The sequence below is a fragment of the Rosa chinensis genome, chromosome 2, assembly GCF_002994745.2.
Source record: "Rosa chinensis cultivar Old Blush chromosome 2, RchiOBHm-V2, whole genome shotgun sequence".
NCBI classification, from domain to species: Eukaryota; Viridiplantae; Streptophyta; class Magnoliopsida; order Rosales; family Rosaceae; genus Rosa; species Rosa chinensis.
Window position 1 is genome coordinate 65,652,745 of NC_037089.1, and position 122,503 is coordinate 65,775,247.

Genomic DNA, 122,503 nt, shown 5'->3' on the forward strand with positions numbered 1-122,503 from the left:
AAACACTTCTCGTATCCAGACCAATCCTAGACATCGTGTTGTAATAAGATGCGCCTAGAGGACGTAGAGATAGAGTCAACGTTAAAAACAAGAATTCCAAAACTATTCAAGTATGATTTGCAACTTCTAACCAAAACTTGAATTAAACTAAAAATTAAAATTGTGAGAAATAGGTATTTTTCAATCCCCGGCGACGCGGCGCCAAAAATTGATAAGCTAAAAACAAGCGCTTAACTTAACCCTGCAAGATGTAGTCGTTAGCAATATAGAATAAGCAAGGATCGTTCGATGCCAGAGATTGAGGGTAACCAATTAATCACAAAGAAAAATAAACTAAGCTAAACTAACAAAGAACACAAATCAAACAAACAAAGAAACTTAACTAAAAGAGGAACAAAACGCAGAATAAGGAAAATGAGAGAGGAAGCAACGAAATAAAAGAAGAAAAGAATAATAAATGATTTGGGGGTTTTTAGGTTTTACGAAAATTAAAGGCAAACAAAGAAAGCAATTTCGATTTTAAGTTGAAAAACAATATGGAGAAGACGTTAGAGACTCGGAAATCCACCACCAATTACTTTCGAACAATGTTAAGTTAACCTAGTTTCAATTAATAAGGTGTGAACAGAAATCAACCAAGAAACAAGTCGGAGCAGATCATGTCCCTTATTAATGTTTCCCTAATTACTTAGTCTATGTGAACGCACAATAGCTAAGCCTATCAAACATGCAATTAAGGTATAGAACACTATCCTATAAACAACACATATAGTGTCAACATATTTGAAGCATTAAGATCTCATGGAAACGATTGATTATAGAGTTGCAGTCTAGTGTGGAACGCCTACCTAGCATGCTCTTCTAGTTGTTTAAAACATCAACTTTTGTTCAAAGCCTTGCATACTTGTGGATTAGAAAATAAGACGATTAGGTGAATTATTTTCTAAACCTAGCTCCAATTACATGCATAAATCCTATGTTGGCCACCATAAAACAAACACATGTTCAATCAATCAGAGATAAACAACCAATCCACAGCACAGATCAAGGAACTAAGTTTAAACAAACATATGTTTTACATAATTGGGGCTTCAAACCTCGCCCCTAACAAGAAGTGACTAGCCATACATCATCTTAAATTCAACAATTAAAAACATGAGTATTAGATTACAAGATAATAAAAACCGTAAAGAGGAGAGTATGAGAGCCACGAATTCACTTTTAGGCAGCCTTAGATGCAGGCACTCCTTCAAGATAGGTCACGGCAGAAGCTTGATGGAGATGGATGGTGATGTGCATGGTTTTCCTTTTTGAAGACTTGGGAATTTTTGAGACTTTGTGTGCTAGGGTTTGGGAGCAGAAGATGGTGCTGTAGGATGGTGCCTTTCAACGTGTTCAGAGCCTCTGTATATATAGAATACACAGCCCAAGTTTCCTTTCCCAATTCTGCTGTGAAAGCCTCCCCTAGTTGCTTGAGGATTACTCTACTTGGTGCATAATTAAATGATTTTCAAGCCTTAATAATCTTCCCAAAATCTTGAGGAATCATTCTAGGACTCTCCTTCATATTTTCAGCAGCAATAACCTTCCAAAAATGCCCTGGAAATCCGTCCAAAGAAGAATCTCGGCCAAAATGCCCTGTTTTGACTAGGATTCGATTTCTGACTCTGAAGCTTCCTTCTTGGACAAGGAACGACTTCGTCTTGACAAGTTTCTGGATGGTTCTTGATTCCCACGTGTTATATTACATCATATAATCTATAATGATCGATAACCTTCTGGAAAAACTCCAAGAAAATCGCCGGAAAAGATCTCCCAAAAAGCTTCGTGAAAAGCTGACAGTTTCTGCCTTATCGGGAAGCCTACTTCGACTTTTATTTCCTACTGCCTCGTTGATGCATCTGACCTTTTATTTAGCTGTAGTTGAATTATAACATCATGTATTCAAGGATCTCTGGCCCTTTCTGAAAATGTGCATCTGGAAGGGTGCAAGAATTGCTCCTCAATACCGTTCCCAGAAAGCTGATTCTGAAACTGCAGTTTTCTGCTTTGCAGCAACTGTTTTGCACAATGAATTCCGTGGACTTCCCTTGTAATTTCTGGACAAATGGTTGATCAAACTTGGTCCTCTGCATCATTACTTCATGTTATATGGCTTAGTTTCTCCCTTTAAGCTCCTATTTCTCTTGAATCACTTCACGAACTACCCAATAAGAAAACAAAGTTAAAACTGACTTTTTAAAGGAATTAACTAAGAAAAGTGTAAGGATTTCACACTATATTCATCGCATTTATGCTCCTATCAATGGCCCAAGCCAATTTGTGGCCATACTCGATACCCAAGCTAGTCGTTTATCCGGGCATGTTTAATTAAGTCGTAAGTGTCGCAAACTTCTAGATGCATGTCACATGAAAGTGAATTTAAGCATGTATGTTTGTAGCATGTACTTGTAGTAAAGTTGCTAAGAACATGTTGTAGGCATGCTTAAGGGTCATGGAGACATGTATAGTCATGGCAAAGGCTCTAATTGCAAGAGTGTAAGAGATAAGATATAGTGGCTTATCTTATGCCGATTTAGAGGCTAGCGGAGTTGGCCGAGCATGACGGTCCATTGCTTGTGGAGGATAAAGTATTCCAATAATGTCCGTCAACTCATAGTTGAGGTTGAATGCTCGATAGAAATAGTTGAATTTCCTTGAAACAAAATAGATGATTAATATGTATATTTGGAAAATCAACATCAATAATTTGCATATGTACTTTGATAAAATTATAAGCAAAGTGTATAAGCAATGTTGTGGTTGGTGAAAAATAACATGTATATATGTCTATTTTGAATGTCCAATTTGCGGGGAACATACGAGCTCTCATTAATTCTATATAACACATCGTTTATATGCAAAAGAAATAACCATATAGCATAAGTGTGATGATTGCATACTTAGCGGCAATGTGTATGCTCATAAAATAATGTAAAGATGGAGCATGCAAACTCAAATCTTGCCTCACAGTCTATGATCAAGTAAAGGTGGAGCATGTAAACTCAATATAATTGTCAACCGGACATATAGGCAAACCAATGTTTTCTATCGATGATGCCATTGCCATGTGCAAAGATGTATAGCTGGAAGCATGTGGTTGAAGTCAACTGACGTAAATAACCTTTGAGACAAGGACTTGAATTAAGCACCAGCATGTTTTCATATTATATGGATGAGCATGCATGGTGTGGACATTTGGTTTCAGCGACACATGCGGCATAACTATTAATATACAATTAACAAAGCATGAAAAGCATGTGGCCGAAACAGGCATGTGTGCTGCAGGTGTGCTAGACAAACTATTCAAGCATAGGACCTAATTTTGGACTTATTCTTACTGGAAGAATAGGAGGCATGCTTGGATTTCACTATACTTTGCATACATGAGAGACATGTGTATAAAGCATGGCACGTGCACCCTTTACTAATTGTCAGAGGGTATGTGGCTTGAGTCTAAGCTGTTCACAAATAATAATTTAATTGTGTGATGTTGACAATCTCATATATCTTGGTAGCAGAGGCAAATTGAGAGGAGAGAGGCTTAGCTTATTTTGCAGATTTTGACAATCACAGAAGCTCGGTGCCTGCTGGAGGTACTAGCAGAGCTGGTTACCGCTGATGGAGCTAGCGGAGCAGGTGACTTCTGGTGGTGGTCATCGCTGTTTGTTGCTGGAGCTGCTAAGATGGCGCTAGCGGAGCTGCTGACCGCTGGTGGTGCCTAGCGGAGGCCGCCCAGCGGAGTGTTGTGGCTGTTGCTGGTCGGCAGTGGTGGAGCGCTGCCTGGCGGTTGGCGCTAATGGTGTTTAGCGGAAGTGCCAGGTTTGTCGAGTATGGACAGCAAAGGTTTAGCCGCTGGTTGTGGTCGGCGGTGAGAATTGCTCTGGTGCAAAGAGAAGAAAAGATGAGTTGCGCTGACTGGAGTTGGCTTTGTCGCTAAACGGAGTTTTACGCTGCCGCTGGGTGTTACCCCTGACCTAGATCGGCGGTGCCGTTGAAGAAGTTTGGCATTGACGTTGTAGCTTGCTCGACCGAGGTTGGTTTACCTTGCTCTGGTGGAAGAATTTTGACGATGCCGCTAATGGAGCTAGCCTTGCGGCAAAAGCTTGCGCGGGCGTCATCAAGGCTTGAAGGAGGCTCCTGGCGGTGTTTCTTCAGCGGAAGCATGGCTTTGCCTAGCGGTTGATTGCTTGGATGTTGGGTGCAATCGAAGAAGAAGGCTGGGTACCAAGAGCAAATGCTTGGGTGTCCAGAGTAAAATAGGCAGTTAAAAAAAAAAATATGTGTGGTGCAGCGTTGACCATTTGAGATGGCGTTGACTTCATTTTGACTTGAAACCTTGCAACTTTGCAAGCACTAGGAACAAATTTATGTTTGAATTTTTTTTGTTACCTCCAAGGATGGATAGCGGCGGATGTAAGGCTTGATTGAGAATACAAGGCAAGGAAGGCCGAGTGCTTCTAGCGCCAATGTTAACGTTAAAGATCCGAGGGGTCTCTAGTTAGCTTTATAGAGAGAGAGAGAGAGAGAGAGAGAGAGAGAGAGAGAGAGAGAGAGAGAGAGAAGCAAATATAGTGGTTCGTCTCCGCCGTAGAGGGAGACTACGTTCACTTGAATATTGTACTATGTGTGTTTGGGATTACAAAGTGTGTAATGGAGTGTCTTCTAAGTGGGAGGAGAGTTCCTTTTATAGGTGAAGGAATGCTTCTCCATTACATGGTTTCTGATGTGGGACTCAAATATCACTATTCTAGTATAGAAAAGCTATGTTGTGAGGGCAACTTGGCAAGGCTGGAAATGTGGCTTCCCGGCGACGTATTTGCCATTTCCAGATACCGTAGCATAGCTTGAACATATGGCTACGGGATGCATGTCTCAGTTGGGCCTCCCTATGGCTTGTGGGTGTCCCAAAGAGGGTGTTACTTATGGCTTGTGCGCACAAATCGTAGTTAGTATAGTGTGCAAGTACGAGTTCGTTCCAACTGAGGATTGATAATCAATTTAAATCCTAACCTAATTAATCCAAACACGAAATCACATAAACAATCAAGCAAAGGAAGATATTGATTTTTAGGTTTTCCAATAAACAAATAATTTGAGAATTAAAGAAACAAACAAATAATGATAAAACGTAGGGTTTTAAAATCAACCACTAACAATCCTATTTATGTTTCAATGCAATTAACAAATTCTTTTATTTCTTTTGATGACAATTCCTGTATCTAAGTCCAGGTAGGACACTTAGACCATAGTTTTCCTTAAGTGTATGATTCTCTCTAGGTACAGCAGAGGTCGTATATCCTAACATGCGCAGTTTATCCTTCTCAGGTATAAATTTAACATGCAAGACTTCATTACACTTTAGAAAATAAGGGAATCATGCAAACCATTACTTCAGGTACGACAATAATGTAATTCACAACTCTTAATCACAAGAAGCTAATTTGAATTATTTTGCAGGTACGCCTCAAATTCATCATCTAATTACTAGATGCAAAGCCCTAAGGTGATTAATCAAAGAACTTAAACATAAAGCATCAATTCAACTAGTGACTAAGAATTCATCATAATGAAACTATAAATCCATCAATATAACATCAAAGTACATAAACAATCATGATATGGCATCATCCTAACCCTAGAAAAAGGTTTAGCAAAATATAACTAAATAAAACATAGAAAGAACATAAAAAGAATGGAATGGAAAAGATGGGGAAGATGGATGAGTCGTCTCCGCTCCTTAGGCATCTACATTGTGCTCCCGAGACTCCTTCTCTCATGTAAATTCGTGCTCCCTTATATAGGGAAGATTTTTGCTCATCTTTGGCTTCAAGTTTCCTTGTAAGACTTGAGATTAGATTCCTTTCTTCATTTGGAATGGGAAAACCTTGAAATATCTCTTGTAGAAGTAGGAATACATGCACTCTTTGAATCCTCATCTGAATTAACTTCCTTGAAATATTAGGATTGACGATCTTGTGCCACGGAACTTGAGTTCTCCACGAATGGTTGTAAAATCCCAAGCAGATTTCCTGTCCGACCTATATTCACTCAAATAATCATAACTTTCTCTAGAAGTATCAAAATCGAGATCCGAAAAATTTTACAGAAAGTAGACATCCGTAGCTTTCCAATGATATAAAGTTTATTGTCTGATTAGATCTGAGTAACTCCCAGTAATTCGACGAAGTTGGGTATTCTGCACAGACAGATTCTGGGACCTGGGTGTCTTTCAATCCTAGTTAGCTCATTTTGGCTTCTTTTCTTCTCTCTATGAAACAAACCTACAACAACACTAAAACATGGAAATGAATCATAAATAAGGAGAAATAAATAAAAATATCAACATTAAGAGGCATAGAAATATAGGAAAATATGAGCACATCAATGTAGCAAAGTAGCTTGCTAGTAGAGGTATCTACAAGACGCTACTTCTATAAAAATTGGGTAGCAATTGGAAGTCTGGAAGGTGGTGAACCGGTGAGATATTTGCTGAGGGTGGTTTGGAGATTCCAGTGGCCGGTTCAGTAGGTTTCCAGCCGGTTCTTGAGGTGGTGCCGTCGGTTCTGGATTCCTGGGAATGAGGGCTTCAAGATGTGTGGCGGGAGTCGAAAGGGTTTCAAGGTTTTGTATTCAGATTCAAGGTTTTTAGCTTCTTGAATCAGGGTATGGCAATTTGTTTCAGGATTAGGGCTACGTGCTGATAACTTGTTTTAGGGAAACGATATTTGAGAGAGAATTGTTGTGTGTTCTCATTGATAATAGGGGTCTCTTTATATAGAGGATTACAATACATAGAATCTGAATTGTACAAGGAAAGGTAATCATACAATGAATGGATATCTCTAAGATATTCTCCGAGATTCTCTCTAATTAAAACTCTATTACCACTAGGTCAAGTAACTTAGAGATTGAGCTAGACACACAAATAGAGATTTACTTGAACACTTGTTTTATTTTTATTTTTTAAATTTTTTTAAGGTGAAATAACTATTAGAAAAATAATAATAATGTTCAAGTAAATCTCTATTTTGTGTTTAGCCCAAACTCTAGGTTACTTAACCTAGTGGTAATATGGTTTATATGGATCTAGATATTCCTATTCAATGTATGATTACATTTCCTTGTATGATTCAGGTTCTATGCATTATAATCCTCTATATAAAGAGACCCCTATTATCAACGAGAATACACAGCAATTTTCTCTCAATTTCTGATTCCATAAAACACGTTTTCAGCACGAGCCCTAACCCTAGCCCTAAAAACCAAATCCCCCGCAGCTCCTATGTGCCCCTGCGCTCGCTGCATCTGCTGCCCCAGCAGCCCTACGCTCGCTCGCTGCCTCCGCAGCCCTATACTCGCTCGCTGCCCCCACAACCCTACCCTCGCTCGATGCCTCAGCAGCTCCTACGCGCCCTGCATCTGCTGCCCCAGTAGTCCTGCAGCACCCGCAGCCTACCCCCGCATTTCCCACGTTCAGCTAGTCTGGCTCAAAGCTCGCCTGCCTTGCACATCCCCACAGCCTATTTTCCAACATGCTTGCATCAACACATGCGTGTTCTCAAGCCTCGAATCAACAAGTAAGTTTTTAAGATTAAAGTTCCCGTTTTTGAAGTTTTTCATTCTTTTCTTCTTTTTCTCGGGGACTTGCAAGCTCCCTTCTTCTACCCCCCATTTCTTTTTCATAAGGGGGACCAAAAAGACGAACTGTGGGGTTTGTGCTCACTCCAAGCTTGGAGCTTGTAGAGTCCTCCAAAGTTAGAGTTTGTTGAGATAAAAACAATCGACCACAAACATCATTGTTTCAATCTAATCAAACCCCTCTTGGAATAGAATTTCTTGGAAGCGACTACGCTCAGAAATTTTTACTGTTTTCATGATAACCTATTTCGCTCCGAAACTAACTCTATTTTCTTGTTGTTTTTCAGGATGAGTAACTTGAACAAGTTGAGCTTTGCGCCACTAGAGACAACTGGCGCAGGATACCATAAGTGGGTCTGTGATGTGCGCTAGCATCTTAAGACTGATGGGATCCTAAGTACGATCCAAGTGCCAAGTCAGGAAGTGCTTACTCCTCAACAAGCTGCTGCTTTTAAAGCAAATAGAGCTACGAGAGAGGCGAATGAAGCTAAAGCCATCATTCTCATGACAAGACACATGAATGACGCGCTCCAGAATGAGTATCTCAATGAGGAAGACCAAAGAAACCTATGGGTAGAACTCGAGCAGCGTTTTGACAACGTTCGTGATTCTCTGCTTCCAGACTTAGAAGTGAGATGGAATAGCCTCCGCTTCTGTGATTTTAAGTCTGTACTTGACTACAATTCGGAAGCACTTCGTATCAAGTCTTTGATGGAATTATGTGGGCTGAAAATCATTGATACGATGTTGATCGAGAAGACTCTCTCTACCTTCCCCGTCTCTACATTGATGGTAGCCAAGAACTATCGGATTGATGTCAATGCTAGACGCATCACAAGATTTCATGAGCTTATTGGTGCTGTGAATGTGGCTAAAAAGCACGATAACATACTTGTGAAGAACTATAGCTCTAGACCCGTGGGAGCCAAGTCAGTTCCGGAGTCTAATTATAGTCGCGCTCCTAAGAGAGGTGGCAAGGAGCAAAACCCTAAGGATAGGGATAATTCTCGCCCTAAAGAGGAAGGAAACCACCAAGATAGGCATGCACAGAACCGTGGTAGTAAACGTGTGAAGAGAGAGAGAGAGGCCAAGCCTCCGGTTATGGTGGTGACGCTACCAAGGAAAGAAACCGTCCCCAAAACGCTTCTAAAGCGCCTCGATCAAGGGAACCTAACCATAAAGATACTTGTCTTAGATGTGGACTACCTGGACATTGGGCAAGGGCGTGTAAAGCATCCCAGAATGTTACAAACACATACAAGATGTATGGTGAAGTAAGGGAGACAAATTACAAGGAACAAGAAGATCAAGATGGCGATCTCGATCTAAGAGTGGAAGACTTCAACGATCAAGACCCAGAAACTGGCGATTTTTATTAAGTCTTTTTATTTACCAAGAGATTGTAGGAAATTGCCATATTATTTTTGTAGTAGATGTCAATGGTTTGATCTTTCTTCAAAGTAGGCGTACTAAATACAAATGTGATGTCTAAGAAGGTTTTGAGATTAGTGGTACTTAAGAGAGCCTTGCTCCATCGACATCTCTCTACTCACCCGGTCATATTTGCGTTGAAATTACCGAAAGAAGTTAGACGACTACCATTGTTTTGCATTAGCTAGTTTTTAGATTAGATTCTCTCTAGTGAAAGAGACAATGATATAATCCCGTTGGCTTATTAATAAAAGTTGAGTTCTTTTCTTCACGACTCTTTTTTAATTATGAGCTTTTCTTTTAGGAATGGATTCTGGATAACTACAATGTCTTGCGGATAGTGCGACTACGCACACCATTCTATGCCACAGGCAATCATTCTTAGAGATCTTGCCTACACATTCCTCTGTGACTACGATGGCTGGGCCATCAGGTTTAGTTCAAAGACATGGAATGACCCAATTCCAATTACCAAATGGCACCTTGATTAAAGTCGCAGAAGCTCTCTACGCTCCTAAAGCAAATCGAACCTTATTGAGCTTTAAAGATATAAGAGCCAACAGAATCCATACGGAAACGCATACTGAGAACGGAAAGAGTTCCTTTGCATTACCTCTAATGATTGCGGACATAAGCGCATCTTAGAGAAGCTTATGTTTCAGTCTAGTGGACTTTATGTCACTACAATTCGACCAATTGAATCCAATAATGTCATAAGAGAAGATCTCTTGGATTCAGACACATATTGGCTTTGGCATGGCTGATTAGGACATCCTGGTCGTGATATGATGATCCGTATACTAAAGACTTCACATGGACATCCATTCTTCAGAGTGAGAAGAAGCAAGAATCGAAAATTGATTATAGGACTTAGTAAGATAGCAGCCACCGCAGGATCTGGCGCTGCAGTTGTCTTAGGACGCCATAGGGCTGCCCAAGTCCCTGGTGACAACGCCATAGATGGCGCTACCCATGGCCACGACGCCATGGATGTCCCTCCCTATGGTCAAGACGCCATGGATGCCACTTTCCATGGTTCCAACACCATGATAGGTGATGTAGTCACACCTACGAAGTTGTCTTCCTCCATGGACGAGTACTTGGAATGCGCCGCAGCGATTCTCTCGTCCTCCTCCGCCGTGAACACCCAGTGCTTCACCTCCGGGTTGAACCAGTACCACCCGAACCAGAGAAGAAAAGTGTCCGAAACGACGATTCTTGGACCTTCGATATAAGCTTCTGAGAGGTCGACGATGACTCCGACCATGTGGATGATGCCGAAGTCGATGACTCCAGAAAATTGTATAAAAAAATAAATAAATAAATAAAACAAATTTTTTTTTTGTAGGAAGTTTGGATATAAAAAGAAAAAAGTTTAATAAGTTACATGGGTATGGGTACCCGCGGATATACCCATACCCGAGTGGGTATCTAATACCCATCACCTATTTACCCATGGGTAATTTATTGCTACCCATACCCGTGGAATTTAATGCCATCCCTAAAGAGAGAATATAACCTCTGGGGCAAATGCAGCGATGTGATGTGATCCTCGTTGGCGGGTAGAAACTGCAGTTATTATTATATGATGATATGAATTACAGAGAGGGTTGAGTCATTTGATTGCTTTTTAAGGTGACAATTTGAGATTTGACTACACTGAAATGTTTTCTTCAACTAGGGATTACGCTGAAATGTTTACAGAGATAATCATGGGAGTCATTTGAGTCATTATATAATGTGGGCCATTTCAAAAAAATAACATTATACAGAGAGGTATGAATAATCTATTCCATTAAATAGTAACTGTTTTTCAAACCCACATGTCAAATTTGTTTAATTTTCTTTCTGTCGGGTTCAAACTAGGGCTGGGCTTGGGCCGGGTCCAACTATAATTTCATTGGGCCTAGAACCGGCCCGTTTAACTTCAGGCCGGGTTTGCGGGCTAAACCTGTATTTTACCTTCGCTTAGTAGGACATATAGCTACTTTGCTATGTACCAGATTTCATTCATTTCATTTCAACCTGTTCAGATTTGAATCAAAACACAATATCAAGATCCAAAGTTGAAGCTGCAAATTGAAATATCCAAAATACATAAAATCCAAATTCAAATACAAGTCAATCACAATACCTGCAATTGAAAGTTTGAAATACAATGACCCAATTTAAATATAAAGTCCAAGTTTGAAATACAAATATGCAATTGAAATAGAAAGTCCTAATTCAAATACAACAATTTAGCAGCCCTTTTTCCAGTTCTCTATATAGCAATTCAACAGCTACCATCCATCAATAGGATTCCAGAGTTTTGCTTTTGCCTACAACAACTGAAAAAGTGTTGCAAAAACCCAGAGAAAGAAACTCTCAGATCATTGTGTTTAGCAGTGGTACAAGCCTGCAATCACATAGTACAAGCTACATTAAAATCCATTTCTAGGAACCACAACTCACAAGCATATTTGCAGTCACTAAAAATCAAAACTCAGAGAGTATATGACTAGATTAACATGTAGTATTCGAGCAAAGCAGAGAGTGCTGCCCAGAGATGGAACAAAAGCGAAAGAATCAACAATCACATAATAAGGAAAAACTGAGAAAGAAACTCACAGCTCTGGATTTCGAACCTCTCCGCATCCTCTTAGCCTCCCCACTTCTTCGAGTAACCGCGTTGGCAGAGGAGAAGAGATGGATGTGGCTGAAAGAGTGAAAGCGGCAGATCAGGTTAGAAACGAAGGCTGAAGTGAGTGAACCCTTCGTTTCTCAGCAGCTGAGCTTCGGATCGACCAACAAACACATTTTTCTTCTACTATGCAAATTCCAGAACAAAATCCTTTCAAATCGGAGCACACAAACAGAGAGCAACTAAAGAAGAGAGTCAAGAGACTACGTGAGTACCTGCTGGATTCTCGGAGAGGTATGGTCGTCTGGTGGTTTAAATCGGATTAGGTCGGAGGGAGGAGGACTATCGAAGAGGAATAAGAAGGAGGCGGGTGCTCGAGTGAATGAGTGAAGGAGATTAGGTTTGGGTCGTAGGGCTGAAGATGCTAATTTAGTGTGTCCGGTCCTAGGATAAGAATTTTGAGCCTTGCTTGTAACCACTCATATATAGACACCTGTATATTTTTTATATAATACGGGCCTTCCGGGCTTTTGCATTTCTAATATTCAAGGCCCGGGCCCCGACTGTTCTTTGAATTCCAAGGATTGGCCCGGACCGTTTTGAGGCAAAAAAAAAATATAGAGCCAGGGCCTTTTGGATCGGGTTTTGATGGGCCTATCTGGGTTTGCGGGTTTTTGGGCTTCAATGCCCAGCCCTAGTCCAAACATCCGACCCACAATTAACCCAATTAATAATTTCTATTCGATGATCGATCTCCCCTGAAAACACTAATTTCTCTTTTGTCTAGTATTATATAATGTGGACATGCTATTTCGAAACATATGATAATATGTTTGAAACATTAGAATAATATCCTCATCGATTGCTTGCTAATGGGTCAACACATCGTTAGTCTGTGCACCTGTTCGGCTGCATCTAGGAGCTGGCATGGGCAGCTGGCCTTGCCGGTGCGCGGTACATGCTGCCTGACGAGTTGTGATGTTGGTGGGCGTATCTGGTGTCCAGAGATCAGGTTGGGGAGGCTTTGCCTCTTGTCAAGCTTTGGGGAAGGTTGTGGCTTCATCTGTCTCAGGTTTGTGGTTGCTGGGAGGGATCAAGCTTGCAAGGTTCCATGGAATCGTAGTGGGACAAGGGGCGACGTCACCGCGGGTGAGGGGAAGGGTGGAGATGGGCGACTTTCTTCCTGGATTGCAGCTGCGATCTGGACGAAGGCAGTTTTAGGTTCGATGACTGCAGGTTGGGCTGGATCGATGGTTTGTGGGTTGGCCGACGTTGGTGCTTGGGGGACGCAGGTGGTGGAGCGAAGATCCTTGCTTCTTCAAATGGTTACTACGTACCTTCTAATGGCAGGGTGAAGCTAAGTGTCGTCGGATTTATTCTCTGGCAGCAACATAGTAGGAAACATGTGCTTTTGGTAATTATGCTTCGTCTATATCGAGTTATCTTTCTGTTATGTCAAAGCAAATAGAGTCGCCAGTAGAGCGCTTTTTGCTAGTTAGTACCTATTTAAATACAATTATTTGGTAGAGACTCATGATAGTATTTCAGAATGTTCTCTAGATACTTATTGTAATCAGGGATTTAGGCTCAATGTCCCTCCTTTATTCAACAGTTTCATTAATCAAGGCTTGAGCGTAGCTGTATCAGCCCTTTATTAAAAAAAAAAAAGGGTCAACACTTAGTTCTAGAATCTTAGCGACGTGCCAGTTGCCTATAAAGTTAGAGTCCACAAGTTCTGTGTTTCATATATTTGATCGATCACCTCAAATAAGGGTCAAACATCGTGGCTTCCTCCTGCTCATCTACTAGCATTCTCTTATCGTCCTCACTCATCTTCCTCCTATTCCCGATGATTATCTCTCCCAGCTTTGCCCAACAACTTCACGGCCGCCTACTCCTGAATAATACTCCAGTTCCACAAGCTTCTACGTACTACGGCGGCTCAGGCTCACCAGACTAGTTTCTATGATATTCTATCAACTGTGTTAGTCCTCGTTCTCATTCTCTCAGCTTTGCTCAAGAGACAAGAGGCCGTCACGTACTACCGCTCCACCGCTACAAATCTACCATGCCGACTTTCTTCTCCAGCAACCTGCCGCTGCCAATCTTTTGTCGACGTCACAGTCATGCAGCAGGCTCCTTTGGCTGCTCCCCATCCTCGATCATAATGTCCTACTCAGCCTCAGTTTCAGAGAACACATCTCCATGGATGCTCATGATGATGTTGGTATATAACTATATATTGATCTCCCCTGTCCGTACATACTTGCATGCTTGCATGTATCGCATGAAAATATAAGCTAGCATTCTTACTTTTCTCTCTTTTTTGATTGTTTCAAAATCTGTTTCTTGTTCCTAGCTAGCTTTCTGTATGCAGTAACATATGTACGTAGCATTATGTATATATGGATGGATCATAAATTGGACTTAGATGCTTCTTTCCTGAACTAAACTTGATATGTTTTATTCCATGCCAGTGTAATTAATAGTGGTTCTACTCTATGTGTCGAATTCAGTTCTAATGTGTTATCCTTGGCTATGTTGATCAGAGAACTGGTAATAACATTTGGGACCAAAGAAGGTAAGCACTGAATAGGGGCTTTATTTGCTACCTTTTTAAGATATTGGGAGATGGCAGAGAAATCATGCATCAAGCGCCTACAGAAGGAATATAGAGCATTGTGTAAGGTGTGGCTTCTTTTGTTACTGAACGTGTTGTCCATGATCTGGTATATAGATCGACTAATAGTTGTACATATCATTTACATCCTTAGAGTACTTCTTTAGCCACTGTATGTATGTCATGTTTCACTCAAATATCAGTAAGTGTTTCTGTTATCTCTTGGTCCTGTTAACGATCAACTGTAGTTACAATAACTTATTGGATAATAAATCTTCTCTTCTTTTCTTTTAGCTTGTTTCTGGATCGTACTGTCTTATGGACTTTTGCTATACTCTAATTCTTGAATTGTTGAAAGAACTGTTTTGTATTGATTTTCTTATTGGATTTGATAGCTATGGAAATTATATGTGCATTAATTTAATAATGATGCCTCCTGGTAGCCGAGAACTTTCTTACATTTACGTTGTCTGGATGGTGCTAATTGTGTTTTTTGCGGATGTGTAGGAACCAGTTTCTCATGTCGTGGCCCGTCCTTTCTCAAATGACATTCTTGAGTGGCGTAAGTTAACTGACAACCGGCTTCCTTTAAAGTCTAATAGATTTCTTCGAGATGTTAAATTATCAGTTACGACTACATTTCTCTGAAAGAAGAGGGCTTCCAGTACTATCTTGGTTGTATAAGCAAGAGTTTCGGTCTCTGACTATTCTTACCTTTGATGAGGAGTAAAGAATGTGGAACTTACACTGAACAGGATTTGTTAAAGCACTGAACAAGATTTTGTCAGTTTCGGTTTTTGCTCAGTGGAAAACGGGATTTTGGGTAGCCAAGTTTTCTTTTTTTTAATGTGGATGGGTACCATTTTATACATATGGTATGTACCTGCTAATGATAGTTGATAATAAATCAATAATAGAGTGAATAATTTCAATGTACCAGCAAATATACAACAAAGGAGGAAGAAATTTTGGGTTTCTTAGTCTTGATCCTCTTGGTTGTATACCATCTCAAGAGCACTGAAGAAGGGACAAAAAGATGGTTGCTTTGAAGAGATTACACTGTAAAACTCCACAATGAAGAACTTCCGAGACTTCTTCAGAAGCTGGAAACTGAACTCAAGGGATTCAGATACTCGCTTTCCAACTATAATGAGTTTCTGAGTGATGGGATAAATAACCCTTCAAAATATGGTAAATTTTCATTTTCTTGGTTTTGTATGTGTATTTCAATTTTTTTTATAGGCATATTATTTACCGGACAGTTATTGGGGTCTAATGCTAAGACAGCTATCTAATTGCCATCATATTATAGCTCTTGTTTGAGGACGTTAACTCATGGCTCTTTTTTTTTTTTTTTTTTTTTTTGAAGGTGGCATGTTGTGGAAGTGGTCCGTATAGAGGAACTTTCAGCTGCGGAGGCCAGAGAGGTACTAAAAAGTATGATTTATGCCCGAATGCAAGTGAATATGTCTTCTTTGACTCTGTTCATCCAACAGAAAGGGTCAGTTGCAATTTGCTACGCTACTCTGGAGTGGAACTGCCAATTTCATTGCTCCTTACGGTCTCAAAGCACTATACGAATGAAATTAATCAAGTGTGTGTGTGTGTGTTCTAATATGTAGTTACTAGATAGAGATTACCGATATAGTAGTTGTATTGGCTACGTAAACTCTTTGTTACGATCTAGTGTTGTATCACTAGGCCTTTCCATCTTCACCTCATTGGCAATTTTGGAATGAATATTGGGAACGATCATTTACGAAGTGTATATGCTCCGCGCACACGTTATAAGGATATTGAGAAATTTTAATCAAAGCCCACGCCATTTTCATTTATCAATGGTGGATGCCCAAACAATTGAATAACATTAATATAGCAAAACTAGTTATAATCGATCGATCATCACACTTACGATGTTAAATTGCTTCACATGCAAACTCGACGGCAAATCCTCTATTACACTTCACATATTTTAGAATAATCATGGTAAAAAATTTCAAAGAACTTTGAGGTCAGGTTAAATCTCCTTCAGAACTCACGGCGCGCTTGATTAACTATCAATAGTTGAAATTTAATTCGCGCTTGATTAATTGTCAATAGTTGAAATTTAATTAAGTATTAAGGACAAAAAAAAAAGTAAGAATAACATTTTTGGATGAACATACTGCGAAGGTCGTATTGGATGAATTTAGCACGAGTAGATTACTATTTTCTGCAACTCAACCACTAACCACTGGTTTTCTCCTCATCGAACTGATAGTATTCAGTGTGTTAGATACCACCAGAAAATTAAGTCGATTATAACTGATTTCTACTCAAGGTTCTATCTAAAGTTCTAAACACCACGAGATCGAGGAAAGTTGCGATCTATAGTAAATTACGTACTGGCCAAAATGTAGACTTTATTGATATCACGCATTGACATCAAAGCAGAAAGTTCAAACTAATCCAGACCAAAAGAAAAATGAACTTCAAAATAATGGACAAAATATGAAGATATATGGGTAGCTCAAGCAAGTGATGGTAACATGTTTGAACTATACGGACTTATTTGAACATATGAAGAGACTTCAAGTGACAGTAATCCTATATGTAATTATCTTAAGACAGTGAATTAAACTTGTTGAAACTGACTAACGGACTAGATATCATGAAGGTGAAGATCTTGAGGGTAGCTCCAGCAAATGATAGTAACATGCATCTCTTTATATATAATGTTTGATTAAAAGGCTTAATTGTAACTTGTTCATTGTTTCACGTGCTTGTGCTGTTTTGATAGCCAGGCAGCAAAGTTACAAATATACTGTTGAGCGCCCAAGATTTGGTAATGACACATGCATGAAGTTGGACTAATTGTTAAAAATTTGACGTTAATGGTTCAATGTAATTATCGGCAAGGTAATTAGCAGACTATATATGCTCACCTCTCCTGTCGATATATTCCGTAGAGTTCCATTTAATAATTTAACGTCCATTTACTACGCCAAAACGCGAAGTACAAAATGTCGAAATGCAAAGCCCCTGTGAAAGCACCAAACTGGGTTAACTTTTTCTTGTAAATTACACTCAAAGCCACAGCTAGAAAGCAAACAGTACAGACATGATCTTCGCCGCATGACCAAAAATTCTAATATGGACCAAGGTGTAGGTGGACTATAGGCAAAATGGGACATTTGAGTGGTAAAATAACTGATTTTTTGCCTTGGTATAGGTGGACCTTGGTCCCTCTTTGCCGCATGACCTGTCCTCCATTTATTTTTCTCCAGAAAATCCAAGCGCTAAAAGAGGTCACTGGGAAACTAAAAAAAAAAAATACCAGACACTAGGAGCAGACTAGAGATCCGAACAATCCAACTAATGCAGCCAAGAATCAAGGAAAGTGTGGAACAGGAACTTACAAGGAGTAAATGCGGCGGCGGAGGCAGCGGTCGTCGAAATTCGCAGGTGACGTGAATGACTTGGCGGCACGATCCCGTAATGCAGAAGAAGACTGTGTGGTGGACTCCTCTTTAAAGAAAGGGGTCTGTGCGGGAGTTTCAAAAACAATGAAGTTGGGGGAAACATGCATCCTCAGGTAGTCAGGTGCAGACAATCGTCCTTAGACTTAGCTAGCTTACTTTGGATTATGTATGAATACACGTGTTGGATTGTCTGTCATCATCGGTTTTTTTTTTTTGGAATTTTACTTTTTCATCTTCAGACCGAGGGTTGATGGAATGACTCTTCAATTCCAATATTTAAAAATAAAGATAGAATTAAAAGTAAGTATTTTACAAAATTACCTCAGAAAGAAACTCGCATTGTCAGAAGGTGAAATTGGGGGAGGCTGGGCATAATAGTTAGTTACTTTGGACCCTCTGAGTATGTGGTCCTTTGGAAGGACAACCGACAACCGACAACCGACAACCTATAAGTCCGCCACACCCATGTCCCCTTCGTAGACACGGGTTGGTTGGCCATTGGACACTAGGTCATACGGCGTCGTCCTCTCGATTCAGTTGGGAATTTGGGTCAATTTGTAAAAACAAAGGGGAATTGTCCTCAATTCTCGCTTATCCCGAATTCTCCTCAGGTTCTCCTCCGATTTCTAGACTTGTTGTCCAGACTCTAGACTTGTTGCAGTAGACGAATGAATGTATTTTGGGTGAAAAAGCAGAGACTAGCAATGCATTGTGGACATACCGATGCATGAAAAACACATATTTACAGTAAAACGATACCTGCAGTACAATACTGAAGGTTCCACACATGGATAGGAGATAACTAGTGCAAAACGTACGTGGCATAATTGTAGATTACCATGAATCTTCAACTCCACCATTAACCATCTCTTCATCTGTCTCTAACCTAAACTTTCCCTTAAAAATTATGGAAAAGTTAGAAATTCATTATACATGAAGACTTGCAGGGCATTGTCTGGCTCTTAACCTTACCATAATTAATTAGAAAAGATACCCATGCAACAATCTAGGGTAAAGACTTCAAATCATTAACATGCATGAAAGTATATATATATATATATATATATATATATATATATATATATACACGAAAATGTTATGAAGAGGACGTCCGCAACCCAGAAAAAGTGCGGACGTCACTCCTTTCTCCGCGATCAAGCTCCGACGGCGGCGCGCCTCTTGCCGGACGGTGGCTACATGCATCCTAGATCAGTTTGCAGTGAAGACGAAGGCAAAAGAGATCGAGGTAGGAGGTCTGGGCAGTGTGGTCGACTGCAAAGTGGTAGTCCGATCGAGGTAGACTGGCAAGTGGTTACCGGTGAGTCCACCCGACTGGAAAGTGGTCCGGGATGTTCAGAGGGTTCGTTCGGCAACCGCAGCGTAGCCATCGCCGCCTTCTCGACGCCGGAGGAGAGACGTCCGCACTTTTTCTGAGTTACGGACGTCATTTTCAGAACGGTCCTATATATATATATGTGTGTGTGCGCGCGCGCACGCGCGCGATAATAATATTGGCTTTAATTATTAGACGTAATGACAAAAAAACACCAAGTTAAAGCTCGTTAATTGACCAAATCAACACCTAAACCCAATTAAAGTTAGCTCAAGTGATATGCACGTCACGTACATCATTCACCAAAGTATGTATCAGCGAAGAAAAGAAAGTACTAGTTGAAAAGTCTTTGATAAATTGAACGAGCTTCACATTAAAAATGGTTTCTGTATACATGTATTTGGTGTCCCCGGCTAGGGATCATTTTAAAATGCGGCATTGAATATTGGCATAACAAATTCAGACCAATGAACCTTTCTGACTCAGGCATGGATTGGATGTGACTCTATCGTCCTCTTGGCTTTTTTTAAACCTTCTTGTAATGTATTATGGATTTTGAGTCCGTGGAGGCCTTAACAATTAGGTTCGTGTGCACAAAAGTATTAAATTTACGTACTTATGCCTTAATCGATAGTTGTTGAACCGGTCTGGATCGGATTTCAAAGTCTGCATAAGTAAGGCTACGAAGCTCTTTCTACTAGTTTTACGACTGTACCATTTATCTTATGCAAGATATAGCATGTACATGAGACCTATCATTGCAAGGTAAGGTTCATCAAGATTGGCAATTCTGATTCCCACTGTCACAAAATAAATAATTAAATAAAAATTAAGCGATATTAGCAATATCATTCTCTGTAAGCCACGAGAGGTCAATTTGTTAGAGACTCGCACATCTTGGTCATCATGAGATGCGTGGTCGTGTAGCTTGTATAAGAATTTCCCCCACTTTTAAGCTTGTGGAAGGTACTTTCAGGGGTTTTGTTTGTAGTTTTGTGTTTTTACTTCTCTATGAAAAAAATTAATAATGATCGTTGTCACTTTGAAAGATACAGTACATACATTATTGTTCAAATGTAAAGTTGTGTATTAAGAAATGATATGGTACATACATTATTGTCGGAATATGCCTACCATTTTGGAAAATTATTTGAAAAGTTGACGACTCACAGATCGAAGTTTCAAAAAAAGCAAAACTAATTAGAGATGGAAGTGGGAGTTAGCAATGACTGCTCCGTTTAGTTGTAGCAAAGGCTTTCCAAATTAGACCGATGTGTTAACTAGCTAGCAATGAATAATGACCTTCTTAAGCATATATGCTAATAGGGCAAAATTAAAGTTGAAGACTCTGACGAGTGTTAATATGGCACTGATAAGCTTAGACAATAATTATGTTCTGATGTCCCTGTGAAGCACGCTCGTTAGTCGTTATCTCTGCAGGGGATATAGAGTGCTCTCGATCTGTAATCGGCATTTGTCAAACCATATGGCACCCAACTACTGCATCTATGCATGCATCAGCCTAAACCCTACAAACTGACTTTAGTAAAAGATTGAAACAAAACGGATCATATCCATGCAAGATTTTGACTGTACGTAACAGCCGAATTCACAATTAAAACATTTCTAAAACTTCGAGAGCTAGCTGCTTGCTAAAATTGACTCCATGATAATACAACTTCTGGGAAAGAAGTTGGGAAGTTCCACGGTTTTACACCGTCGTAAACAGAGTTTCCCAGCAGATTTGAGGTGATGGCATGAGCCATGAGGTGTTCCAACACAAGGCTACGTCAGTTAGGTTTTGTGGGCAGGCAAAAATTGGAAGTCTTAACATATGTCCTAATCAATTCTAAAAAAATAAAAAATAAGTTATCGATCTTTATTTGAATGTTTAGTATAGTTCAATTGACACTAAACTTCTCGTCTCATCTTAAATGTGGATATGAGTTCGATTCTCATTGCATGTCATTCAAATTTTATTTCTTTTATTTTTTTGGGCCCCCCTCCTTCCTCCATTTTTTTTTTCCAGATACTATATTTATCTCTGATCTTTCTTTCATGTGAGCTTCTATTCATACCTCTTATATTTGTATTTAGACATCTTTTTTTTTTCAAATACTACAAATAAAAAATAAAAGGAGAGAAAATGGGAAATACAAAGACACCTCAGTTGATGAAGCTTTACTCATTCTGAATGCAAACAAACATGTGAACAAGCGGAGACAAAAAGCAGTACTCCAGCACGTTTATATGATAAACACAGCAATGGATAGTTGTCCACAAGATCTTCCCGCACATCATCAGTCAGAGCAATTTTATGTGGAACTATTCTATAGATATGATGAAAAATTCAACCCTATGATATAAATCTATAGAGAATGCACTAGACTCATGGTTGATTATTGTAATTTCCTCCACTATCCCATACATATCTAAAACAAAAGAACCATGTTCATTTCAAGTTGCTATTGAATCAGTTTAGGGACAATGACACCTAAATGCAATGAAAATAATACTTGGAAAATATATTTGTATGAGATGATGAGCAAACATGGTATTGTTGCCTACGCTAACCAAGAGTCGACAATTCATTGAAAAAATGCTAGCACCTCTATAACTCATATATGGAGGATGAACTTCAAAAAAAAAATTTGCTACAATTCCAAATCTTCAAAAACTAAAGGAAGTCCAACTAAAGTATGAATAGAATCTTAAAAAAAAAAAAAAAGGGCTTTTATTGATTTTATTGGACGATGGGCATTATAGGAAGATTAGAGAGGTGTAGATAGCAAAATGGTTATTTGTAAAAGTAAGTTGGAGGTCTATTAAGTGGAGAGGTCCAAATGCCAAATTTGAAGGTATGAATAGAAACTCCCTTCTTTCATTTCTTTTTCCTTTTTTTTTTTGTAAAAAAATTATCTTTGTTAATATATAAGATAGTTCTATTCATACCTCAAAATTTGCTATTTAGATAATCTCTCATAATTTTTGTATTATTTTATTTCCTAGTTTTTTGAAAGAAACTGCAAGGTACTTTATTACTGATTTAAAATGTTACAATCATAGAGTAGTACTTCAGCAATGCAACTAGGAGAATGAGTGAGCCAAGTCTCATTCTGATGTGATTCAAACCCAATACTAGCAAGACGATGAGCCACTTTGTTACAACTCCGAGGAGCATACTTGATTTGCACCTCCGGCATGCTATGTAATAGCATTAGAATATCATCTATAATGCTGCCAAACTCGGTGAGTGCAGCATCCTTGTATGCAATATCTTGGACTGCAGCAAGACAATCCGTCTCAACTATAGCCCTTTCTAGATGCAATTGTTGAAAGAGATCCAGGCCTACTCTTATAGATAGCAATTCTGCTTGCTTGGCTGAAGAAATATGCGGCACAAAGTGAGCTAAAGCCGCCATAAACTGACCATTAGAGTCCCGAACTATGCCCCCAAGGCCTCCATGAGTAAGTGATGGCAGAAAAGCACCATCCATATTTATCTTAACTAGAGAACCCTGTGCAGGTTGCCATCATTCTATCCCCGGTGACCGGTTAATCTCAGAAGATGCTTGAGCTTTTTTAAACTCATCTAGCCAAGTCATGGCACTTAGGAAAAGATCAGCAGCTGGTCTTGAGGTATTGTCCCATAACATACTATTTCTGTTCTTCCAGATCGACCAAATACCCATCAGAAGCCTCTCAAACACCTCAGCTTGCAAGTGTAAAGCTCTTTCTAACATCCATTCCTTAAAAACTACATTAGGTAGAAAGGAATTCTGAAGATGAAAAGGAGGAGTAGAGAAGAATTCAACAGCAACCAGACACTTACAAAAGAGATGCGTAGTGTCTTCTAATGGATGCCTACACAACAAGCATCTTGAGTCTCCCTCATAGCCCTTTGTAAGAAGCCGGTCTCTTGTAGGTAACAAGTTGTTACATGCCCTCCAAACACATATTTGGACTTTCCCAGGCACCTTGGCTTTCCAAAGTCTTCTCCAAAGTTCATTAAACGAATCCCCATTTGATGTAGTAGCCAGCACATCACCTAGTACATGCTCCCTAGCCACCCATTAGGCTGTCTTAACTGTAAAAAGACCCCTACGTTCTGGTCTCCAATACAATCTGTCCCTAACAGGAAGTCGAGCTAGAGGAATAGATCAAATGTGTTCAACCATCTCAGGGGGGAAAAGAGTACTCATCGAGGCAATGATCCAAGAACGCTCATTGGAGTCAATTAAATCAACAACTTTTTCAACCTGGCAATTTGTAGGTCTTTGAATTTGGTATTGTGGACAGTTAGGGATCCAATCATCATGCCACACATTTATGCTCATTCCATCCCCCACTCTCCATTTAACCCCTGCTTTGAGCACCGGTCTCCCTACAAGAATACTCCTCCAAGAGAAAGAAGGGGCATCTCCTAATTCTGCATTCCAAAAGGAACAATTTGGATAATATTTTTCCTTATACAATCTCGCACTGAGAGATTGAGGATTTGAAATAAGCCTCCAGCCTTGTTTTGCTAGCATGGCAAGATTGTAAGCATATAAACTTTAATTTGAAGCCCATTCCTCCCTCTTTTTTTGTTAGGCATAATCTATCCCAACTCCTCCAATGAATCTTTTTCTTGTCATCAGTATCACCCCAGAAGAAAGAGGCACAAAGTTGGTGAATGTCATCACATAGACCTTTAGGTAACAAGTAACAATTCATGGCATATTGTGGCATAGTTTGAGCCACAGATTTAATACGTATTTCCTTACCTGCACTGCTTAGGATCTTTGATTTCTAATTAACCAGTTTCTTCGTCAACTTCTCTTTGCTGTACTGAAACTTTTCGGTCTTGGATTTGCCTACACGCAGCGGTAAACCCAGGTATCTATCATGCTCTTCTACTCTCTATACTGCAAGAATAGTTGCCATGCTAATTTGCATAGCAATAGGCACATTTCTGCTAAAAACCACACTACTTTTCTGAAAATTAATCTTCTGTCCCGAAGCTTTTTCATAGATATTGAGAATTTCACGAATAGTCTGACATTCGTGAATCGTTGTAGCTCCAAAAAGAAAACTATCATCCACAAAGAACAAATGATGTTGTGTAGGGACTTCAGGACACATCTTCAAACCTTGAATAGCACCTGCATCAACTGCTTGAGAAAGAAGAGCTGAAAGCCCTTCAGCACATAAGATGAATAGGTATGGAGAGAGTGTATCACCCTGCCTTATTCCCCGAGTCGGAGTAATTATCTCAGTTTGTGCACCATTAACCAGGATGGCATAGGTAACAGACTCCACACATTTCATAATTATATTGATCCACCTCACATCAAAACCCAACTTGGTTAACAGAGTTCACAAGAAGGTCCAATCTAGCCGGTCATATGCTTTTAAGATGTCTAACTTGAGAGAGAAGAAGCCTTCATTTTGAGTTCGCAGTTTATACATAAAGTGTGCAGCCTCAGTTGCAACCAAAGTGTTGTCTGATATCAATCGTCCTGGGACATACGCACTTTGTAGGGGAGAAATAACAAAATGAGAAAAAACAAAAGATTGACCAGTGGCTGGTGCAACACAGCCATAGTAGTTGTGTTCCCATCCCCGTTGTCTTCTCCTCCATTTCAGTTCAACTTACCCAATCATGATACTCTAAAAAAAATATAAAAACTTACCCAATGATGTGATCTTTCTTGATGATGAAACATGAAAGAACAACAAGAAGCGGTCTTTAGGCAACATATCCAAATACCTAAACTTCACTTTCAAGTCCAGCAAGCCTTCCGACTATGAAGATGTCAGAAAAGTCTTCCACTTCTTTCAAGCCGAGGGATCTAATAGAGCACCATTCTTCATGCAATTAAAGTTATATCAATTAAATACAGGCACAATCTGTATATCAACCTAAATTTAAGAAACTGCATATATCCTACCAAGCCATAGATACAAATGAACCAAAACGCAGTTAATCTAGCAATCCAAAACCCAATTATGAGAGAGACATCTAACCTTGCCAAATTAAAAGATAACCCCAGTTTAATTTTTTTTCTTCTAATTATATATTTGTAGAAGGAAGAAATAACCACCCAAAATGTCATGGTTTATAGTTCTTTTCAATTTATATGAATCTGGATTAATGATTATGCAAGTGAATCCTATAGTTACAGAGCTTAGGCTAAATAAGAATGAGGACTGAAACTTGTTTGATCAATCTCTATGGCTTGTTATTATATGGAAAGAAATTAAGTCATGCATATCTCTGCAATTGAAAACTTGTTAGAAGAATTGAGAACCCTAAGCGGGTTGAACAAAAGAATGGTTGAGAGAGAGAGAGGATGAAAATCTTTACTCTGTTCTCCTCAGATTAGACACGACTCTTTGAGTCTGTCATTGCTTTATTCTTTTTTTTTTTGGTCATATTTTAAAAAGGATAAAATAGAAAATAAAATTGTATAAAAATTTTGAGATGTCTAAATAGTAAATTTAATTCGTGAAACTAGCGAGCTGCCACGTCATTGGGACCTTACTATGTGCAACATGGTTTCAGTCCATTCCAGAACTTTTGCCTTTTATGCTATGGTTTGTCACTATTTTTCTTTCTATTCTATTTAATTAATATAGTTAACCATGACAGATGACCAGCGAAAAAATAATAGGCTCATTCTTGTTTAAAAATTGAATTGGGTGTACGTTATGTCAACGGTTGATGAGACTAACAAAAGCCGGATGTTATTGATGCTTGGCGACCTTGGTTTTTTTTTTTTTTTGAATGAATATCATATCGATATATTAATAACTCAAGCTAGAAAGGATCATTACATATCCTCTCTCTACCGTCAAATGATAGATAAAGAGTTTGTGGTAGTAGCACAGTGATTCATAGATTAGGTCCAATCATTTGATGATTCCATACTCATAAAGGGAGCTTATAGACTATTAACTACTACACATAATAAATAGGCAGATTAAACTAGACTCGATGACGCACACTAAAAAAACTAGAAGTATAGCTCCCAAGCCCCAGGCCCAGTCACGTCTCCTCTGAACGAGTCATAGCACGCCAACAGGCCAGCCCCGCTAGGGCGCTACCTCCGCTGCCAACCAATACTCGCTCCTCCACCACCAAAGCCCAGACGCTGTCGACGATCCAAAAGTCACCAACATAGGAAAACATCAGAAGATCCGAACCCAAATCGGATTGAACACCCGAGCATCCAATGCCATGACAGTTGCAAAGCTGACGAAACCAAAGGAGTGATGAAGACTGAGCCATCTAGAAGATGTGACAACAACCTAGTACCAAAGAACGCACCGGAACCCGACGCAAAGCGACTCCATCAAAACTTCGATCGCAACCCCCTTCTGAGTTCCTCTGAGCACTAGTATCACAACTCCCATTCGGTAACAACCCGCACAATATCGGAGAGGCCAGAGGCCGACCCAGACATCAGGCTGCCGCTGGACATGAGTAGCTTGTAGAAAGACGGCTTCTAGTCTTAGGTGGCTAGGGTTTAAACTTAGAGTCTATTATTGTTGAAATTAACCTTTGCTTGGCGACCTTGTTGTGATTTGTGAAAGACAATAAAGTAATGGGAGAGGATCATCTCTGAAGCTCCTTATCTATCTAATCTATCTAAGCTTTTAACAGCATAGTGACACGTGTTAATAAGTACATCTAACGGCTTGTATCTGTTAATGTCTAAGATTTAACGGTAGCCAAACCTTGGTCAACGCTGGTTCGAGGGGTGAACCACTACTTGCAATATCCTTGTAACTCCCGCTATCTGTCAAATGAAATACAAAGGGCGTCAGAGGGAGACCACGGTTGGCGGTATTCTCTTCTCTGACGCCTAAGTCAGTCAATATATTTGTGTTGACATAATAACGTTAGGTAAGTAGTAAATGCATAATTAATGAGGAGAAAAGAGTGGACCTTTTATAGGTGGGGAAGATATTAATCTCTTCCTTGTTTTCGATGTGGGACTGATATGTTTCAGTTCCCAGGTCCTGATGCTTCAGCGAGGTGATCTTGGTGAGGTGCGTGGCAGTGCGTCAGTGGTGATCGCGGGATGAGCCAGAGCTCAGGTGATAGCCAGCTTGGCTGTGCTTCCGCAGGTCACACCCTCGATACCCGTTGGTGTCGCTGGTGGCAGTATGAGCGTGGCTCATTGTAGCTAATTATGCTTAGGTAAATGCTCATATAAGTACAAGTCCCCTAAGTCCCTAGTCAAGGAGGGTAATCTTGGTTGGGGAGTTGCCTAGCGGTTTGAAGCGTTACTTCTACTAGTCTTGCGAAAGAATAATTAGGGTCAGTGCGTTGTCAACCATGGATTTGTTCTGACCAAACGCTTTATACCCTTTCGGGTGGGCCCCTGCTAGGCCCCCCAAGAAGTCCCCCACTCCGTGGCTAAGATAGACCTCTGTTTGGCTGGTATATTATTTGTTGAGGGGAGCTGCGCTGAGCAGCGGGTGCTAGATAGCGAGCCCAATCTTTGATACCCGAGTGGCGCGGTTAATGTGCTTTATCAGGGCCGTCGAAAACTGTGTTAACGTGTCCCCTTACTTGTCCCGAAGGAACAGAGCTTGACTGCAACGCAGCGTGGTGGTTGTTGTCATTATAAGGCGTTGCCTCCGGAGCCGCCGCTAGCGGTAGTGTCTCGGCTGAGAGTCAGCAGGAAGAAGCGTCGCTGGCGCAGTGTGGCATAACGGGGACCTTCTCGTTTGTAAGATGAAGGGGAGAAGTTCCTCTAGCGGTGTTGCGCTTAGCGGAGACTTCCTCACTTGCGAGATGAAGGTGAGAAGTTCCGCTAGAGGTGTTGCGCTTAGTGGAGACTGTCTCGCTTGCAAGAGGAAGGTGAGAAGTTCTATAGCGGTGTTGCGCTTAGTAGAGATTGTCTCACTTGCAAGATGAAGGTGAGAAGTTCCGCTAGCAGTATTGCGCTTAGCGGAGACTGTCTCGCTTGCAAGATGAAGATGAGAAGTTCTGCTAGCGGTGTTGTGCTTAGCGGAGACTTCCTCACTTGCGAGATGAAGTGAGAAGTTCCGCTAGTGGTGTTACGCTTAGTAGAGATTGTCTCACTTGAAATATGAAGGTGAGAGGTTCCGCTAGCAGTGTTGCGCTTAGCGGAGACTGTCTCATTTGCCGATTGATATGGCTGCTTCTGACGGTTGAATTGGATAGACGTTTTGTCTGACAGAGTCTGACACGTGTCTGCTATTTACTGGGTTGGCGAGTAGGTGCACGTCGTCTCCGCATGCCTGTCTCTTCTCCATTAATGTGAGTTAATACTTCTTTCATAACCGAGGTGTTGCCTCGGTTGATCTGGATAGTGGGTGAGATCGTGGGGCACGTGTACGATTCTCGTACGATGTCATTTTTCAGCGGACGGTCGGGATTTGTTTGATGTTGACATAAAAGAGGTGGAACTTAGAGAGATTGTACACTTTGTGCAAACTTCAAATTTGAGTCGTCGTCTTCAAACTTTTCTCTGTGAGAGTCTGGAGGAGTGAATATTGTAAGTGAGCAGTGAGGGCATTGATCTTTCGAGAGAGAAAATCATCCTAGAGGCTGAAGTAGGCATTTTCAAGCGCATATAGCTCACATATTTTCAGGTTGGTGATTTGGCCTTCGTTGTTTCACTTGTTGGTTGTTTTGTGTGCCTCTTGATACTTCTGCCCCTCTTTTGTTTGTATGAATGCTTGCCTGCTTTTGTGAAAATGTGTTTGAGGGTCTATAAAGGTTTGTGGGTAGGTGTTGGCATTTTTGACAGAGGGTTGATGGTTGGGAGTTTGCTAGATGGTCGAATCTGGGTTTGGAGGGATACGTGTTGTTTTTTGTTTTGGTGTTTTCTGGTTTTCTTTGAGCTTGTGTTCGTGGTGTTCTTGGATAGATTCTGACTTAGATCTATTTAGAACTAACCGATCTGGGTTTTAGGGTGTTTTCGATGGTTAACGTCGTAGATATCTCAAGCAGTGAGGATTCCGGGGCTCAGCGGTTCAGATAGGGTTTTTATTGACTTGTTGAGTCCGTCTGCCCCTGCAGGAACCTCACTGTCCGACCCGCTAGATATCGAACCGTTGCGTACCATATACCCGAAGATGGCTGGAGATGCGTATAGCGGTGGGGGTCGAGCGGAACTGACTCCATCGATTGGGGAAGATACCGCTGCCAGCGAACGACAAGAGGAGCGGTTAGCCAGACAAGGTGCCGCAGCGGTTCACACAGGGAGGGTGTTAATGTTGTCGACGATAGTGCCATTGTGTCGACATCGAAGTTGTCAGATGAGACTCCGGTGGATGAAGCGGGCAGTCCGATGTCACAAGTGGCGATCAATAGGATGAAATGAGTGTTTAAGCTTCCCGGGGTGGCGAAGCTAAGATTGCCGCTGAGGAATGAGCCAGCATCGTCCTTGCCGGCGGGGTATGCAGCTGTCCGTGAGGTGGTTCTTCGCCAGGGGGTTCGGTTTCCGCTGTTGCCGAACCTCCAAATACTTCTGTGCGAATTCGACCTTGCTTTTGGACAAATATGTCCAAACATGTGGAAACAGCTAATGGGGTAGAATGCACTGTGGAGGATGTCCGGCTGTGAAGGTCTGACGGTGGCAGAGGTTCTTCACTTCTACGAACTAGTGTAATTGAAGAGGAAGGGGTGCAGTGGGCAAGTGAACCTGAGCCGCCATACCAAGGCTCCAAGGTTAGTTGAGAATCCGTCGGACTCCATGTCCCCCTAGCGGGCAACCTATTGTGTCACGACCAATGGCTGGGAGTACGACGCGGGCCTAAACACAGAGGGGCCAACCCATAGGATTAAGTCCAAGTTTCAACCTATCCGAGGTTGCTGCTGACTGCTTATTATTATTTTTTTTTTTGTTGCTTCACCTTCGCTAGCTTTGTAACTGACTGTTCCTGTCTTGTTGGTGTGTGTAGCGGGGTTGCATTTTGTGTTAACGCCCGAGGAAGAGTGCCGCGTGGCAAGAATCAAGGGCTGCTGGGATAATCGCAACCTACTCGACCTGCGGCTACTGACCAGGTGAGAGCTGCTAGCATCGTTGAACTTAACTCGGATTCCAGGTAGTTACCGCTAAGCATACCTTGTAGTTTTTGTACTTTGCTTATTTTTTCTGTGTGTCGTTATGGCCTTGTTGGTTTAACGTGATGCTGGCCTTGTAGATCTCGTTCCCGGCAATAAACTGAGTCGAGCGGCCTTCGAAAAAGCTATGGACAATGCCGGTCTTGACAACTACATAGAGGGCATGTTCGCGGTGGCCCTGAAGGTGAAGAAGACCACCGTCGACCCCAAGAACAAGGAGGTCCGACAGTCTGAGCAAGTGGTAGTCTTAGAGATGCCTCACCACTCTCATTTCCCTATCGAGGGGGAAACCGCTGTTCGTCCGATCGCCTCCCGAGCCGAACGTCCCGTGGTCAAAGTTCTGAACAAGAAAAGGCCGCGAAGAGGCCCGCCTGAGCGCGCCGCCTGGTGCAGAAGGAAAAAACCACATTGCTGAAAGATCCTAGCTGTGGCGAGGCCGTTACCATAGCGGGCCTGGAGTTGGATACTTCCGTGAGACCAGTTGCCGCCAATGTCGCTCCCAGTGTTGTACTTTAAAGGAAAAGGCGACAGAACAATGGCAAGGAGGACGACGACGCGGTGGACAATATGCAGCTGTCCCTGCGCCAGCAGTAGAAGAAGGCGCGGAATGGTGGGGAGGTGCCATCTGGCCATGCCGGTGGGGAGGTGCGATCTGGATTCTTTCGCCTCCTATGCCAAATTCCTCACCAACAGCGAGCGGGAGCTGCTCTTCAGCGTCTGTGAGCGGAGGCATGGACGACATTGTGCGGGATACGCCCCTCCAGTGGTCACCCTTTAGTTCATCCTTCGGTCACCTTGTCGTTGGTCTGAATGAGTTGTTCTTAGCGGTCTCCAAGCCTTCCGCCACGGAGGTGCAACTGCGGGGCGAAGTGGACAGCCTGCGGCAGGAGTTGTCGGATGTGAGGAAGCGACTCCAGGAGTGCGAGCGGCAACTATTGAAGGCTGAGGTGGACCTAGTGGACACCCAGGGCAAGCTGGAGGTTGCCGTTGATTGGGACGTGCAGCATAATGCCTAGGTGGCAAAGCTGTAGGAAGAGATTTCCCGCGTCAGTGAATAGCTGTCGGCCAAGGAAAAGAGGCTGGATATTGTCCAGCGGGAAGCCGCCGCGCGATCGGAAGAGGTCAAGCGTCTTCAACGGCTGGCCGAGGGCTGGGAGGCGGAGAAGGAAAAATTGGCTGTTGAGGCCTTCAAGCAGTCAAAGGAGTATAAGGAAGAGTTAACAAAGGCCTGCATAGCTGGTGCTACTGCCAACTTACAGAAGCTGGATGCCAAGGGGGTGATCAACTGGGAGAAGGCTACCCAGATGCAAGCGGAGCAGAATCAGCCGCGGACCACTGAAGGTGGGCCTGACTAGTCACCCCCCGAAGGCGTGAGGTTTGTAAGCGATGAGTCCATCCTGCGAATGGGTGAAGGTTCTCAGTAATAGCCAATACCAATGGCCTTCGATGCCTCTCATGCTCGATTTATGGTGGCCAACACCCGCAACGATAGGACGATGATTACCCCCAGTCCTACCACCCCCGGGTCCGACCAGACGTGTCGCTCAGTAATGTAGCCAGCGCAGATGGACGGTGACAGCGTCGCAGCCCCGCAAGGAGAGTCTCATGAGGCTTGGACTTTCTTACTTTTGTATCGCCACTTAGGCAATTTGTGCTATGTAATAGAACAACATTTTCGTTGGGGAGTCCTAACCTGAGTTTGCATTGAAGTAATGTTATTTCTCTATTTGAATTGTTTCTAAGTGTGAGGTTGTCGTTGGCAAAATATCTATGCTGTTTGAGTGTGTTAGTATACCGCTAGAACTTTAACTTATGCTTTTGTTTATCAATGAAACATTAAGGGAATTAAAATTAGGTTGGGATTTTGAAACCGAGAACCTGTGGAACCGACCTGGACCACACCGAAATCCCCGGTTTGATTCAGTGTCTAGTTCTGGAAGAGGTGTTTTTATGAAAACCCGAACCGTTTACCATCGTCTGGTTCGGTTCCAGTTCTGAAATTCCCTAACTGCTAGGAATTGGGAGAAATCGAGGTACTGGGCTTCTGTATATATGGACGCGTATTTTGGAAGCCCACTAGCCCAATTTAGGTAACCCAAAGACAAAAAAAAACCCTGACCTCCTACTCATTCTCGACCAAATTGACCTAGCCCTTCTTCAGTTCTCTGACTTCGCTCTTCTTCAGCTCTTCTTTAGTTTGTTCATTACTTCATTGAAGACTGAGATGCCCAGTTCATTCGAAAAGCCAAATTCTTCCATTTGAAAAGCCAGAAACTGATAAACCCCCAGTTCATCTTCTGATCTTCATCCCCAATCTGCGATTCCCAATTCGAACTTTAGAAGGAGATGGCTTCTAATCTTTCAATTCCATCCAGTCCTTTGAATTCAAGTAGTCATTCTCGGTCCAGGAATGAGATTGTACATGTTGCAGCGGCACAACAAAGAGATGAAGAAGTTGAGTCTCACGATCTCGGCATATCGAAGAAGGGTGCTGCAAAGAGAAAGAGGGCACCGACACAGAAACAACATAAACCTCCTCGAAGCTGGGTTTGGGAGAATTTCACTAAGGAGGAGCACTCGCTTATGGGGATTGTTGATGGAGTTGAGCAGCAAGTTGGGCACACCACAAGAGCATAGTATAAGTACTGTCCAACTTATCTTGCATGTAATTCGACTAGTAATGGAACTAGCTAGTTCTCTTATAAAACACATTGAAATTATATGCAAGAAATATCCGGGTAGAAATCAGTTGGCAGGGGGTCAAACTTAGATTGTAAGTGATGATTTGGATGATACTATAACTGCTAGGTAGTGGACTCAGGAAGGTTGCATTCAAGCTGCTACCGTTATGATAGTAATGGATGAAATGCTATTTAGTGCCATAGAAAGACCCGGGTTTAGGTACTTCTGTAAGGTGGCTATTCCAAAATGGAAAGTTCCATATAGGAAAGTGATTGTGAAAAATTTTCTGAAAATGTATGAGACGAAGAATGAAAAGTTGAAAAAGGAATTGAGCTCTCATTGTGTGTGTTTGACAATCGATACTTGGACATCGGTTCAGAACATTAATTATATGGTTTTAACTGCCCATTACATAGATAATGGGTGGAAATTGCACAAAAGAGTTATCAATTTCTGTGTGATCCCAAATCATCAGGGAATTACAATAGGAAATATTTTGGAGTCGTGTTTGAAGGCTTGGTCTATTGAGAGGGTGTTAACTATTTTTGTGGATAATGCTTCTGCAAATAAGCATGCAATAGACTACATTTGGAGAAAAATGAACAGTTGGGAGAAGGGAATTATTTTGGAGGGTAAATTTCTGCATGTTAGGTGTCTAGCACACATCACCAACCTTATTGTGAGGTCTGCATTATATTTATCTGACAAATCTATTGGTAGCATCCGAAATGCAGTTAGATATGTCCGAAGTAGCTCATCAAGGTTGGATGCATTCAATTTTTGTTGTGAAAAGGAGGATGCTGAATCGAAGAAGATTTGTGTGTTGGATGTTCCAACAAGGTGGAATTCCACCTACATTATGTTGGATACAACTTTAGGGATTAGGAAGGCATTTGATAGGCTGCAAGATGATGAGGATGTGAAGTAAACGAGTTACTTTGATGAAGAAGAAATGTTGGTTGAGGAGGATGGTGATGAACTGGATGATTTCAGTGTGCCTTTGTCTGAAATTAGGAGCAGGGCATCTCGTAAGAGAGTTGGACCACCTAATAAGCATGATTGGGCAAAGGTAGTGGTGTTCACGAAGTTTTTAAAGGTGTTTTATGAGGTTATTTTAAGAGTTAATGCCACAAAACACCCTACCTCATCTCATGCTTTCCATGATATTGTTGCGATACATGCTGAAATTGAAGACTTGTTTACGCAACCTACAGATGGCGATGCAAGTGAGAAACAAAAGGTCCTTTTTCAGATGGCACAGAAGATGAGGGCTAAGTATAAAAAATACTTCGGAAAGCTTGAGGACATTAACCATCTTTTGTTGGTTGCCTTGGTTTTGGATCCTAGGTATAAGCTAAGGAATGTTGAAAGGACATGCAAATGGATGTTGAACATGGAAGATTCGGTAGTGAAGCAGAAGAGTAGTGAATTGAAAGACTTGGTGGTGACTTTAACTAATTTGTATGCCTCTTCTAATGGTGCTGCAAATTCACAAAAGACCAGGTCATCATCTGACATGACTCAAGTTGGTGGCAGTAGCAGTGTGAGTGGCAAGATGGCAAATATGCTTAGGGATTGGGAGAAAGAGCTTGAAGATGGTGATGTTGTTGTCGTGAATAATGAGGTTGAAAGATACCTTCTAGACCCTATAGAAAAGCCCCCCAAAGGCACTGAATTCAAGATGTTGACATGGTGGAACCTAAATGGCCATAAGTATCCCAATCTGCAAGCCCTAGCAAAAGATGTTCTTGCCATTCAAGTGTCAACCGTGGCTAGTGAATCCACTTTCAGCACTAGAAAGAGGGTAATAGATCCTCATAGGAGTTCTTTAACCCCAAGATCAGTTGAGGCTTTGATTTGCCTTCAAAACTAGCTAAAATCAGATGTCATTACCAGCTTGGCTTATGTTCCTACTCCGGAGGAAATGGAATGGTTTGAAGAGGTTGAACGAAGAGGTTGAACAAGGTCTATTTTTAACCTTATGTTCAGCTTGGTATCACACTTTGATTTTATGTCTCATAACCTGTTCTAACTAATTTGTTTTGCAGAACAAGATAAAGAAAAAAGAGAGAGGAAGAAGAAGGAGAAGGAGGCTACTGTATCTAAAAGGCAAGCAAAGTCAGCAGGGCATCCATAAGCACAGATGTGGCAAAAGCCATCCAAGTGTCTGCTTGAGGTGATATAGCCTACTGCAGCTTGCTTTGTTCTTCTTTTTTTTTTTTGGTTGTGTGTATGGTGTACCTATGCAGCTTAGGTTCATTTTAAGTTGATTTTGTGGCTTGTGTTTGGCTATTTGCAAAGAAGATGGTGGCCTTGCTGTTTGCATTTAATTTTTAGCTTTGCCATTTGCATTACAGTATAATGATTAAACTAATTCAAGTGTGTAGCTTGCTGTGTTTCTTTTTCTTTTTTCTGTTTGTTATGTGTACCTATGCAGCTTTGCACTTTAGGAGTGTTTAGGTTCATTTTTGAGATTGTTTGGTGGCTTCCAGCTTTGCACTTTGTAGTTTGCACTTAAACTGATTTAAGTAGGCAGCTTTGCACTTAAACTGATTAAGTGTGCAGCCATGCACTTCAATTGATTAAGTATGCAGCTTTGCACTTAAATATTGCATTATGAATATTGCTTGTGTTATGGAAGAATACTGATAATGTCTTGCTGTGTTTTGCTGTATGTTGGCATCTTGCAGTGCAAAGAGTTTTGAGATGTTGTTGGGTAAAAGTAATGATATAATAATGATACTACACTACTACACAAAAGGCTTCACACGACGGTTTAAAACTGTCGTCTCACGTTTTACATTTCCGTGGTCTATCGAGGTGTCGTCTGATGAAACGCTGTCAGACGACGGTTTTCAACTGTCGTATACAAATCATTGGGTCGACTGTTTGCAGCTGAATCCGTCGTCTGATGGATCGGCAGATCTGCCGACATGCTGTCGACAAAAATTTACAGTGGTGTGACTTCTACTCATACCACGGTTTTTAGGATTCCAACCTTGTCTCTTTGTTGTTCAGAAGTCAGTTTTCATTTCTGCAGTGGTGTGACTTCTATTCATACCACGGTTTTTAGGATTCCAGCCTTGTCTCTTTGTTGTTCAGAAGTCAGTTTTCATTTTTAAAGCGTTGTGCAAACTATATACACACGACAGTTTTTTTGGCATTAGATGTCGTCTCTTTATTGATCAGAAGTCGGTTTTAATTTTCAAGACGTTGTGCAAACTCTATACACACAATAGTTTTTCTGGCATAAATGTGTGCATTGAGACGACACATTTAACTTTTGTTGTTGTGTGTATACATTTTAAACAATGCCTTTTAGTTATGCTTGTTGTCTCAGTTTATATTCAACAATGATTAGAATCAAGATTCAATTACCGATTGAACAATGACAATTGATCCCAATATATTGCTATTATAACCGAACATAAATGTATATAAATTGATTCACTAAGGAGTTCACTAGCCTATTGTATCTCCAAAACAAGGAGCAAAACTCCAAAGCTTCCACAAATATATACATCCATAATAGCCAAGGTGGTCATCTCTGCAAAGCTGAGCTCCTTCCTCTTTAACATCAGCATGCCCCTGCACAAGAATAGAACATACTGGTTATATAGGGACTAGATCTTGCTGCGTCTTTCTTTGAAGAGAAGAAGTTTGAGACAATCTTTAAAACTACCAATTGACAAACTATCATATAAAAAAACTTACAGTCAGAAACATAAAACTTTAGAAATCAATTACATACCTTGTTCTTTTCTCCATGTTCCAGTCTATATACGAAACAAAGTTCTCTTCTCCATGTTCCAGTCCATCTACAAAAAAGTAGATGAGCACAAAATGTCAAAGTCCCTCACATTCACTATATAAATATTGAGTTCTGTAACTAAATATAAATAGAATTCCTGCTAAATATAAATATCACCTAACAAAACTATTAAAAACTGTGGCAGCAATTTCCTTGCATTATCTATTCCTCACAGTTTTCCCCAAGCCCTCATTCATAGGGGACATAACCTCAATTTCACCATTTCCCCCACAGTAACTGAACAAAGACTAAAATACTCATTAAATTAATCGCACATACAATGTACCTCATGTGAGGTACAAAAAAAGAAATAAAATCTAACCTCATACAGCTGTTCTCTAATTGCAAAAGCAATTGCAGGCTGCAAAAAGAGAATTACTTCTTTTAGCACACTGAAAAGTGATCAAGGTTCCAACTTTGACACAAACCAAAAGCCTTAACCAAAACACCTTGCCAGAGAGTAATGAAAAATAAATTGCATTTGTTAAACAAGAAAGATATAGAATGCAGCGATTTACACCAACTTCAGGGTCATGAACACCTAAATCTGCACACAAGGTTTTAGCAAACTCTTCCGGATCACTTTCAAAGTTATTCAAGTCCTGATACTCACCAAAGTACATATGAGACTCAAGCTAACAACAGCAGGTATTCTTATGCTTTGATGAAACAAGAAACTGCCGAAGCTTTACCCATAGAAACTGGTCCTGGATAAGAGTATGGTTTACGCGAAGATCAAGCTAATAACAAAACACCATCAGAATTTTCAATTAATCCAAAAAAGCATTGAAAGATAGCAATCTAACTGCTAAACAAAAGAAATCTCTGATATATCAAGCAAGCCAACACAAAGAACTAGACATTGCAGACATGAAGTTAAGGTGAGATGTGAACCAGACCATAAAAACCAGAATATGGTCGTGTTTGATGGAGAGGAGTATACATTACTCGTTTATATGCCTTTGAACTTCAAGTAAGAGATACAAAACATCTCGTCCAACAACAATCCACTAAAATCTTCCGTCAGCCTAATAGGGAGAAGGAAATCAAAGCAAATCACTAGTGGGTTCACATTTAAAGTTATCAAAACCAGAAAAACAACAACACATTGATATAAAATCTTCCATTAAAAATCCGTCTTAAACTAGTGAAGAAAATCAAAACAACATTCTCAATTTGTTCAAAGTCATGGCCGGAAAATGTCCAGTTAATCAAAACCCCAAATCAAAAGATGAGAGTGATGATATTATACCTTTATCAGAATCTCCAATTAGTCAAAACCCCAAATCAAAAGAGTGATTTGTGAAGAACCCGAACTCAACACCTAAAGTCAAAAGTGAAGAACCCAAACTCAACACCTGAAATCAAAAGTGAAGAACGCGAAATCAAAAGCATGATTTGTGAAATCAAAAGAATGAGATTTTGAGAAACCAGAAACCCCCAAATTTTAGGGCCGGGCTTACCATATTCGAAGACAAATCTCCGACTTAGGGCTTCGAAAGCTTCGCACCAGAGTCAGGCCTTCAGAGGTGGTGGATTTAAGGTTTAGGGCCGTGGAGTGAGTCGGGGTAGCTATGGAGTGAGTCAGAGTGATTCGGAGAGAGTCGGGGTTTGGAGGCGCTATGTCGAGGTATAGTTGGGGCAATGTTGTGATCGAGTATCTCGAGGTATAGTTTGGCTGTTTGGGGCAATGCTGTGTCGAGCGGCTGCTAGGTTAAGCATTAGTTGTGGGAATGACCTTTTTTTTTTCATTAAGTGTTCTAGGTAGGACACATGACCGGGCAGATGAGCCATTAATTAGTTGATCGATGCATGCATATACAAGACATTAGACTGGTTTTTCACATTGTTGTCTGAATGCCACTTCAAAATTTTCAATTTTCCCAGCCACCTCATATTGCCTGCTGAGAGGGAACTAAATTTGGGGGGAGAAAAATGGAGGGAAATATGGGAGGGAATGTCAGTGAACATATTTTAACTTGCAAATCTATAGATTCACACCACAGTTTTAAAGTAACCGTCGTATAAACACTACATGCTGAGTAAATTTAACTGGTGCCAATTGGTGCGAAACTTGCTGCCTCTATTACAATTTAACCTCACACCACACTTCCATTTACAAAATCAGAACTAAAACCCATTAATGAAACCCTAAATAACTGACCTGCTAACTAATTTTAAAACCATAGCAAAACACACTCTATACATACTTGTCAAATGTCTGACGAACCACATTTGCAATCTGCTTTGCATCAACTTCCACAATACCAAATGAGATACCTAATTAGCTAGCACATTTTTAGCAAGAAAAAATAGAGCCATCAGTCTACAAAATCCATGTGTGACCCACCAACAAATTGCAGTACTACGTACTAGTGCAAAGAGTTCAAAATCAAATTTGGATGAAAAATTGATAACACAAAGTACCTATCTTTTCTGCAAAAAAAGGGCATGTCTTTGTTGTTCCCTTTAATCCCTAAGATGACAGTCTACTTTTTTTATGCAGAGAAAGTGGAAGCCATGGAAGCCATTTGTTAATTCCTCCTATTGATCCAGTAACTCGCTTTAAATCAATCAAAAACCAATCAAAATAAGGATGCAACCCAACCAAGAAAACCAGAAACCCAATTCAAATTACACAGAATCTGAAAGATATATGATTACACAAAATACGCACTCTTTAGTTTCTACTATCATAAAAGTAGAAACTAAAGAGTGCGTATTTTCCCCAACATTCTGCATCAGCCTTCCTCTCCATACACTCAAAATATTATTCTGCCATATAGGTTTATAAGCATTCCTATTGTTGGGAAAAAAAATGTTTATGAAATTATGTGCATTTTGCTCTTGGGAAGATTGATTTAACAGTGTCAATCTTTACTTGCTACTGTGACAAAGCTTCTTTGTGCAATTATGCATGGTCAAGTTCAAATAAATGCTATCAATACCCAAAAGAATTATTATGATTATCTTCAGTGTGAACTAAAAAGTCAAAACAAGTCAATGAATACTACGCCATTCAATTTTTGACATAATTAGGCGCAACTAAAGCCGAAATGTAATTTCCCGCTGCTACATTTTGAGCAAATGATAATCACAGAAGACTGTTTAGTTTTAACATAGCAATATATAGATAAAAATACATACCACTTTGTCAGACGTTGCTTTGGGTACTGCTAGCATTTTGGTATTCCATCAGTTAAAGAAACAAGTCAATGGAAAACAAGGCCAAAAGGTGTGGCAGAAAAACAGACCGTAGGAAGCACTACTACACAAAAGGCTTCACACGACCATGCAATTGCATCTACTCGTATGCCTTCAAAGCTAATTTATATCATTCCTGAACTAGCAATCCTAAGTACCTACACAATGGCAGCATCTCTTCCCAACTAAGAGGTCAAAACAAATTGAAATTTACTCACATTCCCAACGAAAACATAACATTCATCAGCTGCTTCCTTGTTTGCCTGAGAATCAGCAGCAGTAGCAGGATCTGTGCAAGACAATAAAATCAATCACATATATATGAGGTTAAACATAAGACTACAAAACAAACAAAATCATTACACAAGATTCATAAACGCTTAAAAGAAAAGCAGAATATTTTGTATCATAGTATAATACATCAAGCGCCATAAGTAAAATAAATGGCACTTACTTGCTTAAAAGGCTCAAGTATAGAAAATTGCCCTCCAACTCTTTTGCCTACATATTAAGAACTCACACTCATGAGTGATCAAGTAAAATACATAAAAGACAGTGTCGTGAAGTAACTGAATTTGAAGAATTAATGCCTCAAGTTTGCTCTCCCAATCTACACCATACGGATTACTTAAAATTGGGTCGGCCTTAACAATAAACTGTGGAAGCTCCTTAAAGAAATCCACAATGCTGGAAGCAACCGAAAAACAAAATGAGAAGAATTCATGAGCAACCAACATAAGCTACAAGGGGAAAAAAAAGTAGATTGACAAACAACATACTTCAGCTTAGCAGCTCTCAATTTGTGAATTATCAGAACTCTTCTCATTCAATGTTTTCACAGAAAACAAAACAAACGAAAACCAGAACTGTTCTGCTAATTCTTCAGGTTGCACACAGAAATGTAGTTAAGTTGCATATTGAATGACACAAATTTTCATCATGAATCAACAATGTTACACACATTCAAGAACTGATAAAACATACCGTTCCATTTCCGATAGCTGATAAATTTGATATTAGAACATGTTTCGTTTCTATCAGTAGCTTGATAGCTTGTGCCACCAGGTTCTCGTCCAACAACAATCCACTAAAATCTTCCGTCAGCCTAATAGGGAGAAGGAAATCAAAGCAAATCACTAGTGGGTTCACATTTAAAGTTATCAAAACCAGAAAAACAACAACACATTGATATAAAATCTTCCATTAAAAATCCGTCTTAAACTAGTGAAGAAAATCAAAACAACATTCTCAATTTGTTCAAAGTCATGGCCGGAAAATGTCCAGTTAATCAAAACCCCAAATCAAAAGATGAGAGTGATGATATTATACCTTTATCAGAATCTCCAATTAGTCAAAACCCCAAATCAAAAGAGTGATTTGTGAAGAACCCGAACTCAACACCTAAAGTCAAAAGTGAAGAACCCAAACTCAACACCTGAAATCAAAAGTGAAGAACGCGAAATCAAAAGCATGATTTGTGAAATCAAAAGAATGAGATTTTGAGAAACCAGAAACCCCCAAATTTTAGGGCCGGGCTTACCATATTCGAAGACAAATCTCCGACTTAGGGCTTCGAAAGCTTCGCACCAGAGTCAGGCCTTCAGAGGTGGTGGATTTAAGGTTTAGGGCCGTGGAGTGAGTCGGGGTAGCTATGGAGTGAGTCAGAGTGATTCGGAGAGAGTCGGGGTTTGGAGGCGCTATGTCGAGGTATAGTTGGGGCAATGTTGTGATCGAGTATCTCGAGGTATAGTTTGGCTGTTTGGGGCAATGCTGTGTCGAGCGGCTGCTAGGTTAAGCATTAGTTGTGGGAATGACCTTTTTTTTTTCATTAAGTGTTCTAGGTAGGACACATGACCGGGCAGATGAGCCATTAATTAGTTGATCGATGCATGCATATACAAGACATTAGACTGGTTTTTCACATTGTTGTCTGAATGCCACTTCAAAATTTTCAATTTTCCCAGCCACCTCATATTGCCTGCTGAGAGGGAACTAAATTTGGGGGGAGAAAAATGGAGGGAAATATGGGAGGGAATGTCAGTGAACATATTTTAACTTGCAAATCTATAGATTCACACCACAGTTTTAAAGTAACCGTCGTATAAACACTACATGCTGAGTAAATTTAACTGGTGCCAATTGGTGCGAAACTTGCTGCCTCTATTACAATTTAACCTCACACCACACTTCCATTTACAAAATCAGAACTAAAACCCATTAATGAAACCCTAAATAACTGACCTGCTAACTAATTTTAAAACCATAGCAAAACACACTCTATACATACTTGTCAAATGTCTGACGAACCACATTTGCAATCTGCTTTGCATCAACTTCCACAATACCAAATGAGATACCTAATTAGCTAGCACATTTTTAGCAAGAAAAAATAGAGCCATCAGTCTACAAAATCCATGTGTGACCCACCAACAAATTGCAGTACTACGTACTAGTGCAAAGAGTTCAAAATCAAATTTGGATGAAAAATTGATAACACAAAGTACCTATCTTTTCTGCAAAAAAAGGGCATGTCTTTGTTGTTCCCTTTAATCCCTAAGATGACAGTCTACTTTTTTTATGCAGAGAAAGTGGAAGCCATGGAAGCCATTTGTTAATTCCTCCTATTGATCCAGTAACTCGCTTTAAATCAATCAAAAACCAATCAAAATAAGGATGCAACCCAACCAAGAAAACCAGAAACCCAATTCAAATTACACAGAATCTGAAAGATATATGATTACACAAAATACGCACTCTTTAGTTTCTACTATCATAAAAGTAGAAACTAAAGAGTGCGTATTTTCCCCAACATTCTGCATCAGCCTTCCTCTCCATACACTCAAAATATTATTCTGCCATATAGGTTTATAAGCATTCCTATTGTTGGGAAAAAAAATGTTTATGAAATTATGTGCATTTTGCTCTTGGGAAGATTGATTTAACAGTGTCAATCTTTACTTGCTACTGTGACAAAGCTTCTTTGTGCAATTATGCATGGTCAAGTTCAAATAAATGCTATCAATACCCAAAAGAATTATTATGATTATCTTCAGTGTGAACTAAAAAGTCAAAACAAGTCAATGAATACTACGCCATTCAATTTTTGACATAATTAGGCGCAACTAAAGCCGAAATGTAATTTCCCGCTGCTACATTTTGAGCAAATGATAATCACAGAAGACTGTTTAGTTTTAACATAGCAATATATAGATAAAAATACATACCACTTTGTCAGACGTTGCTTTGGGTACTGCTAGCATTTTGGTATTCCATCAGTTAAAGAAACAAGTCAATGGAAAACAAGGCCAAAAGGTGTGGCAGAAAAACAGACCGTAGGAAGCACTACTACACAAAAGGCTTCACACGACCATGCAATTGCATCTACTCAAGCGCCATAAGTAAAATAAATGGCACTTACTTGCTTAAAAGGCTCAAGTATAGAAAATTGCCCTCCAACTCTTTTGCCTACATATTAAGAACTCACACTCATGAGTGATCAAGTAAAATACATAAAAGACAGTGTCGTGAAGTAACTGAATTTGAAGAATTAATGCCTCAAGTTTGCTCTCCCAATCTACACCATACGGATTACTTAAAATTGGGTCGGCCTTAACAATAAACTGTGGAAGCTCCTTAAAGAAATCCACAATGCTGGAAGCAACCGAAAAACAAAATGAGAAGAATTCATGAGCAACCAACATAAGCTACAAGGGGAAAAAAAAGTAGATTGACAAACAACATACTTCAGCTTAGCAGCTCTCAATTTGTGAATTATCAGAACTCTTCTCATTCAATGTTTTCACAGAAAACAAAACAAACGAAAACCAGAACTGTTCTGCTAATTCTTCAGGTTGCACACAGAAATGTAGTTAAGTTGCATATTGAATGACACAAATTTTCATCATGAATCAACAATGTTACACACATTCAAGAACTGATAAAACATACCGTTCCATTTCCGATAGCTGATAAATTTGATATTAGAACATGTTTCGTTTCTATCAGTAGCTTGATAGCTTGTGCCACCAGGTTCTCGTCCAACAACAATCCACTAAAATCTTCCGTCAGCCTAATAGGGAGAAGGAAATCAAAGCAAATCACTAGTGGGTTCACATTTAAAGTTATCAAAACCAGAAAAACAACAACACATTGATATAAAATCTTCCATTAAAAATCCGTCTTAAACTAGTGAAGAAAATCAAAACAACATTCTCAATTTGTTCAAAGTCATGGCCGGAAAATGTCCAGTTAATCAAAACCCCAAATCAAAAGATGAGAGTGATGATATTATACCTTTATCAGAATCTCCAATTAGTCAAAACCCCAAATCAAAAGAGTGATTTGTGAAGAACCCGAACTCAACACCTAAAGTCAAAAGTGAAGAACCCAAACTCAACACCTGAAATCAAAAGTGAAGAACGCGAAATCAAAAGCATGATTTGTGAAATCAAAAGAATGAGATTTTGAGAAACCAGAAACCCCCAAATTTTAGGGCCGGGCTTACCATATTCGAAGACAAATCTCCGACTTAGGGCTTCGAAAGCTTCGCACCAGAGTCAGGCCTTCAGAGGTGGTGGATTTAAGGTTTAGGGCCGTGGAGTGAGTCGGGGTAGCTATGGAGTGAGTCAGAGTGATTCGGAGAGAGTCGGGGTTTGGAGGCGCTATGTCGAGGTATAGTTGGGGCAATGTTGTGATCGAGTATCTCGAGGTATAGTTTGGCTGTTTGGGGCAATGCTGTGTCGAGCGGCTGCTAGGTTAAGCATTAGTTGTGGGAATGACCTTTTTTTTTTCATTAAGTGTTCTAGGTAGGACACATGACCGGGCAGATGAGCCATTAATTAGTTGATCGATGCATGCATATACAAGACATTAGACTGGTTTTTCACATTGTTGTCTGAATGCCACTTCAAAATTTTCAATTTTCCCAGCCACCTCATATTGCCTGCTGAGAGGGAACTAAATTTGGGGGGAGAAAAATGGAGGGAAATATGGGAGGGAATGTCAGTGAACATATTTTAACTTGCAAATCTATAGATTCACACCACAGTTTTAAAGTAACCGTCGTATAAACACTACATGCTGAGTAAATTTAACTGGTGCCAATTGGTGCGAAACTTGCTGCCTCTATTACAATTTAACCTCACACCACACTTCCATTTATAAACTTCTTCTGAAGCAATACATAATTTCAGCATGAAAAACACCCGTTGGTTGAATTCATATTAGAAGACGAAAATTTTACAACCGTCGTCTCAATAATGAGAAATTATTCACACCACGGAAAACAGTATTACGTCGTCTGAGAGGTGTCGTGTGAAGCCTTTTGTGTAGTAGTGCTATCATGTTGGTTTTGTAGAATGCAGTTGGAAGAATCAAGGCTACAAGTCAAGGACCAGCAATCCTTTATTTTTTGGGTAAATTTCACAAACAGTACACCAAGTAAAGGCCACTAATAATTCTTATACACAAAGTTTCAAACCAAACATTTCGGTACACGAAATCTGAAACTCGACCCACTATCAGTACACGATGTCAATTTTTGACACCAAAATGTCCATTATGCCCTCAGTTCTTTTTTTTTTAATAATTTTTTTTTTCTGTTTTTTTTTCCTTCGTTTTATCTCTTTCTTCTTCCTTCTTCCGGGCTCACTCCCTCGCTTCCAATGCCACCTTCCTCACCTTGCATAACAGAAAAAAAAAATGACTCGAGTCATTTATAAACAAAGGAAAAAAAATAACAGAAAAAAATTATTAAAAAAAAAAAACATAATGGACATTTTAGTGTCAAAAATTGACGTCGTGTACTGATAGTGGGTCGAATTTCAGATTTCGTGTACCAAAATGTTTGGTTTGAAACTTTGTGTATAAAAATTATTAGTGGCCTTTATTTGGTGTACTGTTTGCGAAATTTTCCCTTATTTTTTTTCCTATGAACTTTCTAGTTTCTACTGTGCTCAACTGCTCATTTATGATTTGATTTGTGCAAGACTGCATTGTGATTCAAGTTCCATTTGTGAATTGTGCAAGACTGCATTGTGGCATAATGCAGTTGGAACTCTTTATTCAATTCATCACTTCATTGTGGCATTTTCATGGCATTTGTGAGCTTGTGTATTGCTGCTGCTACATAGTTGAAAAAGTTAGAAGTTCATGAACTCATTGAGCTGTAATTAAAGACTTCCAACTATTGAAAATTGCATCAAAGACTTGAAGTTCTTTGAAGTGGTTGAACATTTGAACTGTAATGTTGAACTGTTAAAGTGGTTTTGAACTTCTGATTCATTTGATTTTATATTTTCAATGTATTGTACTACTGATTGTTTCATTTCATTGTCTTGGTTGTGTTCTACATTGAAGTTTAATGATCTGTGAAGTTATGAACTGTAATGAAATGTGGCTGGGAAACTGGAAAAAGTCGTTTGTTTTCTATTTGGCTAGGAACCGGTTCTAACCTGTAACCGAACTGAAAACAACGGTTCCGATTCCGTAACGGTTCCGGCAAAAAAAAAGGGCACACCGAACAGAAAAGAGACTTCGGTTTCGGTTCTGGTTCCGGCAAAAAATGTCAAAACTAGGACCGATCCCAGGCCTAATTAAAATTGTTCTAGGTGCACGACATAGAGGACGTGGTCCGCTGAACGTTGTTGGCGTTGCCAGTTAACTTTTTCTACTAAGGAGAACAATGGTTTGAATAATTCCTCGTTTCATTCATAGCTGAGTGATCAGTGGTTACAAAAGAGGGAGAGTACCCGTTGGGTAGCTTCCCTTAGCTAAATATTGTACAAAAATTTAGCTAAGTCAAGATGCAGTCGGGTCAGCTATATAATTACTTGTAGTAATACCGAAGGTGTTCGATATTCCAAGGGTGGGTCGTTGTGACGCCATCCTTGTCCCTTAAGTAGAAAGTGTCGGGGCTGACGACTTCTACAATTTGATATAGTCCTTCCTAAGTTGGACGGAGTGTTGTTGGTGGTGGAATGACTTCTTTCATTACCCAGTCCCAGAGTTGGAGGTTCTGGGCCTTAACTCTGGCGTTGTAGAAACGCAACACCCGCTGCTTGTTTTCCAAATTGTGCAAGTGGACCTTGTGGCGTTTTTCTTCGAGGAGATCCTTATCGAGATTGATGCCTTCGCCGTTGGTCTCGGAGCAGTAGCCCTTGACCCTAGCGGTAGGTTGGGTGATCTCGATGGGCAGGACAGACTCGGTTCCGAACATCATGCAGAATGGTGTTTCACCATTTGCGGATGTAGGGGTTGTCCTGATGGCCCACAGGACTTTCGGGAGTTTTTCCGCCCATAAACCCTTGGCATCATCGAGCTTCTTTTTTAGCAATTTCTTGATTATCTTGTTTGCCACTTCAACCTGTCCTTTGGTTTGGGGGTGAGCCACAGATGCAAAGCTCATCTTGGTGCCCAGATTAGCGGTTAAAGATATGATCTCGTCGTTGTTGAACTGTGCTCCGTTGTCTGTGATAATGGTATGGGGGACGCTGTACCGGCAATAGATATTCTTCCAGAGGAAGTGGGTTACCTTGGCGGTAGTGATTATCGTCAGCGGTTCCGCTTCTATCCATTTGCTGTTCTAATCGATGGCGACGATGATGTATTTGAACTAGCCTTTAGCGGTTGGTAATTTGCCAACTAGGTCGAGGCCCCAAGTGGAGTGAATCCATGGGCCTATGATTATCAAGAGGGGTTCTGCGGGGGCATGAGGGAGGTCAGCGTATTGTTGACACTTGTGCCAGGACTTGGAGACTTCTCTGGCGTAGTTGCCGAGCGTGGGCCAAAAGTACCCTTGCCGCATGGTGCGATTTGCTAGAGATTTGGCACCTGAGTGATTTCCACATTACCTAGTGTGAATCATTGCCAGAACGATCTTTCCCTCCTCTGGTGTCAGGCATCGGAGGTTGGGATGGATGAACCCTTGGCAGTAAAGCTTGCCATTTTGTATGTTATAACGGGTTGCTCTCCGCTTGAGTTGTTGTGCTTCGACCTTGTCGGTTGGCAGCGTTTCGTTGCGCTTGAATTTGATTATTTCATCCATCTAGCTAGGATTTACCTCAATGCTGAATATTTCCGCTAGAGTTTTGGTGATGCTTGGCCTGTCAAGGCATTCCACCCTTGTGACCGTTGGACTTTAGTGTGGTTGAGCGGTTGCCAACCTGCCAGAGAGTCTGCTTTATCGTTCTTTTCTCTGGGGATTTGTGTGATGGTGTGGAACTTGAATTTCCTTAGCAGAGTTTTGACGTAGCCCAAATACGCCACTAATTGTTTGTCCTTGCCATGGAAACTGTCGTTGACCTGGTTGACGACTAGTTGGGAGTCGCTGAATATGTTGATACTGTCAACACCGGAGTCGATGGAGAGGTGCAAACCTGCAATGAGTGCCTCATACTCCGCCATGTTGTTTGAGGCTGTGAAGTTGAATTTCAGTGCCTACTCCACGTTCAATCCCTCTGGCCCTATCAAGATAACTCATGCGCCACAGGCCTTGGCGCAAACCGAGCTGTCTGCATGGAGGTTCCATTCTGACTGCTTTGTGGGTGTTGACTGCTCAGAGGTTGTCATGGCTGTGTCGCCTTCAATGTTCAATGAAGTCGGCTACCGCTTAGCCTTTCATAGCGGTTCTTGGCTTGTATTCGATGTCGAACTCGCTAAGCTCGATGGTCCATTTGCTAAGGCGGTCAGAGTGCTCGAGGTTCTGCATTACCTGCTTGAGTGGTTGATTTGTCAGGACATGGATTGTTTGGGCTTGGAAGTATTGGCGGAAACGTCTAGCGGCGACGATGAGGGCGAGAGCGAGCTGTTCCAGGGGATATATCTTGTTTCAGCGCCGTTCATACCTCTGCCGGCGTAGAATACCGGGAGCTCATCTTGTCCCTCTCTTCTTATCATGGCACAGCTTACCACTGATGGTGATACCACTAGATATATGTAGAGTATCTCACCCTGTACAAAAATGGAGAGAAGTGGGATTGCAGCTAAATATTCATTCAAACTCTGGAACGCCTCCTCACAGTCCGAGGTCCAGTGAATTTCTTTTTTGTGGGTCCTTTTTATGGCTTTGAAGAATGGGAGACATCTGTCAGTGAACTTAGAGATGAAACTAGAAAGGGCGGTTAGTTTGCCCTGGAGGCTATGAATATGCACGTTCCACACTGGGGATTTCATGTTGAGAATGGCTTGTACCTTGTTAGGGTTAGCCTTTATGCCTTATTTGTTGACAATGTAGCCCAAAAAATTGCTAGCGATGACGCCGAAAAAACATTTTTGGGGGTTGAGGCGCATGTCGTAGCCCAAGAGAATAGCGAATATGATGCGGAGGTTTACCACGTGCCCACTGGCCTTGATGCTTTTGACTAGCATGTCGTCCACGTAGACCTCTATTATTTTTCCAAGGTGCTCCGCGAACATGGCGTTCATCAACCGCTGGTATGTTGCTCCGACATTCTTCAATCCAGAAGGCATGACATTGTAGCAGTATAGGCCTTTGTCAGTTGTGAAGGTGGTACATTCTTGGTCGTCGGGGTGCATCTTGATTTGGTTGTATCCGGAGAAAGCGTCCATCATGCTGAGCAATTCGTGTCCCGCTGTTGCATCGACCAACTGGTCAATGCGGGGTAATGGAAAACTATCCTTGGGGCATGCCTTGTTAAGACCTTTGAAATCTACACACATTCGCCATTTTTCGCTAGGCTTTTTTACCATGACCAAGCTAGAAATCCATTGGGGATAATTAACTTAGCGGATGAATCCAATGCCTTGTAGCTTTGCAACCTCCTCCCCTATTGCATGATATCTTTCTTTGTCAAAGGCCCTTCTCTTCTGTTTTATTGGATAGAAAGATGGTTTGATGCTGAATTTGTGCGTGATGATTTTAGGGGAGATGTCTGGCATGTCAGGGTAGGACCATGCAAAGACAGTGGCGTTGTCTTGTAGAAACTGTGTGAGTTTCGCCGCTATCTCGGGGGCGAGCTGAGCGCCTATGCTGACCTTCCGCTCAGGGTGCTCATCCGAGATGCTGACGACCTGTAGGGATGTTTCTGGGTTGACATGTTCCTTTTTTACATACTTCTCCTCGCTGTCTCTAGGGTCTTCAATTGCATCCGTCAGCTGTACATGATTTCCCACCGTTAGGATCTCATGGCGGCGTGTTGATCGTGCCACAGTTGTTGAGTAGCACTCTCGTGCTAGCTGTTGGCTTCCTTTCACACAGCCCGTGTTGTTGGGTGTGGGGAACTTCATGAGAAGCATATACCCAGCAATGATGCATTTCAGCTTGTTGAGTGTCGGGCAGTCGATGATGGCATTATAGGAACTGAAGCAATCGACAACAATAAATTCTGTATGTATCTTTGCTATGCATGGGCTAGCGCACCACCAGGCTACAGCTTCCTATGATTATTTATCAATCATCCAACTTGTCTCTGGTGTTGTATTGGTCCTTATTCTCATTCTCTCAGCCTTGCTCAAGTTGATTTTTTTGCTCAAGGGACAACACTCCATCACTCCAGAGCCTCCGCTACCAATCAGCCGTTCGTCATGCAGCAGGCGCCCTTGGCTCCTCCCCATCCCCATAATGTCCTCAGTCTCAGTTTCACAGAACAAATATCCATAGATGATGATGATGTCAGATTTGATCTCTAGTACGTAGTTGCATATTTTGCATGTAGTACATATGCTAGTGAAAACAAGCCTAGGAATGGGGATAAGTCCCAAGATTATGGAGGCAATCATTTTATGGTTTCCATTTGTTCACACAATCTTTTTTTGTTTTTCCTTGTGTTATGTAATCTTAAGTTTTTTATTTTTATGATATTTAGGGTTGTAATTGGTGTTATATTTACATTATATTTAGCCAATAATGGGGCAGAGCTTGATCTCGTTGTGTATTTTTCTTCTGTTTGGGTCATGAACTACCTTTCACGTTTATATGTTTAGCACTTGTTTCACTTCAACTGAACCACCAAACGTGGGATGAAACAGCTAATAACACTCCTCCATGTTCTTTTATTGTCTACATGATTTGTTTCAGGTTTATTCTCTTTTCTATTTGCCGATAAGCTATGAGCTATTGGCAAATTACTATTTCAACATTGCAAAAGTTATGGGTTCAATTCTCACTGGCATATGTAAGGGTGAGGTGGGCTAAGGATTTTTTTTCTATTCTCTTTTTGTTTTTTTTTTGTTTTTACCATAATAACCTTTCAATGTATATGTTTATACCATACAACTCATTATTGGTTGAAGTCTTTTGACACCCAACACCCACTTTCTTTTATAGTAGTAGAGATACAATATATTGAATCATTAGAGGCCTCAAAAAATGATGGCTTGAGACAGCTGATCTGGCCAACATTTCTTTAATCGTCCTCAGACTTAGCTTGCTTACTTTGGACTAATGTAGGTAGCGTTCAAAAGTTAAGATTATATATGAAGATGCACATGTTGGATTTTCTGTCATCATCAGGTTTTTTTTTTTTTTTTGGAATGGTACTTTTTCATCTTCAGACCGAGGGTTGATGGAAATCATGGAATGACTCTTCTATTCCAATATTTAAAAATAAGATAGAATTAAAAGTAATGATTTTACAAAACTAACCTCGTAAAGAAACTCGCATTGCCAGAAGGTGAAGTTGGGGAAGGCTGGGCATAATAGTCAATTACCTTAGACCCTTTATGTCTGTGGGCATAATAATATTAATATTTTATTTCTTTTTAAAATTATTTTATCTACAAATAATTAACTTTTTTTATTTCTTTCTTCTCTCCTCCTCCTTCTCGACTTCTTCTCCTTCTGATTCTTCATCTCATTTACCACTTCTCCTTCTTAATTCCTTAGTTATCCTTTCATTCTAGGTTTTGTTTTTGGTTCTTTGACGAGAAACATCAGATGCCCAGAAAGATTAGTGCTTCCTCCTCCGTCGTGCTGGTGTCTGCACTAGAGGTGGTGGTGGCGTCTGGGTAACTGATTGGGTGATATAGGTGAGATTGAAAACTGGGTTTCTTGAAAACTGGTCATTGCAATAAATGGATTTGTTGCAATTGGAGAAATGAGTTTTCGAAACTCAAATGTGTTGTACAGTTTATGAAGCTTATTGAGATTGGGGAAATTTGATTTGGCATGGCTTTTCTAAGAACAAGGAGCTTATTGTGTTTGTTATAATTTGTCACTGTAAAGTATTGGGATTGCAAGTGGTCATTGCCTTTGAAGGCTGCTATCACTCTGTAAGTTTTCTCTAATTTGGTTCTGGCTTTTGGATAAGAACTAAGAAGAAAGGGAGAGAGACGAGAGACAAGGAGATAGAACGAATACAAAAACAAAAGACAGAAGAGGTTGTGCCTGTCAAATTTGACAGTAAGAATTGAAATGTCAAATCCACGAAGGATTTGACATATTTGTTGGATGATTTCCTCTTTCATTTCTTACCGTTGGGCATTCCATGTGGCAAATGACCACTCCATTGGAGATGGTCTTAAGTTCTCCTTCGAATTCCACTATTTCTCTCGCCCATCTACCTATCTTTCTCTCCAATTCCGCTCTCTGTTTAATTTTTGTTGATTTTTTTTTTTTTGAGTTTAATTTAGAGGTCGGGGGCTGTTTCGTTGTTAAGAAAATAGCCTTAATATGGATTCTTGATTGTAGTAGGAGAAGTCAGTTCGGTGCATGTGCCTAGCACGTGGTTATTTTAGTTAATTAGTTTGTTATCTGTTAATTAGTTTGTTATGCTTAATTAATCAGATTAGGGTTTTATCCCATCCTGCTCACTCCATGTGCGACACGTGTCTACATGATCAGGAGTATATAAACTCCCCTGCTGTAACCGTTAACCTCATTGATGAATACAAGTTTTATCGATCTGTTTGTTTTCTTCCTTTCATTTTCTCTGCAATTCCTTTCCTATTGGGGGTTTTACCCTAACAATTGGTATCTAGAGCCACTCGATTATGGTTAAGCTTAAGGGGGTGGGAAGCCCTCATCTCCACCACGTGTTTCTGAGGAGCCACATATCTCTGGTGAGCTTTTCCACGTCGAGTATTAGCTGCAGTCGCATTGTGAGGAAACCAGCTCAAGACTCGATGAGATGCAGACTTCCTTACAGGACACCATAGCCACCTCCTTGGCCAATTTCAAATCCATGCTGATGGAAGAGTTCAAACAACAACTCACAAGCATCGTTAAGGAGCACATACCCATTTCTTCTCCTGAGCTTGTCAATCAGAGGAGCATGGCTATTTCCCAACCAGATGGTACAGTGAGATTCAGATCTCTACCTTCACCGGTAGCCCTATCCTCAGTAGTGACCGCTTCAAGTTCGTCCATAGTTGCTCAATCTGAGGGTAACGCTTCTCAAATTAACACTTCTCAAATAATGGCTACTAGTGCTTTAAATGATGGTATATATGGAAATTAATTCTTCTCTGCAAGTTAATAATGGAGTAGTTGCTACTACTGTGAATGTTATTCCACCCCCACTACTATGAATACAATATTTCTTGGACCAGAAGATTTCCACTCCCACACAGCAGAAATGGCTCCTGAAACTTGCTGGCTATGACTATTCTATTCACTACAAGGCTGGTAAGAACAACTCAGCCCCTAATGCCTTGTCAAGAAGGGAAGAGCTAAATAATGTTTAACTCCGAAGTCATCACCAAGTATGAGACATTAAAAGCAATTACAGGCATCTCTTCACATGTACATAACTACCTCATAGAGATTCAAAAAGCCAATGCTCTTGATTCTGAGGCAAGCCAGCTAATCGAACAACTGGAGCAGGTATCAATGTTTCACCACATTACTCATTGACTAATTCTCAGTTAATGTATAAAGGGAAGTTATATGTTTCACATCAAGCAGGTTGGAGATCCAAAATAATTGCATAATTTCGTGATGGTTAAAGTGGTGGCCATGATGGAATTCACAGAACTAAGAAGAGGATTACAAGGTCTTTTGCTTGGCCAGGGTTACATAAGGATGTTAAAACTTATGTGGTTGCCTGTCACAGCTGTCAGCAAAATCACTATGAGACTATCCAACCACCAGGCCTACTGCAGCCAAATGTGATCCCAGACAAGGCCTGGACAAGCATCTCTATGGATTTCATTGAGGGACTGCCTACTTCTGCAGGTAAGAATGTTATAATGGTTGTGGTAGATAGGCTAACTAAATATGGTCATTTCATACCCCTAGCTCATCCTTACATTGCTGATGTCACTGTTCAGCACTTTGTTAATCATGTTTTCAAACTCCATGGGATGCCAGAGTCCATCATATCTGATAGGGACCCTGTGTTTCTGAGTAATTTTTGGGAGGCCTTCTTTAAAGCTTAGGGAACGTCTCTTGATAAGAGTTCAGCTTATCATCCCCAAACTGATGGCCAAACTGAAAATCTTAACAAAACACTTAACCAGTATCTGAGATGTGTAGTGGGTGAGAAGCCTCACTTATGGATTGATGCTTTACCTTAGGATGAACACTGGTATAACACTGCTCACCATTCTGCAATAGGCATGACTCCATTTCAAGCCTTGTATGGGTATGAGCCTCCCTCTATCAGAGCATACATACCAGGCTCTACTTCAGTGGTAGATGTTGATAGCCAACTCCAAACTAGAGAAGAAGTGCTAGCTAATGTCAAGAGAAACTTACAGGTAGCTCAGGCAATAATGAAACAGTTCTAAGACAGGAATCATACTAAAAGGACCTTTGAAGAAGGAGAATGGGTATATTTAAAACTTCAACCATACAAACAACAATCAGTTAAGAAAAGATTGATTCACAAGCTTGCTCCAAAGTTTTATGGGTCATATCAGATTGAGCAGAAGATTGGTAAGGTAGCTTACAAATTGAAGCTTCCAAGTACAGCTCGAGTTCATCCTATGTTCCATGTGTCCTTGTTGAAAAAAAAAAAAAAAAAAAAAAGATTGGAGATTCAGCTGTGGTATCTGCCCATTTACCCCCAAATGTTGATCCCTATAACCCTAGATGGTATCCTGCTAAGATATTGGATAGGAAACTCTTTAAACAAGGAAATGAGCCAGTGACCAGATGGTTGATTCAATGGATTGGCACTACAGAGGAGGAAGCCACATTGGAGGATGCCGAAGAAATCTTGCAACGTTTCCCTGATTTTCAAGGTTGAGGACAAGCTTCTCTTATGGGGGCTGGATTGTTATGAAAATAACCTTAATGTGGACTCCTAATCGTAGTAGGAGGAGTCCGTTCGGTGCATGTGCCTGGCATGTGGTTATTTTAGTTAATTAGTTTGTTATCTGTTAATTAGTTCGTTATGCTTAATTAATCAAATTAGGGTTTTATCCCATCCTGATCACTCCATGTGCGACACGTGTCCACATGATCTAGAGTATATAAACACCCCTGCTGTAACCGTTAGCCTCATCTATGAATACAAGTTTTATTTGTTTGTTTTCTTCCTTTCATTTTCTCTACAATTTCTTTCCTATTGGGGGTTTTACCCTAACATTCGTTTATTGGATTGGATTGATTAAGTTTTGGCCTTTTTTTGTTGGGATTTTCGCTAAAACCCTAACAGATTCATAATTGGATGGTGAATTGCTGCTGGGTTGGCCAAACTGAGTAATTGAGTTCATACTTGAATATGATATGAATGTGAAGTATGGGCACTTGGATTTCTTTTTCTATTTGCTTTTGCACTTGTGTCAGATTACTACCGAGAACGCTTAGCTCAGATAAGTTCTATTGATTATGACAAAAAAAATTATATCTTGATTGAGAATTATTTTTCGTCCAGAAAGTTTTGATCAAGGGAATTGTAGCTTGTTAAGGTATAATGGGTGGGATTTGTTTCGTATGGGTCGTGTAAAGAATCTGAATTGATAGTTTGTGATATTGTAATAGTGTTGGGAGATAAATGATGTCGGAGATATGATGACATTCTTCTTTGATGAATTTAGGAGTATGGAAGATTAGGTAGATTGTTCAAAAAAAAAGAAAGAAATTGGACTGTGATGCTTATTTCTTGAACTAAATTTGATATGGTTTTGGCGCGCCACTACATGTTTTATTCCATGCTCAGTGTTATTAATAGTGATTGTACTCTATGCGTCGAATTCGGTTATAATGTGTTATTCTTGTCTATGTTTATTAAAGAACTGGTAATAACCACTACACCAAAAAGAGTCTTTTACGGCCCACAATGCGTGCCGTAAAAGGGTATTTACGGCGCACAAAGGCAGGCTGTAAATGCCAGAGCCGTAAAAGATGTACCTCATTTACGGCACACTAAAATGCGCCATTAAAGTACATCCAAGAACGCCGTGAAAGTGATATCGGAAATGTCACTCATGTTATTTACGGCACATGTTGCACGCTGTAAAAGACTTGATTGCGTTCCCATTTAAGGCGTATAATGTGTGCCGTAAAAGTGTGATTGGGTTCCCATTTAAGGCGCAGCTTGCACGCCGCAAGAAAGGTTTTTTTAATAAAAAAAATTATATTTCTACCAATTTCACATTTGTATCACCATATCCATATGACAAATTAGATGTAAGAGAAACATTTCAATTAGATGAACATACTTTTAGGTGGGCAATCTGTCCGGATTAAGTAAATGCAATTACACAAAAGTAACAGTATGGCTTAAAGCATTTGCAAAAGACATACAAGATTTTAGCTTGACAAAAACAGTATTCATTGTAGGAACTAGTATAGTACCACCAAAAACAGTATTCCATTTTCAGTATTCCATTGTTACTGAAATGCATGCCATCTGCTTTTGCTGATCTGGATGCTAAGGAAGAATTACTATTTGAGGTTTGCAGCTGGCAAGTACGAATTGTCTTCACACTGTCAAAGAACATGCACTTATTAGGATCCATGAAACAGATTGCGAACCTGTGATCACCGAATAAAGAATTTGAGTTAAGAGCCTTTACGTACAACAACATAATATGAAGCCAGAGCACAAATAAGTGAACTCACAAGCTTTGAGGAGTTCTGCAATACAGTTGCAAGCTGGGAATGACTACTTACGAGGGCCTTAATCTTCTTGAAAGATGTAACAACAGATATTGGCACTATATCAGAATGAATAATAAACAGTTAATAGTGATGAAAACTCAACCCACTGAATTCCAATGCAAAATCAATATACAACCTTGCATATAAAACTGGTTTGCAGCACCACAAACAAATTAGGTATTTCTGCAAGGACAAATCTTGCCCTTTAACTTGGAAGGTAAGCATCATATTAAGTATATTACAGAGCCCACAAACACTGAATCTAACTCTCTCACACACATTTAAAACCATAACAGTTCTCAAAGGAAAGAAACAATACAAACAGATTAGTAATTACCAAATCCTTCAGGGTCTTTGTTTATGAACCTCATAAGATGATCAGTAGTAGCTAAGTTCAGATCACTGAAATAATACTCCACCTGCAAATGTTAGGAGAACAAAAGAATATCAGGTAAGGTAAAGAGTAGGGAAAGTTGAGATTACAACTATTATATTAGATACTAGTATAGTACCACCAAAAACAGTATTCCATTTTTAGATTTTCTCAAACACATTATAGGAGTCAAACCCTGCATACATTCTGGAACACATGTTATCGAATTCCATATGGACCAACTTCATCCCCATTTCAATTCATCCAATGTCAAATTAAGTTTGTAGCCAACATACTTTTAGACACATATATGAACACTATTACATAGCATATAATCTGCTATAATAGAAAAATCAAGTAGGGTATACCTTTAGAAGTAGGGAGCTCCTTGCCTTCTTTAGTAAAAAACTCCCTCAACGACACCAATGGTTTCTCCTTGAACTCTTGAACTGTCACCTTCCTCTTATGCGAAAGCTGCCCCATCCATACACACACAGTACAAGAATGCTTACCGATTAATGCAAAACAGGGATTCGTGCATTAGTTCATTATTGAAACAAAATTATTGATTTAATTACAATCATATGACCTATTACTGCAGACACTAGGGGATTATTCCAGCTCAATGGCGAAAAAAATTGGCATTGATGTCACCACAAACAATACCCCAAAAATCAAAAATCAAATAAAATATCGAATCCAAATTAGCAATAAGCAAGACCAGGAGTTTGGCATACCCTACAAATCACGAGATCGCCATTTTCATCGAACCCACGCTCCTGGTTGCTCTCCTCTGCTACTTTGGACTCCTCGTCGTTTGCTGATTCCGAATCTTTGACTCAGTGGCTTGGTCCATGTCCGATTCTTTCAGGATTAGACAGCAATTTCTGCGGCTGAATTCCGACCTACTTTATGTTCATTCTCAGATCTTGAAATTTATACCAGGTGTCTGAATGCGCCAGCCCCTTGAAATGTATAACAGTATAAATAAGCAAATAGTATGAAACTATGAATAAACTTACACACTGTACGTGAATAAATTCAGTTTTATAAGAGGTAATCCAAAAACAAAAACTTAATTTCAATTTAGGATTAATTTCAGTTTACCCCCCTGAAGTTTGGGGGTGTCATCAGTTCACCCCCCAGACTCTCAATTTCACTTTTTTACCCCCTAAACTTTCTAATTTGTGTCTTCCGTGCCCAATTTCTGCCGCTCCGTCCAATTTGGACGTTAAATCCAAATGTTGAGGGCTAAAATGGTCATTTTATGACCGAATAATTATACAAAATAAGTCTTGAGAGTGGTGAGGTTCGAACCCCCAACCTCTTTCTCAAGAGCCCAACTCCCCACCGCTGGAGCAAGAGCTCTACTCAATATATTATGTACAAACTTCATATTTATACTCTTTTTAGGTAAGGCCGAACAATTATACAAAATATATGAACTTTGAAAGACCTGAGGTTCGAACCCCCAACCTCTTTTATAAAAGCTCCACTCCCCACCACTGGAGCACGAGCTGTCAATTGAATAATGTCTACAAACATTATATTTATACTCTTTTTAGGCGAGGCCGAATAATTATACAAAATATGTAAATCTTGGAAGGCATGAGGTTCGAACCTCCAACCTCTTTTATAAGAGCTCAACTCCCCACCACTAGAGCACAAGCTACCAATTAAACAATTCCTACAAACTTTATATTTATACTCTTGTTAGGTGATATATTTAAATATTAAGATATATATATATATATTAATATCTTTGTCTTAATTTCCAAGGCTTATTTTATATATAATATATATATATAGCAAAGAAATTAAGATATATATATATATATATATATATCACCTAAGATAATATTTAAATCTATCACCTATAGATTTATATATATATATATATATATCACCTAAGATAATATTTAAATCTATCACCTATAGATATATATATATATATATATATCTTAATTTCTTTGCTATATATATATATTATATATAAAATAAGCCTTGGAAATTAAGACAAAGATATTAATATATATATATATATATATATATCTTAATATTTAAATCTATCACCTAACAAGAGTATAAATATAAAGTTTGTAGGAATTGTTTAATTGGTAGCTTGTGCTCTAGTGGTGGGGAGTTGAGCTCTTATAAAAGAGGTTGGAGGTTCGAACCTCATGCCTTCCAAGATTTACATATTTTGTATAATTATTCGGCCTCGCCTAAAAAGAGTATAAATATAATGTTTGTAGACATTATTCAATTGACAGCTCGTGCTCCAGTGGTGGGGAGTGGAGCTTTTATAAAAGAGGTTGGGGGTTCGAACCTCAGGTCTTTCAAAGTTCATATATTTTGTATAATTGTTCAAAGTTCATATATTTTGTATAATTGTTCGGCCTTACCTAAAAAGAGTATAAATATGAAGTTTGTACATAATATATTGAGGAGAGCTCTTGCTCCAGCGGTGGGGAGTTGGGCTCTTGAGAAAGAGGTTGGGGGTTCGAACCTCACCACTCTCAAGACTTATTTTGTATAATTATTCGGTCATAAAATGACCATTTTAGCCCTCAACATTTGGATTTAACGTCGGAGCGGCAGAAATTGGGCACGGAAGACACAAATTAGAAAGTTTAGGGGGTAAAAAAGTGAAATTGAGAGTCTGGGGGGTGAACTGATGACACCCCCAAACTTCAGGGGGGTAAACTGAAATTAATCCTTCAATTTATTACCAATACACTCTTCTGCTGCCACATCATACTCAGAGCGAAACTTGGAGTAGGTTCTCCACATCCAAAGTACCAAATATCAAAATAAGTACAGAAAACAACAACAAAATTATGTAAATAGCAACTAAATGATTTTAATACTTTCTTACCTTATCAACATTAGACACCTGGTAGGTCTGGATAGTGACTCCAGTGTCACTTCCTCTAGAGCCAAACCAATCGTTAGAGATTTTTTTTCTTTGTTTTTCAAGTTGAATCGCTAATCTCAAATGTTGCATCTCATGAAAAACCTCCAAATGTAACACACAAGTATCCAGAAGCACAGCGAATTCACTTGATCTCAAGCAAACGAAATTCAAATTAGCATTAAACCACACTGCATAGTCTTCAGCTCAATTAGGATCCAAATCACAGAGAAACTCAGGAATCCTCAAAATCGAACTAAAGGAAAGCAATATCAGATCATTTTATCAAATTATCAAAGCATTTTGAAGCAGAATTTGATCGTAGGAATCGATTTACAAGGAGCAACAACAAGTAAAGCAAGCAAACGAGAAATTGAGATCGGTGAACATACATGGAATTGGAATAGGATTCGCGACTTCCATTGTGGCTTGCTCCGATTCTTCCACTGAGCTCCTGAGGAAAACCAGAACTAAATTAAAGAAAGGATTAATTTCAGTTTACCCCCCTGAGGTTTGGGGGTGAAATGATTTCACCCCCTCTACTTTCAATTTTGAAATTTTACCCCCTAAACTTTTCAATTTCAATCAGCCGTGTCCAATTTTTACTGTTCCGTCCAAATTGGACGTTAAGTTTGACTTTTGAGGGTTAAAATGGTCATTTCAACATAAAAAATAAAAAAATAAAAAAAATTAAAAAAAATTCTGTTTTTTATTTTTTTTTCTGCTTTTTAGTTTTTTTTTTTTTTTCTGTTTCTTCGTTTTTTTTTCTGTTTTTTTTTCTTTTTATTTATTTTTATTTTTTTTGTCTTCAACCTATACACCACAAATTATAATAGGTTTATAAAAACAAAAAAATATTCTAGGTGGTTGAAAGCCGCTAACTGGTCTACGATATTTGTAATATATCTCCGATAAAGTGAAGAATTTTAGAATATATCCCCAATAAAGTGAAGAAATATCTGTAAAAAATATTTTTACACTTTATCTGTAAATAAATATCTGTATATCCCCAATAAAATGAAGAAATATCTGTGTAAAATCATTTTTGGTCTACGATATTTGTGATATATATCCAATAAATTGAAGAATTTTAGGATATATCCCCAATAAAGTGAAAAAATATCTGTAAAAAATGATTTTACACTTTATCCAGTAAATATCTGTATATCCCCAATAAAGTGAAGAAATATCTGTGTAAAATCATTTTTTTCAGATATTTATTTACAGATAAATATTGGATATATATCACAAATATCGTAGACCAAAAATGATTTTACACAGATATTTCTTCATTTTATTGGGGATATACAGATATTTATTTACAGATAAAGTGTAAAAATATTTTTTACAGATATTTCTTCACTTTATTGGGGATATATTCTAAAATTCTTCACTTTATCGGAGATATATTACAAATATCGTAGACCAGTTAGCGGCTTTCAACCACATAGAATATTTTTTTGTTTTTATAAACCTATTATAATTTGTGGTGTATAGGTTGAAGACAAAAAAAAAATAAAAATAAAAATAAAAATAAAAATAAAAATAAAAAAAACAGAAAAAAAAAACAGAAAAAAAAAGAAGAAACAGAAAAAAAAAAAAACTAAAACTAAAAAGCAGAAAAAAAAATAAAAAACAGAATTTTTTTTAATTTTTTTAATTTTTTTAATTTTTATGTTGAAATGACCATTTTAACCCTCAAAAGTCAAACTTAACGTCCAATTTGGACGGAACAGTAAAAATTGGACACGGCTGATTGAAATTGAAAAGTTTAGGGGGTAAAAATTCAAAATTGAAAGTAGAGGGGGTGAAATGATTTCACCCCCAAACCTCAGGGGGTAAACTGAAATTAATCCTTAAAGAAATCACAACATGTCACTGAACAAATTGAAAGTTTGAAACTATTACCCACAAAACTAAAATTGCTCATCTGCCAATCGCACAATCATATTGTTTCATATCTAAATGGTATAGAATTGGAAGGAGATCGTGATTTACCCTCAACTGATGGAAACCCGATGAATGAATGTAATCTAGTTTGGGTTTGCTCCGTTCTTGATCTCAGAAGTGAACAAGATAAGAACCCGGCCAGTCAAGAGATTCAAGGTTAGATCAAAGTCGATCATTTGTAATATGGGGTGAAAATGATTGAGAACGATCGAGTATGAGACTGACCGGCGAGTTCATCCCTAGATCTGAGACAACCCTAAAAAAAAAGATCCCACCCAATTTGGTGTACCCATTAGGCCATTACCAACAATAGCAGAGAAGATGAGAAGGATTACCAATATGTGCTGAGCGAATTTGTTTCTTGAGCTCCTCTGATATGCAGGACGTGGGGGGGGGGTGTGGGGGGCGCGAGAGAGAGAGAGAAGAAAACGAAATGACAATTTGATGGGTTCGGTGGGAAGTTTGAGTTTTGGCAAAAAAAAATGGGCGGGGATCCGTAAAAGTGAGAGACCTTCTTACGGAAGAGACATAGAGGGAAGAGATGGAAAATTGAGGTCTGTCGGGGAGAGAGAAAAGTTTTGTTTTATGAAATGAAAAAAAAATGGAGTTGTGACCAGTTACACATTTTTAGCCCAATATATGCCCACTCACTCCACCTTCATATAATTTTGCCCACTTACCCAACTCTATAGGTTCAAGACTCATATAGGTTCTGCAAACAAACATTATTACAGTAGTGCCACTGCACTAACACCGCACGACTCGTCAGTTACCAATCCCAATCAAACGTCAAAACGTTTCAAATCTCTTCCTCCCTCCATACCCGATTCTCTCTCTCTCTGTCTCACTCCCTCTCTAACTATCTTTCTCTCTGTGTCTCTGACCTGAATTTTCACCGTTATACGTCGACGAAGATTCACTGTCCGCCGGTTGTGTTTCTAATTTTTTCCGGGTTGGAAGATATCGAAACAGGTAAAAACCATATTACGACTCCGTTATCCAGTTTTTGCTTGATTTCTGGTGGACCTATTACAAAATCTTTCGTTTAAAGTTGATTGAAGTTACATTTTGGTGACATTTCTGTGAAATTTCTAGAACGAGTTTGCATCAATTACTGAAATCGGTGAAATATAGGGTTTCCATTGCTTACCTGTGAAAATATGCTTCGAATCTTAATCAGTAATTGATGCAAACATTTATTTTAGATGCAATGAGGTTGGACCTGTAGCGTATTGTGGAGGCCCCTTTAAATTGGTAACATTAGTGCCCCCCAGTAGAGTACGTACTGGGGGCCAATTATGCCTAATTCACACATTTGGCTGAATGAAATATGCTTATTTGGTATAATTTTGTGTAAAACTGCAGTAGTCGATTATTCTGGTTAAGATATGTTGTATGTTGCAGTCTACTGGGGGGCAGTAGACAGTACATTTACCATCTAACATGTTTGAATTTGTACATTAATTGTTATTTTGACTGTGAATAACTTCTATAAACCGTGAAACTTGGGATGCGGTACTTGGTTTTTTGCAAATTGTGATGGCTAGTGGGGGGCAGTAGACAGAATAATGACAATTTTGATGTGTTAGTTTTTGGACATTAAGTGTTTTTGTGAGTGTGAATAACTTCTATAAAACTCGAAACATAGAATGCGGTGGAGTTTTTGATGCAAACTGTGAGGGGTTTGTAGTATAGTGGGGGCAGTAGACAGTTTATTGACCATTCTAATGCAGTCTAGTGGGGGCAGTAGACAGTTTATTGAACATCCTAATGTGGGGTTTTGTACGTTAATTGTTGTTTTGAGATGTGATTAACTGCTGAAAACCGTGAAACATGGGATGCGGTGGACTGTTTGATGGTCTACTGGTGGGCAGTAGACTAGTTAGTGGATGACAGTATACACATTACTGCCCCTCAATAATATGGTTTAAGTAGTATGAACCCTTCTATTAGCTATTTTTGATTTATCATTGTGGTTTTATTTTTGGTGCAGAATGGGTAGACCAAAATTCACTTTGATGAGTGACTCAGAGGAAGAAGACCGGAATTCACAGAGTTCCGATAACTGTACTGAGGCCACATTTAACCAGACACTGCAAACAAAGTTTGTCGAAATAAGAAAGAGGAAGCGACAACAGGCAGCAGATATTTCTGAAGAAGGATCCGCTGAAGAAGAAGTTAAAGAATATTCAGGCCGATCGTCTGAAGAAGAATCAGAATCAGAGGGTGAACAGACAACGAAAAGGTTTGTAATCAAAACGAGAAAACAACCAAAAAGGAAACAACTTATAGAGGAAGTGGGTTCAGAAGAAGAAAAACCAAAGAAGAAAGCGAAGAAGCAAATGAAAAAGGCAGTTAAAAAGGAGGAGCAAACTGAGACAAAGAAAGCAAAGATTGAGTGGAAGCAACAGAAGTGCACGCTCAGTGCGTTCTGGAGGATTGTCAACGGACACAAAGACAGAATACCAGACCGAACGAAAGATATTTTGATGGGCACCAACTTTGGTGAAATGATGGAGCCTTTCTGGCAGGACAAGATAACAGAGATCCAGCTGCACAAACATGAAGCGGACCTCGAGATACTCCTAAGGCACTTCGACCGTACCGACAACAAGTGGAAGTTTGGTGATATTGTTATGGAAATAACGGAGGAGGATGTCACGACTTTGTTTCACATCCCTGCTGAAGGAGAAGTGTTCAATGTGAACAGGAGGGTGGTAAGGGAAGATATGGAAGACTCCCCAATATTTGGCAGCCCTTTAAAGACGCAGGCTGTCCTCAGAACAAGGGTGGAGTCGACACTGATAAATGAGTTGACAAAGCCGGCAAAAGAGAAAGATGCCAGGAAGATAGCCGTGCTAATGATGACATATCTATTCAGCACATTCTTCTTCACTCGAACCGGTGCTCAGATCACCTGGGATATGGTCGCGATATGTGAACGGATTGAGACCATTAACATGTACAATTGGCCTAGATTAATTCTCAACTTCTTGATGGAAGGGTTACAAAAGTATAGGAGGAACAGTCCATCTGTTTTGAATGGATGCCTTCTTCTCATCTATTACTGGTTCCTTGAGAAAACCAAGGCAAAGACCTGGATTCCTGGAAGGCAGAATGAGACTCCACGATTCATCCGATGGTCAATAAAGGAAATTTTTAGCCTGGAGCAGTTGTACATGAACGAAAACTTAGCCGTGGTAAGAAAATTACAAAAACATTATATATTTATACCTTATTTTCAATGTTGACTACACATTGCTTACCTGTTAAATGTATCAGGACCTGATAAAAGCGGGACCATGGTCTGCCAAAATTAGATTGGAAGACATCGAGCTGGGTGAAGAGGTGCAGGACACACCAAGCTTTGACAACTGGGTGAGTGGCACAACTGAGCTTCTAACTGTGTCTAGTGGGGGGTAGTAGACATTTAGATTACCATCTAAATGTGTGAATTTGAACATTAATGTGTTTATTTTGACTGTGAATAACTGCTATAAACCGTGAAACTTGGGATGCGTTGTTTGTTTGATGCAAATTGTGATGCTTGTTCAGGTCTAGTGGGGGGCAGTAGACAATATGTTGACCTTGTCTAGTGGGGGGCAGTACTATATGTAGGGTAATAAACACATTATTGGGACCCAGTAATGTGTTAATTCAGTAATAGGCCGGTAATAGATACGATAAACATAGTCCAAAAAGGGAATTTCTGATGTTTGTTGCTCAAATTTAAAATCATTTAATTGTTTACATGTATATATGTGCTTCTTTGCAAGTCTACTGGGGGCAATAATCTTGTTACTGGCCCCCAGTAAACACATTATTGGGGATCAATAGCTTGATGGTTATGGTTATGTTCTGTTGGCAGGTACCACTGGCAAGCCAAGCAGAAGAGCAACAAAATGAAAGGCTGACAGGGAATGTCAAGGAACTGATTAGGGAGATGGAGGAAGCCATTGGTGAGACAAAGCCCGCAAAAGAAATGGAGGTAAAGTTAGCAAGGCTTGCCAAGGCAAATGAGGACCTGACTGCACAGAACAAGGATTTATGGGGAAAGCTGAGGGTTGCCGACGAGAGAATTAGGGAGTTGGAAATTGAAAAGAGGGCCAAAAATAACCTCATCAGGGCGTTGTACATACGGCTTGAAAGGGAGAAAGGAGAGGTCCCCCCACCTCAAACCCAACTTGAGATAGTTCCTTTCAAGCAAGGTGTGGTCCACCATGATGAAGTTGAGGATGAAAATCCAAACTTTGGACCGAGCGTCGGAGAGGAAACCCATCATGCAGCCAGTGCGGGAAAGTCGACGGACACGGTTACGTCAGCGTTTCCTATTGCACAGGAAGTACCTGAAGAAGTAAATGAAAGCAGTTTTCCACTGGGGCAACAAAAACATGGGAATGAAGATGAAGATGCCCAGCTTGACAACATTATAAGGAACATTGCTGAGGCAGAAGTGATGCAATTAGTTGAAAAGGGAAAAAAGAAGGAAGGGACACATGCCGATGAGGAACAGACTAAGAAAACTCCGGAAATACATTCGATAGTGAAAAACGTGAAGACATACCGGAGGGCTGCCAAGAAAGCTAGAGAGGAGGAGTGGGAGTACGACACTCCAGAAGAGGCAAAAATTTCAAAGCGAGCTGCACCTAAGAAGGCAGGAGTCATGCTTCAAGCCCCTGGAAAATTTCACAACAAGTTAAAGCTTAAGGGAGTCAAATGCGATAAGCAAACATGGAAGACATTGGATCCTGCAGTGGCAAGGTATTATCGAGACTTCTTCAACGTTGCTCAGAAAGACACGTAAGTACACATTGTGGTTTAAAATTGGTGTGACAATTAAATTTCCAGTTTACATACAGATAAAACATGTGTTGGAATTTAATGTTTCTGTTTCAATAGGACCGAGTACTGGATCAGCAGTGATCTTCTGCGCCGGATCACGAAGCACGACCTAAGAGTAATAATACAGGAGGGGGACATTGAAACTGACGTGAGTATTTCAATTTGGACATCCATTCAACCATCTACTGCCCCCCAGTAGATTGATTAATACCCAGTGGATCGATTCAATAATCTACTGCACCCCATTTTAATGATTACTGCCCCCCAGTAATGTCATCAATTAATGCAATTTTCATTTGTCATATTACTTATAAAGTTTTGATGCATTAAATTCTTGGTTTATGATCATTGCAGGTGATCGCCGTTTACATTGACTTGCTGAAGTCTGATGCAGAAAAGCAAAGTTCGCAAGTGGGATTCCTCACAGTAGACGCTTCTGTAAGTAGCATAAACCAAATCTATTCAGTTATGTGTTTATTCGGAAGCCACATTGAGTAACATGCTGAAATATGGAGTACCTTTGTTGTTACTGGGGGTAGTAATCTATCTACTGGGGGCAGTAGATTGTTTATGGCCCACTTTGTGGCAATAAGTATATATAATTTTGTGTTTTGAAGCGGTTCTGTATATGAATTTCATATCGTAATATTAATGCACCCTTGTAATAAATCTACTACCCCCACTGATTGAGCAAAATTAGAACTCGATTCAATGATAAGTTTTATTGTTAAATTGAATTAACTTGGTTACGTTATGTTTACAGTATTATGCCATACACCTACCAAAACGAAGATGAATTAGAACCAAACAACTTTCAAAATGACTAAAAAGATAAAAAAAACAACAATTACAACTGCTTAATAACACATTAAAACATTACTGCCCCCCAATACACAAATTACTGGTCCCCAGTAATATTGTCAAAACAGCCATTTAAAATTTGTAAGATTAATAAATTGCAATGTATTCAAAATAAATCATCAGTAAGCAACAATTATAGATACTAAAATATCGTTGAACAACATTATTGGCCCCCACTAGAAAAATTACTGCCTCCCAAGAATATAATCAGAACTACCGCAACACTCCGGGTACCAGCTCAACCCCAAAATCCAAACATGAATTCAACGAAAGAAACACGAAATTAATACAAAAACTCAAACTTAACACAATGCACTGAAAAACACCTGGAAGTTCAATACCAAAATTACAAAAACAATTCATAATCAAAACAAAAGCCATGTTTGGATTTTTATCTTTTTAGGCTCTGATTCAGAAAATTCAGTTCGCAAATAAGACAACAATTCGTACAAAAAAAAAACCTAAAATCAAACATATTAAACAGAGCTAAAAGCCAAACGGATTAGATAGAGGTAAAGAAACAAAAGCAAACCTCAGTGGATGAACTCGAAGAGCATCTGAATCACGATCCATGTGAAAATCACAGCAGAATTCCTCCCCTATATGAATCGCACTACTACTACCACCAGCTCTAAATCGCAGAAGATTCACACACCAAAAACACCGAAGATTCGTTAACCAGGACAAGACGCTTCTCTCTCCTGCCTATATAAATCGCACAGCTGCTCTCTCTCTCTAACATCAAAGAGCTCCACACTCAAAACCGGAGAACTTCTCTATCTACAGATACAGCCGAACCTCTCACACTGAAATCGGAGAGCTTCGCTCCCTAAATCCCGTTTCTGTTACGATTTCAAAACGTTCAGTTATAGAGCTTTCAGTTATAAAAGGGCAAAAGCGTCCACAAAAATGAATAAAACAGCCACACGTTTAAAAAGTTGGGTAATTGGGGTTTAAAAATGAAAACTAATGATTAATTGGGCAATCTCTTAGAGTGTTTGGGTAAATGGGGTCAAATGTCACAGAAATGGGGTAAACGATCATTTTCCCATATTAAAAACCACATTAACGGCGCACATTCTTGCACGCTGTAAAAGATAACACTATTACGGCGTGTATCTAATGCATGCCATAAAAGACCAAATAAAATTGACATTAACGGCGTGCATCAATGCATGCCATAAAAGACCAAATAAAAATGGACATTACCGGCGTGCATCAATGCATGCCATAAAAGACCAAATAAAAATGGACATTAACGGCGTGCATCAATGCATGCCATAAAAGATCAAATGAAAATTGACATTAACGGCGTGCATCATCTAATGCACGCCGTAAAAGACTATACCAGAAAGGGTATTCACGGCATGCTGTGAAAGTGCGCCGTAAATGTATGTCTATTACGGCACTCATTGATGCACGCCGTAAAATGTGCGCGGTAAAAGAGTCATTTTCTTGTAGTGAACATTTGGGACCAAAGAAGTTGAGCATTGAATAGGAGATTTATTTGCTACCTTTTAAGATATTGGGAGACGGCTGAGAAATCATGCATCAAGCGCCTACAGAAGGAATATAGAGCAGTGTGTAAGGCGTGGCTTCTTTTGTTACTGAACCTGTTGTAGACTAATAGTTGTACATATCATTTACATCCTCAGGGTGCTTCTTGTTTGGCCAATAGCCACTGTGTATATGTCATGTTTCACTCAAAGATCAGTAAGTGGTTCTGTTCAAAGGCGTACGTAGCTACACACGGGCTTCCATGGGCTATAGCCCACCCCAAATTTTAAAAAAATGTTAATTTGTAGCTTAATTTTAGTTTAGAAATTAAATATTAAAAAGTAGCCCACTCTAAATTTCTAAACTTAGCCCATATATATATATATATATATACAGATCCTATCTAGAGCAGAGCTCCGCTTTGAAAATTAACGTGTGAAGTTCGAGTTTTGGGTCACTTTTCGGTCGCATATCCACATCTCGACCGTTCAGTTTTTAGGTACTAGTGTATAGATCATCTCTGCAAATTTTCAGCCAAATTGATTATCGTTAAGGTATCTAACTTGCTTAAACCAATGGACGGACTGAATCTGTCAACATGAACCGTACTAGCTTTAAGGAAGTTATCAATGCCTTAACGATCATCATTTTGGCTGAAAATTTGCAGAGATGATCTATACACTAGTACCTAAAAACTGAACGGTCGAGATGTGGATATGCGACCCAAAAGTGACCCAAAACTTGAACTTCACACATTAATTTCAAAGCGGAGCTCCGTTCTAGATAGGATCTGTATATATGTATGTATATATATATATCTTTGCTTGAAGTATTTTATTGTATTTTTGTTTTCTATTCTGCTTTAAGAGGCATACTCTCATCAAAAGCTTTGGGTAAATTAGGTCAGAAAAAAAAAAGTTGGTTGAGAATTATGATACAGATTCAATAATTAAAGATTTTCGATTATATTCAAGAGCACATGATAAAATATGAATAGATATGTTTTTTTTTCTTAGACGTTTGTTATCGAAATTCTATCAAATGTTTTAAGGTTGATTTTTTTGATCAATTAGCTATTTGATTATTTGATATGTTTTTAATATATAGGGTAAGGCTATGGTATGTTAACCTTTCTTATACATTATCTGTTTTTACCATTATGATGACTCATTTTACCACTTTAAGGACTCATTTTACCACTTGAGAATTCATGTGGTAACTAAAAAAATTTACCACTTTAAGGATTCATTTTACTACTTTAAGGACTCATTTTGCCACTTGAGAATTCATGTGGTAACTAAAAAAATTTACTACTTTAAGGATTCATATTACCATTTTGAGGACTAATATTATTATTTTGATGACTCATTTTACCACTTTAAGGTAATTATATGCATGTCATACATAATTAACAAATCGTAGAATTTCCATAATATATGATGAGGTTTAATTTAAGAATGAACAAAATATGTTACTTGAAAAAGTTCAAAAAAAAAAAATTTAAAGCATTAGTAAACTTTTATTAAAAAAAAAAAATTTAGCCCACCCCATTTTAAAATCCTAGCTCCGCCATTGGTTCTGTTAATCTCTTGGTCCTGTTAACGATCAACTGTAGTTTCAATAACTTACTGGATTCATGCATAACAGATAAGAAATTCAAGAGAAGATGTTACTACCACAGTTTAGTGAATGCTAGGCAACAAGTTACAAATATATTATTGACCGCCCAAAATTTGGTAATAACACATGCATGAACCTTCTTCTCAATTTGGGTAGGGCAAAGAATGAAGACTGTTAACTCGGATCAATCGTTAAAAATTTGACGTAATGGTTCAATGTAATTATCGACCTTCAACGCTGCAAGTGAATTGGGAAGGACCTCTATATATGCTCGCCTCTCTCGTCGATGTATTTCTTACAGTTCAATTAATTTCACGTCTATTGGTTACTACGTACCGTCATCAAGCATATATGGCTTCTTCATCCTTCACTATTCAGAGTTGATTTCTCTTATCTACCTCACTCATCCTATTCTTGATCATCTCTCCCACCCCCAACTTTGCCAACAATCTCTCAGGCCACCCAAATCACGCATCGTCGTAACATTCCAGTCTCAACATCGGCTCAGGCTCAGGCACATCCAATTCAAGATGATCATTCAGGCTCATACTCAGGCACAACGAATTCAAGATGATCATTCGCAGGTTGGTAACCTCCAGACTACTAGTAATTCCTATGATTTTCTATCAGTAATCCGACTCTGCTCTATCATTCTGTTGGTCCGATCCTAATTATTGTTCAGTTGTTCTATCAGCTTTGCTTAAGTTAATTTCTTTGTTTATTAACCTATGAGGACGAGACAATGACGTCATCACTCTCACTGAGGTCTGGGGCCTTGCCCATCCTGGCCGTCCACCATGGTGCCCTCATTCTGCATCAAATTTCAGCTGCCAATCTGCCGTCGTCACGCTCAGACAACCTTCTCGTCATGCAGCAGGCTCAATTGGCATGGCTGCTCCCGGCCAATGGCGGCGGAAATGTCTGCCTCAATCTCAGTTTCAGAAAACAAATATTAATGGATACAAAGCTTGATTGGAAATGTACAACGTACTTCAACAAGAAGCTAGATAGGTGCTGGGGCCGGATAGGTCACAAGTTTGTAGATTTCTCACTGATTAATTTGTGCCACCCAGTGTTTCAGTGTATTTCGATCTGTGTTCATATTAGACTACTAGTGGTAGTTGTTAAATTCCTTAATCACCAACAATGAAGACCTTGTTGAAATGCAGTCTTTATACCATCTGCTGAATAAAGTTAAGAAGATTCTATACGTTTGCATTACAATAATGCATGTAAATACTAAAGTTAAGAAATTTTATTAACACATCATGGAAATACTTAATACACATTCTAATTTTTTTACATTTAGAATCAGATTATATGAGTAAATAAAATGACTGAAAAGACATTCATATTAGAAAAGGAACTATAATTGGAATACGTTTAATAGCTTTTAATATTGTTATAAATTCAAGTTGAAATCTTTGTCATGAGTTCATGACAAGCTTGATTATTAGTAATTATGCATTACAAAATTCTTATGATCGTTCATATTGTTTCTTGGTAATTAATAGAAAGAAAATAAAACCTAGTATGATATATATAAACCTTAATTGGAATCTTCTTCTACAAGCTTGACTACTAGCAATTTTGCATTACAAAATCCTTCTGATTGTATATGTTGTTTCATGATAACTAATGGAGAGAAAATAATAACAATGTAGTTATAAACCTAGTTGGGATCCTCTTCACGTGTTCTTGATTATTTTTCAACAATTTTGACTACCGAAAATTTTGAATAACAAAATTGTTAAGATTGTACAGGTCTCATGAAGTCATGATAATAATTGAAAGAAAATTAAAATTATTATGATGATTCTAATAATTAAATGCATTTAAATTCATTATGATATATATAGAATGTTGTGATTATGATAAAGTTTAGCATGATGATTTTAATATTGATTTATATATAGTGATTTTATATAGAATTTTGAGATTTGAGGATAATTTAGGTAGTTTGAGTGGTGTATTTAATAAAATGATAGAATAAGAAATCAAATGGGTGATGTATTAAGTAAGAGGTGTGTATTAAGTATTTAGAGATGTGCGAATAAAATTTTCCCAACTCATTCTCAAAAAAAAAAAAAAGCATGTCAACTTGAAATATATGCACCGTATTGCCCTACCGTATTATCAGGCATATGTTACTATATCTTCGGAGGAGAAGTCGGTGATGGCGTCCACATGAACGTACTGCTTGTTTAAAAGTCTCAAATTAATCCGGATGATGATATTATAAATCGGTATTTATATTCCCTTCCTTAAGAAGCGCAAAGATGGTGACAAATTTGACTGAGCAGATATACCCTAAATTTTTCTTGGATATATACGTTATGATCATTATGAATTATAATATTGGAATTTCGACCGGGTATTGATCTTATTTGACTAAATGTTGACATGCAATAAGCAATAATAATATAGGAAGTTGCTTTCGGTGAGTTGTGACTTGTGGTAAGTTATGATTTCAATATGGAAAAATTATCATGGTCATCCAACTGTGACTCAGTCGACACTTTGGTTACTATATTTTTAGTAATTTTACTTTAGTCACTCAACTTAAACACTGTCCATCACTTTGGTCACCGCCGTCAACTTCACTGTTTAATTCTTGTATATAACTCATACTTTCAGGGCATTTTGGTCAAATTGAGTACCGAAATCTTCTTCTTCTTTTTTCCTATTTATTTTCATGATTTTGGCCAGAAAAAAAAAAGTTATGGACTTTTCTCAATTAAAGAGACGGACGCTATTTCCAAAAAAATTAAGAGTCGGACACTAAGCTTGATCCTTCTAACTTCTCCAATAAATATAGCCAAATTTAACGGGTGTATTTTTTTGTTTTTTAAATTATTCCCAATTTTAATATTTTTTTAGTAATTGGATCAAAATGTCCTTAATTAGTTTTAAGTTTTAACGGTGTGTAATGGAGTATTTCACTACAATTAATAAATCTAAAATTGAGTGACTAAAGTGATATTTTTAAAAATAGAGTGTGACCAAATTGTTGATCAAGTCATAGATGAATGACTAAAGTGATAAATTTTTCTTTAATATTGTAAATGTCATTGGTTAGATTCTTACTAACATATATAAGCTTATAAAAGTATGGTTAAAAAATAATAATAATAATAATAATATAGGAAATTGCCCCGGGTTTCTCAGGTTAGCATATCATCACCTGGACCTTGTAAATCATTTTCCATCATGTTTTGGGCAAGTCGCTGGTTCTAGATTTAATGACAACCTAATCATGAATGTACAGAGGTTCCTTACATGGATAGGATATTTCTAGAATATTGGTGATGAAAAATGTACGTACGTAGTATAATTGTAGATTACCATGCATCCTCAACCGGTCAACCCCACCATTAACAATCTCTTCATATGTCTCTAACCTAGATTTAAAACCCTAAAAAACTGTGGAAAAATTTGAACTTCATGTAGGCTTGAAGGGTGTCGCTAACCTAGGTTACCGTAATTAAAATATGATATCTATGCAACAATCTAGGGTAAAGAATTTAACTATTACATTATTAATTATCATTCATGAAAGTTGCAATATTGCTCTACATATATACGTATTTGCAATGTAATAATATCGACTTTATTTGACGAAATGACAAAAGAACACCATGTTAAAACTAGTTAATTAAACCAAAGCCAATCAAATTAAGGTAGCTCAAGTTAAGTAGGTTCTATGAAAGACAGTATTAGTTTAAAGTCTGATATAAATCAAAAGAGCTCCATTAATTGTTTGTATAGACATGCTTTTAGTGTTTATAGCTAACATTCTAAAAATGTGCCATTAATTGAATATTGGCATTACAAATTCAAACCAATGAACCTTCTTGACTCAGGAACGTCATAACATTCTGGCATGCATGAATGTGACGATATAGCCTCTTGGCTGGCTTTTTATAAACCTTCTTGTATTTTTTTAATTGAGGTAAACCTTGTAGTATTATGAGGTGCCTTTGGGTTTCTTTTTTTTTTTTTTTTTTTTTTTGTGGAGATGGGTTAAAAGAGTGACACACTCTAACTTTCTTTCACTTTCAGGATTTAATTTATTTGTATTATGTGGTTTCTCGGCCTTCCCTCACGAGGACAAAAAATTAAGGGGAGTGAAATTCACAGTCCTAATTTATCAATCCACACTTCATGTTTTCTTTTTTTAATATCTTAGATTTTGTCTGTTTGTAGTGTGGATTGTAAAAATGTAATATTAAGATATTATAAAAATTTAAAAAAAATGAGTGTGAATTGTAAAATAAGGAGGGTGAATCTCACTCTCTAAATCAATCACGTACTATACAAACACTATGCCCATAACCTCATCAGACGACAGAGATCAGACGACAGACATGTTGGTTTCTGTCGTCTGATATATTTTAACGACAGACAGTGTAAAAACTGTCGTCTGAATATAGCAACATACCATGGTAAGTTAGCTTTGAGAATTAGGTTTGTCTTCACACAACATTTATCTGTCGTCTAATCAAAGGAGATAAATTTGATTTCGATTCGTGTTGTACCAGTTTTTTTTTGTTTTGTTCAGACGACAGATAACTGTCGTCTCGTAAAAGGAGATAATTTTTTTTTCATAGCTGTTTGTTTTTTTGGCACAACATGAAGGGATATATGCCAAATTTTAAAGCTATTTCTCTCTCCCCGACAAATTTAACCCTTTGAAAATTTTTCTATTCCACATCTGAGAAACCCTATCTATGTCGCTCTCCCTTAGGCACAGAAGAACCCAGCAGCCCCAACTCAACACAAATTTCTTGGCAGATCTCCCCCATTAAACTCTCCTCTAATCAAAACTGAAAACTCAATCTCCCCCATCTCTCTTCGACAAACACAGAACCCGGCCATCTCAATCAGTTTTTCAAACCATACAGCCAAACCATCTCAATCCCTCTCACGAGTTCTTGTTGGTGTTAAGAAGATTTCAACGCTTTCAATCCTTATTGTTTCACTATTGTTGGGTAAGCCCTTCGATTCACTGTTATTCAATTTATTTAGAGTTTCTTTTGGATTGGGTTTTAGGGTTTTAATTGAAAATTTCTATTCAAATTTGATTTGTGTTTGCTGGGTTATATTCGAATTGGGGATACAAGGTTATCTTTTGTCTGGGTTATCATTTCAGAGTTGCAGTCATTTCGGGAAGTCTCACCTTTCAGAAGCACACCTCAAGGTTTGAGCTTTTTAATTCTCTCGCTTACGTTTTCTTGATCTTCGGCTCTTGTTTCTGTTTGGTTGCGGTGGAAGATGGAATTTTTGGCTGAACCCATGAACTTAAAAGCATTAAAGACTCCTCTTTTATACTACCCATTACATCCCACTTCGTGATTTAGTCGTTGATGGAGTTTCTCTGGGTCTTTCTGGTTGGTACCCGAGAAATTCAAGATTGAAAGTTGGGAGTTGAAAAGATTGAAGCAAGTTTCACTGTTGCAAATCTAATTTAATTGATTCAGTTATACTAGCACAAACCATGGACTGCTTTAGTCCTCTAGGCATGTGTATAACTTTTGTTTTGATTGCTTTATAGTTTTGAGTTGTTCTGATATTTTGAATGTGGTTGCAATTGCTGGTTCATGAGATTTGACTGGATGCTTTTGATTTTGCCAAGTTGTATATCTCCATTATTTGTGAATTAATCGCTCTCACTGTCTCGGGACTTTGTATTCATTTTGGTTAAGAAAGTTAAAGAGTCTTGAAACAATTACAAAGAAGTATTGATTGAGGGGAAGATGCATAAAGCAGCACCATTTTGTTAGGTTTTGAAACCAAGCTGCAGCACTTGTTATATATGTCAAAAGCCTACTAAAGCATATAGTTCTCTTAGTTTCTTTGGGTGACTTCTGTGCATCTTATAAGTGTTTCGGGTGTTTTTACGAGTAATAAATTAGTGTTATATTACTTGAGTAGATTGATACTCCAGATTTTCATTTTGGGTCCAGAAAAAAAGGGTTCCAAGATCAGTTAAAACCCCTTATTTGGGTCTTGTTTGACGTTAACACAGTGCTAAAATCCCACAAAACCCAATTTGATTATTGAATATGCCAATTTATGGTAATGTGCAATCCTTGAATAACATTGGATCTGTTTACATTCTTTTGTTTGTCTGGATTGTTTCATCAAACTGTACATTTTAGTCTTAGAGACCAGCAATACATTGGTCTGATTTAGCCTAAACCAGATTTAAATCAATTGATACCCCTGCCAGTCCTCTTCTCTTATAACATATATATGTATTTCTCATGGTGGAATTTTTTTTATTTTAATTGTCATGAAACAGAGGAAGAAGACATGGCAAAGCGTCTGATTTCAATCTTCAGCCGTGGTTGGGCTCAAAAACTCCTCCCAACATCCTCCACTAAGGTTATCATCTTGTACATATGTATTTAGTCTATGTATTTGATACATTCTTCATGGGTCTAACAGTATCGGTGTAATCTTGGTTGGTCAATGTGGTATATAGCTGAACTCAGGAAAGGCTGTTACTGTGGGACTGGGTGGACAGAGTACAGTAGGTTACAGTACCCAAGTCAAGCAAGAGTATGTTTCTTTACACTGTTTCTCTATTTTCTCCTATTTGTGAAGATATTGTCACCTTGGTTTGTGTGTTTTTTTTTGGGTATTTTGTCACTTAACTTTTGCTATGAGAGATCAAATAGAAAAGGAAACCTTGTGATTTTCACTGGATGGATTTTGTGCACATCTCATTTTTATGATGGTGCCTTTGTGGATGCATTCCTGATGAAAATGAAAAACAACAAAGAGCTTCTTATGAATAAGAAAATCTGGTCCTGGAGATCTACTATTTTCAGGAGAGTTGGAAAATGAAAGGTTGCTGCTCCAGTTGATAAGAGTAGCAAAGGAAAGGCCATTTTTCATTGGTTTTGCTAGCATCTCATTGATGGGTCAATTTAGTTTTGTCATGTTTTCTTCAATTCAATTGTGTTTGTGGGTTTTGTAGATTGGATTTGTTGAAGATTTTGAAAGCATGTTTCTGAAATCTTGGACAGAAGACCATTTGAGGCAAGAGCCTCTTCTTCTCCTTTCATACTTCCAGAAAGGTCAATTATTTTTTTCTTAGGCTTTAGGTGTCCCATGTTGTTTGTTGATTAATAATTGATTTTGTGTCTACAGCATACAGAATTGGATCGAAGACTTATTTTGGAAACAACTTGATATAAATTACCTTGGCATGCCTAATGCAATGGTACTTATTGCAGTGAAGGTTCTCCACTTGTTTGCTTGCAGTGAAGGTAATAAATTACCTATTACTGGCTTGCCTCTACTCATTCATATGGACTGAGGGAAGATGAATTGTGAAAAGGTCATTTTATCTTTTAACAGTACGTTTAAGTTTAGAATATATGATTATTAGTAGGCAATTATTAGTATCTTCACCTTGCAATCTTATAGTAGCTATACAATCTTATAGTAGCTATAAACATATTGAACTGTTGCATGTGTTCAAAAGGCAGAGTGTTGATGATAAAGTTCAGAGAAGAAGACATAAGACATATCATTATGCTCTGTGTCAACCAGTTGAATGAGAGCTAGACTTATTTCTATTGTGAACAGTGGTTATTGGACGTTGGCTATTGTGAATCTGGATGAAGAAACCATTCACTTCATGGATTCGTTAAAGAGGCTACTTCAGGCTGGATCGATTTTACTTTGTTGAATATTTGAAACAATTGATGTAGTTTGGTGGCTGCTTGAAGTGGTAGTACAGTTTTTGCAGTGTTTATCAATGGATATGTTGTTAGTGGTTTCCAGTTTTTTTTATGAATATATGGTACAAAGCGATTTCCACTTTCTATATGAATGGTATATTTTGGTTTATATTTTCAGGTTCTGATGAATGTATGCTACATTACTGTGGTTTCCTGGTTTTAGAATGTATGTTGCTTTATTAAGAAAAGAACAGCACATTGAAGCCAAATTGTGTGATTGTAAACTAAATCACACAACATAAAAAGGAAAACAACTGAACATCCAACAACAGAATTCAAGCAAAATTCTGTTGTTTGAAACAACCAGAATCCACAGATTATTGTTGTGTAAAATCATTTCACACGACAGATGTAACAAAGAAATTTTAAAATTCTACACATTCAGACGACATTTTATTGTCGTCTCACATTAAAACAGACAATAGATTTTTTGTAAAGTCTGTTGCTAGAGTTTGACAACAACAACATTTGAATGTCGTTCTATTTCATATCTAACCACATATACTTACAATTTGTGCATATTTAAGCACATTCAGACGACAGATTTTTTCTAGGTGTCTGTCGTCTGAGTGAATTTCTGACGTCGGACTTTACCCGTCGTCTGAACGTCAATCAGATATCAGCTTACTAGACGACAGATTTTTTACATATCAGACGACAGTCATGGTCTGTCGTCTGATGATGTTATTGGCATAGTGAAAATGTGCTTGTCTGCACCTCTGAAGCTATACCGTGCTAATTGCGTTATGATTTTGAATTGGGGTTGGGTCGATAAAGACATGGGTAATATGTATAATGAGCTTAACAGTTGACTACGGTGAAATGTTTACAGAGAGTCATAGACGTATGAATAATATTATACTAGTAAGGCCACACATTATGTGTGTCGAGATAAGTTAAAGGTAGTGGGAAAACTTTTCATATAACTAACACGTTTTCTACTATTTCTTTTATTTTTATTATTTTATTTTCTATTTTACAATTTACTATATTATTCCTATTGATTAATTATATTTCATAGTTTTTTTTTAATATATAAGGGTTCAATTGGTAAAAACATTTAGTTTTGGAGAGTAAGCTCTTTTTTTTTTTTTTGTTGAAAGGTGGATTTCATTAAACGCATGCCAAGATAGCCATTACATATCCTTCTGCTGCCTTCAACTAGACAGATCAAGAAGTGGTAGCAAGAGAACTACTGCGATACATAGAGATAGACTATCTATATGGAAAATAGCAAAGACATAGTAAATAGGCTCCTACCACACTAAACTAGATTTTTTCCTTGCCCTTCAAGCTAGGGGGCTTGGAGGCTTGCCCGAGTACAAAACAGTTAGGACTTCTTCAGCAGAGACCTTTGATGCTGTAGTAGTTTTATTTTTGGATCCCAAAGGTCTTCCCCTTTTCTTCTTTGCACTTGGCAACTCAAGTGATGATGTTGGCAACATAACTTCAGCCGGCACTAACATACCTCCTGGAGTTTCTAGAAGGCCCAAAGACTTAGCGCTAAATTTCGAGGAGAATTCAGGCACCCCAACCTTTTTTACAGAAGCAACTGGACTTGATCTTCCTTCAAGCAAGTCAGACATCAAGAAATGCAATTTTTGTGGGGAGGGAAAAGATCGGGCCCTCTTTGCTGGACCGTCTGCCTCAACTGGAACAAGAGCAAGGGAGTCCCCATTACTAGGTTCCCGCACAGTAGCATTTTTGATGATCACCAGCCTCCTTAGCTTGCTGGACTCAGGACCCCCAAACAACGATCGACCCACCGATGGTAAAATGGGCATGGTGATGCCTTGAAACCAAAAGGTTCCCTCCTTGAACTGATGGCCATGTACTCCAAGAAACTGGTGAGTAAGGTCCAGTTTACGTGCAACTGGTTGGTCCACGGTTTTCACAGTAGATGGCACCATGTTAGGGTTGCAGGGGCTCTTCTCATGAAAGACACAAGCACAGATACCACACATGCCTACCATATTTTCATACAGAAAGTGCACCTCCTGCTCAACACCCTTAGCAAACTTTAGGGGTTTTTTTTTTTCAGATAAAATGGATTCATGATCGAGTGGGATACTCGAACACGAATCTCCCCTGTGGCATCAAATAACTTTCCATTGATGTCCAGATACTTGCCCGCCACCGTAGCCACATTTGCAATGGTTTTCCATTGTTCAAACGGTGGAGGCATATCAGTTATACGAACCCAGAAGAAAAGATCAAGCATAGGCACCCATCTCAGCGGTGCGATGCCATCATAGGGCTGCAATACCACAAGAGTTTGGTTAAAACTCCATGGCCCTCCCATCAACACCTTCCTGTAGTCACTCTTAAGATCAAAAGAGAACAGAAACCTATCTGGTGTTCTCTCCTGAACATTAAAGCCTTGGCTCAAAACCCAAACACGCCGAAAGTGACGCTTCAGATCCATCGCCGTCGTTGGCTTCGTGGTGAGGGGTCATGCCAAGAGATAGGACTGGGACGTACGCTGCGCAACTCCCTCAGTCATGTTAGAGATGTCCATAACGTCATTGCCTGCAATGGCAAGCGAAGTGGCAAAGTTCCTGGTAACGGAGTCGATATTTGCCATGTTAGGCAGCGAGATAGGGTAGGAGATCGGTGGGTGTGGTTGTAGAAGCTGCCGACAGATGCCGGAATTGGACGCTAGGGTTTCTAGGTTTGGGAGGCCGTGGGAGCCTTTAGGGTTTTTTTTTTCGCAAGCTCTTTTCTCTTAATAATACTATAGATAATGTAGCCATTCTATTTCCAAACATATTATAGGCTGATTTTTTTTTTTTTTTTGAGAAATTATTATAGGCCGGAATGTTCTCCGATACATTGGTTAATCTAGGCCCTACGTGATCTCTTGTTAATGTGGGCCCCTGGCGATCGCTAGTCATAAACGTTATGTCGTTATCCATTATATCTTTGGCAAACTTTTGTGCTGTATTCATCGGCCAAAATTTTTGCACCCATTTTGACCAAAGGTTCAGTGGTTCAGATGTGTGCTTTTACATGGTGCAAAAGACTCTTTCGCTGTTTTCATCAGTCGGGTGCACAATTGACTTTGGAGACCATTGTGGCTCATGAGAAACACTTCTGAAATTTCCCGCACAGAGACTCGATCGAGAAGCCTAGCCTATAATAGAAGAGTTGATGATGTTTCATTTCATCGTTCGCCTCAAACAAGTTAACATGGCTACCTCCTCCTCATCGTGCATTCTCTTATCTTCCTTACTCATTCTCCTCCTATTCCTAGTGATCATCTCTCCCAGCTCTGCCCAACAACCTCACGGGTTACCCACAGCCCGCCTACTCCTCAATACTCCAGTTCCACAAGCTTCTACTGCAGCGGCTCAGGCTCACCAGACTAGTTTTTATGATATTCTATCAACTCTGTTGGTCCTCGTTCTCATTCTCTCAGCTTTGCTCAAGTTGATTAATTTGCTCAAGAGACAAAAAGCCGTCACTCCCGCTCCGCCGCTACCAATCCACCACGCCGCCTTTCATCTCCAGCAACCTGCCGCTGCCAATCAACCCCTGTCACAGTACCCGCACAATCTTTTCATCATGCATCAGGCTCCTTTGGCTGCTCCCCATCCCCTTAATGCCCTCTTCAATCTCAGTTTCAGGGAAAATATATCCATGGAGGCCATGATCGATGATGGTGTTGGGATTCATCTCTAGTACGTAGGCAGTTGCATGCTTGTATCGCATGAAAATTAGCTAGCTTTGTTATTTCTCTCTTTTGGATTGTTTCAACATCTGTTTCTTGTTCCTAGCTAGCTTTCTGTATGCAGCTGTAACATATGTACGTAGCATCATGTATGGATCATATATATATGTTGGTTTTTGTTTCATCTTAATTCATCAGATATTCTTTTTGGAATGCTTTTTCATTTTCAGATTAATGATTGGACTTCATGACATGACTCTTGGTTAATTCATAGGGAAGATTCAAGTCTTTCTGTAAACTCAAGTGCCGAAGGGGGGTGAATATTAATACTCAGATTAAGTATTCAATCCTCCAATAGTAAACAAAGAAATAAAACTTGTCATTCTTGATAAAAAGAACAAAAAAATGATTTTACAAAACTAACCTCATAAAGCAACCAGTGTCCACTGTGTGACAAAAGGTGAAATTAGGGAAGGGGCGGGGCATAATAGTCAATTAATATGAACCCTTAAGTATGTAGTCCTCTGGAAGGACAATCTATAAGTCGACCACACCCAATCCCATGACACCGTTACTTGGACAATAGGTCATACGACGTCCGTCTGATCAAGGTTAATTGATACCTTGTTAAGATATAATTGGTGGGATTTCTTTTGTAGGGGTCGTGTTAAGAATCTGAATCGATAGGTTATGATATTGTAATAATTTTGGGAGATAGAGACATAGCGACATTCTGAATGCAGGAGTATGAAAGATGAGGTAGATTGTTCAAAGAAAGACTAACAAACAAGAGAAATTGGACTGAGATGCTTATTTCTTGAACTAAACTTGACATATTTTATTCCATGCTCAGTATAATTAATAGTGGTTCTACTCTATGTGTCGAATTCAGTTCTAATGTGTTATTCTTGTCTGTGTTAATCAGAACTGGTAATAACATTTGGGACCAAAGAAGTTAAGCATTGAATCCTTTTTAAGATATTGGGAGATGGCATAAAAATCATGCATCAAGCAGCGTTTACAGAAGGAATATAGAGCACCGTGTAAGGTGTGGCTTATTTTGCTACTGAACCTGTTGTCAATTATCTGGTATAGATGGATAGTTGTCCATATCATTACACATCCTTTGAGTACTTCTTGTTTAGCCACTGTGTATATGTCTTGTTTCACTTAAATATCAGCAAGTGGTTTTAAAGTCATCTTTTGGTCTTGTTAACAATCAGCTGTAGTTACAATAACTTAATGGACAGTAAGTCTTCTTACGGCTTGTTTCTGGATTTCAGGTCATGTGCCCTCTCACGTGATGAGAGGGGAAGAGAGATGACCGTGGATTAGCATCAGATGGATGAGGAATACGTTGCAGTTACGTGACATGTACAATGACTTGATCGAGGAGCTAGGATATAATAGACAGAGAGACGAAAATTCTTCGTCCAAGAATTTAATCTTATGAATAGTCTTATATCATGGAGATAGATGGCACACACAAAAATTCTACTATGGACTATGGTGCAAGTAGACTACAGTTAGTTATAATGGACTTCGTGCAACACAAGAGTAGTAGAAGTAGAATTTTAATGAATACAATTTGTTTTTTATTTTATTTTATTTTTTTAAATTAAGGTGAAATAACTATTAGAGATTTAAGTTGGCATTTTTTTTCATTGGGTAAAGCCCGCGGGTAATATACCCACCCAACAACCAAAATGGGGGGTATTACCCATGATATCCATTACCCAGTTTATATTTCACGGGTATTTCATACCCACCCATCGGGTAAATGGGTACCCAATTACCCATCATTTGATTTCTTGATTTCTAATCTTAATTAAGAAAAATAAAACTGTGTGTGTGTGTGGTTTTTTTTTTTTTTTTTTTTTTGTGGATTATGAAAAGCTTGGGTATACTAGACCGTTCATGTTGTTCTAGCTCGGCGGCGACTCCTTCCTCAACATTGCTCTTGCCATAGGCCTGAACACCTGCGCCGACTAGACTGCAAGCACCGTGCCAGAGTCGTTGACGTCAGATACAGATGAGCTCGTTGGACTGTATCCGTGGCCAAACACCGAAACCATCGCCGATTTCTTCTCCGGCCTGAGGTGGTGGTGATGATGCTCCTCAATCAAATAGCCTCCGCTGCCGACGAAGCTGTGGTGGACCATGGACGAGTACTTGGAATGCGCTGCGGCGATTCTCTCGTCCTCCTCCTCCATGAACGCCCGGTGCTTCACCTCCGGGTTGAACCCGTACCACCCAAACCAGAGAAGAAAAGTGTCCAAAACCACGATTCTCAAACCTTCGATATAAGCTTCCCAGAGGCCGATGATGCCTCCGACCATGTGGATGATGCTGAAGCCAACGAAGTCGATGACTCTGGAAAATTGTAAAAAAAAAAAAAAAAAAAAAATTGTAGGAAGTTTGGATATAAAAAGAAAAAAGTTTAATAAGTTACATGAGTATGGGTACCCACGGATATACCCATACCCGAGTGGGTATCTAATACCCATCACCTATTTACCTATGGGTAATTTATTGCTACCCATACCCGAATATTTTTACCCAAATGGAACAGGTACCCGTGGGTTTTAATGTCATCCCTAAATAGAGAATATAACCTCTGGGGCAAATGCAGCGATGTGATGTGACCCTCATTGGCGGGTAGAAATTGCAGTTATTATTATATGATGATATGAATTACAGAGAGGGTTGAGTCATTTGATTGCCAAAATATTCCCAAAATATTCTCCGGCAGCAACATAGTAGGAAACCTGTGTTTTTGGTAATTATATTTCGCCTGTATCGAGTTATCTTTCCGTTATGTCAAAGTAAATAGAGTCGCCAGTAGAATGCTTTTTGCTAGTTGGTACCTAGTTGAATACAGTTATTTGGTAGAGACTCATGATAGTATTTCAGAATGTTCTATAGATACTTATTGTAATCAGGGATTTAGGCTCAATGTCCCTCCTTGTATTTAACAATTTCATTAATCAAAATTTGAGGGCAGTCGCATCAGCTCTTTATTAAAAAAAAAAAAAAATCAACACTTCAGTTCTAGAATCTTAGCGACGTGCCAGTTGCCTATAAATTAAGTTAGAGTCCACAAGTTCTGTGTTTCATATATTTTATAGATCGATCGATCGCCTCAAATAAGGGTCAAACATCGTGGCTTCCTCCTGCTCATCTACTAGCATTCTCTTATCGTCCTCACTCATCTTCCTCCTATTCCCGATGATTATCTCTCCCAGCTTTGCCCAACAATTTCACGGCCGCCTACTCCTCAATAATACTCCAGTTCCACAAGCTTCTACGCACTACGGCGGCTCAGGCTCACCAGACTAGTTTCTATGATATTCTATCAACTGTGTTGGTCCTCGTTCTCATTCTCTCATCTTTGCTCAAGTTTTGATTAATTTGCTCAAGAGACAAGAGGCCGTCACGTACTACCGCTCCACCGCTACAAATCCACCATGCCGACTTTCTTCTCCAGCAACCTGCCGCTGCCAATCTTTTGTCGACGTCACAGTACCCGCCCGTCCACCCCAATCTTGTTGTCATGCAGCAGGCTCCTTTGGCTGCTCCCCATCCTCGATCATAATGTCCCACTCAGCCTCAGTTTCAGAGAACACATCTCCATGGATGCTCATGATGATGTTGGTATATATATTGATCTCCCCTGTCCGTACATACTTGCATGCTTGCATACTTGCATTCTTACTTTTCTCTCATTTTTGATTGTTTCAAAATCTGTTTCTTGTTCCTAGCTAGCTTTCTGTATGCAGTAACATATGTACGTAGCATTATGTATATATGGATCATATATATATGAATAAGATGCGTATGTTGGTTTTTGTTTCATCTTCATCAGATTCGTTTTGGAATCGTTCTTCATTTTCAGATTAATGATTGGACTTCATGTCATGGCTCTTGGTTAATTCTTAGTGAAGATTCAAGTCTTTCTGTAAACTCAAGCGGTGAAGGAGGGTGAAGATTAATACTCAGACTCGATTAAGGATTCAATCCTCCGTAAGTAAACAAAGAAATAAAACTTGTCGTCCTTGATAAAGAAAAAAATGATTTTACAGAACTAACCTCAGAAAGAAACTAGTGTCCGCTGTGTCGATCACAAAAAAGTGAAATTGGGGAAGGCGGGGCATAATAGTCAATTAATTTGGACCCCTTAAGTATGTGGTCCTGTGGAAGGACAACCTATAAGTCGACCACACCGAATCCCATGACACCGTTACTTGGACAGTAGGTCATACGACGTCGTCTTCTCCTTCCATTTGGGAATTTGGGGACAATTTGTAAAAAACAAAGGGGAATTGTCTGCGCTGCTTAACGCGTACATACATGTGCGATCGGCCTCTTTCGCTTATCCCCAATTCCCCGATCTCTTCAGGTTCACCTCCAATTTCCACTATTTCTCACACCGATCTATTTTTCTCTCCCTGCAATTCTGCTCTGTGTCTAATTTTTGTTGAATTTTTTTTTTGTGTGTTAAATTGTGAGGTTTCGATTACTGGATCGGATTCATTAGGTTTTTTTGGCGATTTTATTTTGGGATTTTTCACTGAAACCGTAAAAAGATTGAGAATTGGATGGTGAATTGCTGCTGGGGTTGAGTAGATGAGGTTATACTTGGAATAGTGATTTGAATGTCATGTATGGGCACTTTGATATCTTTTTCTTTTTGTTTTTGCACTTGTGTCAGATTAATACTGAGAATGTTTAGCTCAGATTTTTTGCTATTGATTATGAAAAAAAAAATATATCTTGATTGGGAATTATTTCTTACTGGGTAGGAAAATTGTGTTTGGGTTTTTAGGGAATTATTTCCTTTGAGAAAGTATTGATCAAGGGAATTGGTAGGAAGATAGCTTGTTGAGATAAAATTGGTGGGATTTCTTTCGTAGGGGTCGTGTTAAGAATCTGAATTGATAGTTTATGATGGGGTAGTAATGTTGGGAGATAGAGATATGGCGACGTTCTGAATTCAGGAGTATGAAAGATGAGGTAGATTGTTCAAAGAAAGACTAACTAACAAGACAGAAATTGGACTGAGATGCTTATTTTGTGAACTAAACTTGATATGTTTTATTCCATGCTCAGTGTAATTAATAGTGGTTGTACTCTATGTGTCGAATTCAGTTCTAATGTGTTAGTCTTGTCTATGTTTATCAGAGAACTGGTAATAACATTTGCGACCAAAGAAGCTAAGCATTGAATAGGGGCTTTATTTGCTACCTTTTAAAGATATTATTGGGAGATGGCAGAGAAATCATGCATCAAGCGCCTACAGAAGGAATATAGAGCACTGTGTAAGGTGTGCCTTCTTTTGCTACTGAACCAGTTGTCCATTATCTGGTATAGACTGATAGTCGTCCATATCATTTACATCCTTTGAGTACTTCTTGTTTAGCCACTGTGTATATGTCTTGTTTCACTTAAATATCAGCAAATGCTTTTAAAGTTGTCGCTTGGTCCTGTTAATAATCAGCTGTAGTTACAATAGCTTATTGTATGGTATATCTTCTTTTGTTTTCTTTTAGCTTGTTTCTGGATCATACTGTCTTATGTGCTGTCAATTGCTGTAACTCTTGTATCGTTGAAAGAATTGGTAGTATTGATTTTCTTATTAGATTTGATAATGCGTTAATTTAATAATGATGCCTCCTTCTGGTAGCCTAGAACTTTCTTACATATATGTCTTCTCGATGGTGCTAATTGTGTTGTTTGCGGATGTGTAGGAACCAGTTTCTCATGTTGTGGCCCGTCCTTCCCCAAATGACATTCTCGAATGGCGTAAGTTAACTGACAACTGGCTTCCTTTAAAGTCCAGTAGATTTCTTCGGGATGTTAAATTATCAATTACAACCACACTTCTCTGAAAGAAGAGGGCTTCCAGTACTATTTTGGTTAATCTTTATATAAGCAAGAGTTTTGGTCTCTGACTATTCTTACATTTGATGAGTAAAGAATGTGGAACATACACGTGAACAGGATTTTGTCAGTTTGGGTTTTTGCCCAGTGGAAAATGGGATTTTGGGTAGCCAAGTTTCTTTTTTAATGTGGATGGTTGAGTACTCTATAATCTAACTATGTGTGGTCCTTTTGTGATTTAAATTCGTTTTCTACAACCAGTGATATCAGATTTTTATTGCTTAATGTTGGGATTTAGGTGAGATGGGGATGGAGACACGGGCCATGGGTTTTTTCAGGAAGTTATAAAATTTATAATTTAAACAGCGATCCTTTGTCACCTTAGTAAATAAGCAAGAACATAGAATTTGTTTCTTCGTCTATATAAAAAAATAAATAAAAACAGAAATATTGGGGAACGATGGGAACTGAACCAGGTTTACAGTTAAAAACTATTTATTCTATCTATGTCTGTAAGTTTAATATTCATGTTTTGGGGGTTTGGGGATTGATATGTAACCATCCTGGTACCTTTTCTCTGCAAATCCCCGAATTGGAGAATCTAAAGTAAGAAGCTACTAAACCTGGTTTAAAGTGTAATGGGAACAATTATGTAAATGATGTCATTACATGTACTTTTAATTGGGGACTTTTATTCATCTTTATATCGGATGTTTCAGATTACGTTTTGGAGGGAAGCGAAGGAACACCTTTTGCAGGTTTGTCTACGCTCTCCTTGTTCTCTCTCTGATGTGTGATATTGGGTAGCATCTGTTGCACTTTCCTATGATTATTGTTATTATTTTCATATGTTGGGGGATGGCGACTTGAACCTGGGACCTCATCCAGCATTTTGGAGTTGTGGAAACAAATGCTACTATAACAAAATGTTTTAGATAGTTCTTTATCCTATTTGATTTAACGCTTATTTATTATGGGAATTTGTCATTATAGGTGGATATTACTATGGAAAGATCAAGTTTCCTCCAGAGTATCCCTATAAACCACCAGGAATCAGGTATCTAGTTTTTACCAAATTTCTCCTGCAAAGATAGATTCTATTTTTGTATATGAGGCATCTGTTTTTTTAACTGAATACGCATTTGTCTTCTCTGTGCATATACTGTTGATTTCACTTACAAGTTTGTTCCTGTTTGTAGCATGACTACTCCCAATGGACGATTCATGACTCAGAAGAAAATTTGTTTGTCTATGAGCGATTGTAAGTTCTACAGAGGTCGTTTTAAGGATATTTCATTTTTTTTTTAAATGTTCTAGATAATTTATATCATGTCAACATATGCTTCTGTGCAGTTCATCCTGAAAGTTGGAATCCAATGTGGTCCGTGTCAAGGTTAGACTCCTCTGGAATTCAGAGGAACTTCTTTTGTTTGCTTTTTCTTTGTTAGCAAGTTGCATATATGTTAAATCACTGTGCTCCACTAACATCTGTTCTTTACAAATGCAGCATACTTACAGGGCTTCTTTCATTTATGGTGAGTTTATTGTTGCTTTTTGAATTTTTTTTTTCTGTGCTTAATTTTGCCATTGTTGTTTTTCTCTGTCTGCTTACTTTTACATGGCATTTGGCAAATTACATGTCATAACTTAATTGATGATTTTGTATATAGAGAAATTTTCTGATCTATGTCCCTTCTCTAGGTTTCAGTAGTCAAGGAACATACTTTTGTTTTTCATCTTAAATGTTATTATATATATTTCTGTATGTTTGAATCTTCCTATATAGACTTTATAGTTGCAATGGTTTGGAAATGCCACGTCCTTCTGTTGGCACATGTTTGAGGCTTATGTTTCCGCTTATTTTCACTTGTGCAGATGGACAACAGTCCTACAACTGGCAGTGTGAACACTACTGTAGCTGAGAAGCAACGTTTGGCAAAGACTTCTCTTGCTTTTAACGCTAAGAAGTATGTTCATCGGACCAGATACAGTTTGTTCTATTTTTTTTTTTTCTTCGATAATGTAGACCACACTAAGGGCTAATAGTAAATGTACTGAAATAGGCAATTTCTGCAGGCTGTCATTGTTATTTATCTATCCGGCAAATGCCAGATTCTTGTATAACTGTTTAAAAGCTGCTTTACTCATGTTAATTGTAAATACTAGACATCAATTCAGATTGGTTGTTCCACTAATGTGTGCAAATTTTCTGTCAAACCAGTGTCACATTTCGCAAGATGTTCCCAGAGTATGTGGAGAAGTATAACCAGCAGCAGCAGCAGCTTTCTGAGCAGCTGAATCAAGAGCAGGTGGCCTCTGAATCATCTCAAGAAAATTCCAAGCCCTTGTTGGAAAAGGTCGACGATTCCACGGCAGGAGGTATGAAAACAGTAGGTGCCCTAAAGGACATGAGGAAAAACAAAAAGCAGTCATTCCCAACTTGGATGATGTTATTGCTCATTTCTATCTTTGGCGTTGTAATGGCTCTGCCTCTACTTCAACTTTAATATCATACAGCCCGAATAGAAAATTTATTGGGGTTGATAGACAAAAAGCTTTTGCAAGTTGAGATGAGACTCGTTTCAAAATACTCCTAGGTTTATCTTGTATCTATTATAATTTTGTATAGGAGGTTAATACCCAATGTCAGTTGAACCACTTGGCTGATGTCTTTTCCTTCTACTTCGATGTTTTGTTGCACTTTGTCAATGTTCAAACATTAGAAATGTTGGTTATGTTATTTTTAACCTAGTGGAGTTCCCTCTATTTATCTCTCAAGATGATTTAAGTGACCTTTTTATATCCTATTGTTCTTTTGGCTTTTATTGGATTAAGATTAGAAAAGGCCCAAAGCCTTCGCGGTGGCATTTATTTATATTGGTTTTGTATCCGTTTGGCTCTAATTCAAATTCAAACTGAGTATGACAATCATGCGTTCTGTTCACACCTTACTATTGTTCTATTGTATTGTCCTATGACTTCTATCTTTGTCGAGTAGTCTGACATTTGGAACTATTTAGACATGATTCCAGCTTGAGCAAAAATCTATCCACAACTTGGAAAATGTTGGACTATTGTATCCATGATAATAACAAGCTGAAACCCACAAACCCCGATTGCCATGTGCTTTTCCTATTGTTTTTCCTAATGATTTGAATTCGTGCTTTGTGAAGTGGATGAGGAGAGAATACAAGCACACTGTATTGCCTTTGACTTATTTCGTTTTTAGACATATTCTTTTTTTTTTACTTTGTCAAGGGGAGTCCAAAGGCTTCTTAGGCCCAAGATAAAATTCCTTCGGCGCATGTGAAATGCTCCAATTGTGCATTGCAGCACAGTGCTTGGCCACTTTGACAGCTTTGGGATTCAAATCTCAACTAGACAAGAACCACTAGGCCACTTGCAGTGGTTGTATTTAGTCATATTCGAGTAGGGTGGATTGAGGTCAGAATCTCATATTTTTAATCGCTAAAGCTACAAGTCTCACGAAACAAGTCTGCCGCGTAGTTTGTGAACTTTTGAGAGAATGTTGAATATATTATAATTACTTGAGAATAGAAGAACTATTCTTAAGCACTTGAGCTCCCTATTGTGCGCCATGAATGGAGGAAGAGACATTTTCCCCCCTAAATCTTCACCAAAAGAAAGCTTCAAAGCCCCTTCCGCAACATGCGCCGCATTTGTCGCTCATTACAAGGCAATGAAAACATTTTCTGGGTGGGGGATTATCTCGTAATTAATTATATGACAGGACTCTTAAGTAGTCATTAAACAGTGATTAATATTAATTAATGTTTACCAACTTACTTGTCTCAAGTAACTAGGGCGTTACTACGTTTAGTTTCCAACTACTTAATGAGGATCTTGTCCTGCTTTCTTCCTAAGCACTTTATGCAAGGAACAGCTCAGTTTCAACCACCATTAATTACCAGCGTCACCAATATAGTAATTTTGATGAGGGCTTTCTGTGAAAGGTGTGGTTGATCTTTGCCTTCTTCTGATCAATGATTGTAAGTACAAAGGACCACTACTATAAGGGTGGTGGTTAAAAAAGATTTTATTCAATTTCAGAGAGCTTTCTGCTTGATTGGTCTTTTTCTAGCTGAAGGTACAGAGAGATGAGAATTGTCATTTCATTTTATTGTCTTTACATGTGTGTCATTTGGCTGGTTTAGTTTATTTTGGTGTGGATTATTCAGGCAAAGTATGCAGAAATCTCCTGTTCATCCAAAATATGAGATGGGGTTTGATGGCAGCAATCGATTTGATCCTCAGAATGACTTCTATGAGGTGAGATCATGATTTGATGATTATAAAGACGTCTTCTTTGTGTATATATAGGGTGAAGAGTTTTGTTGCTGTTGTATTGCACATGGTTAAAGATATCACATCCACGTTTGTCACTTTTATGGTTCTGAAAAGATAGGTTTGTCACTTCTTGATAAATTAAACATTCTCGTTGCTTGTTTTATCTGGTTTTCACTGTGATCAGTTTTTGGAAGAAGCAAAACACTATGCATTAGAATCAGACTTTCAGACATCATCAACTTCCTATCCAGAAGAAACTGGAGAAAGAAGATCAGGGCAAGAGAAGAAGAAGAAGAAATCATGGAAGAAATTACTATTTCCATGGTTGAAAGGCGAGAAGGTAAACAAAACTAGCACAAAATCAGCAACCAAATCTCAAGTATCTGATGCAAGACGGACTAACGTTTCTGGTCCGGTATTTGGCACCGGCAAGGCTATGGATGGCAGGCTCCGGCACCCCTTATCCGGGCCTATTAACAGTCTGTTCAGACCAACAATAAGAGCAGATAGTGAGGTACCCTATAAGTGTCTAGACAAGTCCGGCAGCCCTCAAGTTGTTCAAACATATGGCCCTGTTTATCTAGTGAGATAAAGTATCATGAAGAAGTTGTCAATAGGGAATTGAATCTCAAGTTTTCTGCATCTTGGTGGATGTTGACCTGATGTAGCAAGTTTTTGGTGACAAAGGAGAAGAAAGTTTGATATAGCATTTTGCTAAAGTGCAATGAACTTCTGAATTGTGCATGCATGTGCTGCGATGGGGAATGCAGTAGGAGATTTGAGCTATCTTAGTTGCGTATTTGAATTATCCAAAGCATGCAATAGGCTAGAGAGAGATTGTACCCAAGTGTTTTGTTCTTGTGTTTCATTGTGTGATTGCTAGAAAACAGAACTTGATATCCTCAGCAAAGTCAGTTTAGATTTTGATCAATTACTCTGGAAAGTGTTGTTAATGTTCTATTTCATTCAATCTTCCAACTACATCCTCCTTATTTCCATATTCATATTTTCAGAAACCTTTTTTTGGCCATCTGCGTGAATTCTAGTTTTGAATCTTTTGATTAATTGAACTTGGTTTTTGATAGGGAAACTATAGCTGCCCAGGAAAGACTCATATACAATATCCTCCTGCTAAAAGAGATTAATAGCTGAGATCGGTAAACTTACTTATATGTGAAGGTTTTTTACATTTATGCAGATACTTCATACATGTTGCACTGCTATTTGGTTAGTAGATTTCAGAAATAGTTAATTCATTAACAACCTAACCATAGACCTCTTTACCAATTGTTTGGTCTGAAAAAGTGATAGCACTATAAACATTACTATAATGCTGTTTTGAGTGTTGACAGAAACATAAAGCCTTGGTGGTTAGCAGGTGCTCTTTTCATACTTTTTTTTAATATTGACATGAGGAAAGAATGCAGCAGGGGATGTGATCTGAAAGCCATAGTCACACCAAACCCTACATTCTATTATCAAAACAGATTATGCCACCACAAAGACAAAGTAGTTGGTTTTATTGCTTCTGAGGTCATTGGCAAAGAAGGAATTAATTAATGTTATCAGCAATGTCACAACTTCAAATCAGTTGCGCCTACTAAACTGCCAAAGTGATAGCATCCAAGACTCAAGTTTGTATGATTGATATGCTAATCTAACCGAGGGAAAATTCATAAACCCTAAACCAAGGCTAGTTTCCTGATTCCTAAAACAAACTAGGATTTAAGCTATCAAACCCATAACACGCACTCCATTCAACAATTGTTCCAAGTCTGTTTTAAATTAAGAGATATACATTAAATTGATAGATTTCTTGTACAACATAGACTCCAGAGACTTCAAGCTCCAAGCTTTGATCATCTCCCCCCAAGAATAAAAGAACATTGAGCAAATCGACATCATCTCCAAAAGAACCTAATCAATTCTCAGGGATGTAGAATTGGACATACTAATTACCTCAGACCCTCTCAAAGAACAAAATGTTCATGGTCCAAAAGATTCCTCTAATATCAACTATGTGCAAATACAGCAATCAATTGCTTCATTCCTAACTTTGTGCCCTCCCTGCTTCAGCATCAACAGCTGAGCTTGGACTACAAGGACTTATCTTCCTATCTCGGCTCAATAACCTCTTGAGTGACCTCAACCTCGTCGGCACCGGAGACTTCAAGTCCTCCTCGGCGGCAGCAAACCTGTTATTGCCGGAAGGCGAAGGCGATGCTAAAGATGCCATTGGATTCTCACTCGGTATATCAATCACCAACATTCCCTCCGGTCTTCTAGTATCAGAAGAAGAAGAGGGACAAGGCACTTGAGCTGAAGTCCCTTCCTCCAAACCCGAACCCGGCCCGGAGCTAACCCGGGTCTGGTTCCCCAGAACAACACATTTGTAGGGAAATTGGGTGATTCTGAAGAGAACCCAGAAGCCAAAGTCTCAGCCGGCGATGGAATTTCAACACTAAGCTCAGAAACAGAGGAATCAGAGCGCGCTACGGTCTCCGGCACGACGGCGCTCCGGCAAAGCGGGCATGTTGAATGTGACTGAAACCACATGTCAATGCACTCGACATGAAATCCATGGTTACATTTGGGAAGCAATCTGGCCTTTTCGCCTTGGGCAAGATCAGAGAGACAAACAGCGCATTCCAACCCGTCTTTGAAATCTTGAGGACTGAAGACCACTACAGGCAGAGACTTAAGGACTGAAGGTTCGAGCCCTCGCCGGAGGGTTGGTAGTTCGGATTCCTGGCCCGGAGCGAATACGAAACGGCGTCGTCGGCGGCCGGTTTGGCGGGTGGAGGAGTTGGGATCTTCCACTACGCTCCACCAGTACCATTTGGCGTAGAGGTGGAGGCAGAGGACGAAGACGACGACTAAGAAGAGGACTAGTACGGCGATCATCATGATCTTTCCGGTGAGTTGTACGGCCTGGGAGTCATCGAGGCCGATAGCTGTGTCTCCCATTGATGAAGGTGAGAGCTTTAGATAGAAATCAGAAGAAGTGAGCAGAGCCCAGGTGAGAGTTGAGGGAGGAGTTTGATACCCAAATCAAGTTTGAGGCTTTTGTGGAGAAATGAGAAGAGATCTGATGAGGAGCTGGGTAGATTTCACTGCCCAAATCGGTTGTTCTGAGGAAATGAGCAGAACCCAGATGAGAGAATTTGTGCTACCACCCAAAGGAAGAGTTTCTGTTTCTGTGTTCTCTTCCTTGTGGGAATTGGGTTCTCTAAAAATGTGTAATGGGGACAAAGACCAGGAAATGGGGGTTAAATAGGGGTGTTGCAAAGGAAGTTGGACTAGTTCTTTGTGGAATTTGGGGGAAAAGCGGGGAACCCAAACTTGGAAGAAAGAGACAGACGTAGCTAGCTATGTAGGGAGAGGCGTGGGTGAGGGGAGTGGTGGGTGTTTGGTTCAACCGGAGAGAAGGGAAAAGGCTCTTCTACTACTCCACTTGGGATGACTGAAAACTTTTTTTTTTTTTTTTTTTTTTTTTTTTTTTTTTTTAATCCCCACCCCTCCCCACCCATGATGGGGCTCGAACTCCTGACCTCCCAAATGAGAGTTCAGAGCCTTACCACCCCACCAACACACACACACAACTGAAAACTTAAAGACTTGGACTTTTTTTAAGGGGAGGAAAAGAAAAATTGGGAGGAAAAATAAAAGACGACGACGGCCTTCTCTCCTTTAATTGGGTCCAAAAATGAGGGTAGAAACCCCACTCCACGTGTCCCTTCTCAGTGCTTTCCTTTCTCTTGACCTCTTTTATGACTTTTTCTCAGTTTTTCGGTTTCCTCCCTCTTCAATTTTCATCGGATTCAATAGTGGCGGAAATATGTCATGCACCAAAATATGGTAGAACTCTTTTTTTGTAATGAAATTTTTAAGCGATGATTTATTATTGTTAAGACCGGGAGTAGTTATTGCATATATAAGTTATCCTTGTGAGAATTTATAATTGACGAATTGTTGTTTGGTGTATACTAAGTATTCATATTTTATTCATATCTCATGTAGTTTATAAATTTCTGATCGAATTTTAAATCCACTTTTTAATTATATATACTTTACTGTGATCAACTTGAAAAGCAAGTACAAGAACAATAATCTCTATGTATTGTCACATTGTGTATTTTATAACATGATTTAGAGTATTAAAATATGATAAGTTTACTATTTAGAGTATTGGATAAGTTCATTGATTTATATATTCTGTAAGGTTAAAAAGGTGATTTAAAGTATCAAGTCAAAAAATACAAGAATGATGAGGGGAAAAACCAGTTACAAATGTGAAAGAGAATAAGGTTACAACTTACAATCCATCCTCTTGGTTTCAAAGCCTTTTTGAGCGAGTATACCTACAAACATGAATCTTGTTTGATCCGTTTATTTATACTTGACCCCCTATAACTTGGTTTTGACCCTATTCTATAAGACCTTTGTATTTCAGCTTGAGCTTCAATATCAAAATGTCACACTTTATATGTACAAAAATGAAATTCAAATTCTCTCTAGAGTCTAGACAAAACCAGTTTTGGTTCGATATGTATTGGTCTTCTTCTTTCTGGTCAATGTTCAGATTGGTCAATACGGCAATATATATGGAGGTGGAAGTTGGTAATGATCACTGTAAACTTAACGACCAAAACTCCAAATTCCACACAATGACCAAATTTGGTTGACAAATATGCCAATGTTTGCATGCATGTTTGTTCAACTTCAACACCTTCTGATTACAAAAGAACATAATACAAACCTAACTCTGAAAGTGATTTGAATTTCAAAATCTTGGGGTAAATAATTCCTAGATTTATTAGATTAATATTGGGAAAACACAAAACTACAGGCTCTGCGGGGGAATCTCCCCAGCATTATCACATTCATATGTTTATGTTTTATGAATTGCTTTAACGCAAATCTCAAGGCAAATTATACCTAAACCCTAATCTCTGATCCTACAAGTTGCTCGCTGATTTCCAACTGCTTTTGATGTTGGAGCTGGTCGAAATCTTCTACACTTTGTTTCTCCGATTACAAGAGATTCTTAGAGCAACTCCAACAACTTTCCTATATTTTGATTTTTCCTTATTTTAAGGAAAAACGAGTCTCTTTCGCTCCAAAAAGGAAAGAGAAAACCAAATTCTCTAAATTTACAGCAATCTCTAAAATTTAAGGAAGAATTATGGAGATTGTAGAGATTGTTGTAAAATAAGGAATCTGTTGGAGTTGGAGAAGAAAAAAAGTATAAAACTTTGACTTTTGCTTCCCTATAATGCATAAATTATAGAGAAACTGTTGGAATTGCTCTTAATATTTTACTACGTTTTTGTGGAGGTTGTTTTGTGTTTTTCAATTTTCACAAATTTGATAGTGAGACAATTAACTTTTGAGATTGAAGTACGAGGAACCCTAAATTTAAAAAAAGGGGGCAGTTTGTCCTACAATGGCTGTGGCAGGACATGATAAGGGAATACAAAATGTTAAGATTAATGGACATTTGCTTTGTTCATATGTTGCATGATAATTTGATCTTTATACAGGTTTCATTTATTAACAGCTTAATATTTTTCAAGTTTAGTGATTGTTTAAAAAGAGTGATTTGAATTTTGAAACTTAAGTGATTATGTTATCTAATATGATATAAAAAATGTTAGTCAAAAGATCATGAATTTATGATGTCTTGCATTTGAGACCGTTAATCTCTATTTTCGCTTCTTTATTAATTTTCATATCACGTTTTTAATGATACCTACGTACATACAAGTTAAAGTTACGTATGAGTGAACGACAAACTCTTTACCGAATTGAGCTTTTGGAAATTAGATTCACCATAGATTCTACCACATGATTTGAACTATTGTTAATGAATGCATTGCGCATTGCATGAGTTGCAAAGAAATATGGAAGGCATTGCACGAGATTAAGTGATCCTCTAAGGCATGATTTGCACTATTTTTTTTTTTTTTCAAATGAAAGTCCTATTATTCTTTGCCAAATTAAGCTTTTGAACTATGGTGATCGATATATTGTCTTAACAATACATACCATAACATGATTTCAACTATTGTCTTCAAATGAAAACCCTACATGATGAGAAAGAAGAAAATGAAAGCATTGCACGAGTTGGCGATGCTTGTGTGATCTACCAGCAAAATTATGGGATTTGCCATAATTTTGGGCCTTGATTTATACTTAGAATACTCATCACTCAAGTAAAAACACAAATGCTCGGACAAAATGATTGATTCGAAATGATTTTCGTCCTCATTAATAATAGCCATTCATGCCATTCACTAGTTAAAAGCACGAACACATAGATGAATGAGTGCACGTTGAATAATTGATAGCTTTGTCTGTTATCAACGAATCTAACAAAGAAAAAGCAATGAATATGAATTATTGATCGGAACAGATACAAAGTTGCTGCTCCTACTGTCTAAGTATAGTCTATCATTGCCTCCGGGCCGCAAGGCTTTTATTGAGATCGATCACAGTGAAAAAGATGAAATCTTTTAACTTTTAAGGTACATCTGAAAACAAAGTAGCAGTTTCAATCTTTTGTATGTTTAAGGAGTAAAAGTTTGAGGGTCATGATGAAATACATTGGAGAATGGAGCCGTACAAACTAATTAATGTCGAGGTTTTCGGGTAAAACTTCAAACTCGTTGAAAGTTTGATTGGTACTATGAAGAAATATGAAGCTCAATGAGCTTACGTATGGATAATAAGTTTGGATGTGCTACACTCGGGACATTAAGTATTCTAACGTCTAATAAGTGAGTAAGAAGTCATCTATTGATATATCAAGAAAATATTGACATGAACACAACAAGAATGACACGGCAAATCTTGCAAAAGTGGAACACAATATATTATGGAGACAACGATTAAAACTATATGTAATATTAAAGAATTATGGTAAACAACAAGGCAAGATTTGAAATTTTATTGAAATATTAATAGAAAATGTTGTTAGAAAAGAAAAAAAAAAGCAAGAAATAAAAAAAATAGATGGAGGTTTTACTAGACCGACTTCATTCTGTAGCACATGGAGGTTTTACTTAAAAAATTAGATGAAAAAAAAAATCATGAGAGGTAAAAGAAATAGAAATACATAAAGGGGTCAACAAAGACTTTACAAGCAGTATTAAGCACATAGGTTTTTTATTTTTTATTTTTTTGATGAACCTCGACAAAACGAGGATAATTTTATTGAATAAAAAATAAATATAGAGGGGGAACTATACCAAACTTCTCGACAACATTAACAGAAATTGAAATTAGGAATACCCATTTGATCCTGATTACAAAAACTATGAATGATAGGCGGAGCCAAAACCCACCAAATTAAACATGAGGAAGTAGTTCCAAAATTCGCTAGTGCGTTTGCGGCTTGATTCTCTTCACGAAATATATGAGTATAACGAAATTGCATTTGAAAAATACGATGTAAACAATTACCCCATTCCACACGAAGTTGCCAAGGTACAAAATGAGGAGATTGTAGAAAATTGAGAACTAGTGTAGAGTCCACTTCCAACCATATGAATAAAAACAAAAATCAAGGGAATCAGTTAGCCTCCTCGACCGTAGCTAGCTATGCCTTCCCGCAACATGCTACTGATCTAAATTGTTTCAGTCTTTCAGAGTAATGTATACGTATGACAACACACATACCCCGACATTCATGGTAAAACTCGTTTTCAGGGTAGCTATGCTTAAGGTAACACGTGACTTCCACGTGAGATACCATTACAGCGCTGCATGATAAAAATTTTGGGTAAAACTCACTCCTTCGAAATCTTGGTGACCAAATTGATGGAGTATCGATTCATCAACCGGCTTCCTATTCGGAAATGTTGAAATTGACTATGAAGCCGCCAGGACTGCTTGGAAATCAAACGGATGGGGGGGGGGGCGCAGTCAATAGTTGTTTGAAGATGGGCACCTATTTATCCACACCCCATTAATTATATGAACGAATATTAGCGCAGCCAACAGAAAATTAGAACTCGACTATTCCGTGAAGCATATGAAAAAGTTGACCAGAATACATATTTTGGAGTCGAAGTTTCTTTGCTCAACATTTTGGAACAAAATTGTTTCTTACTGAATCCGACACAACCTCAAAACCTCAATATACAGGAAACTTGTGAAGGCTGCCTCCCAAACCTTCGGTTCAAACATTTGACAATTGCGGTTTATATATGTTTTTTTCTGTTATCTGTTTCATATAATATTTACATGCAATCCACATGGAAGTTATATTCCTGAAAGATCTTTGTTTATATGTATGCACGGGGTTCAAACTTGAGACCTGACGTTTGCTTAAAATGTGATGACATGTATATATATATGCGTATAACTTTCTTAAATGGAAATTCAGGCCAAGCAGAATCTAGGTGGAGTTGGACTGGTCAAGAATCAAAGATCAACTAGTACATATCCAAAAAAAAAAAAAAAAAAAAACTAGTATCACAAGTAGTCACGAGTAGCAAGAAGATTCTCGAAGCCTTTTATTAATTCGATCGTCTCCAAATTTTACAAGAATTGAAATTTGTCATGTCATCACCATATGTCCCTCCTCTTGAATTTTGAGGGAAATAAATGAAGCTCTAATATTCTCTCTCTGGAAAGTAGAAAAAATTTCTCTGAATAAATATACAGGAGACATGAGTCATGTGTGAGCTATGTTTGGTTTTGCTTACATATGATGATTTGGTTTATATTGTTAGCTCGTCTCCTAACAAGTTTAGTTACAAAAAGTGAGAATGAAAGAAGTGATGGTCGATCTCATATTATTTAAATTACTCAATTGTTTATAATACTTCATATAAAAAATGATATCGGTTCCACATAACTTTACATCCCAATTCCTTATGTGAGTAATAGGATTTAGGGGGATAGGGACCTTGATGGAATTTATTGGACTAAAAAAAAGTCGAAAGGTCAATCAAGAATCAACTATTTTTTTTTTTTTTTTTTTTTAATCCCCACCCCTCCCCACCCATGATGGGGCTCGAACTCCTGACCTCCCAAATGAGAGTTCAGAGCCTTACCACCCCACCAACACACACACACCATAATCAAGAATCAACTATAAAACAAAATGTAAGTGAAAATTCAAGAGAATACCTTGCCACCATTGACTATCACTTGGCATAAGAGTGGCAGGGACGCCTTTTGGGGCTCTCTCCCGCCACCTCTAAACCTATGATTGGAGTTCTCTGCTAAGCAGTCTCGAAAATTATGTTTTCGAACGCTTCAAGATTTTGTTTACTCTTGTGTTGGTAAGATTTTAAATTCCTATAAATTTTTACACTAAGAAGCTTTTACCCTCATCCCCTTACTAATTTTGGGTAGGATTGGGCCTCTAGTTCACATGTGTATTATAGTCAATGACATGAAGCCTGCTTTTGGATGCAAACGGGCTGCAAACCCAGACGGTATGACCCAGCTCAACCCGCATAGAAAATATCAGAACAGAAGGCAACGCCGACCAAGTGTGATAAGCCGAAGAAAGGGTATATATGAAAATATCAAATTGTCTGCCTTTGTGTAAATTCGTTATCCACCTCCTGCAACTGTTATCAAACACTGTGGTATATTTGTGTGTGCGGGACTGTGTGGCTCTCTAGCAGTGACAGACTCTCTGTATCTTCTACCCAAAACCCAGAGTCTCAGTTTTCTTGTTATGCTTCTTCTGCTGGAGTAACTCAACCTGAAATGCTGCCTCTGTTCTCTGTCTCTACTGAGCTGCTGTTGTTGTTGGGTTTGGAATTGGCTGAATGAGCTTCCATGCCTTCACTAGGTACCCAACTTCAATCTCATTCTTCATTCATTTTGTTATCTAAATTACTTGTTTATAGTCACTGAAAGTTTGAAACTTTGGTGCTAAACTATGTGAACTCTTGCTTATGTTACTTCCCAATTTCATTGAGAGCTTAGCCTGACAGCACTTGGTTTCTGGATTTATTAGTTCCATGAATTATTGCCTAACTAGCTTTTTGTAAAAAGAATTTGGGTAGAGGCATTTGTTGTGTATGCTCAATTGTCAAAGGTGTTTGTGACCTTTTTGTTAAGAAAGGGATGATTTTTATGTTGTTTAAAGCACATCCTCATGTTACTGAGACCTTTTCCAATACATATGCAGTACTTAGCAGATGTTAGTTCCATAGAACTAGCCTTTGTTACAGAATTTGGACTGTGTGTATAAATGGTCAATTGTCAAATGACTGGTTTTTTATTCAAAGATTCTTGCTTTTTTGGTCGAGGGTATCTCTTAAATGTTTATATTTGTTAGCAGAGATTGCTGTTGCTCAGCCTGGCTTCCAAAACCATCTATGTACCCTCAGGGCTCAAACCTCTCTCCATAGTAAAGTAATTTCAAGTCCATTCACCTTTGGAATTGACAAGAAACTGTCCTCATGGTATAAATCCTCGGACATGGCTAAAAAGTCATACTTCAACTTGGGGAACATTAAGACCCCAAGGAGTAGACTAGTGATCCAAGCAGTTGCTACTTTTGAAGCAAAAACTCTTGTTCATAATGAGAATGGACACTTGGGTTACACCAGTTCAGAGCTGAATAAGGATTCGAGTCCCTTTCAGCGAGAGTCTTCAAGTGATGATTCCTCAGAAATGGATGAGAAAGAGAAGTTAAGGCGATTGAGGATTTCTAAAGCAAATAAAGGGAACACACCATGGAACAAAGGAAGAAAGCATAGTCCTGGTATGATATACTCATCGAGTCTGGCTTTTGCATTATCAAATGTGTCCTTTATACTTGTCGTACTGAAATGTTATCCATACAATCATTGCAGAAACCCTTCAGCTGATCAAAGAAAGAACAAGGCTTGCAATGCAGGATCCTAAGGTGATGTCATGTAAGAATAATTTACATGTTTCTGTTGGAATGATGTTAATATAGATGTATTACGAGTGGAGCTGGATTCTGAGCTTTGGAGTTTGCTCTAAAAGAAAACTTGTTTCATATCTATCCGTAGTTTACATACTTGGTATTGAAAGATACATGGAGATTGCTTGTGTACACGCCATTCAGTTGGTACATTCTACTTAAAAGTACAAACTTTTTCAAGGCATTAAATGCATTTATTTTGGCCAATCTTGTTTGTTGCAAAGGAAACCTTGTCTCTTTGTATGTATAGTTCACTTTGAGGAACTTGAATGGGTGCAACTCTTGACCTTCTTCCCAACTTTTCTCAATGTGCTGCTGGTCGTATTATGTATTGATAATGACATCTCGTACTAGTCAGTATATGTCAGATGAAATGACATTTCACCAAGTATATAAATATCGTCCAGCTTTCTGCCATAAAAAGGACATGCATATGTGTCAGTATTTATCTGCAAAAAGCAATTTCCTTATTAGATTGAAGGATGACTCACTGATGCTTGGCACAGTACCTATTTAAAGCGCACACACTATAAAGTTGTAACCAATGCAAAGGATAACCTATGAGATGAAGGTTAGGTGTTTTGTAATTTCATTCTCCCTGTAATTGGACATAATCTCATTTTCAATTGTCAGAGTTGTTTATGTTACTGACAATTTTTGTCTACGCAGGTCAAAATGAAGTTGGTTAACCTTGGACATGCTCAAACGTGGGTATTTGTTGTTCTGTTTATAAGAACTGTAGTTTAATCATTGCTATCTTTTTTCATTGTGTTGAAACAGTGTTCATTTTAGTCCTGAGTTTGTTTGTCCCCTGAGTGGAATGAACTAGAAGTTTATGATCATATATTTGATTACTTTTCCTTCGCATTCCTAACAAAACATCTCCTCTTATTGATCATTCAGGGAGGAGACAAGAACAAAAATTGGGATTGGAGTCCGGATGGGGTGGGAAAGACGGCGGCAAAAGCTATCATTGCAGGAAAATTGCTGTTATGAATGGCAGAACTTAATTGCTGAAGCCTCTAGACGAGGTTATGATGGTGAGGAGGAGTTGCAATGGGATTCCTACAAGATCTTAGATGGAAAGCTTAAAGAGGAGTATCTAGAGAGTATAGAACAAAGGAAAATAATGCGCAGGCCAAAAGGAAGCAAGAGAGCACCCAAATCTCTTGAGCAAAGGAGGAAGATCTCACAAGCAATCTCAGCAAAATGGAACGATCCGGTAAGTGCAGATATAATAATCTTGGTGAGGTCTCATTAAGCAAGTACATTACAGCCTTTGATGCCTTTAGGTAAAACTATTTTCACATCAATACCCGAGTATGTACCATTCCAAACTTCTGTTCCATAGTTAGTTTTGAATTCTTCTCACATCCAAGCTTACCATACTTGACCTAAATCCGACCTTACCCCGTGGTTTGCTTTCCAATCATCAAGGATTGACAAATTTTATTGTACTGTTTGGTGTTTAGGCTACTTTTAACTTAACTTTCTCGCATCCAGAAGAAGCCATTGTAATTGTTTATTCATGTTGATACATAAGTGCCAATATGGCCATGTTTGTTGCATGTTCAGTAACAATAGCAGGAAACCTGACCCTTCCTTTCTTTGAATTACATGTTCTTGATATATGAACGATCCTTTCTTTAAATTACATGTTCCTGATATACTTCAAATGTCAGGAGTACCGTGACCGGGTTTGCTCTGCCTTGTCTAAATATTATGATGCGTCCTATGGAAATGAAAGAAAGCCAAGAAAAAGGTCACCACGTAATACTGAGTCCCCAAGGAGCCCTACAAAGAAAAAGGTTTTTGAAGAAAAAAAAATTTCAAAGAATGAGATTAAACTCCAGAAACTGAAGTTGAGGAGAAGTAAAGGACCCATGTATAAGGATCCTCTGGCAAGTTCTAAGATGGAGATGATAAAGAACATCAGAGCACAAAGAGCAGCTACTGAAACCAAGAAAACTGAAGCCATAGAACGAGCTAGGTAAGCTCATCTTGCATACTTGTGGATTAAATTGAACTCTATGGACTAGTATGAAAATTACTAGCCTGTATTATCATATCATTGATTCGGAACAATCGAACAAACCATTTCGTGCTGTCTAGATGATCTGATGCCTTTGGTCATAATACTTGGCCCTTGGTTTTTCAATTTTTCAGCTATTTAGATTCTTGAATATTATCACCTGCAGTATGTAGAGCAAATGATCCCATAATCCTAATTGATCCTACTTGGGATTACATACAGATTTGTACTTGTAAAAAACACCATATCTCTTATTGTAATTACTGTTTTATTACTTTTATGGCATTCTGCAGGCTATTGATTGCTGAAGCTGAGAAGGCTGCCATGGCTCTTGAGGCTTCTGCAACTAAGAGCCCTGTTGCTCGAGCTTCCCTCATTGAAACGCGACAGCTTATAGCGGAGGCAATTCGGTCAATTGAATCTATAGACACGATGCAGATCTCTTCACATGAGAATGAAGAGCCTTCAGTTGCATCAAATGAAGTGATTAGCCAGAGTGAGAAGGAAAACTGGTTTTGGGGTCTGACTGATGCAGATGATGCAAAGGTAAATGGTACCCTAACCTTTTCATCCCATGGGAATGAAAAGCCTTCAGTCCCACCAAATGAAGTGATTAGCCAAGATGAGAAGGAAGCTGGGATTTGGGGTTTGACTGAAGCAGATAATGGAAAGGTGGTGAATGGCACCCAGACCTTTTCCATCAACGATAATGAAGACCCCTTATTTGCATCGATTGAAGTGCTTAGTCAGATGGAGAAGGAAACATATACAGGGTCTGGTGGTCCGACTGAAGCATACAATGGAAAAGTAAATGGCACCCCAACCTTATTGTCAATTATAGACGAGGACCTTGGCTTTGACGAGTTCACCTTGCAGGATATGCCAAGTGATGAAGATGAGCTTCCCCCAATGAGCTCTGACAGTGATGCTTTGCCTCCGTCTAGTTCGGAGCAATCGGATTCAAGCATTCAATCAGACGAATTAGACCCAAATGAGAACGATGAATGCTACAAGAATCTTCAACTCAATGGGACCAAAGTTGAATCCCAAGAAGATGAAACACCTTCAACACCGGCTACTGTAACTAAAAAGTGGGTTCGAGGGAGGCTCATTGAAGTTCCTGAAGAAGCTTAGGTACAGAAAATTCAGACAGTAATGGTACTTCTCTTCTGAAGTTCTGAACATTTTGAGTCCACAAGGGATGTCTTGAGATCGCATCTGCTTCTAGCAAACTGCAGAGGTGTCTTGCTTCAGACGCAAGGTTGGCCACTGCTGTTTTCACATAGAGCTAATACTTATTTGTCGACCATGATTGTTTTATATGATACTGTGGTAGAATTACCTGGGGCCTTTGTATCAGTGGAAAATAGCATCTGTAGTCTTATTTGATATTGGAGATGGATTCTATACATTTTACGGGTCTGTAATATGCTACATTTAACTGCCACGTGCAGCATCTTTTTTCTCAAATAGTAAATGGCCCATTTTGTGAACAATGTCATATTACGAAACGACCGTATATGAATTGATCCTGGCTCTGTGTAGTTGTACGGCAATATTGCATCCAAGAATAACTCTTGCGAAGTCTTGTCACTCTCATAAGTTAGCATATTGACATAGAACCAAGTATAGAAGCATCAGTACATTACAGCTTTAGATTCATACAACATGAACTATTATGATGGAAAATTAACTAGGGTAAATTTTATCAGGGCGGTTGAGTTGGGAGTCCACGGACTTCTCCACCTCTTTCCTCTTCTCTTCTTTCTCCTCTTTTGCCTTCTGTATCTCCTCTTCTACTTCTTCCTCCTGCAAAACACAGACAGACCTCAGGACTATCAAAGACGAGGGATATTAAACATCCAAAGCTCTTTTATCTTTGAGATAGATGCAACAGGGTTTACAAAACCATGCAAGCTAGCCTACATTTATGACTTTGTCAGCGACAGGGAGCTTAAGGCCTTGGACGGCGGCTCGGTTCTGCGCCTTGGTTGTGACAAGACGCAGCAGCTCTGGCTTCTTGGCACAACAAGCAATTGCCCTGCCTGCAGAACTTGTGATGCCTCCACCTCTTGAGCGCCATCCAAGTACAAGTCTGGACTGCATTTTTCAGGATCCTAGCTAGCTGGTCCTCTTCTTTTGCTAAAGAATGGTACCTCTTTTAATAAACAATGGGCATAATATCAGGGATGACATATGGGATCAATTCTTGTCCTCTACATGGACTGCCACATGTCTTGTAAATACCACGTGCAACCTATGTTTGTGCTTCATGTACAGAAACCTATGTTTGTGCTTCATGTACAGAACACGAGTGGTGTCTATAATGATCGAGGCTCTTTCTAAATGTACTCAGTAAATATCTAAGTATATCCAGCAAATTTTTTACACTCAGCAATTTTCCAATAATATCCATATGTTTAAGTAAACTCAGCAAAGATGAAGAACTACAAACCCAGCAGTCAAATCACCAATACTATAAGCACAAAAACTCAACAACACATTAGAGTTGATATAATTACTCGGCTATCTCCAATTGGGTCTTTCAAAAACCTCAAAACCCCCAATTTTAACACCAAAAAACAAGTAAAAAGTTGCAAATATTAGATAAAAGCTAGAGACAACGGAGGGAGGAACATTTTAGTGTTCTTGAGTAGGAAAACATGGAGCAAGAAACTTGGGATTCCAAAAAGGGTTCGCAGAGGGGGAAGAATGTAGTGAATGAGTTGTTGATGGTAAATGATTAGGGAGGCACGTTTGGGTTGGCATGAAGGCCGCGACGGAGATTTTGGGAAATGGAGGACTGGGGTTAGCTTACAAGGATGTGATGGGTACTGGGTTGTTTGTGGTGGTGAAGAGGATGAGGGAGATTAGGCCTGGCATCTGAGCCCGTTACCCGCAAACCCGCCCGAAACCCGCATGGTAAAAGCCCGCACGAACCCGTCCATTTATTAAATTCGTGCTAAAAAAGCCCGCACGCAAAAAGCCCGTAAATTAACGGGTCTTGCGTGCTAAACCCACCGGAACCCATGGAACCCGTTTACTTCTAAACAAACCCTTTCCGTCTTCGACCCTTTCCGTCATTCTCCAAAACGCAACTCTCTTTCTCTGGAACTCAACCCAATCTGGGTTTGCTGCACTGAGGTAGACGCACACTCACGCCACTCTCTCTCTCTCTCTTCCAGATCTGAAACCCAGAGACCCCCCAGAAGCCCTTGGTTCAGCTACAAGGACGATCGCGGTGAGCATTTTCTCTGCTGCACTACTCTCACCCTTCTTCTGTTTCTTCCATTCTCTGCACTAGTTATTATACATAGATTCATAATATTGGTTTCAAACCATCTTCGACTCCCAAGATAGTTTCAGGATCTAGTTGTTTCTCAGCATGTACTAGTAAAGGCCTTCGATATTTTGCCAGTACAGACAGACTCTCCTAAGGAAGAAACGATTGAAATCGATATGCAGATATTTAAAGAAAATGGTTCTGGGGTTGTTTGGTTCTGGGGTTGTACTTTCTTTAAAGATCTGAGTGTTCTGAAGCTTTGTTGTTCTTGAACGAATGTTGGGTTTTATGGGTTGCTGTTGATAATGCATTTTCTGTGTGATTTTTGTATACTGGCCTAGCTTGAGATTTTGCTTCGTTTATCTTGGATTTAGAGTATTGATTTTGGTTTGTGTGGACTCCAAGTTGACCTGAATGTGTGGGTTTGTGTGGACTCCATATTGCAAATTGCAAATTTAAATACTCCCACACTTCAGTTTTCTTCTTCTAGGTATGATCTTTCAAACTCTCAACATGGTAGCTTCAAATTTAAATACTCCCTTATTTGCACTCAATTAAGGGACCTGAGAAAAAGTTCAAAAATTTAATATTGCCACCTTTTTGCTGCTTCTGGGTTACCTTGATCGACTATACTTCCTGTAACTTTTGGAAGCCTGAGTTTGTGGCTTTTCAGCAGCTATATCTATCTTTCTTCAGTATGCCCTACTGCAGGGAAGAAAGAGCTAGTAACTGTACTTGTATTTGTATTTAGCTTATTTCTGGAAGCTTTCATTGATTGGCAATGTATATTGGTAATCTTATAATTATGGTTAGAAGCTTAAGTATAGTGCAAAAGACTCTGGCCTGATGTTCTCTTACGTTAGGGATAATAAGAAGTCACTTTCGTTATTCTAACTGAAGCTACATGTACGAAAATGTAATGTTTGTAGGATATATAGAGCCACAAAGGTGACTGTAGATGACAAATATGCTCCGGAGAACCCTTGCTACTTATGCGAGCAGTGCTATTAGCTTCTTCACTAAAAGGGTGATGGTTCTCTGCATTATCAGGACTTTGAAGTGTGATTATCAGCATGATCAACCGCGTTGATGCATTGATGTCTTTGTAGAATGCCACCAAAGTAACTCCCTCTTCATGTCTTTTATATTACTTCTCCTTTTATTCCATGATTTGGCTCTCTGCACGTCACAGCAATGTGAATACGAAAATTGGCCATCATTACGCTCATGAATGTGCTGTGCAATTCTGTAGAAATCGAATATCTGCATAGTACAGTTCAATATATGCAGAGAAAAGCATGATTGTATATATTGCATATGTATCTGAAGGTTGCACTCATTTGAATTTGAAATATTAGCTGAACCATGTCCATTTTTTTATTGAATACTTTGAGGAATCAAGTTCTTAGAGGAATCAATATGTGTGCATTCTTAATTTCTTAGAGGAATCAAGTTCAAAAGCTGTCACATGCTCACATGTGTATTAATAGATATATAAAAAACTACAAAGAATGCATTCCTTGCCTAGCAATGAGAGAAATACTGAAAAGGTGAAGGAGAAACAGCAGCAGCATGGCAACAAGATGGCAAAGAGAGTAAGATGCAATAGCATGAGATGTGAAAAGGTCAATAACCAGTGAGAGAGGGTAAAAAATGTTGATATACTGTGACTCAAATGTTCATATTTTGGGTGATTTGAAGTTATATAGAAAACCATGAATAATTATGAACTTAAAACCATGGCAGAATATTTCCACTACGGAGACAGGTAATTTAGCCAATATAAAGCAACAACTGGAAGCTTCAACACTATCTAATGTAATTGAAGGTCTACTTTACTGACTCTTGAGGTCTGACCAAAATAAGGGTCGTACAGCTTTCTGTGAAGTGCTAGACACTATTCTTTGGCAAATAAAAAAAAAATTTAATTAAAAAAAAAAAATTGTTAACGGGTTCTTAACGGGTTCCAACGGAAAACCCGCAAACCCGTCGGGTTAAGCCCGCGAAACCCGTTAACTTAACGGGTTTTTACCGGGTCGGCCCGTTAAATACCCGGCCCGTTAAAAACCCAACCCGTACCCGCACTATACCCGCCCGTTGCCAGGCCTAAGGGAGATGAACAGAAGAGTTTGTTGGGTTTGTTAATCTTCATCCCAATGAAGTTTTGCTGGGTTTGAAATAAGGGTATTATAGGAAAATTTGCTAGTATAAAAAGTTTGCTGGGTATACTTAGATATTTGCTGGGTACATTTAGAAAGACCCATGATCAATAAGCTTCATAAAAGGAGGGTTACTTTAGGATATCATGGCCTTAGAGAGTGGACGGTTTATGTGATTTATTTATCAAGTAGTTTGATTGGTTTGTCTGGAAAAAGATACTCAAATTTATTGGTTGAGCTAGAATTTATTTTTATTTTTATTTTTTAAATAAGAATCTCTGCAACTGTCCAAAAATTTTGATGATTTTTGATTAATAAAATTAATGTTGCTTCCCAAATTAAGTAAAGAAACTGCATAATATAATATAATGAGAGGCGTTTGTGGTAGGTTATATGGGAAAGAAAGTCAAATTAATCGGTTGAATTAAATAATTTTAAAAAATGATCGCTACGACTGTTCTTAAATGTTCATTATTAAAATGCATGTAGCTGTCTTCAAGTTTTTTTTTTGTTTAAGAGCAGGACGAAAGAAGTTTTATTACTCAGAGAGTTCAAATGTTACAAAAGGAGGCAACAAGACTTCCCAAATCTGGAGGAATAGCTCCCTGCCAGTGAGCAAATAAACCTGACAACATGGCTTGCTTGGCCATTCTATGTGCAGCCGTGTTAGATTCACGGTAAGCATGCTGAAAGAAGGAACCCGGTAGACTACAAAGCTGAACCTGAATATCCTCAATCACCCTTCCTAAATGGGATGTATCTTCATCACCTGAATTTATAGAATTGACCAAAGAGAGACAGTCACTCTAAAAAATAACAGGCGATTGATTAAACTCTAATGCCCATGCACACGCTGCTCTACCTGCAAGCGCTTCCACAACATTGGGGGAGTACACTACATCAACACTAAAGCATGAACCCCCTACAACAGACCCATCAGGATCACGAACAATTATCCCAACACCTCCCTTCTTCGCCCTATCATCAAAGGCTCCATCAAGGTTCACTTTGATCCACCCCGCAGGAGGAGGTACCCAAGCAACAGCTGCACGCTGAGCTTTGAAGCCCTTCAATGGTTGAAGAGATACAAACAAGGAGAAACTAGAAGAAGCTTGGAAGTAGACGTGGTGTAGAGAAAAAGCCCTAGACTCCCAAACTCTCTGATTTCTTTCTTTCCAGACCACCCAAATAAGGTAGAGTAAAAAATCAAACAGGTCATGTGAAAGAACCTGGATACAGTAAGTCACCCAATCAAGAAAAGAAGCATGACGCTCTGAACTGGAAGGCAATATCCCAGACAACCCTGAGAACTGTCCCACAATGTCGTGCATGAAAGGCCAGTCCCTACAAATGTGCGTAATGGATTCATCCCCCGCATTGCAGAGAACACAATCGTCCTCAATCCGGACCCTCCGTGACCTCAACTGAGTCACCGTCGGAAGAATTGAAGCACAAGCCTTCCATATATGAATTTTCACCTTCCCAGGAACTCTGGCAGCCCAAATACTCTTCCAAGTGTCTACATAGTGGGAAGGGTTAGAAGCGGAAGGAATATCAACGTGATTTAGTTGAACAGCAAGCTTATAGGCACTTTTGGTAGTGAATCTCCCTTTCGCATCAAAATGCCAGATCAACCGATCCGAAACAGCTCGTTGACTTAAGGAAATAGAACATATTAGAGAAGCATCTTCTGGTTCAAACCAACGAGCTATTAAGGTGGTGTTCCAAGACAAACCTGGTAGAAGCAGATCTTTCACAAGAGTAGGAGCACCCTTTTGTCTAATAATAGGACTGAAAGAGAAAGGTCTAGGCAACCATGGATCATCAAAAATGCGAATAGAGTTCCCATCCCCCACTTGCCATCTCAACCCTCTCCGTAACATAGACCTTGCTTCATAAATACCCCTCCAATAAGAGGAAGGTGAAGATGTTAGTGATGCACTCCAAATATCACCACTAGGAAAGTACTTCGCCTTGTAGAGATGACCAAGAAGAGAATCTGGGTCACGCATTAATCGCCAACCCTGTTTAGATAAAAGTGCTAAGTTGTGAGCATACAAATCACGAAAACCCATCCCTCCTGCTTCTTTGGGCTTACATAAACCCTCCCAGGACATCCAATGAAGTTTCTTGTTTTCCGTCTTACTACCCCACCAAAACTTGGCGCACATTTGATGGAGAGACTGACAAAAATCCTTTGGTAGCAGAAAGCAGCTCATAACATAAGAAAGGACTAAGGGAGTGCTTGAGCTACCACCCGAATTAATAAGTCTTTTCCGGCACCACTAAGAAGCTTTCCTTGCCAACCTTCAAGTTTCTTGCTTAACCTTTCCTTAATGTAAGAAAAAGTTTCAGATTTATTCCGCCCAACATAGGTTGGGAGACCCAAGTACTTTTCATGCTTAGGAACAATAACCACACCTAGAGACTCTGCAAGGCTCTGCTAAAGCTGCACATCCACCTTTTTGCTAAAAACAAAACTACTCTTAGCAAAATTAATTCGCTGCCCTGAAGCCTTTTCATAGCCCTTCAAAACTGATAAAATATGCCCACACTCCTCTTGTGTGGCCTTTCCGAATATGAGACTATCGTCTGCAAACAGGAGGTGGTGAATGATGGGAGCATTCTGACAAACTTGAATACCTTGAAGCAGTCCACAGGAAGCCTTACGCTCAAGTAAAGCTGAAAAAGCTTCAGCGCACAACAAATTAAGATAGGGTGAGAGTGGATCCCCCTGCCTTAATCCACGTGTAGGACTCAAATACCCCTCCAGTTGTCCATTAATCAGGAACGAATAACGAACCGAAGTTACACACTGCATAATAAGCTGAACCCATGATTCATCAAAACCGAAGCAAAAAAGAACCGCCTCCAAAAACACCATTCCATACGATCATAAGCCTTACTCATATCCAACTTCAAGGAAAACACCCCATCAGTTGAAGATTTACAGTTATGAATAAAGTGGGATACTTCATTAGCTATCAAGGAATTATCAGCGATCAACCTACCCGGAATAAAAGCACTCTGGAAGGGTGAAATAAGGTCAGATAAAATCTTCTTTAACCTGTTGGCAATAACTTTAGAACAGATCTTATAAAGCACATTGCATAGTGCAATTGGACGTAAGTCAGACATAGCAACATGATTCTGCACTTTAGGAATGAGGCACACATGAGTGTAATTAACCTCACCCAATAATCTGCCAGAGTGGAGAAAGCTCTTAACAGCCTTAACCACGTCGTCACCAAGAGAGTCCCAATATTGTTGGAAGAACAGAGGAGGCATCCCATCAGGCCCTGGTGCCTTGGTGGGGTACATTTGGAATAAATCCTGCCTTATCTCCATCGCAGTATAAGGAGCACATAAAGCTGCATTCATCTCAGATGATACTCTGGGTTGAATTAGGTCTACCACTGAGTGCATATGACCATAATCCACTGATTCCTCTGTAAACATTGTGGAAAAATAATTCAACACCACGTCCTTAATACCCTCTGCAGAAGACTACCACACTCCCCCTACATCAAAAAGACCCTGAACTCGATTTTTTACATGCCTGTTCGAGGCCTTGCGGTGGAAGAATTTGGTGTTGCGATCACCATCAGCCAACCACGTTATTTTCGATCGTTGTTTCCAGTAATCATGCTCCTCAGACAGAAGCTTTTCCAGCCTAGCAGATAGAGTAATATTTTCTTCTTGAAACTCCGTGGTCAAAGGCAGACTACACAGTTGTTGCAACCTACTTCTGATCCCCGCAATTTCCCGACTCCTATTCCCAAAGGTGAGTCGCTGCCACTTGTGCAGCTCAAACCTAGTACTCATAATCTTTTTAGAAGCCTGAAACATATGCCTACCAGGGTATGCAGCGCTCCAGCCCTCCTGTACCACCGCAGCACACTCCTTATGCTTCACCCAGTAGCTTTCAAAATGAAAGCGATGCCTCCTACGCTGAATCAAGGTCGGAGAAGAATGAAAAGCTCCTAGCAACAAATGTATATGGTCACCGTGAATAGGTTCCAAGTGTAGCAACCTGGCTGCGGGGAACAAATCATACAAACAAGGTGAGGCAACTGCTCTATCAAGTTTGCTTCGGATTCCAGCACCTTTCCAAATGAAAGGGACTCCCACATGCCCTACATGGTGAAGATCACAGTAGGAGAGACAATCCCGAAAACTCTGCATCTGCCCTTCCCTTCGAACCGCACCTCCCTCTTTCTCATCCTCATGGAGGATCTCATTAAGATCGCTTATCACCACCCAAGGCAATGAACTCTCATCACCTAGACGGCGCAACAAAGACTGCAGAGCGATGTCGCTCTGCAGTTACTGGGTTACCGTAAAATCCCGTAAGCCTCCAATAGACATCATTCTCCCGAATTTCAACGTCAATATGATTGAGGGACTTGGACCTGAAACGTACATCCAAACCATCAACCCAAAATAGTGCAAGGCCACCAGATTGAGCTACACTAAAAACTGCTTCACATTCAGTAACCCTAATTCCAGTCGCAAGTTCTGCATATAATTCTTATCATGAACCTTGGTCTCACAGAGGAAGATAATAGAGGGCTTCTTTTGCTGGATGACCAAGCGCAGAGCCTGAACCGCCGCATCATTATTGATGTCGCGACAATTCCATGCTAGAATCTCCATAGAGATCGATGGATATGCAAAGGAGAAACGAAACCCTAGAGCTCCAGTTTTCTCTCTCTGCTGTCCTCAAGTCTTAAGAAATGAAATTTCATAATATAATAACAGGAGTATGTTGCCAAAATCACAGATTACAATGAGTGTAGAGAGGACATCTCGTATATATCTAACCTGCACTAATTAACACAATTAATTAACCTACGTCGACTGTTTCATTTGCTTTACAAAAATAATGATATATCGACTATTGCCATAACATTCTTTTTTGTTTGTCTAATAAGCAAAACAATGATTTGGAACTCGATAACCACCACAGGTGGTCGAGTTGATAAGAGTCTCCAGGTGTGGAACCCCCACACCCGAGTTCAAATCCTGCCGACGCTTATTGGAGTTAAATCTCAATATATTCTTGCTGGCCAGGGGGGAGGAAGCGTTCTGACATGATCCTCTGGCACGGATTAGTCTCTGGGCCTAGGAAGCCTTTGAGGAACCGTGTGATCTTGATAAAAAAAAAATGATTTGGAACTCGAGAATAAATTAAATGGGTTAAACCTTGCATGAAATAATGCAAGTTTTACCGTAAAAAACTACTGATATATTGGAACGCGCGCAGAAGCATATGTACATCGGATATGTTGTTCCCATCTGCACATCAACAAACATTTTTCGCATCCGATAATTGGACAACACCCGAGATGGAATTTCATAATTGTAATCACGAAATCTGCAATAGACAAAATCTGGAGTTACCGGGATGAACCCTCCTCTCAAACGTCCCAACACAGCAAGACTCTTAAGTCTAGGGATAAAAATCCTCTGTGTTTCCTTCCCAAAGTATGAGCTTGATAGCGGTCAACTTCTCAAGAGAGGGAAATTGAGAAATAACAACATGGTTGTTAATCATCGATCCATCAACAACGAAACTTAACTCCTTTAAATTCTTGCACCAGATTGAACCAAGGTCCAATGGGCTGAATCTGCTCGAATAATAAAGAGTTTCGAGATTGACTGCTTCAATACCACACCTATATATAATATTCATCATCATAACAAGGATGGCTTTTGAGGACAGCCTTCTTGAGCTTGGTTAATCTACAAACCGGAATACAAATATAATACATCCTTACACAGAATCTCAACTCCAAAATCTCAAGAGAAGGGCATCTAGAAAGGAGCTTCCAGAAAAATCTATCCAGATCATCACATGACTCGACAACTCGAGCTCCTTTACTCAGCTAAACCTTGTGTTGCCATGAATCGAGTCACTCGTCAGAGTACAATGTGTTAATTTGAGCACAACCAGTGATCCAAAATCCAACCTAGCAGCAGGAAACTTGTACATTGGGTGGCCAGGAATACGAAAATCGAGCAACAAGTTTTTGACAGTGTTTGGATACCAGCTTTATCCAATTGTCAGGGTGATGATCAGAGATGCCTGATTTTTTTTTGGGGTTAAACCAGGGTATCCCCGCCTGTAGGCAAGGACGAATCCCTCGAGCCGGGTCGGACCCCATTTGGGGGGAAGTTCTCCCAACACTGGTTGCTCCATTCACAAGGCTCGAACTCGAGATCTTGCTTAAGGGGAACAAGCTCCTGACCACTTGAACCACCAAGGGTTGGTAGAGATGTCTTTTGCCAATACACCTTTCAGTGTAAAGTGTCATTTTCGAATGTTCTTCATGCTCGTCTTGGAGTAAACTCAAGGACTCATCAACACAATTCACAAACCTCGTCTTGATTTTTCAGAAGTACCAAAATGAAAGTGAGAATGTGGTAGAGTCCCAAAGGCTTTTCCACGTCTTGGACAAGAGGCTTATGCAGACAGCATCTTCACCGGGCAAGCAAAACATGATTTTCTCCATAGTAGGTTCCGACAACTGCAATATTCGATCCTTATCGTCGACTAGGATGGCCATGATGAGGAGTACCATGATCGAAAATCAAACCGAAGTAATGTAGGATCCTTTGACCCTAAGCTAGAATGGGCTAAGCCGAAAGTTGATTGGGTCGGTTCAAGTTTAGCACAACTCAGTTGCTTCCAATTCTCACAGCAGTCATGCGTAACACTAGGACATTAATTTGGGGAATAGATTCTGTGTTCGTCTTACCAAATGAAGGCTAAGTCGAGAATGAAACTGGTATTTGGGGTTTGATTGAAGCAAATAAGGGAAAAGGAACACCAGGTTGTCCTTAATTGGTTATCCTTGGCTTTGAATATGAGCCGTATAATTAAAATTCAATGCTTAAAACCTTGACAGCTCAACAAAATGACTTAAATACTCATTTACTGGGTGTATGATAAAATGACGTTAAACTGGAGGGGAGAAAAGAACGGAATAGGGAAGGGAATGACCCAAACTTTCGTCATTTTTATTCTTTCATCTTCTCCATCCCTAGAGTTGTAATTTTTCTAGAAATTTAGAAAAGTAACTTTTTTGTGACAGTGAATTGAGTTATGAATTATTACCTAGTTTTTCAAAGCGGTTAAACTAACCTTCTAAGACAGTGAAAAATCGTAACTACCCTCATTAATTTATTCTCCTCAATCTCAATCTCATATGGTCAATCAATTTTATCCTTTTTTTTTTGTTGCTTTATCAGTTTATTGCATGAAAGTTGAAACAACTTGATTACTCAAACACTATTTATATTTTTGATACATGGATAACTACATTTGCCAAAAAAAAAAAATTCGATGACTTTAGTGAGATTGAAGAAACGCTGAACAAAATTGAAGCAAAACAAACTCATTAATTGAGGTTTAAGGAAAACGAAATTGAGAGAGAAATTGCTGTGCTTTCATTGATAATATGGGTCTCTTTATATAGAGGATTACAGGCATAGAATCAGAGTTGTATATGGAAACATAATCGTACAATGAATGGATCCATCTACGAAAATATCTCTGATATTATCTCTAAGATTAACCCTATTACAACTTGCACAAGTAACCTAGAGTTTGGACCAGACATATTCTGGATATACTTGAACACTCCCCCTTGTGTCGTCCAAACGTGGTGCTCCTCTCGTTGCCTCATTAAAAACCTTGCCGAGTAACAAAAACCCAGTGGGACAAAAATAACATCAGTCGAAGGAGAAAAAAGTACAACACACCCTTCACGTTTCGAGACCATACATGTAGACATCTCCCCTTGATGCGTTTCGAGACCATACATGTAGACATCTCCCCTTGATGTCCGTATCCCCCCTAATGAATACGATCATGAGAGTTCGGATAGTTTCCGCAAACGATACTACCAACATGTTTCTCGAAAGTGGAATTTAGGCAATGACTTAGTCAACAAGTCTGCTACACTGTCTTCAGACCGAACCTAGTTCACTCTGATCTAGAGGAGAGTCTGTTGTTGCTGATTATGCTTGGTGTCGTTACATTTGATATAGCCTTGCTTCATTTGTTTAATGCAAACGACATTATCTTCATAAATGCTCGGAGGCTCATCTGTGGTAGACTTCAAACCACAATTACTTCGAACATGCGTAATTATGGATCCAATCCACATACATTCACGAACCATTTCGTGAAGAGAAATAATCTCTGCTGGTTCGAAGATATATTGACCAGAGTCTGTTATGTAGACCTTCAAGATATAGTAGTCTTGCCCATGGTGAACACTTAACCAGTTTGAGAATGACCTATGTGTGGGTTAGAGAGGTACCCAACATTAGCAAAACTTTCCAAAACAGTAATGTTGTTTTGGGGTGGGGATAGAGAAAGCAGGCCAGTGTTGGCGGCGTTTCTGGTGTATGATGGGTTCGAATTCATCATCTCTCTGTAGGGATAGAACAAGCCCATATCACCAGTCTAAATGGCGTCGCGTTGGAGTAGAGCTATACTTAGCTAACAAGTTCACTATAAATGAGATGTTCGGGTCTTATGCATTGAGCTAAATACAATAATGCGCCTATTGTACTTAAGTAGGGCACTTGTGCCTCTAGCGCGTCTTCGTCATTATCCTTTGGACAAAGAGAATCCTTTTCAGGATTAAGACTACGGACGATCATGGGGTGCTTGAAGGCTTGACCTTGTCAAAATGCCTAAGCATCTATCAACACAATCCTCAAGTTCCAAACCAAGACATAATCTTGTTCTCCCAAGATCCTTCATCTCAAACTCAGATTTCAAGTGTTCAGCAGTTTCCCTTAACTATTTAAGGGGTTTAAGAGCTTCTAATAAAGATCATGTTACCAATATGAACTGCGATAGAATTTGGAACTTGTTTAGGAAGAGCGCGGGCATTTACATATCTCTTCCCAATCAAGTAGTCACTTTAGTGAGTGTTTTAACCTCATTGCAAACTTGCTCCATGGTCTACAGCCACTTGACTTGGATAAATGAAGTTCACCGGATTCCTTATCTAGATCCACATACGAATACGTAGTGACCACATTCGTAAGCTGCATGTTCAGTTATTTGAGAACTACCAAACTGAGAAGTAATGACGTATATTACGAGAGAGTATGTCTCTTCGTAGGCTATTCCAGGGAGTTTTGTGAGAAGTCTTATGCCATAAGGCGAGATTACCATCTCTTTTTCTCATCACGTTTTCTAACGAAGACCCATTAGTCAACATGTTTTATGTTATGAGGTGTTGCATCACTGGCTCTATAAACCTTCCTCTTCGTTAGAGAATCCAACTTAACCTGGATCACATCTTTTCATTTAGGCCAATTTTCTCTACATTGGCATCATCCATCAACGGAGCGTGGTTTGATATCATCGGACTCAAAAAAGTCATGCTCAATGAAATGTGTGAATACATCATCAATCATGATGAAGTTTCTATCCCACGTCTCATGTACACTAGTGTAATTTTCAGAGCTCTCTATATTCTCAAGAATAGATTCTGACGTTGAGGCGTCCCCTAATGATAACCTTAATCTGGAACATTCTCATGAGACGGATTTTGAGTGTCAATGATCAAATGATTGAATTGTGCCAAAGTATCATTCGAACCCACGGGGCCTCCCACGCATCCTAGCTAGGGCCATGGCCTGTAACGCCAGAGTACCACTCTCTATGACGTTGGTGCCATAGTGTAGGGTGGCATTACATCCTCTCGTAGGGACGTCTATCCTTGCAGGCCTATTTGCAGCAGATATGTGTGATATCGTCACTTTAACGGGGATCGAGATGAGACATAGTGGGGACAGACCATGATAATTCATGTCGTTCCTGCTGAACATCAGTGTTCTTATCTCCCCCGCATGAGATGATATTCAAACAACCCAGATGAAGAATTTATAAACATAACCAAACCAAACCAAAATCAACAAAAATGCTAGAATTCGAATTGAGGAGAATCAACAAAAATTAACTAAGCCACATACGCTTTCTTTTAAATTTCCGACGGAGACAACCACAAAAGACATGATTAGTGGGTGAATTGCTTGGTTTAGTTTTAGAAAATAAATATTGTGAACAGAACATAATGCGAAAGAGACTAGGAAAGGATGATTGGATGATTACTGTTTGGTTTGCAATTGGATTTGAATGAAAAATACATTTGCTTCATGAAACTTAAAAGTACCAAGATTATTGGACTGATGAAATAGAGGGCGATGGGTGTTTTGCAAAGGTTTAGGAAGAAGAAAAGAGATAGAATACAAATAAACAAGATAAGGAAGAGCTAGAGTCAGCGCCTAGCACAAGAGCTGCACCCAAACACCATCTCAAATCACCTTCACCAATTAGCCACCAGTTGTCGATCACCAACATGTTAAACAGCGACAAGCGTGGCCCGTGGCCCACCATTGTACTAATACTGTCCCAACTTAAGCACTCGATAAGTGTTGAGTTTTAATCACAAAAGGCCTCGGTACAATTAGGTGAGATCCACCCACTTATAAGTTATATTTTATTTGTCACTTTTCCAATGTGGGATCTTTCCTCTCCAACACACCCCCTCACGTGCAACCTAACTTTAGGTTTGCAGGTGAAATTAATTAATCCAATTTCCACATTGGAAATTGGGACACAAGTCTCATATCAAAGACTTGGTCGATACAATCTAAGGCCAACATTGGACACTTGGTAATTTCGATGGCAATACAGAGAACCCCAATTTGGGCTCATGATACGTGCCTATGTGAAGACGCAATTGGAGAAGGACCCGCTCTGATACCAAGTAGAAAAGAATACTTCAATTCAGGGTTAATTCAATAATTCTATTCATCCCACAATGAGGGTATACAAGTACAAAGGAGTAATCTAACTCTAATAGGAAACAAAATCATGAATTCCTCAATGATGCAATCAGAGAAACAGGGTATGGGGCATTCAGTAACTACCGAATTTTCTGTTATGGCTCAACGCAAACAGGGTCCTCCTCCAGGCTTCTCCGGACCTTCTCCACACCGTCCTCTAGGTAAACCAAATCCATATGCAAACAAAAGGTGCATTATCTATGGGGAATTAGGTCATACCAAGGAGCGGTGCTATGAAGTGATTGGTTACCCTGATTGGTGGGACTTCACCAAGAACCCAAGAAAGAATCTGGGCAAGGTCTCTATTGCTACTAAAGAGGAAGTTTACCTAGACAATGCCTCCGCTAATGTAGCGCAGTCAGGTATGAAGGGTAAGGTTACTTTTAATAGTACATGGATAATTGATACAGGTGCATCTGACCATATGACCAATGACCCAAGCCTTGTGAAAAACCTTAGATGTTCCCGTCAAGACATTGTCTCTACTGCTGATGGTACTCCAACTCCGGTCACCGGAGAAGGTTCTATTGCTTTATCTGATACCTTAACCCTTGAATCTGTCTTAGTTGTTCCATTACTAGCTTATAATCTCCTATCTGTTGGTCAAGTTATTTTAGCTCTT

At 39.1% G+C, this 122,503-nt stretch overlaps 5 protein-coding genes and 3 long non-coding RNA genes across 10 annotated transcripts; 6 read left to right on the plus strand and 2 right to left on the minus strand.

The window, feature by feature from the left end:
• The first annotated feature begins 15,496 nt into the window (after positions 1–15,496).
• LOC121051229 lies at positions 15,497–16,070 on the plus strand. Its single transcript, XR_005805351.1, has 2 exons — positions 15,497–15,545; positions 15,724–16,070. It is a non-coding gene; the product is annotated as an uncharacterized LOC121051229 (long non-coding RNA).
• Positions 16,071–60,279: 44,209 nt separating this feature from the next.
• On the minus strand, positions 60,280–62,581 carry LOC112190085. Its single transcript, XR_002932235.2, has 4 exons — positions 62,512–62,581; positions 62,225–62,432; positions 60,619–60,680; positions 60,280–60,374 (listed from the first exon to the last, which is right to left on the minus strand). It is a non-coding gene; the product is annotated as an uncharacterized LOC112190085 (long non-coding RNA).
• A 9,157-nt stretch (positions 62,582–71,738) lies between these two features.
• LOC112185860 lies at positions 71,739–77,677 on the plus strand. The gene is made up of 5 exons (XM_040513543.1): positions 71,739–71,915; positions 75,744–75,987; positions 76,149–76,196; positions 77,301–77,383; positions 77,484–77,677. Exons 1-5 carry the CDS (start codon positions 71,739–71,741, stop codon positions 77,601–77,603), a joined length of 672 nt encoding a protein of 223 aa, XP_040369477.1. The 3' UTR covers positions 77,604–77,677.
• Positions 77,678–86,651: 8,974 nt separating this feature from the next.
• Positions 86,652–91,083, plus strand: LOC112188445 (ubiquitin-conjugating enzyme E2 34). 3 transcript variants are annotated; one of them, XM_024327560.2, is made up of 10 exons: positions 86,652–86,819; positions 87,602–87,743; positions 88,168–88,222; positions 89,020–89,058; positions 89,294–89,357; positions 89,500–89,561; positions 89,654–89,693; positions 89,808–89,835; positions 90,176–90,267; positions 90,522–91,083. In XM_024327560.2, exons 2-10 carry the CDS (start codon positions 87,687–87,689, stop codon positions 90,805–90,807), a joined length of 723 nt encoding a protein of 240 aa, XP_024183328.1. In that variant the 5' UTR covers positions 86,652–86,819; positions 87,602–87,686; the 3' UTR covers positions 90,808–91,083. The 3 variants fall into 3 exon arrangements, with proteins under 3 accessions (XP_024183328.1, XP_024183330.1, XP_040371029.1); XM_024327562.2 differs by lacking the exon at positions 86,652–86,819 and adding an exon at positions 86,851–87,082; XM_040515095.1 differs by lacking the exon at positions 86,652–86,819 and adding an exon at positions 86,851–87,051.
• A 976-nt stretch (positions 91,084–92,059) lies between these two features.
• On the plus strand, positions 92,060–93,537 carry LOC112189471. The gene is made up of 3 exons (XM_040515245.1): positions 92,060–92,274; positions 92,500–92,590; positions 92,793–93,537. Exons 1-3 carry the CDS (start codon positions 92,156–92,158, stop codon positions 93,198–93,200), a joined length of 618 nt encoding a protein of 205 aa, XP_040371179.1. The 5' UTR covers positions 92,060–92,155; the 3' UTR covers positions 93,201–93,537.
• Positions 93,538–94,332: 795 nt separating this feature from the next.
• On the minus strand, positions 94,333–96,123 carry LOC112189268 (RING-H2 finger protein ATL3-like). Its single transcript, XM_024328560.2, is given in 2 exon segments — positions 94,333–94,981; positions 94,984–96,123. Coding segments are annotated over 2 exon segments (915 nt in total). The 5' UTR covers positions 95,576–96,123; the 3' UTR covers positions 94,333–94,658.
• Positions 96,124–102,162: 6,039 nt separating this feature from the next.
• Positions 102,163–107,057, plus strand: LOC112188799. Its single transcript, XM_024328005.2, has 7 exons — positions 102,163–102,422; positions 102,918–103,343; positions 103,435–103,487; positions 104,199–104,236; positions 104,433–104,751; positions 105,212–105,519; positions 105,855–107,057. The coding sequence occupies exons 1-7, from the start codon at positions 102,410–102,412 to the stop codon at positions 106,693–106,695; spliced, it is 1,998 nt and encodes a 665-aa protein (XP_024183773.1). The 5' UTR covers positions 102,163–102,409; the 3' UTR covers positions 106,696–107,057.
• Positions 107,058–108,577: 1,520 nt separating this feature from the next.
• Positions 108,578–110,229, plus strand: LOC112189590. The gene is made up of 2 exons (XR_002931983.2): positions 108,578–108,802; positions 109,774–110,229. It is a non-coding gene; the product is annotated as an uncharacterized LOC112189590 (long non-coding RNA).
• Positions 110,230–122,503: the final 12,274 nt, after the last annotated feature.

What these genes read in the sequence shown, in the direction of transcription:
- LOC112185860 (XM_040513543.1), top strand. Translation starts at nt 71,739, where the DNA reads ATGACGTCATCACTCTCACTGAGGTCTGGGGCCTTGCCCATCCTGGCC. An exon ending in CGGCCAATGGCGGCGGAAAT is followed by an intron (nt 71,916 to 75,743) that starts GTCTGCCTCAAT and finishes GCTCTCCCTTAG; the next exon opens with GCACAGAAGAACCCAGCAGC. An exon ending in TATTGTTTCACTATTGTTGG is followed by an intron (nt 75,988 to 76,148) that starts GTAAGCCCTTCG and finishes TTATCATTTCAG; the next exon opens with AGTTGCAGTCATTTCGGGAA.
- LOC112188445 (XM_024327560.2), top strand. Translation starts at nt 87,687, where the DNA reads ATGGCAGAGAAATCATGCATCAAGCGCCTACAGAAGGAATATAGAGCA. An exon ending in TATAAACCACCAGGAATCAG is followed by an intron (nt 89,358 to 89,499) that starts GTATCTAGTTTT and finishes TCCTGTTTGTAG; the next exon opens with CATGACTACTCCCAATGGAC. An exon ending in TTGTTTGTCTATGAGCGATT is followed by an intron (nt 89,562 to 89,653) that starts GTAAGTTCTACA and finishes GCTTCTGTGCAG; the next exon opens with TTCATCCTGAAAGTTGGAAT.
- LOC112189471 (XM_040515245.1), top strand. Translation starts at nt 92,156, where the DNA reads ATGAGGATCTTGTCCTGCTTTCTTCCTAAGCACTTTATGCAAGGAACA. An exon ending in ATGAGGGCTTTCTGTGAAAG is followed by an intron (nt 92,275 to 92,499) that starts GTGTGGTTGATC and finishes TGGATTATTCAG; the next exon opens with GCAAAGTATGCAGAAATCTC. An exon ending in CTCAGAATGACTTCTATGAG is followed by an intron (nt 92,591 to 92,792) that starts GTGAGATCATGA and finishes CACTGTGATCAG; the next exon opens with TTTTTGGAAGAAGCAAAACA.
- LOC112188799 (XM_024328005.2), top strand. An exon ending in CAGCAAAATGGAACGATCCG is followed by an intron (nt 104,752 to 105,211) that starts GTAAGTGCAGAT and finishes TTCAAATGTCAG; the next exon opens with GAGTACCGTGACCGGGTTTG. An exon ending in GAAGCCATAGAACGAGCTAG is followed by an intron (nt 105,520 to 105,854) that starts GTAAGCTCATCT and finishes GGCATTCTGCAG; the next exon opens with GCTATTGATTGCTGAAGCTG.